The 144,179-nt window shown below is 32.7% G+C and overlaps 3 protein-coding genes and 1 non-coding gene across 6 annotated transcripts; 3 read left to right on the top strand and 1 right to left on the bottom strand.

The window, feature by feature from the left end:
• Positions 1-45,907: 45,907 nt before the first annotated feature.
• Positions 45,908-52,190, top strand: LOC126668010 (oleate hydroxylase FAH12-like). Of its 2 annotated transcripts, none has more exons than XM_050361203.2 (2): positions 45,908-46,017; positions 50,817-52,190. In XM_050361203.2, the coding sequence occupies exon 2, from the start codon at positions 50,841-50,843 to the stop codon at positions 51,996-51,998; it is 1,158 nt and encodes a 385-aa protein (XP_050217160.1). In that variant the 5' UTR covers positions 45,908-46,017; positions 50,817-50,840; the 3' UTR covers positions 51,999-52,190. The 2 variants fall into 2 exon arrangements, with proteins under 2 accessions (XP_050217160.1, XP_050217159.1); XM_050361202.2 differs by having other exon boundaries at positions 45,919-46,017; positions 50,810-52,190.
• A 6,673-nt stretch (positions 52,191-58,863) lies between these two features.
• LOC126668009 (putative E3 ubiquitin-protein ligase LIN-2) lies at positions 58,864-68,435 on the top strand. 2 transcript variants are annotated; one of them, XM_050361200.2, is made up of 9 exons: positions 58,864-59,138; positions 60,020-61,742; positions 61,910-62,170; positions 62,277-62,301; positions 63,526-64,174; positions 65,258-65,402; positions 65,976-66,236; positions 66,995-67,304; positions 68,128-68,435. In XM_050361200.2, exons 2-9 carry the CDS (start codon positions 60,045-60,047, stop codon positions 68,244-68,246), a joined length of 3,468 nt encoding a protein of 1,155 aa, XP_050217157.1. In that variant the 5' UTR covers positions 58,864-59,138; positions 60,020-60,044; the 3' UTR covers positions 68,247-68,435. The 2 variants fall into 2 exon arrangements, with proteins under 2 accessions (XP_050217157.1, XP_050217155.1); XM_050361198.2 differs by having other exon boundaries at positions 62,274-62,301.
• Positions 68,436-90,304: 21,869 nt separating this feature from the next.
• Positions 90,305-111,896, bottom strand: LOC126668008 (callose synthase 3). Its single transcript, XM_050361196.2, has 42 exons — positions 111,374-111,896; positions 110,151-110,251; positions 108,224-108,348; positions 108,028-108,121; positions 107,767-107,877; positions 107,558-107,674; positions 107,356-107,448; positions 106,891-106,982; positions 105,856-105,982; positions 105,402-105,539; positions 105,236-105,312; positions 105,045-105,138; positions 103,895-104,020; positions 103,682-103,799; positions 102,703-103,037; positions 102,492-102,544; positions 102,345-102,405; positions 100,891-100,972; positions 100,761-100,810; positions 100,583-100,669; positions 99,861-99,995; positions 99,608-99,702; positions 99,115-99,199; positions 98,872-99,032; positions 98,648-98,771; positions 98,462-98,562; positions 98,251-98,383; positions 97,991-98,142; positions 96,996-97,105; positions 96,790-96,915; positions 96,600-96,668; positions 96,296-96,485; positions 96,061-96,217; positions 94,655-94,774; positions 94,418-94,536; positions 94,254-94,337; positions 93,262-93,374; positions 92,941-93,170; positions 92,057-92,851; positions 91,930-91,980; positions 91,391-91,576; positions 90,305-90,804 (listed from the first exon to the last, which is right to left on the bottom strand). Exons 1-42 carry the CDS (start codon positions 111,597-111,599, stop codon positions 90,556-90,558), a joined length of 5,892 nt encoding a protein of 1,963 aa, XP_050217153.1. The 5' UTR covers positions 111,600-111,896; the 3' UTR covers positions 90,305-90,555.
• Positions 111,897-125,662: 13,766 nt separating this feature from the next.
• LOC126670909 (small nucleolar RNA R71) lies at positions 125,663-125,769 on the top strand. The gene has a single exon (XR_007638897.1). It is a non-coding gene; the product is annotated as a small nucleolar RNA R71 (small nucleolar RNA).
• Positions 125,770-144,179: the final 18,410 nt, after the last annotated feature.

Below are 144,179 nucleotides of genomic sequence, written 5' to 3'. Positions count from 1 at the left end.
ATATATATATATATATATATATATATATATATATATATATATATATATATATATATATATATATATATATATATATATATATATATATATATATGTGTGTGTGTGTGTGTGTGTGTGTGTGTATGTGTGTGTGTGTGTGTTTGTGTGTGTGTCTATGAAAATGCAAACAAAAAATCAAACTATCATTATTGCAATATTGTTTTTAAATAGGTTTAGAAGTTGGGGTAGATTGTCTATAAAAAAATGAAAAGTGCATGGACTTAATGATAGATTGTTTATATTTATTTGATGGATGAATTTTCAAATTAAATAGCCATATTTTGGTTCGTCTACGTATGAATTTGATACAACACTGCATAATTTTGTTTTATTTAGTTTGTACATAATTCATATGCTGATGTAAATTATAGATTGAGATTAAGAATGAAATCTAAAATAATAAATCCAACTGTAAATTTGAGAATAGAGTCGAAATTGACTAGATTTGAGAAACTATAATTTGGGTACATTCTGATGAGCAATAATAATTATACAAATACTATTTCGATGAGTAAAATAAAATATTATTTTAAAATTGAAGCTTCTTCTTTGACTCTTCTTTTCTCGGCCTCCTTCCTATACTTAATTCCACAAGCATTACACAAAAAGGATAAAAAAACAAGAAATTTTGTAAGTTCAAACTACAATATATATATATATATATATATATATATATATATATATATATATATATATATATATATATATATATATATATATTAGAGGTGGCAGATAGGTGTTTTTGGGCAGGTTCAGATGGGCTTATTTGGATTTTAGTAATAATTTTCCCTAAAATGGGATTGATTGTTATCTTCTTCTGGTAAACCAAATTTCAATGCCAGGTCCACCTAAACATGTTCATGGGTTTGGATACCCGTTCAAGCTCAGTCTTTAAGGCCGGGTTTGGATAATAATTTTTTTTCCCAAGCCCGAGCTTGAAAAAAATCGCTATTTTATGGGTGGACTCGAACTTTTATTTTTATAGATTTTGCATGTAAACTCGTTCAAGTTCGACCCGAGCCCGTAATATATAGTGTTAGAGCATGGTTGGGTAGGAAATATAAAACCCGAAGCAGGCTCGGGCCAGACTTGAGCTTATATAAAAAATTAAAATGTCCGGGTAAATTATAGATGGAAATAAAGAATGAAAACTAAAATAAAAAATCCAACTGTAAATTTGAGAATAGAGTCGAAATTGACTAGTTTTGAGAAACTAGGATTAGGCTACATTCCGATGAGCAAAATCATAATAATAATACAAATACTATTCCGATGAGCAAGATTAAATATTATTTTGAAGTTGAAGCTCCTTCTTTGGCTCTTTTTTTCTCGGCCTCCTTTCTATACTTAATACCACAAGCATTACATAATGTCTGAAAAAATCCAAAAAAACAAGAAATTATGTAAGTTTAAGCTATATATATATATGTGTGTGTGTGTGTGTGTTTGTTTATGTGTGTGTGTGTATATATATATGTATATGTCTATGTATATATGTATATATGTATATATATATATATATATATATGTATATATATATGTATATATGTATATATGTATATATATATGTATATATGTATATATGTATATATGTATATATCTATATATATATGTATATATATGTACCTAAAAGTATACATATATATGTACATATATATATATATATATATATATATATATATATATATATATATATATATATGTACATATATATATGAGTGTTTTTGGCGGGTTCAGGTGGGCTTATTTAGTTTTAGGTAATTTTGAATTGGAAAAATTTGGGTCATAATTTTTTTGGGTTGTTTTGGGATGGGTTGGTCATGAACGTTCAAAATATCCAAAATATAAGGTGAGATATTTGAAGTCTATATATAAAATGAAAAATTCAAAATCTAAAGATTAAATTGATTTTTTTTAAAAAATATTATTTTTAAAAATGAAAATAATTCCAAAAAATAACATTTTTCAAAAACAATATTTATTATATTTTTTGAAAACAATATTTTTAATATTTATCGTGAAATTTTGTTTTTTGGGAAAAAAATATATGTTTCTCGAATTAAAAATATTTATATTTTTATGGAAAATAAATATTTTCCAAAAAAATATTTTTTTTGAAATTTAAAATTTATTTTGATTTCTAAAAAGCTCAAATACTTTTGAATTTGAAATTTACTTGGACCCAATTTTATCCATCAGGTCATTCTTATAAAATTATTTTGATCCAAAATATTATGGGCTAAAATGAATTAGGTCAAAAATTACCCAAATTTTTTTAAGAAAAAATGAACTGTATTTTTTTTGGCGGGTTAAATTGGATGTTTGGATTAGACAACTATATGCCACCTCTAATATATATATATATATATATATGTGTGTGTGTGTGTGTGTGTGTGTGTGTGTGTGTGTGTGTGTGTGTGTGTGTGTGTGTGTGTGTGTGTGTGTGTGTATATAGATACATGCACATACCAAAATAATCAATAATGTCAAAATTTTTGTTTTTTAGTTTAGTCTTTTTAAAAAAAAAGGTTATGGTTAATTTTAATTATGGATTGATCCACATAGAGCATATGATGAACAATTATCAATCTTATAAAATTTATTTTCAGAGAATATTATTAACACAAAATTAATAATATTAATTTTTTTATGTTGATTTTTTATTTTATCAACTTTTACAAAATTACAAAAATATATCACTTTATGTTTTTTAAATTTTTTTATGAGTCCACCAGTAATTTTGAAGAAATCAAATTAAAAAACTAATCAAACAATTATTATATAAGTCGCTTTCAGTAAGTTAATTTTTACTTTATTATCTTTGTTTGACTAAGTTGAATTTACAGGTTGATCTTTTTTAAATGGCATAAAAAATGGTAATGAACTTTAAATCTTTATTTTCAGATTTTGATTTAAAAATTGAGAGAGTGATTTAGCTTTTCTAATAAAAAATGTAGAATTAAAATTTTTCAAGTATTTTGTATTTATAACAGGGTTATTACATATAAATCACCATCTTTATACAAAATTTTAAAAATAACACAACCTTTTAAATATATTAATTCAGGACACCATCTCTTATTTTTTTCCAAAAACATCGGTAATTTTTAGTGGTATTTTTGTTGGCGTGGCATGATACGTGACACTCTGATAGTGTCCAAATCAGCAAAATTTTACCTAAAAATGTGCACATGTTGTTTTAAAAAAAATGAAAGGTGATGCCTTGAATTGACACGTTTTAAAGATCATGTTATTTTTGAGGTTTTATGTAAAGTTGATGATTTAATATGTAATTAACTCTTTATAATAAGACAAAAATTTAAAAATATTGCTAAATTCAGACAAATTGTTGATACAACAATTTTTCATATATGCTGTCTTATGTCGTAACTTTGAATTTTATTAATTTCTTTGCAGTAATTTCTAATCGTAATCTTTCTGTTGCCTTATATAAACTATTACAACAGTTTTAAAACAACTGCTAAACTACTGTTGAAATTGGCACACTATATGGTAGTGAAACCAACACATTTAGTTTGGTTTGCAATATTTTGATATTTTATACATTCGATTCGGTTTTATATTGAAAATAAATTTAGTATTTAGTTTGGCTCAGTTTGATTCGAATTGAATGAAAACCGTATTATAATTTATATATTTATATATATGACATACCTTGGGACCAAGAGGACCCTTGCGCCACATAGGAGTATCATTACTATTGCAATTGAAGTTGGAGCATCTCTTATTAGGATCATTATAGGTTGGTCTTGTTGAATCTTTCCTACGTGAAATTATTGAAGACGAAGAGCCTCCACTTGGAGCATTGAAGTAAGTTGGATTACTTATGGGAATTCCTACTACTGATCCATATGAGTTTGGCTCCCCCCATCCCATTTCGTTCGAGTTCTGTCCACCAATGGGGTTGTTTCCTACATTTTTATTTTCAAATCGAACCACATTGAATTTATAAAAATTAAAATATGCAAAACCAAAAAAAAATAGAATCACTCGATTTGGTTAATTTTTTTTAATTCGATTTGATTTTTCGAATTAATTTGTACCAAAAGTAATTGATTTTGTTTTTTTACTGTAAAAACGAAATCAATCAAAAAATTAAATTATTCGACTTAATAGTTCAAATATGCTAAACTCTTTTGATTTTTTTGCAAATCAATCTAGATTTTTTATAGTCACAAATCTATTTCAATTTGATAATTTCGTTTACAAATTTATTCAATTCACCACAATCAATTTAACTATACCAGTCTTTCATCTCTAAACTCCAAATTTTTAGTTGAATTCATGTACTAAACTTCTTAATTAGCAAAATCAATTTTTACAAAAATAAAATCTAACTGCTAATCTACAAAATATTCAACAACAAAGCAGTATTTCTATATCTTTTAGTTGTTGTAGAAAAAAAACAAGTTTGAAGGTCAGAATGATATAAAAAGACAAATAAATGTTGTACTAAGGTGAAAGATTGATATAGCTAGATCAATTGTGTAATTATTTAATATGCAAATTACTTTAAGACCCCTCATGTTTGTCATAATTTACAGTTTCGTACTCCTTGTTTGAAGATTAATCGATTTGATATCCCGATTTTGATTTTATAAACTATAAGGCCCTTCTGTTAGTTCCGCTAATAATTTGCATTTACTTTCAAATGATTTGGTACCTCAATTTCAATTATATAAACGATTTGGTACCTCAGTTTCAATTATATAAACAATTTGGTACCTCATTTTTAAACGATTTGGTACCTCACATTTCATTCTGTTAACAATTTAGTACCTACATTTAATAAAATAAAAGGGTCTTATAGTTTATAAAATCAAAACTGAGCTACCAAATCATTTGATTTTCAAATAAGGGGTACCAAATTGTGAATTATGACAAACGTGAGGGGCCTTTGTCTCTTGTTTAATTGGATTAAATTTAAAAAGTTCAAAATCTTTGGATAGAATTACATCAAGTTAAAAAAAGTTGGCTTATTTGAAGGTTTAATGTGCCAAATATTCAAATTCTTTTAAATTGTGTAAAACTATACAAGACTTTTAAGGTTTATAAATCTATCCTAATTTAATAATGTCATCGTAATTCTATCCAATTTTTTCCAATCAATTTAAATGCCCAATTCATTAGCAAGCAAAACTCAATTTTTTTGAATTGTAAATTTAACATCTAATCTTAAAAAAAAAAAACAGAAACAACAAAAAAATGCAATTTTAGATTATTTATCTTTTTGTGGTAAAAGCTAATAAAAAGTAAGTTTGCAACTCAAAATTAAAAACAAAAAATTAAATATAGTACTGAGATAAAAGATTAATATTATTAAAAGTTTTGAATAAATTTGAATTAGATAGAATTACAGCAAAATTATCATGGTGTGATGATTTACAAATCATAATTTTTTTTGAATAAATTTATAAAAAAGTCAAAGAAATTTGACTTTTTTTAATATTAGACTTTTTTTTAATAATTTGACCTATTATTTTAATACAAATCGAACTGAATTAAATTGTCAATTCAGTGTGATTATTTGATTTGGTTAGGTCATAAATAAAATAACACTTTATATAAAATTAGTGCTCTTTATGTATTATTGTAAAACAAAAAACTACAAAAATAATCATTAAATAACATACCAGCATTTCCTCTTTGAGTAACCATTCCATAGGCATTTATGTTGGGTTGGCCTTCATTAACCCTCATATTCATGTTGATTTGACCTCCTTCCCTCAATATTCCATAACTACTAAATGCTCCCTGTTTTATAAAATGTGTTTAATTATTTTCTTATTTTCTTCTTATTTTCTTATTTGTAGTTCAAATAAAATGAAAAATATGTCATGTTCTTTGTCAAGAAAAATTATACCATTAATATTGTTTTTAGTATATAGATAATGGTATTTGTAATTAAATTGAATGGAATTTAAATTTAAATACTTTTTTATATAATGACTTTCATAATATAAAAAGTTAAAAAAATTATTTATATAAATTGAGAATTTTTTAGAAATAATATCTTATATAGTAAAAAGTTAATAATTTACAACCAAATAAATTATGAAATAATGACTTTTACATTATAAAAAGTTAAGTAAATTAAGTAGTTTATATAAACTGAGAACTCTTTTTAAATTATAATCTTACAAATATAAAGTAAAATAAATAGTTTATACAAGCCATATACTCATGAAAATGTTATGTTATATATATATATATATATATATATATATATATATATATATATATATATATATATTCAAAAATTCTTATCTTTAAATTTTTTTTCCAGTTCCACCCTGACGTTAAAAAGTTGTCAATTTTATTCACTTTGAATTTTCCGTTTTCAATTGTATCCTAATTTAGAAATTTTTAAATTTTTTTTACTTTAAGGATGAAATCATCCCAATAACTATATTTAAGGATAAAATTATATTCTTTTTTCATTTAAAAAAGTACAAATAAATTCTTTAACTTTAAAAATTAACAAAAAAACCAAAATCAAAATAAAACTAATTTAAATTTTTAAATAATATTTTAAATAAACTAAAAAACAACATGAATTGACTTCCAACTTCAAATCCGTCTCCGTTTTTCTCAAACCCGCTGCCGGCCACCTCGGACCCGTCCGCAAACCACCGCCGGAAGACGTATCGTCCTCCTTCCATGGGGGACAAGATCTGAACTCATCCTCCATGGATGGAGGATGAGCACATCTCATCCTCCTTCCATGGAGGATGAGTCCAGATCCGGTTTTTCCAGATCTCCGAATCAGTTTTGGTTTTTAATAATTCTTTTATTTTAAAAATTAATTTTTTATATTTATTTAGAATTAATTAAATTAACTAAGAATTTTGTGAGGAAGATAGTTTTGTTGTACTATTTATAATCTTTGTGTCAATTTAGAATATAAGTTAAAAATGAAGGATTTATTTTGAATATTATCCAAGTGAAAAGGCAAATTTGATGTTTAAGAGTACAATTGAAAACGGAAAATTTAAAAGTGGATAAAATTGACAACTTTTCAACTTCAGAATATTGAAAAAAAAAGTTTGAAGGTGAGAAGTTTTAGTGATTAGGCTATATGTATATATGTGCGTGCGTGTGTGTATGAGTATATATATATATATATATATACTTATTCATTTCAATTTAAATAATATAAATTTCTTATTTCTTCATGATCTGCAAGTTTAAAATGTAAGAAAATAGAACTTTTTATTCATAAATATTTGTGTGATAATTACTAGACAAATGAATTTGTAAATCAATAAGTCTTATGAAGTTATCAATTATATACTTAACAAAATTGTGTGAGTTTGCTTTAGCAATTTTGAGATCGTGTCAATTGATTGAACATATATCAAGGATAAAATCCATGAATGTTAATAATAATCCATGAAATTTAAATGTAATACAACACTGCAATGTCTTAGCTTATTTGATAATAAATTGATCTTTACATAAACAAATTCCTAAAAGAATAGTAATATGCACGGTTTCACTTTTTAAATAATAATAATTCAAATAAAAAATTTAAAACTGACAAATCAATAAAGTAGTAATTTTTTTCTTTGACTTAAAAATATCAAATATGTATAGTTGTTTTCAAAATTAAGCTATAAATATAACGTTGCGGAATTTCATAAGCATTTTTCATGAAAACAGAAATGAAAAACTGGATAAATTTCTTTGCAATATAGTATCCAATAACTGAGTAATGATGTTTAAATAAAATGATTAGAAAAATAAACCTGATGATGAGTGTAAGGGCCACTGAAGTTAAAGTTGGTAAGATGAGAAGGAGTGGGGTTATGATGATCAAGATGTTGCCCAAGATGGGATTGATTGTTATCTTCATATGGTAAACCAAGTTTCAATGTCAGGTCCACCTCATAATTTCTTGAATCCATTTCACACTATTCTCGTTTTTCTATCAAAACAAAATCAAACGCTTCACATTAGAAATCAATCATGCATGCATATATATGATTATTCGGGTTTCTGCGTTTAGATTAAAAGATATATTTCACCGAATAAAAAATGCGAAAATCAAAAACAGTTTTAAAAATATATTCGGAAATGAAAATGAGACATCCTAATGTAGGGTTCGATAAATTTGAGTGCACCATAGTTTAAAAGAAAGCCATGCATAATACGAGGACAAAAATAATATTAAATATATATATGCTTAATTCCAAAGTTTATTAACCTAATGATAATCAATGGTGTTCATGCATGAAAATTCACATTTAAGCACTTGATCTAATAAAATAAAAAATGACCTGGAATACTGACATTCTTACTACTAATGGACACTTTTTGTTTGAAATACAACAAAATATCATCATTTTGAGAGAGAATGGTTTATCTTAGGGTTTCTGAAACCATCAAGATATAATCTAATCTTCAAGATCAAATGCTAATGATCTTTTACTTGATCAACAAAAATAATATAATAATTTAAAATGTTTTTACAACGGATAAAAAATGTGACTTCCTCACCTACTATATATGTCAGATATAATAAGTAAAATATGGTAAATAATTTTATTATATATTATTATAAATTATACTTTTAGAACTACTTATCATCCTTACGTGCAGTGGATCTTTTTATGATAGTTTACAAATAATCAACGAATGTATAATGGATTAAAGTTCACATAAATTCACTATGATTAATTTAATTGTCTATAAAAAACCTTTTATAGTAAAAAATTGATTGCGAATATTCAAATTTTATTATTTAATACTTATAGTGAGTTTTATTATGGAAGTTAATTTATAGTTAAACTGGAAACTATTCAAAGCGTTAAACTATTTATCGAAACACTCGAGAATTTCCAAAATCGACATAACTATAAGTGAAAAAACTTTCTATTTTTTATTTTTATAAAAACGAGTTCCCTTTTAAACGATAATTTTCTATGCATGAAATTAGCAGAAAGGTGGCCAACTTTTAAAAGAAAAATAGAAAAACTAGAGAAAGACTTATCTCTTCTTGAATAAAGATTAAAGAAAAACATACATATGAATTTAATGAAAACGGTTTCATATGCAAAAGCAATAACAACAACAACAACAATAATAATAAATCGATTATCATAAGAAGAATTAATATAAAACCATTAAAATTTTCACCTACATATGCTCAAAGAGATGACAAAAGTATGGAGGAAGCAGAGGGGATAGGTATTAAAAAAAGGAAAGAAAAAAGACTTACTAAAGAAACTAAGAATATAGTGACATATATAGCAAAGAGTTATTTTTTATATTTAATAGTCTGTGGTGTAAATGGTTTCCAAAAGGTCCTATTTATAATGGTATTGAGAATGTGTAATAATAATAATAATAATAATAATAATAATAATAATAATAATAATAATAATAATAATAATAATAATAATAAGGGCATGAGAGAAAGGGATCCTAATATGGAAGGCAAGAAATATGGGTGAGCAGACGGTCGGTTCAACTTCCCTCTCATCTTTAACCGATTAATTATGCTAAAATTTTATAGATCAAATCAAATCGGACACATTTTTTGATTTGATTTTCCTAAATTTATTAATTATCTTAATCAAAGTTGTCGACATTAATACCCATAAGCATACTCTTGTGGAAGTTAATTGTGAGACCCGAAACAAGCTCAAAACACTGAAAAATACGCTTCAAATTCTTCGCAAAAGTAATACTAATAGGCAAAAAAATCAAAATATCACCAGCGAATTGCTTTTTTTTTTTAAAATGGGTTTAGAAGTTGGAATTCTTTTTTCATTCAACTGCTTTATGGTTCAAAATTATTTTATCTTTGTTCATTTATTCAGAATTTTATTTAAGACTAGTTTCGCATTACGTGCTACGCACGTGGCTCGTAATTTAACTCATCAAAAATTTATATATTAAATAAATTTATTTATATTATATCAATTTATTTTATTTATAATCAATATTAAATTAATTAGTTAAAACTTTTATTAGAAATAAATAAAATTTAATTTGTTAATTTTTAAATTTAGCTAACATTCCTTATCTAATTAGAGTTTATGTTAAATTAATTAAATTCATTATAATTATACTAATATATATATTAAGATTATAATTAATATTAAATTAATTAGAGTTTTTGCTGTAATATAAAATATTTAAAACTTGTATTGTGAATCTACAAATTGTAAAAATTCTTCATTCTCCAATTTCCTCAGTTAAAATCTCACATGTTGAGTGGAAAAATAATTATATTAAAGTATAATTCATGAATTTTATATTCAATCTAAATAGTAAATTTATAAATTCAGGAATCATAGATTTCAAAAATTGCCTTCGAAAATTTCTAAAATAATTCAAAGTTCGTTTTGCGAAGCATAATAATTTCAGTATTTTGATACTATTAGGAGGAAGAGACTCATAATCAGAAACTTTGTTTATCAAATAATAATGAGCTATCAGTTTTTTGTCTATAGCTAAGAATTTGAATTTTATATTCAATCTAAATAGTAAATTTATAAATTCAGGAATCATAGATTTCAAAAAATGCCTTCGAAAATTTCTAAAAATAATTCAAAGTTCGTTTTGCGAAGCATAATATTTTCAGTATTTTGATACTATTAGAAGGAAGAGACTCATAATCAGAAACTTTGTTTATCAAATAATAATGAGTTATCAGTTTTTTTGTCTATAGCTAAGAATTTGAATTCTGATGGCATCTCTGACAGAATTCCGTTTTGGATTGCCTTTGGTCAATTGAATTCTAAATTGAATATAAGTTGGCAACTTTCTAGCTAATTAACAATCTTTTGTTGTGTTATGAATCTATAGATAACAACTTGTTCCGGATTTAAATTCAGTTAATATTCTAGACTTCTAGTTAAATCAGGAATAATTAATATTAATGTTTTATAATTAATTAATAAATTACTATAAAACCTTTATTTAGCTATCAATTAGCTATAAATTTAAAAGGGTTATTAGGTAAATGTGCCTGTCCCCCCCCCATCCGTGCTTTTATATATAGTATAGATAAATACCTCACAAGTTTCGAATGTTGTTCATTAACAACATTTCTTTCAAAAGAAATAAAGGAAATTTTTTTTTTTGGAAAGATAAATAGAACACTTATTGGCTTAATGCAAGACCTGTTTTCTGAATTATTCAACTTACAAAGATAAAAACAAGCTGTAATTTCAGAGGTTAGTCATGTTGTCTGGTTGTGGAGAAGACGTCTTCACATGAATTAGAAAATTGAGCTGATTGCATTGCAATCTTGGCTTGAGCATTTAAAGTGAATTTGGTAGCTGAAGATAAATTTTTCTGGGCAGCAGCTTGGAATGGTATTCATAGTCTGAAACCTTTCTGCAAAATTCTAGGAAATACAAGTGACGGCAGGAAAACAGTGGTAAGCCTTTCAATAAAATTTGGAGGTTATCTTTTTCGCCGAGGGTTTTCTGTCTCACATAGACTGCGATGCATGACAGAATACCATTAATAAGTCTCCTTGTTCATTCAGTTCAGTTTGTGGAATTCAAGAGACGCAAAATCACATTCTGATGCATTATGAGTTTGCTATGGCTGTTTGGAGTTTGGTTTTGTTCGAACTGGGTTTATCTTGGGTTATGCTTTTCGTGTTTGAGAAATTTTTCTTGCAATGGAGAGATCTTATTCTGAAAGAAAATTATATATAATTTTGATACTCTTTAAGGATTATTATCATTTGAAAATTATAAAATGCATGAATAGGCATATTTTTTTTTAACAAACTATGACTTCTCCAAAAGATGTGATTTTATCAAGTTTTGCGAAGACGATTTTCAGCTATAAATGTAAATATCATATTTTCTTGTATTCTAGCATGGATTTCTTTCAAAATCCTACTTGTATGCTCTTTTGCATATTGTAATTCGCTTCATCTAAAAGTCGTAGTCTTTAGTATACCACCTTGTGTGAGTCACTTCTTGTGCATAAGTTCTTCATTTGGAGTTTTTTTTCCCAGTTCTGATGGCCTTTATTACAATTTTCATTTTAAAAAAATACTACCTAAATATTAAATTTGACAAAAAGATAATTTTATCTCAATGAAGTTCAACCATTTGCTAAGCCCCGTGTAACCTCTCATTTCAATCGAGCATATTCTATAACCTCACCCTGCTGTTTCGCCTCCCACTTGAGGACGGGTATTTATGCGGCTACACCTCCCAATTTGTCAGGTATACTATGAAGAATGACATAAATCGGTAGGAAATACCATTTCGGCCCAATATGAGGTGGGTGGGCATCATATTAGCAGGTATATAATTGTCGTGATGCCCCAAAACATTAGGAGCATAAAAAATCCAGCAAAGGCCCCATGCGTACTATATTTGTAATCATATGACTGTAAATTTGATTTTAACTTTTACAATAATAGAAAAAAAAAATACTTGCTAGAATTCAAGTCCACAATCTTTTGATGATATTAAAGACACTTTACAACTATGATTAAAAATAAAACTATTCTATATTTTATGTATTATGTATAAAAAAAATAATAATCAATCGTAAGCGGAAGCGGGGTTTCGGGGTCCCGTTCGCTTATACTTATGGCAGACCTCTATTTCAAAAAAAATTGAGAAAATGTGGAGTCGCCAACTAGATCATCTAGGAAATGCCTTTTATACCGACTCGATAACCTTTCTCGGTTATGGGTAAGATTATCGTATGCCGGACCAAAAGACCGGGTTCGTGGACCTCCCCGAGACTCGTGTGCTTGGCTTATCAGTTTTTGCTTTTAATTACTGGACATACTCTGTATCATCTCAACACTTAATTGCAGTCCACGGGATATAATGCTGGAAAATAAACAAGTTTAAAAGTGATAACCAGGTACGACGTACATATGACTCGATATGAACTGGCATTTGAGGTTGGTAACAATTACCCCTACGCATCCATCTAAACTTGACAATTTCTATCAAGTGGTAAAGTAATGGATGGCCTAAATATTTTACATGCATAAAGTCTAAAACCAGATGTCTAAGTTTGATTGATTTTATTTCAAGGCATCTTGAATAAACGATACAACCTCTAATTACATTTTTGATGACACTCTTAAGATGTTTAGGTGATTTTTTTGGATTTGATTGCTTTGATTACTAATTTAACATGATTATTCCTTTAACCTATTAATATTTGGACTTGACATGCTTTTGAAAAAAGATTTAAACAGTTTCAACATACTCACAGGCAGTTGATAAACATCCAAGGTAAAAGATGCATTTTGACTATCAATGTGGTAAAAAATTGTTATACCCCAAAAGAATTTAATTATCTTAATTGGACCATGGTCCAGTTTGAGTTGCCGGAGTAGCAATATCGTAAAGATTTCTGAGGAATCGATAAACAAAATTCTAGTAAGTCGGTTTTGAGAAAGTAATTGTGCGGAAATTAATATTATATTTCAGTTCTAAAATGGAATTAAAATTAAAAGGAAAAATGCTAAGAAAAGTCACAAAATAAAGTTCAGGTACTAAAGTGATAATTTAGCCAATTACGACTCAAAAATGGAAACTTTAAATTTTGACGGGAAAATATAAATTCTCGGGTCGTATTATGTATTGTACATAAATAATACGTATACGTTATGATTAAAGTGTTAATTGATTCAGTTATGGACTAAATTGAACGAAAGAAAAGTTTAAAGGGTAAGTTGTTATGAATAAACAAAATAAGGATCAAAGTGGCATTTTTGCCAAATTATATAAGAAATGAAATATGAATCAGATGAAAATAGAAAGCTCCAGAACATCATTTTATCGTTCTCGATCGTTTCTTTGCCGTTTCTCTGTTCGACGTCCGATTCAAGCGATTTTTGCGTCAATTTCTTCGCAATTGGAAGCCCTACTTATCCAAAACTTCAAATCAAGGTAAAAATCTCGAGATTTGGTGTTAAATTCGAGTTTAGTTAGCTGTTTATAGTCATTAAGTTTAGGAATTGGAAATTTGTCGATATTAGCTCGGTTTAAGCGTTTTTGGAAAAACAAAATTGCAGATTTTGTGTGGAATAAGGTTTTATACGCGTGGAGCTTGTCGGGACGCAACGAGGCGCCCGGAAACGGAGTTTCCGGGGCTGTGCGCGGCGAGGCCCTGCTATGCGAACGCACAGCCTGGGCAGGCTGTGCGCCCGCACAGCCATAGTGTGCGGACGCACAACGCACTATGCGGACGCACAGTGCCCGTGTGCGCCCGTGCAGTGGGTCAGGAGGACCAAATTGGGCTTTTTGCCCTATATTAACCTAGATTCCTATTTTTCGATAATAGACCCTAAAATTTAATTAAAGACCCCGATAATTTAAAAAGTAAGGTTTTAGCTCGACATTATACACGAGTAACGATAACAAAAAACGTTAAGGACGTTATCTCGAATACGAGGAGCAGTATTCGTTAAGTCGTAAGTACGACTAAGAGTTAATGAATATGAGAATAATACTAAGAAAGAAACCAAAACTTAGATTATGAAAGTATTAAATATAGAAACATGAAATCCACGTCTAATTATTAAACGTTAATTAATTTGTATCAGACGTGTCGACGAGCAGTGAGGGCACCAGACGTGAGCTAGCGAGAGCATATCATTATATCGACCACGTCATAGATTGGATAGCGGTTACAGTGAGTTGCACTTTACTTTTGTATATTATTTATTTATATAATTTAATATTATATCTTATATTATTATTTAAATGCATCGCATTACGTATGATATGCTAGATTGTTATATGTTTCTAATAAACTTTATGTACGAAAAATTAGTATGAGATCCGAAGAAACTAACTGCCTATTGAGTGTCAATAGGCTGTGTGATCACCAGTAATCGAGTCAGTTTAGAGTGTCCGAGTATGAGAAATGAATTGATATATATATACATGCATGATATGAATATGAATATGAATATGAATATGAATTTTGAAGTTGGATAATAAATTTGATACGAGCGAGAACTCGGTTATAGTGTAACCTGAGCCCCGTATCTAGTGAGTTGGACCCACACTTTGTGATTAAGAGATTGGTCTCGGCCGACGTGGTCGAGTGTGAACACTCCCGGGTCTGACCATTTGGATTAGTCTGATCTGAATACTCGTAAGTCGTGTCAAGTTTCAGGATTTTAGTTTTGAACGGATCAAATACTTGTTTATATCTAGTTTTATATTAATGTTTATATACGTCTTTGACTTCCGTAGTGCTGCAGTAGTGGTCCTGTATCGACAGAGTCGTAGCCTTGACAACAGTACATTTTGGGTTATGTTTTATTTGTTGTCTATGTTTATTTTTTTTTTGTAGGCTACGTGCATTACGTTTTGTTCACGACACCAGATGCCGATGATATGGATAGATACACTAACTTATGTATGTAGTACCATGACGCCAGTTCGTACATGGTACGGTAATTAGAGCCCACGAGGTTATCCGAATAGTTAGTGTAAATATTTGAATATATGGTATATATGTTAGCTTCCGTTGTCAATGTATTGTATTATATTGCGAAAATTTTATAGTGGTTTAGGATTGCTACGTTCCAGAGCTACCACTCCCGTTCTCTAGCACCGGTCTCGGCTCAATATTTTAGATCGTGACAAAAATGGGTCTTGGGAAGAACACGAAAGTTCTTCGTCTTGTTGATACGGTTCAAATGGTTTGAACCGTGGTTGATTTCAAGTTCAAACAAACCTGGAAATGCTTTTAGAAGCGGCTGGTTACATCGATCTTAGGCTTCGGGGCTCAATTGGCTTGGCTGGTTACATAATTAGGCGTCAAGTCTTGAAATAAATTGGGTTTGACCCATTACAGCAAAAACTACAAAAGTACAATAAAAACAATACACCTGGGCTCAAATAGAGCCCAATTCTGAGCTCAAACGAGCCCGGAAACACAAAAAAAGTCGGATTGGGTCTAAAAGGATCAGGGATCAATTCTAGGGCAAGGGGAAGCAGGAAAACACCGTGCCACTATGGGTGGAGGCGGCACCACTATGAACCGGCCGTCTTGCCGTTTCTAGATAAGTCTATGGGCTTCTCCAATTCGTCGTTTTTAGTCTGTTTTCATGCAAAACATTCAAAAAACGCATCAAAAACAAGGAAAACATGCCTAAAACAATCTGTAAATGAACTATAATGATTAAGCACATATTAATCATCCTAATCATGCTTTCCTAAGACAATTTTGAAGGTAAAATGACAAGAACGTTAAGAACGCATCAAAAAGACAGGTTATCTCTAACATGCTCCTTAAACACCGGAATTGAATAAATTTAACATTTATGGAATAAAACATAATAGGACAGCCCTGATAATGCTCCTAATCAATTTCTATGGAAATTATAGCAAGAATTACAAAATCAGCAGCATGGCAGTTTTAATAGTTTTATGGCAAAAACAATCAATTTAAACTAAGCATCTAAGCACAACTATTCAGCAATTATGATTAATATGACATGAAAAAGTGATATTAAATAATATGGGTCCTCAGAAGTACCGTTATGATTCATTGTCTCGTTTTCTAGAGATCTGGACGTGGAATCCAGCTTCGGATCAACGCGTAATAGCTTTTTCTTGAGTAATTAAAGCATTTGAGCTTGTTTTTCAGGAACATAATTGATTAATTTGGTGTGTGTGTAGTGTGTATAATTCGGCCCGACTAAGTATTTTCTAGGGTATATTTCTAAAGTCGAATAGTCCTTTTCAGACTGTCCACCAGTTTTCGGATGAAAAGCAGTACTAAAATCTAGTCGCTTTCTCATCGCTTCTTGCAAACTTCACCAAAATCTAGAGGTAAACACTAAAACTGAAAGTATTGACACAGGAACTCCATGTACTATCATGTCAATGTGCACTTGTGCCAACTTTGCCACAGTATATGATATCTTAATGTAACATCCCGTGTTTTTCCGTCATGGTTTCGTCGTGTTTCCGACTTGGTTCCATATCGTTAATGGTGGAATTAGCAAGTGTGACATTTACTTTGGGGTTTGATTTGTATCTTGTATGTGTCACATGTTTTCGATGGCAATTTGATTTGTCTCCGGATTATAATCGATGATGTGTTCGTGTGCCTTCTAAATCTGACATGTTTTGATAAAACATCCATATCTCCCAATTTAACCGTTAGATCGAGCTTATTTTGGGTATACTGTGCAAGAGACAAAGTTGACCGTTGGATCAAAAATTGAGGAGCGTTGGAGGGCGCGATGGGCCATCGCGCCTCGCAACACGCCCCAGGCTGTTTATGTGCGCTTGTGAAGGCGCGATGGGACGAACGCGCCTCGCATCGCGTGTAATATCCCGTAAAATTTTACATTTATTTTTCGATAATTTCCGAAGATTTTCCGGTCGTTTTGAAGTAACTTTGATGATAGCGGTTTGATTCGAGTTGGTTCGGGATTGGGGTTGATCTAGGTTCAACCATTTTAATTTTAATTTTTATTTAAAAAAAAATAGGAGATTGATTCTCGTTCGAGAATTTCATGATTCTCGAATGAGAATCGCGTTTGAGGCCTGGTCTCGTTCGAGACCATGCCAGTTTCGAACGAGAATCAGGCCTGAAAGGCTATTCTCGTTCGAAACTTTCTAACCCTTGCGTGGGGACATGTTCGTCCTTCGTTCTAACCTATTCCGACCTAGTTATATTCGAATCTTTCTACCCTAATTCATTCTTCTCACTTCAGAAAATCCATAGCCGTCTTCCGTTCACTTATTTTTCTGAAGTTTAACGCTCCAAAATCCTTTCCAAAGTTGCTGTCCGGTAAGTGTTCTTAAACTCCATTGATTTCAGTTTTCGGTTTTGAACGGCATTACGTAATTTTGATCATTCTCATTCGTTTCTAGATCGAAATCAAAACCGTTTGATCTCAGACGTTCTAGACTCGCGTACCTTTAATCCCCCATCTCGTTTTCATTGAACGGTACGTAATCGACCTCGTTTTAATCGCCGCACGGTTATCGTTTTTGTTTGTGAAAACTGTTCTTGTATTGAGCATGAATCTGCCGAATACTTTCTCTTCTTTTGGCTATGATTTTGCTTGTAAATGATGATAAATCTCTTGGGTTATTGTTAGTTTAAGCTTTCAATGAGTATCAATCCATTGTTCCATATCTGTTCTTCGTTCTCGGTATGTATAGGATTCGGCAGTTAACGTTTTGATGGGTTCTTGGTGTTTGATGTATAAGATTGTATTGGTGATGTTATATGTTGTTCTTGGATTGATAATTGATAATGGGTTGAATAGAAAAATGGATTGTTAGATAGCTTCATGAATTCTGCAAACAGAATTCGTGGTTTGGGCGGGTTGCTCAATTTGAAGGTAGGGGATGGTTAATTGACCATTTTCATCACCAATATGTTTTGCATAATTCAAATGAATGCTTAAGGTTAGTTTTATCCTTTAATGATTGAATTTTGTTTTGATTTTTAAACAATATATGGAAACGATAGTTATTGTACAAATTAAGCTAATATATAATTACTCGGGTAATTATATTTGGGTTTCGAATATTAAATTGGCCAATTTATAATTTAGCCCTTGAACGTTTTATAACTTATTTAAATAAGTTCTTGGTTAGTAATTTCATATTTTGTTTAAATTATAAACAAAAGCAATTAATTTGATTTCAAATATCAAATTGGCTAAAGTACAATTTAGTCCCTAATTGGCTAAAGTACAGTTTAGTCCCTAATTGGTTAAAGTACAGTTTAGTTCCTAAACTTTTATAAACTTTAAATGGTCAGATTTTTGGGTGGTAACTTGGGTTACTTGAAATTTAAGTTATTGAGTTCTGCTTTTAAAATGGATTATTATTTTATCGAATTATTTTATAAATATAAACTTGGGTTTATATTTGATAAACGTTTTGAGTCGGGTTAGACTTGGGTCACCCGACAAATGAGGTTAGCTTGGTAGTTAATGATAACTCGGCTAACCCACTATTTGGAAATTAATTATTATTTAAAGATTATTAAATAATATTTATAAATTGGATTTTAAGCGAGAACTCAATAGACTTGTGTTAATTGAACGTTTATTACCTATTGGGTATTTTTGTGTGTTCTGGCTTGTTTTATTCCGACGTGTTAATTTGTGCTAATCCTATGTGGTGTCTAGTACTCTCTAGAGTTAGGGTCTGTTTTAATAATTATTTTATTTGTCTAGACCCGTCTACTGTTCGTGCTTCAGAGGCGAATCAGGATTAGTTGCTTGCCGGTATTCACGTGGATTAGCAAGCAGTGAGTTTGTACTTACTATTTACCGCTTTATTAAGTAAATTGTTATTTTAATATTAGATATATATACTGTACGTATATTTCGAACTGTTTTTATATTATGGCTCTTAGTTGGAACATGCTACCTAATGGGCATCATTAGGACTGCGTGCGCACCGGTATTGATCTGGGTAAGTTATATATGGAAATGTGGTAACTCGTTGTGAGCATAGCTCTCGGGACCATGTAGAGTAACTCGGTGTTACTCAGCTCTCGGGACTCTGGTATAAGTGTGGTCAGTGGTAATTCGGTGTACCTCAGCTCTTGGGACCAGACCTATTGGATTATGTTTATATTTAGAATTGTGGTTTAGGGTTCCAACTATTATTCGTAATATCGTTATTAAATGTTTTAAACGGTTTTAAAAGTTTTACACTTAATAAATATAGATAGTGGTATAAACTCATCTCAGTATATCTGACCCCGTTGTTTTTCCAATTTTTCCCAGGGTTATGATCTGAGAGGGTCTGGTGATCTCCGCATTTACTTTTCCTCGGAGGTTCCATTTATTTTTGATAAACTGTAAAACTGTTTTATTCTTAGACCGCAGTAGTAACTAGACGTCTTTATTATTATTATAGTTTTGTCAGATTGTTCTGATTGGTTATTTATTGCTCTGGCATGTTAAACGATTATTCTGGATTATTTATGTTAAGCCGATTAAATACTATTATTGGAAAGCATGTTATTTTAATTGCTGAATATTATAACTGCTAGATTTAGGCTAAAGTCTCGGTTGCCCCCGAGCATTGGTTTTCTGCAGGTTTACGTGTTTATATGTTAAATGAAAGGCTAGCAACGGGTTTTGGTACTACATTACCCATACCCTACCGCCGGTCGCGATTCATGAAAATGGGTCGTGACATCGCGCCTCCCATCGCGACCTCACCTGTAACTTTGATTCGGATTCTATAAATAGATCCGTTATCTGATTTTAAACGCTCTTTTTCACTTTTTACAAACCCTAACCGAACCCTAATCATAAAAAACACTCTGAATTGTATCTCTTCTCTTCCATCTCTTCAATCGTGTGGCTTTGGTGAGTAAATTCTTACACTTTTTCTTTACGAAATCATAGCTCCGTCATTTGTATCGATTTCTTACTTGATAATGTTGATTTCCAGAAACTTGGGTATTATAGATATCACCTCTAATCTGATCTCACTTGTTCTTCAATTCGTTTCATCATCTCGCATCGGGTATGTACCATTCTTACGCCAAATCGTGTCTATCACTTTCTAGATTCATTGATGTTGTTGTTATGGTTTTATCTAATGTCTTTATGATGTTGAATCTGAATTATATGTTATGATGATTCTAGTATGTGTTGTGATTGAATTGCACACTAGAGTTATAATTTAAATTGTTAGGATTGAATGCTAGGTCTTTGGATTGACCTTGGCATGATTAATTACTGTTTTTGGATGATGTTATATTGCTGGAAATCCATACTTAGGGCTGTTTTAGGTTAATGAATTCAATTTGATGTTGTTTGGCTTGTTTGATAGATTTAAGGTTGGTTGTTGGATTCGTAATGCATGTATTCAACTTGTTTTGACTTGATCGTTGTTCAAGACATAAGTGGCTGCCCATAAGTGATTCTAAGGATATTTTAGATGTTTGTAACATATTGGCATTGTTTAAAGATCATTGGCTTGATTTCATGTTGTTAATATATAAGGTGGAATTGTTGTGCCATGTAAATGGTTGATTTGACTTCTCTATTTCATATATGAGTTGGTGAACTCATATGCATAATTAGAATCTATTTAAGTGTTGTGACACGCGTGTATCTAGTTTGGGTGTTTTGGCCAAGTGTGGCTAGCTTTGGGTTTGTTGTAAATTTGCATCTTTGTCGTTAAGCTAGGTTGAGTTCCGTATTTTCAAATGAGCAATGTTTTGATTTAAAGGTTCCGGATTTATACTTTGGTTTACTTTGGTATCTTTGGGTCGGGATAGACTTGGGTCGTCCGACATGTGAGATTAAGCTGAAGGCTAATTCACTACTTTGGGATTTTCACTTGGTTTTAAAGTTTTAAACTAAGTTATTTAAGCTTCCGGATTATGATTTCAAAGGGGAACTCAATTATGCTTAACTTGTTGTTATACTTTGAAATTACTTTGGATATGGATTGTATATGTATGAATGCTATGCTGTGGCATTTTGTCACGATCCGATTTCCGCCTCGAAACTCGAGTCGAGACCGGCGCTAGGGAATGGGAATGGTTGTTCCAAAACCCGTAGCAAGTCTAAAACCTCTATAAATTTTTCGCAAATATAAATCTAGATCGTACCTCGCGTACGACCCGTTTTCAGAAAACACCGTTAAAACATTTTTTTCCCTTTAACGTGGAAAACACATTCTGAAAATATTCATATAAGCGAAATCACATTTTCAGAAACGCTGGTTGAATAACCCTAGTTATTCTGACCTACGCGCATTTCAGAAAACCGGTGCAGTGGTACAGGGACTTGGCTCACGTGCCTTGCCTCGCAGGCAGCCCTGTCTCAAACCACGCATCTGAACAATATGTTTAATAAAATATATCGAACACTTTCCTTTTCAAAGCGTTATATCAAACATATTAAAAACATGCACAACAGGCACACAAACGTAAGGCCAGCTAAACTACACACAGTGTCTTTGCAGACCAAAGACACGAAGCCTGGCCCACCCGTAGGGGACACCATAAAACACCATATGCCTATTAAGTAGCCACTTATTAGAGCTAGACAAAGTCAGGTTCCTATCAGAGTATATAGACAGAGGAACCATGACGTGGCCACAGGCATATGAAACCTATATACACTATTGCAGCATCTAAGAGTTTAAAGTGTTATTTACATAACAACAATATAAGCTTCCCTTATGGAAAAGGGTGGAAGCTCGACCAGACCCGGTAGCTAGGTACCTGAAAAATGATAAACAACAACGGAGTCAGAAATATAAATATTTCTGAGTGAGTAGATAGGTTTACAGTTAAATACCAAAATCGCGTATAGACAAAATATCGGTATATAAAAATATTACCAGTCCTCGATCCAAATGAAACCCTAGTCCTGATTATGTTACAATGCTATCATATATATAATGCATATGCACAACTCTTGTTTAATACAGGATGAGCTGTATACATATGTATCACAGCCATCTTGACTCTGTATAGGGTTGCTGGGCCGGAACTTAAATCACTGCCACCTCAGGACTACCCATTAGGTTTAAGCCGCTTAGCAAGCATCTGGCTTAAAACCTAATCTGAATATGTATGCTTATAATATTTACCTCTCATCTAGTTCATTAATACCGGTGATCACACAGTCCTATTGTTGCCCAATAGATAGCTCGTTTCAGTGGATCTTCCTTGGCTAAGTTTCATACTTAGTGCGATTTATGGATTTAAAAACAATTGAATACTAATATTCAAAAGTAAACAAATGAACTCACAAACACCGCTAGGTCTGGAACTTAATCATGTGGTTGTGGTCAGACTGCTGGCTAGCTGGTCGGACTAAACACACAAAGCAAACAGGATAAAATACATCAATATATATTTTCTATAAAACTTCTAGGTCCTTAAACCCAGATCTAAGTCAAACATATAATCATATAAACACGTAACACTTATGGTCCGTTTTCTTTTTAAAACCATATTATAAATTCTCGTTTTGAGAAAACGTTCTAACTTCTCTCTAGAAGTTATTTTAGGTATCGCAATACCTAAAGAAAACCATTTATAGTATAGACCTAATTGTCAAAACAATTCTCGGTCATATACTAAGTATTTAGCAAAACTGATTGCTAAATCTTTAAAACCGTTTAAACGTTGACTTTAACTCTTTTAAAGTCCATTATAAACGTTTAACTTTACTTTTAAAATCTCCTTTTAAAAGTCTTTAGGTTTAGTATATAAAACCTTTTCACTTTCTTCTAACACAAGTTATCGTTTTAAAACGTTTTCGAATCAACGAAACTACGTCAAGTTCTTAGGGCAAAAGGCCCCGAAAAGTCCCTATCCGTCGGTGTCTCAGCAGGGTACACGATCGTGCACCTTGGGTGCAGGATCGTGCACCTTAGGGTAGTACACGATCGTGCACTATTAGTGCACGTTCGTGCACCCCAGATGGTGCACGTTCGTGCACCTTAGTGCACGTTCGTGCACCCTCTCATGGTGCACGTTCGTGTACCAAATGGTACACGTTCGTGCACCCGAGTGCACAGCCCCGGGAAAGTTGAATTTCCGGGATTTCCGACGTGCTTTAACTCCATTTTCCGCCCCTAACACGTATACACATTCCAATCTATCCATATTCACGTTCGAAACGTAAAACTAATACGTTTACGTTCGATTCGATACGGTAACCGTTTATAAACGAATATATATTCGAAATATATCAAAATATATCAAAATAAACGTTTAATACGGATATAATACCTCGATTACGTGAGTAATAGTTGAAGAAATAGAGTTAGAATTGAGAAACGGACGAAGCGGCACGAAACCGTTCTTCACTGTCGCCCTAAGCTAGTACCTCAACCTTTTAAACCTAAGAAAATGAGTTTCTGCACTCATTTGATTCATTTGGTAACATATATATAGTATTGGCTAAAGTACCGTTTAGTACTAGCTCAATCATGCACTTTAAACCAACTTCTAAACTAGTCATCCGTAGCCTAAACGGAAACGATTTCCAATTTCGTGAAAATTTTACCAAAAATCAATTAAAATATAACGAGAATAAAAATATGATTTTTATTCCCATCCGACTTATATTTTATTCTTAATAAATTATTTTTGATTTATTAAGCCCGCATTGACTGCGCTTGATAAAATTTCTGCTTCCAAATTTTATCAAATTTTCACGATAACCTTTTTAAATTATTTTGCGAATATTAGTACCAAAAATATTCGCTAGGGACTTATGAATTATTCTGCATCCAATTCATAAATCTATATTATATCCGTTAACTATATAACTAATCAAATTTAAATTCTAAAAATTTAAATTTGCAATCCTATAGCCATATTAAAATTTAGGGACACTTGTAAATTAAATTTATCTTTAAATTTAATTTACCTACTCCCGTCTAATAAAATATTAGACACGTGGCTATATTTTAACTCTTAAATTTCCGGGTTATTACACATTTACTTTGGCTTGTACTTTGGTTGTTATTTGAGATACTAGTCCTATGTGGTGTCTAGTATTCTTAGAATTAGGGGTTGATGTGATTTTAACTTATAACTTGTTTTAGACTCGTCGACTGCTCGTGCTTCGGAGTCTATGCAGGGTTAGCTGTTTGCCAAGATTATCACGTGGATAAGCAAGCAATGAGTTTGTAGTGTTATTTACCGCTTTATTAAGTACCGCAAATTATTTTAGTATTAAAACTGTTTGCGAACTGTTTTTAATGATTATGGATCTAGAGTGGAACGAGCTACTCGATAGGCGAGTATCGAGACTGTGTGCACCGGTAAGTACTTTGGAATTGGCTGACCGATGTCTGGCCTACTTTGGGATTCGATGAGGATTTGTTCCCATCTACTTTGGATAATACTTTGGGTTTATACTTAGGGATTTCATTTCAATACTGTTTTCCATAATCGAATATATAATAGTATAAAAGGATTTGTTTTAAGGGTTTTAAACTTAATAAATGTAAATAGCATTATGAACTCATCTCAGTATATCTGACCCCGTTGTTTTCCCAATTTTTTCCAGGCTAATGATTTGAGAGAGTTGGTCGATCTCCGATTTCTTGATTCCTTCGGAGGTTCTTTTGTTTAATAAACTAGTCAACTGTTTTGTATTCTTAGACCGCAGTAGAACTAGTATGTCATTTATGATTATCTTATACTTTGGTTTGTCGGAGTGGTCCGACTATTTATTATCGTTGTTGGCATGTTATACATTGGATTTGATTTATATAAGGCATGCTTTGAGTCTCGGATTCTAGCCGAGCAGTTCAGATATTTAAGTTATTATTTAAGTATTATATAAACTGCTAGACTTAGGTTGGAGTCTCGGTTACCCCCGAGCAGTGATTTTCTTGCAGGTTTAATTGTATTTAAGGTTATCCGCGAGGCTTGCTACGGGTTTTGGTACGACCATACCCATACCCTAGCGCCGGTCGCGATTCATGAAATTGGGTCGTGATATTTAATAGGTATAAAGTGTGTCGATTTTGTCAGACGATCAACTGTTACCCATATAAAATCAAATCCTTTCTACGTTCTAGGTAATCCGACCTAATCCTCTCCCACTTCCACTCTGGAATGGGTAGGGGTTGTAAAAATCCATATGGAATTTTGTGTTCAAATTTAACTTGCTGACACACCGGACACCAGTACATCTCCTAGATATCTCGATATATCTTTGTGGAACCTGGATGAATATTATACATTGAAACATGAGTTTACTATACATTGAACCATGAGTTTCTTCCATGTTCCTTTGTCTCAGATTCTCCACATCTGGTACACACAATCTAGTACCATACTTCAGTGAGAATACTAAATTCTTGACACTTTCCATTTTGTATTATCAATTAGAGATCTTCACCTTGTAACTCCTTTATTCTATCAATTAGTGTTGGTCGCACACTTGATTAAGCTATCGAAATTCCAAGGTGTGAAACTTCAAATCTGATTTCCTGACTGAGCATTGTATAAATATCTCTGATCAATGGCCTTCGCCACTCCTTGGTAATACGTGCTAAGATTCTTGCAGATTTCCTACTTAGCGCATCAGCCACCACATTGGCCTTACCCGGATGATATTGTTTAGTGCAATCATGGTCTTTTAGCAACTCTAGCCACCTCCTCTGTCTGAGGTTCAATTCAAGTTGATCAAAGATATTCTTAAGACTCTTATAATCTGTGAATATCTCGCACGTTGCACTATTAAAGTAATGTCTCTAGATCTTTGGTGCAAATATTTCTGTTGCTAACTCCAAACCATTTACTTCATGCTTTTTTAGCTAGCGAGAAGCATAAGCTATCACTCGTCCATGCTGCATCAAAACACATCCTAGACCAATCCTTGAAGCATCACAGCAAACAATAAATCCTTCGATACCTGCTGGTAACGCTAGCAATAGAGCTGTCGTTAAACACTCTTTCAGTTTCTGAAAACTGTCATCACAAGATTCTTTCTTTGACAAGCTTTTTGTTAAGATTTTGTTGTTGGTATACATTTTTTTTGTACATTATTTCAAATTTGACTATGGGTATGCTTACTATACTATTGTGTTTCTGTTTGAACTCAAATTGTAGGAATTAAAGCGATGTAAGTTTGTTGAAAGAAATTAATATCGAGCATGGTATTAATTTTCTTTATTTTGTCTTACAATATGCTTAAACTTTCCAATAATGACATTAAAAATATACTGTATGAATTTTGATTTTTCAGGCATCTTAAAATATGAAAAGAAACTGGCATTATGAGTTATTAGCCTTTCTAATTATGTGATCAGTGGCTTGTTTTTTAGGCTGTAAATTCTTTACTTATCAAATACTTCGAGTGTTGAACTATAATAAAAATATTGGCAAAGATTTCAATAAAAATTTGTTTGTACTACTCTAATTTTTTTAATTAACAGTCCATGTTTTGTTATAATATTAATAGTATAAATAAACCTGTTTGAAATAAATTCTTTACTTGTATAGGTCCAATATGCATTTTGACATTTTACATAATATTGGTGTTAAAGTTGTTACGATCGATGTTATGGAAAATCGATTGACTTATCTTTTAGTCAAAATCAATATTAAATTTATTTTTTACTAAACTAAAACTAAACTGATAGTAATCTGGTAGTAATCTGATAGTAAGCCGTTAGTAAAATAACTCATATTTTATTTAACTGGTAGTAAACTGATAATAAACCGTTAGTAAACTAATTCATCTTTTAGTGAATCGATAGTAAATTTATTTTTAAAATAAACAGATAGTAAAATAATAGTAAATTTATTTTTTAATAATCTAAAAATAAATAAAGAAACTAAATTCGTACATGTTTTATAATAATGCTAGTAAACTGATAGTAAAATGAGTAATAATTTATTTTAATATTTTTTTTAAAAATAAACAACAGTAAGTTGGGATTTTTAAGTAAACCGATAGTAGACCGTCAGTAAACTGTTAGTAAAACTTATGTTTAGCCGATAGTAACCCGATAGTAACCTAATAGAAATTGTTTTAGTAAACAAAAAGTAAATTCATGGTAAACACATGGTAAACTTGTAGTAGCTAATTTTAAAAAATTAAAATTCCAAAATTGAAATTTAATTTCATACATTTAATGACTAAAAAAAATAATGTTGATGGTAAATTGATAATAAACTAAACAAAATAGTTTATTTTAACTTTATAATTGCAAAAGTAAACTAATAGTTGTTTTTTTAGTAAAGGCCTAATATCTTAAAAAACTCCGACCTTTTAGCCCCTTTTCAATCATACCCTGACGTTGAAAATTTGTCAATTTTATCCTATTTTGCATTTTTGTGTTTCAATTGTACCCTGAAAAATTAAATTAACGTCTTTTGCGTTTGGAAATTTGTTTAAAACATTCTCCATGTCTCGCATATATTAATTGTATATTTTTAAAGTTTATTCAAATTTAGTTAAATTAATTAAAAATTTAAATTAGTGTTAATTTAATTATGGTTTTTAGTTAGTTTTTAAAAATAAAGGACTTATTTGTACTTTTTTGAATAAAAAAGAATTTAATTTCATGTTTAGACTTAATTAATTGAATGATTTCATCATTTAAGTGAAAAAATTAACAAAAATTAAAATATTGGGAGAAAAAAACAAAAATATTCCAAAGTAGACCAAATATTACTCAAATAGCCCAAATCCAAAATCTTTACATTCATAACCAAATCAGCTAAAAGTTTACATTTACTAGCCAACCACCAAATAATAGACACATGTCACACTTAAAGTCAAAAAAAAGTAAAAAAAAAACGTGTTAACAGCTGTAAAAACGCGTGACAACATGACAGTAACGCGTCTGACACGCGTGTCAGAAAAGCGTGCCAGTCACGCATCAACGCGTGTCAGCGTGTTAGAATTATTTAAACAAGTATCATTTATGTATCTTTTATGTATCATTAATGTATCAAAATATATTTGCAGCTCAATTTCAGTTTTTATGATTTTATTTGGTTAATTAATAAACCAATTTCACTAATTAGGCAATTGTACTAAATTTTTATTATTGGATGAATCTGTTTCAAGTCTTCAAGAACCCAGAAACTTGAATTAGTTAAGGATGCAATTTTGTCATAATAAGTTCTTTAAATAAGGATATTCAAATTACTTTTATTCATTTAAAATAACATATCGACGATGTATCTATAATGTATCAGTCTCTCCAAATTTATTCGTTAAAATTAATTATAACGAGTTGTAGACTGTCTAGAAGTTATAATAAATGATATATTTATAATGTATTAGCGATGTATCAATGTTGTATATATAATGTATCGTTGATGTATCTAATATATATACATAATAACATAGACTTAAAAACTGAACCTACTTAAATTTTTGTTAGAGATAGCTAAAAATTTATGGCAGATCAAGCAATATGTTGTTAATAAGAGCATATGATTTTAAATTTTATAATTTATGGTGTATCTATAAAATTTATTTCGTTAAAATAATCCAAAAAATAAAAATGTGGATCTACGATGTATCAGTTGTGTATCTATAATGTATCGTCAATTTATCTACAATATATCATTTATGTATCATTAATGTATCAAAACATATATGTAACTCAATTTCAGTTCTTAAAGTTTTATTTGGTTAATGAATCAACCAATTTCACTAATTAAGCAATTTTACTAAATTATTTATTATTGGATGAATTTGTTTCAGGCCTCTAAGAATCCAGAAACTTGAATTAGTTAAGGATGTGGTTTTGTCATAATGGGTTCTTTAAATAGGGATATTTGAATTACTTTTATTTGTAGAAAACAATGCATCGGCGATGTATTTATAATGTATCATTTTCTCTAAAATTTATTCGTTGAAAATAATTATTATGAATTGGAGACTGATTTCAGAAGATATAACAAATGATGTATCTGTGATGTATCAACGATGTACCAATGTTGTATATATAATGTATCGTTTCTGTATCTAATATGTATATATAATAACATGTACATAAAAACTGAACCAACTTAAGATTTAGTTAGAGACAAATTAAACAATAAATTGTTAATAAGAGCATATGATTGTAAAAAGGCTTAAATGCACAAAAAATCACCAATTTTCGCGTGTTTTTAGTATTTAACATAATAACATATGATGCATCGGTGGTTTATCTAAGATGTATCAGTGGTGTATATATGATGTATCCAATATGTATATACATAATAAACTGAACAAACAACTTTATAATGTCTTCATTAAATTTATCATTAGTTGAAGTTAATCTTACACATATCTAAAAAAACATTTTAGATATATCGTTAATAGATGAATTAAAAAAATAAATGTGGACTAGATACAGTGCAAAAACAAAGCAGTAGAATATGTTCTTACATATACAAATTTCTCAAAAATAGAACCATCTATTCTATTTAGTGCTGAGAGGATTTGATAATACAACATTGTAACTAGCAGTATGAATTTCCTCCAAGAGTAGGCCTTATAAAGAATTAATAGAAATTATACTCAAAGAAGGTAGCATCTTGGATCTTGAAATTTACGTCTAATATAAAAAAAAGTACCCAACGAAACTATTTGAGGTTCATAATACTAAGAAGAATAAAGTGGAAACATCTAAAATTATCTCTTCACCACAAAGTCAAAAAATCAAATTCTCCCACATACCCAATTATCTCTATCTTCCTCCAAACTCCATTAAAATCCAACTTCAATCTCAAACATCTAAAATTACAGATGCGATTTTTAACTTAAAAATGAAAATAAAAACTAAATCAAGAAAATAAATTACAAATTATTTGTCAGGAAACTTAAAGCCTCCAACTTTAAATCAGACCCACATCAGAGAGATGCCGGAAAATACTTGAAAATTGTTTATACGGTGGCGAACAGTTTGATGATGATGGGTTTGATGGTTTAATTTCGCGAAGAGGAAGTAGTAGGGAGATTACCGTTTAAAGCATGCAATTAAGTCTTCTTGAATCAAACAAGCTGTACATGTGTATGGTGATAAAGGTTGGTTAGAAAAAGAAATAATTTCAAATGCTAAGTCACCCGGAGTAAAGAGGAAGTGGCTAGAAAATGTAATAAAAAATAGAAATGGCTAATTGAGAAATAAATCCCCGTGAAGTTAATATTTCTGTTATTTTCTCAAATATTGGGGTACAATTGAAAACGGAAAATTCAAAAGTGGGTAAAATTGACAAATTTTCAACGTCGGGGTGGAATTGAAAAATAGTTTAAAGGTGAGGGGTTTTTGAGTGATTAGGCCTTTAGTAAACCCATAGTAACCCGACGGTAAATTTGTTTTTTAATAAATCGATAGTAAACCAAAATTAAAACAATTTTTTTAACATATTTATAATATTAATAATAAACCTATAGTATACTTGTCTTTTTAATAAGTTAATAATAAACAGAAAATAAAATTAATTTTGTACATGTTTATAACACTGATAGTAACCCGATAATAAACTAATAATAGTTTTTTTTAGTATTTATCTGAAAAATAGTAGTTTTTTAGTAAATTCATAATAAACCGATGGTAAATTTACTTTTTAATAAATCGATAATAAATCAAAAGTAAAACTACTTTTTTATTTATTTATAAAATTGATGGCAACTTATAAGAAACACCTTTATCAACTGCAAATTACAATAGTAAAACAAATTCTGGACAAATTCCAGCTAATACATCATCATTAGCTAAATTGAAAATACAAAAATTTAGATTAAAAGGATAAAAACTAAGAGCAATGGCTAATATCAAAATAATTAAGCTAATCCAATGTAGTTCCACCAACAAATGTTTGAATTGGAACAAACAGAAATTAAACAAAAAAACCAATTAAATTAAACTAAAATCAAATAAAGAACTAATCTTTAATACAAAAAATCAGAGAATTCCCATAAAAATTCAAGAACCCAGTTTGAAGATGAGGACTACACAGCCAAGGAGTTGTAGAAATTAAAAATGCCAAATTAATCCCGAATTTCTTTTTAGAATCAAAAATGACAAATTTGATTGAAATAAAAAATACATTAAAAGAATGACTTAAGTAGCAATTTGCCCCTTCAACTTGTAAGCAATGGAAAATTAACACATAAATTAACTGTGTTGGTAAATCAATACACGAATTTGATAATTATGGGCAGTTAGCCCATTTTGGCAAATTAATTTATAAGTTTAGGGGGCAAATTGTCAATTTAAGATACAATTAACTTATAAAAAAGGGGCAAATTGTCAAAATGGGGCAAATTGTGCATAATCACCAAGTTCGTGTACTGATTTGTCCACCAAGTTAATTTATGTGTTAATTGTACATTGCTTACAAGTTTAGGGGGCGTATTGCCGCTTAAGTCTTAAAAGAATCTTCTTGAGAAATATTTTATTCAAGAACCATCACAAATTGATCTATCCAATTGATGCCCATTGAGATGCTTCTCTAATAGACTTTTCTTTGTCAAATGGAAATCGGAATCTTTTGATTTGAATTTGCAGGAAGTCTTGTCTATGAAAAAGGATAGTTAAGTTAATGTAAACAACTAAGTTTGGTTTTCTTCACTTTGACAGTACTTGAATCCCATACATCGAATCAATTCACATGAATATAAAGAAGAGCAGCAACCAAAGGACTAAATGAAGAAACCGAGTTATCCATCTTGTTTGTGTATGCTTCATCGATCTTGAAAGAAAAATTGTCATGGATGCTCTGGAATAAGATCGCGAAGCAGAATTTGACGAACCGATGAAAAAGGAAAAGAAACTTTGGAGACTCATAGGATACCGTATTTTTTAAAAAAAAAAGTTTATTACTGCAACAGATCTTGGTCAAACAGTAAATTTTAATTTAATTCTAGTCAATGAATGTTGTTGAGAATATTTTAGTATTTGATAGGTATTTGTCTAAAAATGTCAAACTAAAATCGTTAAGTTTAAAAATATTATCAGCTCGTTGAAGATATTTTTCGGGCCGATGTAAAGAAGGATACAATTATGGGTTTTTTATAAAAATATTTATGGGTTACTTACAGATATATACAAAAAAGTACAAGTTATTTCATGCGGTACAATTGTTTTTAGTTTAAATAACATGTGGTACATCTTTTTATTAAAATATTACATGTTATACCTACTTTGTGTCAGTAGGCCTGACGCGCGCGTCAGTCCTACTGACGCATGAACATGTGCACCAGCGCACATGCTCCACTGACCCGCGGGTGACGCGCGGGTCAGCTAGCTATTTCTTTTTTTTACTTTTTTTATTAAATCAAATAAAATTTACTTATTAATATATAAATTTTAACTCACATTTAAAATAAATAGTTTTTTTTTTCATCTCACCTATTTATTTACTTATTTAAATTTTAAAATACTAATATCTTAATAAATTTCAAAATACAAATATTTATTTACTTATTTAATATTAATTTTAATTTTAAAAATATAAATATATTAATTTTTAAAAATATAAAATATATAAAAAATATTTTTTCCGCCTCATAAAAAAAGAAAAACATACACTTTTGTTGTCATATAAAAATAAAATAAAAAAAATAGCCACATTTATTATTAATTAAAGATAAAATTATTAAAGTACCATCATGATTCTATTATGTATAAATTATGTATGTTTTAAGTGTGTGTGTGTGTGTGTGTGTGTGTGTGTGTATCATGTATGAATAATGTATTAACAATTTATCTATTTAATACATTTTAAAAATATATTTATTCTGTATAAGTTATGTATTAGATATGTATTGATTAAGTATGTATCGGAGGTGTATCAAATATGTATATGAAATATATATATGTAAAATATGTATTAAATTTTTTGACAAGTTTCTGAGATGTATAAAAATATCAGTAATAACAACTAAAAAAATACATAAAAATAAAAGAAAAGGTTTCAAACAACGAATATGTATCAAATATGTATTAGATATTTATCTGATATTTATCGTAGATGTATCAAACATGTATCAGAAATTCATTAATATATTTTACAAATACCATTTGTATGTATCAAATATCCATCAGCTGATTCAATTAAATTTTCAACAGGTCTTTGATATGTATAAAAATATTAGGTAATGGAATTTAAAAAAAGACATAAAAAATAAAGAAAAGATTTCGAAAAACGAATATGTATCAAATATGTATTGGAAATGTTTTGAATAGTTATCGGAAATGTATCAAATATGTATTGGTGATTCATCGAATATAATTTTTAAAAACCAAATATATATCGGTTGATTCAATTAAATTGATAAAAAAATAGCAATTTAAATTTTTAATTAATTAAATTAATTAAATTTTTAAATTACTACATCTAATTCGCTTTTTGATCCAAAATTTAAAAAAATTAATATATTTTAATTAATTCAATTATTTATATTTTTCAAATTTAAATTAAAGTTAATATGTTTTAAAATTTATTTAAAACAAATTAATTTTTAGCATAATTTAAATAAATAAATACATAAATAATTATTTATGAAAAAAATATGTAAATAATATATTTAATAAAATAAAAAATATATATATAATGGCTTTTGAATTGTCCAAATTTGAAGAATTCAAAAGACCTGTGTGCTTTTGAATTATTCAAATTTGAACAATTCAAAACCTGCACTAGCAGGTCAGCTATACTAGTGCAGATAAAGCGTCAGAAGGCCTGCGCTTCTGACGCGCGCGGTGACGTCAGCGCGCGCTGACTTAGTCAAATATGTAATTTTTGGGGGGAAAAGATATTCATGTAATTTGGGCCCGCTTTTAGCATATATGTGTAATTTTCTCAATATTTATTTTGAGCTAAATGTTGCAAACATACACTCTAATTCAATTATAATGTTAAATTTATTAATTTTTTATACATTCCTTATAAATAGTAAGATATACTGTACATATAACTATAGTTAATGCTTAAAATGTCGAACAGTTTTTTTTACTCAATGATTATAATTTTTTCTTTTTAAATTGTCACATTATAATTGAATTAAGATGTATTTTACATATTTTACTTTTTATCATTATATTTAATATATTAGTATCACTTTATGTTCAGTTTATGATCTACATTTAACCAGCAATATAACTCGTCAATGAATATTAAAAATAAAATCAGTTATACTAAAATTTATACATATTATATTTAAAGTATTTATTACTTTATTTAAGGTCTTTTAGTCGTTTATTAATTAATTATACACTTAAGTATTTATTTAAAGCCAAATGATTAAAAAGGGCCAGACTTTTTATGAAAGTTTCACAAAAGTTCAAACCTTCCAATTTTATCCAATTTGCCCTGAATCGCCTAATTTCATTTCAATTTTATCCAAATACACAATTTTATTTATGTGGCGTTGATATGTGTCATACCACATCAGCGCCACGTAGGCGTCACATGAGTAAAATTACATAATTAGATAAAATTGAAACGAAATCATGCGTTTTAGGATAAATTGGATAAAATTAAAAGATTTGAACTTTTGTGTTACTTTCATAAAAGATTTGGCCTTTATTTAATTATTAAAATTAGAAGAAAATTGGATAAGAAAGTAGTATTTCATTTAAAAAAGTACACTACACTAAATAATATTGCACAAAACCAATGTTGTCAAAACCGATCCGGCCATCAAACCAGTAAGGACAGAGAGTGAAAGGTCAGAGGTTGAACCAAGGTTGAACCGAGATCGAACCAGGATCGAACTGATTTTTTAATTATTAATATATTTAATAGCTATTTGTACAATTCTATAAGAGTAATTTTTTTTTATGAATTTACATTAAAATTAGAATTATATACTACATAAAATTAGAACTATATACTACAAAAATCCATATTAATGCCTATGAAATTCCATTTATATTCTGACATAGTAGAAAGCAAAAATCCAACAGTCTTAAATTTATGCGATTACGAAAAATAGTAAGATGCAAAATAGTAAGATGCAAATATGGATGTGAACTGAGCACAGATGATTAGCATTCCAACAAAATATAAGTTTAGGGGGAAAATCATACATTGTTGTCAAAAGAATGAAATTCAACAATCCAGAAATTCAAAATTCCAACATAATTCAATAGGGAAGGTTATAATCAATGTTGTCTGCAGTAATTAGGTTAGATAGAAAGAAAAAAAGAAAAAACCCGTGAAACCCATTGTATACAGACCGGGCTATATGGGTCAGCTGGTACCCGGGCGGGTCAAAAGAGTTTTACCGGTTTTATGAAAAAAAGGATTTTAGGGACATTCCGACTCGGCCAAGGCACCAGATTTCGGGTTTTCCAGTTGAACCGGCAGGGCCGAATTTGACAACCATGCATAAAACACATCAATTATTAAATTTAGTGCGTTGATTTCAATTTCGCTGATGATATAATTCCAACATCAATTATGTTTCTCATTATAGTACAAGAACATTATATGGAAACTCTTTTTTTTAGATATTTTATGGAAACTTTTTAATATACTGAAAAAAGTATAGAGATGAAGTTTATAAAGACATAAATTTCAAAAGAAAATATATTAATTATATAACCTTTTATGAGTCATATAATTTATGAGGGATTAATTTTAAAATATCTAATTTTTAAATTTATTTATACCTTTTCATCTGTTTTTTATAATTATTCTCGCTATCCTAATTACAAATATATTTATAAAAATACCTTACTATATATAAAATTTTAGGTCATAATTTTCAACAAACACACTTCTCTCTCTTTCTCTACTTCTCTTCCTCTCAAAATTCTCTTTTCTTCCTCTCTCTATTTCTCTCAAGTTTTTTTTTCATTCGTCTACCTCCGCTGCACATTGTTTTTTCATCACGTCGTCGCACATTTTGCCGGTTAATTTCTTGTCGTGTTTCTCGCTGTCGCGTTTTCTCGAAGGATCTCTCATCGCCGCGTTTCTTTTGTTGATTTTCTCGTCACCGTGTTTTTTTCGATGTATTCCTCGATATTGTTTTTAGATCTTTTATAATCTTTAGGTTTTTTGTGATAATTTAGATTTTTTGTAAAAAGATTATTCTAGATCTATTATTTTTTTGTAGCCTTCATATAATTATTTTGTCTTTTTCTTAATTATAGATTTGTTCTTTTATTTTGATGTTACTGGTTTTATAAAAATGAATTGATTTATGGTGTATTTGCAATTTTTAATGATGTGTTAACATTATAATGTATTTCTGGTATTTATAGCGTATTTTTGGTGTATTTGAAGTGTTTTTATGTTATACACTATAGAAAACACTACTATATATATATATATATATATATATATACACACCATAAATACACTGTTAAAACGCTACAGTTACACTAAAAAACACCATATATACACTATGAAAACATCATAGTTACACTAAAAGAAACATGATAGAAAAAAGATCAGAAAAAATCTCCAAAAAAACACTTATAAAAAAGAGCATAAATTAATAAAAAGTGAAAAAAAGTATTTTAATTTTTTTAAAAAGGATTTTTGATAAAAAAAAAAGTATGATACTTAAATATGTTTGAAAACAATATAAAATTAAAAATAAAATACAAAATAGTATACTATAGAAAAAAAATTTCTTTTATCAATTTGTCAAGAATATTTAGATTATTAGTATTACAACTTAAAGAAAGTAGCAAGTTGATATCATTTAATTATCTACAAAAAAAATACTTATATATGTAAAAAAAATTGAATTTATGACATGTTTAATTATATTTAATGTACTTTTATTTTTGACTGTTATAAAATATTAGAACTATTATCATCTGCATAATTATTTCTTTTTAATTGATTTATATTTATAATAATTGATGGAGACCAAATTCCGACATACGTATAATAAAAATCGAGTCGTATAGGATCCACCCATCTGAGTGAAACCAAGTGCTCGCCCAAGCGAAAGCCAATGATAACAGTACCTGAGTCCAAGAGAAGTCGTTGTGCCCGGAGACTAAAGAGAGGATTTGCCTGAATCCTTAATAAGGCCGAATCCCTTAGGATTCGGTAAAATCCGAGTTGTAGACTTGATTACACATAAATGGAATGATATCTAAAAGACTAGCTATACGAAATCACTTTCCTACTTGAAAATATACTCCTATGTGGAAAGATAATCCTATTCAAGATATTTATCATGCACTATATAAAGCCATGAGGTATGCCTACAATCACAACTGAATTCAATACAAAAATATGCTGCTTGAGTCTAGACTGACTTAAGCATTGAAGCATTAATCGGACAACCATCGTATAATTGACCATCTACTCTTTTTGCAAGTTTAATCTATGATCAGAGGATAGACTCCATCAATTGGCACTTTCTGTGGGAAAAAGCTTGAAAACTTCAAATTGGAATGAGCGTTCTTGAACTTAAGACAAAACTAATTGAAGAAATGACTTCTAACGAATTAAACTCCAAAACTCCGCAATAAAGGCATGAAAATCAGGATGATCCCACCTAGCATTAATAGACTTTAATGGTTTAGGCCCCTAATCTAAAACAACCTCTGATATAAAAAAAATAGGATTGTGGTCGGAATAACACCTTGGCAAAGCCTTAAGGACCGAATTAGGCCAAACAGATAACAACTGAACCGAGTCAAACCACCTATCTAACTTTGACTTCGAAAAACTATTCTTCTAAGTGAAGTGACGACCATATAGAGGAGATTTAATCAAACAAGAAGCCAAAATAAAATCAGAAAACTAAAGCATGGAATCCAAATAACCACTACAATGAAATCTATTATTCGGACATAAAATATCATTCAAATGTACCAACACCAAACAACATATATCACAATCAATCACAATAAGTAACTCTTGTCAAAAAATAAATCTCTCCCTCGGATAATTGCTAGCGTAAACAAAAAATACTCTGATAGGATTAGAATTCCAAACAAAGTCAAAGGACACCCATCTATCCCCCAGGAGGAGCAAAACAAAAGTCGAAGTCAAGATTAGGCCAAAGCCTATAAATAAAAATATCATCAAAAGAGTCTTTCTAAAACTCATTCAAACCTAAGATACTAAGATTATTTTTAGAAATCACAGAACGAATGAGACGTTGCTTTCTAGGAAAAGACAACTATATACACAATTCAAAAAAATACATGAAAATTTACCAATCATATAAATAATTGAACCTGGAAGCAAAACTCCTAAGAGTATACGTAGCATCCTTAGAAAACCTTTGCGATAGCAAGTTGATGATATCTTTGTTAGGGTAATAGGCATTGGAGGTACCTAACCTTTTGCTATACTTCATTTTGGTTACCGAACTTTACTTTTTTTTTGTTACTAAACTTTAAAATTATTTCAACTTAAATTTTTAGGCTAAAAAGATGACATGGCAACTGAGTTTTGTAACCAAATTGAAAGAAAATAAAGTTTGGTACCCAAATAGAAAAAAATCAAAGTTTGGTAACTAAATTGAAAAGTTTGGTAACCAAATTGAAAGAAATTAAAGTTTAGTAACTAAAATAAAAAAATCAAAGTTTGGTAACCAAAAGGAAATATACCAAAGTTTAGGTACCTCTAGTGTCTATTATCCATCTTTGTTATGAACCGAGAAAATATCCAATTGAAGTCCCATATTCCCAGTGTTTTAAAAACCGAACCGGTGGCCGAACCGGTGAGGCCACCGGTTTTCGGTTCGACCGGTTTAACCGGTTCAATGACCGGTTCAACCGGTTTAATAAATTTAAAAAAATTAAAAAAAATTCTGGTTCACCGGTTTTTTACCGGTTCAATCCGGTTCAACACCCGGTTTTTTACCGGTTCATACCGGTCCAATCCGGTCCAACCAAAAGATCCGGTTTTTTGCCTTTTCAGACCGGACCACTGGCCGATTCGCGGTTCAACCGGTCCGGTTTTTAAAACACTGCATATTCCACATTTTTTTCAATCTCTGAATCACTGTCATTCACATAAGAAATTATGCCCGTCTTGTTCCGGTTGTTTGTGACCTTGATAACTTCATTTTGGCTAGAATACCCTACTAAAAAGTCGCACTTCCCATGCTACCAATCGTTGGAATGCTCATGACCTTTCTTCTAACTATAACAAAAGGAGAATTTAAAGCTGGGAACTCATTCTCAACAACTGCGACATTAGTATCTGCTGAATCCAACGCATGAAAAGTTGCAGGAATAGCCGAGTCTAATGGTGTAATAGGATGTAAGGAAAAAACAAGTTAGTTATTGCCTCCAATGCCTGAATCTGAATCGGTTTCCTCTCATTCCAAATCAAATGCAGAGTCTGACCCTAGATAAGGTGAAATAACCACCGGAATATCCGTCTCATGAGTATACAAATTGAATTCCTTATCATTGATCAAAACTGGAAAACATTATCAATAAAATGAAACCCTGTAGAAATAAAAATTGAAACCGAATCAATCATCTCCTTGTTCAAAGCCGTAGAATGTAAGGCAATAAAATCACCTAAATTATTCCAAACCATTCTAATAAATTACTCATTCCAAGCAATATAAGGAGTTCCAAATTTAGTAACCCAAACAAACCGACTATTACTAACAAAATCTCGTGCTTAACACTTTCAATAAAATCGGTATCATAAAAAGAAGAAAACAAATTTGCATCCTCCTTGTTTCCAAATATGATTAGAAGATAAACTCCTCCTATTACCGAAAATGAATCATAATGAACCCCCTCATCATGCAAATATGATTTCGCAATCAGAATATCCCTAATACGAATCAGCTTGACAATCAATGCAAAAGAGACTTCTATATAGAAAGGAGTGTTGAAGATAAGTGGTTTACTAATTAGCACCTCAATATATGAACGTGAGTCCCGGACTGATGAGTGCAATAAGTAAGGAGCTGGACGAGCAGGTTAATTAGGAGCAGGAACAAACATTTTCGGTTTGAAAGCCTAGATAAAGTTAGGATTTGAAAACTTGGCCATGAACGCTCGAAGCTTGTACAAGCCAATCTGAATCATATTAATCCTTGAAATAACATCTGCTGCTAAAATACGGCCTTCCAAACGTGAAAAACCAAACCGACAATTCAGCTTATTGCTTTTCCTAGCTAGAGAAACTCTTCCAAAAATGACGTACTTGGCAAAACATTTTTGAAGATCCGTATAAAACCAATTGTCGAGGAAGTTTTTAAAGTAAAACACAGTAATCAACGATGGATACGGATCATAAGCTTGTAGGTCCGGTGGTGAGGGCGGTGGTTATGGTGGAGATTAGTGTTTTGGTAGGGGTTAGAGTTTCTGGAGAGAGTCATGTTCTTTTTTATCAAATTCGTTTTTATACGAAAGCGAGGTTCTTGCCGGAGATGGTTGTGAGTGGAAGAAATGGGTCGTTGATGAGAGAAGAAGAAGATGAGTTAAATGATCATTTTATTATTTCATTGAAAAATAGTTAATTTGGCCCCTTTTAAATCTACATGGACAATATATAGAATCAAATATAATGTCATTTAACTAAAGTTACGGGCCACCTAATCTCCAATTGACACATTTAATGGTTAAACAGCTGTTTGTTTAATTGAAGTGTTTATTTTAATGATTTTGAATATGTAGGGTCATTTTTGAGATCCGAAAATCATTAAGAGCTTATAAGGGAGGTAAGATATTCATTAGGATAATTTTTTTTTGATAAAAATGATCAATAGATTAGCTCACCACAAGCAGTGGAGGCAAAGAAAACAAAGCAATCAAGTTTGATTACAAATTAAATCCAAATTTCTAACAACATCGGCACAAGAATAAAGAAATCCTAGATGCCAAGATCTATAAAAAAAAAGAACTGATTTGCTAATGATCATAAAAAATAGCTTCCCCTGAGAAATAAATTCATTATTGAAGTGTCTCTGATTTCTAGCCTTCCACAATTCCCAAATCTTAAAGAACCAAATCAACATCCAAAGTTCTTTAAATTTTCTATTGGCAAGAAAAGACCACTGTCAATAAAAATTAACCAAAGAAAACGGAATAACCTGGGGACAATTACTCCTAGCCAAAATATTAGTCCAAGTATTCCAAGCATATAAGAAATGACAAACTATATGAATAGATGACTCCTCTTCTAAACAAAAATAACATAGTCTATCATCATACAGAATCAATCCTCTCATTACAAGAGACATCTTCGAAGAGATCCTATCCATTGCCAAGAACCAAGCAAAGAATTGAAGGCGAGGTGGTAAATTCGATTTCGAAATAAATCGAAAGAAACTAATGTTTGTAATATCAACCTGGTCAGTGCGCGGATTATTCTAATACAAACCAGCCGTAGACATCGACGTATATCCATCCTACTTCATCCAAATGAACCGGTCCTGCTACAAATAATTCAAAGAGACATTATCAGCCATTAACTGAAGACGATTTAGAGCTTCATCTTTTCCCAGACGAAACGACATGCACCATTTTAGAGTAGACCGGGAGAGCTGCCCACTTCCCATTACTTGCTGCACCATGTCGTTAGACGATTTGGAGATTTTAAAAAGACTAGCAAATGAAGAAGAAAGCCCATTTTCCCCAAACCAAAGGTCTTGCTAAAAACGAAGTCTACTGCCATTCCCCACAGAAACTTTAACATTTGAATTGAAGATATCCCAAGACTCCTTGAGAGACATACAACAAGATATAATTCCTTTCCATAAATGGGATAGTTTATGAGAAATTTTTCGAATCGAGATCAAACCAATACGTAATATCACAACTATTGGGAACAATGGAGTACCACAAAGAATCATAACTAACATTCATCAATTTTCATAGCCACATGAATAACAAACATTTATTCTTCAATCGAAGAGGAACAATATTCAGACCCTGTCAAGAAAAGGAGAGCATACATCTTTCCATGCCACCTTACTAAAGTATTTTCCCTCGACAGCTCCATTCCATAAGAAGTTACGCATATACTTCTCAAGACAATTAATTACAGAAGAATGAGCATAAAACAACACATGAAGTAGACCGGTAAGCTACTTAGGACCAACTTAATAAGAGTTAACCGACCTGTAGGAGACAAAAGACTACCACGCCAAGTGGAAAGTTACGAAGAAATTGTTTTGACAACCGGATCACAATATTTCACATTCAACTTATTTAAAGACAAAGACAGTCCCAGTTAAACTCATAGAATAATCATCCAAGTTACGAAGAAAGTCCTCTATTTTACAAGATAAAATCTCAGCAGCTAAACTCATAGAATAATCATCCAAATTAATACCGGTGATAGAAGACTTTGAAAGTTTATTTGAAGGCCATAAATCAATTCAAAACAAATCAAAGTTCGACGCAAATTCCTAAATTTTTCCAAATCATAAGAAATGAACAACAAAGTATCATTATCAAATTGCAAAAGAGAAACCAGATTAACGTACCCATCAATATGAATCCCATCCAACAAATCTTTAAAGATAGCCTCATGAAAGATAGCATGCAAGCCTTCTATAGCTAATAAAAACAGTAGAGGCGAAATATGATCTCCTTGGCAAACGCCTTTTTCCATAAAAACGTTCTCAGAGGGTTATCCATTAATCAACACAGCTATCTGCGAAGATTTAAAAAGAGAAGAAATCCAATGAATCCAAGAACAGTTGAAATTCATTCTTTTAAGCATAGAAATAATAAAATTCCACGAAACTGAATCAAACGCTTTCTTAAAATCCAATTTAATCATAAGAACCTTCTCCCTGCGAGAGTGAACCAGGTGAATAATTTCTAAGGCGATCATATGGAATTCGTGTATATTTCTCCTTTTAATAAACCCAAACTGACAATCTGAAACAATCGAAGGAATAATAGAAGAAAGTCTCTATGCAAGTACCTTAGAGACCCATTTCGAATACCATTAACTAAACTAATCGGTCTAAAGTTGGCAATATCAGAAGCCCATATAAATTTTGGCAAAAGAACCAAAAAAGCAGTAATTAGACCGACCAGAAAGTTATAAAATTCAGCAAACAAATCCATAATGTCACCTTTTAATATCTTCCATGGTTTTTGTAGAAGAAAAAATTAAAACCAATTGAGTCAGGAGACTTGTTATCATAAAATTTAGACAAAGCATTGAAGATTTCAGTCTCCGAAAAAGGAACTGTGAGTGAATCAGCCTAAACATCCAAAAGGCTTTTGATGGACAAATTTGAAAAGAGAGAATGGCGGGAACTGCATCTTCTCCTTAAAAGATTCTTATAATAAGAGTGAATCTGAGATTTAATGTCAACTGGATCTAAGTAAAACATGTTATCCACTGATATCTCAGTAATGGCATTAGCTCGAGATCGAATAGAGGCAATCGACTGAAAATATTTGGCGTTCTTTTCGCCAAATTGATTTTAATTCAATCTTAAATTTTGAAGCCATAAAGAATTTATTTGTTTAGAAACTGTATCAAAATCAGCCTGAAGAGAAGAGAGCTGCTCAATTTTCACTTCCTCAAGAGTACGAGAATCGGCTAAAGATTCCAACTCTGAAATAGTCTACTGAACAGAAAGCATCTTCGAATGCGATGTATTCTAAATTTTAATGACAGATTTGAGCTCCTTTAGCTTTGCAACTAAATTCCAAGAAGCATTTTCAGAGATTATAGCCCAAGAATTTTCAATAAGAAAGAAAAAGTCTTAATAATTCCACCATGCATTGATAGACTTAAAAGGTTTTAGACCCCAATCCGCAATAACTTTAGAGCAAAATAAAAGCGGAATATGATCCGAGTATGATCTAGGTAACGCCTTAAGAGAATGCTTAGGCCAAAAGAAAAGAGAATTTGGAGAGACAAAGCATCTGTCTATTTTAAGCCTCGACAATCTATTATACCAAGTCAAAAAACAACCTTGTAAAGGCACTTCTAGCAAAGACGATGAATTAATAAACTTAGTTTAGTCCTTCATCGAAAGAAGTTAAGACTCTCAGTAGGATCCAAGATTTTATTGAAATCTCCTAGAAAAATCAAAGCTTATCTATTGCCAATTCCCTAAGAATATCTTGCCAAAAAATGGAATGATCTCTCGGGCAATTACTCGCATAAACCAAAATATGTCTGATATAAGAACAGGACCATGAAAAATCCATATTAATAAACCTTGATTTAGTAATCAGTCTATAAGGAGATATCAAAAGTTTGTTCCATATTAAAATTAAGCCCCCATAAGCCCTTTGAGAAAAAAAAATCCAAAGTCAAAATCTACATTAGGGCATAACCTCTATCAAAATTTTCTTTTTAGTTTTGATCAAACCAAGAACAAAAATATGATTCTTTTGGACTAAAGAACGAACAAATCTTAGTTTTCTGGAATAAGAAAGGCCCCCTCAACAATTCCACGAGATGATATTAAAAGAACTCAACATAACAATATTTAAAAACCTGGCAAAAATTTGATTCAAACAGACTTCGAAAATGTTCTGCTGAATTTTATGCGACAACAAATCTATAGCAGCAGCTTCATTTTCCTCTAAAAATAATCCGAGTTTTAGATCAGTCATTAGGATCATTTTTGCAGCACCTTTTTTCTTCTATCAATAATAAAAATAAGAAATTTTGACATATAAGTCATGAAGCGCACCAATATTTAACAAATAATTTTAATTAAAAATCAAGTTCTCTTGAATATGGAATGCAAAAGTTAGGATTACTTAAGTCTTAATAGAATATTAAAAAGCTATAAATTTAAAAATTTGATAAGTTTTAACCAATTATTATATTTCAAATAAGAAGGTATTCTTAATATATATATATATATATATATATATATATATATATATATATATATATATATATATATATATATATATATATATATATATATAAAATTATAATACTACAAGCACGTTTAGCTATTTTTCTTGTATTTAATTATTCAATTTGTTAAAGATAATAATAATTAAGATAATTGTTCAAAATATCACCTAGTATTTTAATTTTTAAATGAATTGATTATTTAATATGATGTTCGAGATTTTATAGTGATAATTCTTATTTAATTGATTGAAATATTTAAATATAAAATAAAATTAATTTGACCTATATTTTATATATATACATTGTTAACAATCTATTGTTTAATTTAATACATTGGCAAGACGCTCTACTAATTTATCTGAGGTCGCAGATTCGAACCGTATTTATATATGCATCCGTTTAAAATTTAAGGTCAGAATTTTGTCTTTCCGGCTTTATAGAAATTAATTTAAATATATAAAATTTAAAAATATCGTTTTATAGTTATAACTTGTTCAGGACACGTCACCGTTACGACCAAAAGAAAAAGTAGATGTTGATATGAATGAATGTGTCAAAAAAATATAAATATGTGAATGGACACGTTATAAGCAATGGAAAGAGTGAGTTTGATGCGTGTAAGATGAGAATCCCTCTCTCCCTTTTGTTTTTGCTTATAAAAACTCTCTTTCCTTTAACAAAACTCCATTTATAGACACTCCTCTCCTCTTCTCTCACTATAACCACTTCTCTTTCAAATATTTATAATCTCTTCAGGTATTTCTCATTCTTCTTAATTAATTAGATTATTTATGCACACTTTTTTGTTATTTTTTTTGTTTTTAAATTTAACTTATAATGCAGATCATATGATCCTTTTAATTTCTTTTTATGTTCCTTGCTGCTTCCATTTATGTAATGTTGGTTTTTTATTACATGCATGCATGAATCTTCTGTTTCATATATATATATATTATAATTGTTTTAATATTCAGATTAATGTTTCTAATGATAAAAATAAAGTGAATCAATTCCTATACCTGATTTTAAAAGGAAACTCCTAATTTAGAAAAATGTTTATTAAATTTTGATGCAATATTCCAAATGGTAATAATCTTTTTTAATGGATTTTCTGGAAAGAAGATTACAGTTATGTATAGAAGTTTTAATTTTAATCTCTATAAATTTATTTTAAACAAAAATTAGTTTAAAATATAGAGAGACTGAGGCATAAATATATATTTACTAAAGGACAAACAATTAAATTACGATAGCCATGACAGATTGACAACTAGTATTACTGGTGATTAAATTGATGAATTTTACGAGGTAAATTTTTTTTAATCATTAAATGTCTATCTTAATTGGAATATATGTCTAATTTTGTCCAAAATAAAAAAAAAAATCAGGTCCATAATGTTAATCCTTTTTTACGAGTGCACATATATTAAAATTACAGTGCAATTAAATTTCAAAAAATGAGGTATAGAGTATATTATTGCTAACTTATTAATTGATTAAAGGTAAAAGGAGCATTTTTGTAAAAAATTTAAAAAATAAGGTATAGAGTAATTTTTCAAAGTTATTCTGTTTTTCGAATTTCAAAAAATTTGAAAATCTGGTTTCAAAATTAAAAATTTATGTTAAATAGATAAACACGTTAAAATTAATATTTTTAAAAGTCAAATAAAAATAGATTGTTAAAATGGAACATCTAAAAAAATGAGAGTTTTGAAATTGGACTGAAAGAGTAGTAATCCAGAAGATTGATAAAATATAAAAGGATTAATTGCAAATGCATACACGAACTTTACCTTAATTTGCAATTACAACATAAACTTTGAAAGTTGGCAATATCAGTAATCAACTTTTATTTTTTGGCAAATTGATACACCGACCAATCACGCGACGACACATGGCGGTATATTACAATCTCCACGTTAGTGTTTTTCGTGTTTGGTGTATCGATTTGCCAAAAGTGTAAAGTTGGTTACTAACATTGCCAAGTTTTAAAGTTTATGTTGTAATTGCAAATTAGGGTAAAGTTCGTGTATGAAATTGCAATTAATCCTATATAAAACTTTATAAAATTTACTAATTTTCTTTTGATGAATTTAATTTACTAATTGTTATTATTTAATCAGTATATCACATTTAAATAATTAAAGGTAGATATTAGGGGAAGTATTATTGTACTATTTTTTTGTATTTTCATTTAAATGATTAAAAGTTTTATTAATTTTTTTTTAAAATAATTGGTTTAACTATTCAAAAATGTTTTCTTTTTTCGATTTTTTTTTGTTTAAATTAAAATTCACCTTTCAAAATTTTTAATTTCGTGCCATTTTTTAATTTCACTTTTGACTGTAACCCTTTGTTCAAATTTGAATGAGATTATCATAACTAATTTTAAAAATAAAGTAATATAAAAGATTTATTTAAATATTTTTTTCACTCTAATTTAAACAAATGGCTAACTGAAAATGAAAATTAATAATTTATTAAAATTGATTTTTTTTTAAAGATGAAGCTATAAATAAATAAAGAAAAAAGACGGAATATTTTAAAGTGACCAAGACAAAATAATTTAAATACCTTCCGTTATAATTGAAACTGAAATTTAGTCATTCAATAAAACAAACATAAAATACGTTAATTATAATGAAATACAACCAATATAGTGACTATTAAAATTTATAATCCAAATTCTTATATCAGGAAAGAATTTGCAAATGTTCAAGAACTTTTTTTTGGGACGATGACAAAAGTACCTAAAATTTTAAAAATATTTACAAAAGTACCTGTAAACTTTTTTTATTTACAAAAATACGACTGATTTAAAATTAATTACAAAAGTACCAAAAAATGAAAATTAATTACAAAAGTATGATTTGTATAATGTCGGTATAATTATGGTATAATTTTAGAATATTAAAACTATAAATCATATAATTTAAAAATAATATTTGGTTTATTACTGGTATAATTTCAGTATATTTTTGGTATATTGATTATACAATTTTTATATATATTTTCTAGTTGATAACATGTATAATTTTTTTTATATGTATTTTCACTATAGTTGGTAATGAACTAGAGAATTTGTATATTGTTGGTATAATTTTAGTATATTGTTCGGTTAATATTTAGTATGCGATGTGGCGTAATGTTGATGTAATAATAAAATTTCAGTATATTTTGATGTGTTCACTCTTGGTATACTGTTGGTATAATTTTGGTATATTATTAGTTTGATTTTTAATATACAATTTGATGTAATTTTGGTAAATTTTATTTAATATTAATAAAATCTCAGTATTTATAATGTTGGTATAATTTTGGTATTATATTGATATAATGTTAGTTTATTAGTATACTGACATTATATCCACAGTATACACCGTATGTTTGATATTTTTTTTATTTTTTTATACTTTTGTAAATATTATTAATATTTTTGTAAATGAAAAAAGTCAACATGTAGTTTTGTAATTATTTTTATTTTTTTTGGTAAATGGTGTAATTTCCTCCTTTTTTTTAGTAAGCCCATCCGGTTTTCAAGGCTCTCCGATACAAAAATACTTTGACAGTCTAAAGTTTATTATATTTTTTTTTATGAATAACTTTATTATATACTTGTTATTTCTTTTCAATACACTGATTGCTAAAATTGATTCAAACTAAATATAAAAAATTTTATAAAATAGTTTAATTATTTGTCTTTGTGGATAGATATAAAATATACAAAAATAGACAATAAACCATGTTTGGGTATATTCTACAATTAGTTTTAATTTCTTTTTTATAAAATAAATATTATTTTATTTATTAATTACGGTTGGATGAACAGTAATTAATTAATTAGAGTTGATGGTTAGAAATTCTAGAAGTATAACCGAATCGAGTCGAGTCGAAACCCTGCCAAGCTCGAGCTCGACTCGACTCGACTCTAAAAGCTGAATAGCTTTCGAGTTGATCTCAAATAGTTGAGTTGATTTCGAATAGTTGATTTCGAATAGTTTTCGAATAGCTGAATATAAGTCGAGTTGATTTCGAATAGTTTTCGAGTCAATTCCGAATAGCTCGGGAGTCAGGTCGACTCCATTGCATCCCTACAAAGTCCCTGGTTCCTGAAGCGATTGTAATTACATTTAAATGGGGAGTAGAATTTACGTTTGTAGGTTGAGAAGTAGTTTTGTTTAAGCTAAAACACGTGTACATACATGCAAACAGTAGAGTGCATGCGACCAACCAAGCTGAAGCTATGCATGCCATTTACCTGTCGTATAAAGGCAGTTATGCCATAATTGCATCTCTTGCTGCTTTTCATTCAAATTTTTTTGTCTCTTTTCCACTCCCTCTCCTTTTCAAAAATGACTTTTATCATTGTTTTTACACATTATTTTAAAATATACTTGTATAATTGACTCTGTAATTATTCATATTTTTGTTTATTTATTTTTATATTTTTTAAACATTATTAAAATGGTTTTCTAGAGTTATTTAATTGTTTTTAGGTTATTTTATTACTATTGGATGGAAATAATACTAATTCATTTAATAGTAAAAAATGAAAAGTAAAATTTGTGAATGGGTATATAGAATGTCAAGATTTTTTTATAATTAGGAAAACAAATCTTAGTTTAAGAGACTTTGCAAGTGAAAATAAGTAGTAATTTTTTAATTTTCAAAAAATAATATGCTAATAAAGTTTTTTCAATTTTTTTAAATCTTAATAAAATGTAACCTTTTTTATGTTTATGGTCGAAGGGAGATCGATTTGGTGAAGGACCTTATTTGTAAAAGTAAAACTAAATTGGTTGATTAAAGTCTTATCAATTTTAATAATTTATTATAATTTACTAAATTATAAAATATTTATAGATGTCTTTTAAATAAGTTTTAAAAATACTTTTTTAAAAGAAATCTAAATACTCTTTTAAATAGTTAATTAAAATTAATATACCTTGCTTCAATTTAGCGTATAAATTTAAAAATTATATTTTTTATTTTGGTTTAATATTATAAAATTTGAAAGAAAAAAATATGATTCAAAACTAAATTCGACCATAAAAACCAATTAAAACCCAAAAATCTAACCAAATTAAATGATTCATTTATTCTATTAACTTAGTTGATCAATCAGTATATTAAAGAGAGGGAAATCAGTTAACATAGAGTTAAAATGTTAGAAGAATAATGATAATAATTAACTAAATTATCAAAAAACAAATACTCTAATAGTGTATCTAATTCAGTTTTTAGTTTTTCTTAGAGGTACGAAGAATTTTATCTTATCACTGCACTAACAATATTCTGAAGTGTTCCAACAGTTTTTGTACATTTAATTTCCATTCTCTTAGGTCCTATACTTTTATTGCCTCAATGAGCCATATTGATTTTTGCTATATTTGATTTCAAGTGTTATTTTTTTTTAATGAATGTGTGAAATTACTTAATTAATCAAAGACAGATCACTCAAGTGATTTATGAGCTGATAAGAGGTTATTAAGTGAGTATTAATATGTATGCAGAAAGTGTAAAAAAATCTAATAAAAATATCTTTTAGTTTGCAGAGAAGTACTTAATCGATCGGAAGAATGGGAGGCGGTGGACGAATGTCAACTACGCCAAGCGAGAATGGTGATGTTAGGGGAAGCAGCCACACCAAGCGAGTTCCGCATACGAAACCGCCCTTCACACTTGGCCAACTCAAGAAAGCTATCCCAACTCATTGCTTTAAACGTTCACTTATTCAATCATTTTCCTATGTAGTTTATGACCTTGCTTTATCTTTCCTTTTCTACTACATTGCCACTAATTATTTCCATCGCCTTCCTTCTCCGCTTCCCTTTGTCGCTTGGCCCGTATATTGGATTTTCCAAGGCTGCATTCTCACCGGTGTTTGGGTCATTGCTCATGAATGTGGTCACCATGCTTTTAGTGACTACGAATTAGTAGATGACATTGTTGGCCTAATTCTCCATTCAGCCCTCTTAGTTCCCTACTTCTCATGGAAATTTAGCCATCGTCGCCATCACTCTAACACCGCGTCTCTTGACCGAGACGAAGTTTTTGTCCCGAAACCAAAGTCCAAAATCGCATGGTATTCCAAGTATTTAAATAACCCGCCAGGTCGAGTTTTAAGTCTCGCGGCAACACTTGCTATAGGGTGGCCTTTGTACTTAACCTTTAATGTCTCGGGAAGACATTATGATCGGTTCGCTTGTCATTATGATCCTTATGGTCCGATTTTTTCTGATAGGGAAAGGATTCAAATTTACATTTCTGATATTGGGATTTTCACTACTACATTTGTGCTCTATCAAGCTACCATGGCGAAAGGGTTAGCTTGGGTTATATGCGTCTACGGTATACCTCTTCTTATCGTTAATTCTTTTCTTGTTATGATCACATATTTGCAGCACACTCACCCAGCATTACCGCATTATACCTCGTCGGAATGGGATTGGCTACGGGGAGCATTGTCGACAGTCGATAGAGACTACGGGGTGCTGAACAAAGTATTCCATAATATCACAGATACTCATGTAGCCCATCATCTATTTTCCACAATGCCACATTATCACGCAATGGAGGCAACAAAAGCAATCAAGCCTATCCTCGGCGAGTACTATCGGTTTGATGGTACTCCGGTTTATAAGGCGTTGTGGAGGGAGGCAAAGGAGTGTTTGTTCGTCGAACCCGATGAGGGATCTCCAAACCAAGGTGTGGTCTGGTACCATAACAAGTATTAAGAGTATGCAATGTGGTCTGTTCAAGTGAAGTATTGGAAGAACAAGTGTCTTATGTAGTGTTGTTTGGTTGAGTCTGTTAATGGAACTGTTCCTATGTGTGAGAGTATTTTAAATTTTAGTTGAACTATCTAAGCTGGTTGTTTTTGTTTGAAATCCCTAGCCTCTAATGCATAAAAACAACTTAAAACAACTGGATTAAATCATTTTCTTTCATGCTGGATGTTATGTGGAATATGAAAGAAAAATTATATGTTATTTTAAATCACATGCTATTTCTTGGATAATTGGATAATTGATTATGGTTATCCATGCATTTCATTTTGATTATGGTATTTTGATTTGATTCATGTTGGTGATTTCACTATAATTTTATTTCAATAAGAATGATTTTTAATGACAAAAAAAATATCGGTGCTGCTTTTTAATGAGTATTTATACCATGTATTGATTCATGTTTACAACAAACCAATAAAAAAAATTTGAATTATATATTATTTTTTTAAGTCTTAGAAATTCCACATGCCTATGCACAATTGATTTGTTACATGAATGACAAGACGTAACGGTTGTATTGGATAACTTTCTCCTATTGATTGATTATTTGTGTATATAAAATTATAATTGATATAGCATTGATTCACACGTGCATGACTTGTACAAATCACTTAAAAACTCATGATATCACTTTAATATAAATTCAGTAATCAATTGAAATAAATTAAACAAGAGCCACCAAATTGAAATAAACATAAAATACATGGACATTTAGGCTCAATTATATGTCATTCTTCCTTAAAAACAGAAGATGATAATGATAAGTTCACTAACAATGGAGTATTAAAGTAATTGGTTGAAAGAGAAACAGAGATAAATACAAAAGGATTTAAATGGCAATTTGCCAAATAATTTGTAAGCGATGGCAATTAACATATAAATTTATATTGTGGACAAATTAATCATGAACTTATTAATTATAGCAATTAACCCTATTTTGTCAATTTATCCTCTCAACTTCTAAGCTAATTGCTTTCTAAATTGGAAATTTGTCCCCTCAACTTGTAAGCTATTTGTTCAAATGGAGTTAATTGCCCATAATTACCAAGTTCGTGATTAATTTGTCCACAAAATTATTTATGTGTTAATTGTCCATTGCTTATAAGTTGAGTGGACAAATTGCAACTTAAATCAATACAAAAGGATGGAGGTTAGATTTTGAATAAAAAGTTGATCAAATAACTAAAAAAATGCTAAATATTATATGAAAATTTTATAAAAGTTCAAACTTTTTAATTTTATCCAGTTTGTCCTGATACGCATGATTTCATTTTAATAATGTCCAACTATATAACTTTGCTCATGTGCGGCCTACGTGGCGCTATTGTGGCATTCTCACACATCAGCGTCACATAAGCAAAATTATGTAATTGGATATAATTGAAACGAAATCATGCGTTTCATGACAAATTGGATAATATTGAAAGGTTTAATTTTTATGAAATTTTCATGAAAAGTTTTGTTTTTTTTAGTTATTTGGCCTAAAAACTTTTAACCCTAATGTAGACATCTCTTTTTGGATAGTGATAAAAGTGGTAAGAAACTGAAGTTTTCGATAAGAATTTTCTGATAAACATATTCGAGTGACAAGCAATTAATCAATTTAAAGAAATTCAAATGATTATTTCGGCGGCATATTTGACCGATTGAATTATTGATAATAATCCGTAGAAATGTAAAAAAAATATAAAACAATTATGAAAAGTCGATTAATTCTAAAGCCTTAAAAATTTGTTGAACTGCATGGGTTGAATAAGATATTGTGTGAAAATTAGAACTTAATAGTCTTGAAAGTCTTTTTCAAATACTTTTAAGGACCAAAAAAGTATGTTTGCTACTTAATTAGTCGCAAAATTAATTAATTCATTTATTATTATCTATATTAAAATTTTATGAAATTCCTAAACTACCTAGACACATCATACATAGAACCTTAAACTATTTTTCTTAAACGCAATATGAGAGATTAATAAAAATAGTTAACTATTATTAATATTAAATCCCCTAAAATCTGAGATTTTCGGCATATAATAAAACATGGCTTAATTGCATAAAAAATCACAAACTTTCGCGTGATTTTGATATTTAACATAATTTTCTTTTCTTGGCATAAAAAATCACCAACTTTTATTTTTTTGGCATATTTGTCCATGTGATGTGAAACGGTGCCGTTTTCTACGTAAAACAACGCTGTTTTGCGCTAAAACGGCGTCGTTTTGCGCTTAATTTTTCAAAGGAAACGGTTATGTGGACAAATATGCCAAAAAATGAAAGTTTATGATTTTTTATGCCAACAAAAAAAATTATGTTAAATACCAAAAACACACGAAAATTTATGATTTTTTAATGCAATTAAGCCATAAAACATTCAAAACTAAAAAATAATAGCTAAATCAATTTAGTAATGTTGTGAGATTAGTCGCAACGGAATAGTAAAAAATAAATTAAAAAATCAAGTTTATGAGAAAATATAGAATCGAACTAAAAACAATGCTTTGGTCACACTAATCTGCCTCACACTCATAAATTATACAAGCCATGAAACTTGTGTATTTACAGAGTTTAAATTAGATACATAATTATTATTAGATACATAATAATTAAATACATAATTAAAATTAAAATTACACTTTTCTTGAGTTTGAATTGAAATTCTAATTACATATAAATATAAAATATATCTAAATATATTAATCTATCACATTTTTCTACTAGGCTTATAAAACTCATATTTATTTTGGGCATGTTTTTAGTGTGTAACCTGTAGGTTCATATAACGTTGACAATAGACCCGAAATTCCTATTTCAGCCTACAAAACATAAGTAGCCTCTAGTAAGACCTTTGTGACTACCCAAATCATATAAATATCGATAATCTGATTTAATCTTTTGCATAGAATATTTCAATCCCTTTGTCCCACGATATCCAGATTGAATATAAGGCATAATATTGTCATCTTTATACTATTCAATCATTTGTTTCCTGATTCTAAGTAGACTGAAATGCTAACTCTTTATCAATTAATTTAGCATGACCATGCATTTCTTTCGATCTATCTTTTCAAGGAGCCCATAGATATGTTACTCAAATTAAGGAGGGACAAATTTCTTCTCAGTCACTCACATTTCTCACATAGCTACTTTCATATCCGACGATAATTTATTCCATTATCCTATTAAAGACAATGTTAAAATATATAAAAATATAAAATAGTTATATATAAACCCATTGTGATTTCAAGGTCAAATGATTAAATTGATATTACCATAATGATAATTACTTATAATAATGATTTATGTAGTATTCTCATGATGGGTCATCCAATACTTCATTTTTCAAATAACACCCATGATTTGACTTAATAACTCATATACATAATTAGTAAAACATAATCATCAGTCAACATCATACTAGTCTCAATGTTCTATTAAGACTATAGATAATTTGAATATAACTCTTTATTAAATCTAAATGTTTATATAACTATCATACTTGATGGCCTCAAGAAGAATTAAACATTCAAACAATTTATCATAATATAAAAAGATAACGAAAGTGCCTATTTATCAATGAAAAAATGATAAAGTACCTAGTTGTGAGCGAAAGCGAGGGTTTCAGGGTCCCGTTCGCCCAGACTTATGGCAGGACTCTATTCTATACAAGTTTTGAAAAGGTGTGGAGTCGCCTCTTATCTCAACTAGGAAATGCCTTTTACATTGACTCGATAACCTTACTTGCTTATGAGTAAGATTACTGTACGCCGACCAAAAACTTGGGTTCATATACTTCCCTGAGACTCATGTAGTTTGGCTTATTAACCTTTATTTTCTTTACTTACTGGATATATCTATGGCATCTCGATATATATTGCAGTTCACAAGATATATTGCTGGAAATGCAAACACTTGTGAAAACGGTAAACACGTTTGACGCACATATGACTCGATCTAGACTAACAAGTAGCAATTAATCCTAACATACATCTAAACTTGGCGGTTTCAAACAAATAACAAGTATTGACTGGTCTGGATATTTTACATGCACAAAGCCTAAACCGGAAGTCTAAGTTTGATTGATTTTATTAGGTGATTCTTGAAATCCTATACAACCTCTAATTACATTTTACATGTAACCCTAATATGTCTAGGTGATTGGCTGGAATTGATTTAATTACTAATTAATGTGGTTGGTATTTTAGGTTGTTAACAATGGATTGACATGATTTTAGAAAAGCTGTAAATATTGTAAACGTGCTCACGGGAAATTGATATGCATACAAGGCGAGGAAAACTTTTAAACCTCGTTGACTTTTGAGTTCCTGACACTCGCGCATATTTGACCGTTAGTGTGGTAAGAATTGATTTTTGGACAGAACACGGAAGTTGTCCACCTCGTCGATATGGTTCTATTGGTTTGAACCAGGGTCGATTCCAAGTTTGGATGGACTCGGAACTCGGTCTGAAAGTGGCTAGCTTTGCAGGTTGTGGGCTCATGGCACCGGGTTATACTTTATGTTACATTTTTGGACTTTAGGGTCCGGATTTCATTGGGTATGGCCTATTATAGTCCAAAAAATTAAAGTATATTAAATTTCCAAGGTCTGGATTCAAATTGGACCTAATTCCGAGCCCAAACGAGCTCGAAAACCTAAGAGAAAATCTGGATCGAAGTCTGGAAAGATTAGGGAAGCGTTAGGGAAGGATGATCCAGGCGCAGGCTACAGTGCCGGTTCCGAAAGTCTGAACTGGCGGCGGCACCAATTCATTCAGGCGGTGGCAGTTGTAGTGTCGGCGGCGCCGGTTTGTGCAGTGGACAATAACTCGTTTTTCGTCGTTTTCAGCTTTGTTTTTCATCGTTTCAGCTCTGTTTTTCGTGCAAACACAGGCAAAAACGCATAAAACAGGACAAAACATATATATAGAATATTATGGGAGTGTTTTAAAAGTGAATTAAACACCTAAAACATCAATTTACAATAGTTATAAAGAAGAATGAGTTTATGGCATACAGCTTAAAAATCACCCTTACATGCTTTCTAAGCGTTTTAATCAACCGGGAAGTGGAATATGGTGTACAAAACATATTAATTTGACCATTAACATGCTTCCTATCAATTTATGACAATTACAGTAGAAATATGAAATCCAATTACAATGACAATTTTATGGCAAAATCAACAAGGTAATCTAATCATGCATCCTAGTTCACAAATATTCAGTAAATATGATCAGAATGGCATAAAAGTGACATGAGAATATAGAGGGTCCTTAGAATTACCATTATGAGTCCTTTTCTTGTTTATTGACGAAGTGGATGCAGAATCCAGCTTCGAATTTGTGCAATCTGCATTCTTGATTGATTAAAGCGTCTTTAACTTGTTTGATTGATTAGTGTGTGTGTGTGTGTGTGTGCGCGCGCGTGTATGTGTGTGTGTGTTATTTCAGGGGGTTCGGCCACAGTAGATTTTTTCTAGGGTTTCCAGTGCTTGGTCATAGATCAATTTTCCGACCTCTGACTAGGCTGTCTAGCAGACATATTTATAGAGGTGAGGGGGATCTAGGGTTAGCTAGTGTTAGACTTGGGTTAGGAGTGCCTAAGTATGTGAAGTGATAAGTTTTTAGGTGTTTAGGATTAATTAAAACTTCTATCTAATTATTTATTTTCGGATTTATTTTTGGTGGGTAAGCAAAAGGTGTAAGAAGTTGCTTTTGGTGCTTGAAAGTGTTTAAAAAGTCCCTTAGGGTCCTATAGGTTTGGGTATAATCAATTTCAGCCTATCAAACTCGCAAATTGGCCCATAAACTTTTAAAATATTGCAATCAATCCAATTTATGGACTTAGACTACAGTCTGTTTGAATTTTTTTAGGCTATTTACGGCTAATTACGGTTTAATCCTCCAAGTTCGCAACTATGCACTGATTATGCATGCTTGGATTCCCGCAAGCAAATCAATAGCTCGTCACCCAGACGATTTTCTCTGTAAATCATCATCGGACGCTTCAGTCCCTTATCACTTTTTATCTATCCGGAAAATAGGCGTCTACACTAGTACATACCGCTAACACTTGATATCATGGCTCGTTATCACCCTCAAATTGGCCATTTTATTTTATCATTCTACCTGTTCAGCTCCAAATTGTCCAATAGTTTCCTAGCATCTCAACTCCAATTTATATATAATGTCCCAATCGTTTTCTGCCACCTCTCAACTGAAGGGGTAAGCCGAGTCAAAATGCCAAGTTTGAAAGTGTTTTTATTTAAAGCCACAAATTTTGTGTAATTCGATATTTTATACCAAATTTGAGGGTAATATGAAATTTTATTGAAAAAGTTCAGTATACATAATGGAACAAAAAAATATTAATTAAAATAATTGCAAATAAATCCTTAACACCATTTCTTTCATATTTTGATAGAAAGAGGTTTAATTTGCATAAGTTTTACTAGTTTGAGAGCCGAATTGCACTAAATAAGAGCTTAGGGATTCAAAAGTTAGAGGGTATATAAGTATGTACGGCTTTAAATCAAGCAAGTCAAAACAGTGTCTTGTTGATAGTGAAGCAAATTTTGTAGCCCTCGACCGTATCCGACGGAGGGAGGGGGAGGCATGGGAGTGTCATTGTCCCCTCCAAATTTTTAAAATTGTTAAAATTAGGATTGAATTTTTAATTTTTACAATTTAAGCCCCTCTAATTTTTAAAATTGTCTATTTTAAATATTAGATATTGTATTTTAACCCTTCTTATGTTGAATCATTCAAATCTATTAAATTTCATAAGCTGAAACAGTGTCTTATTTATTTTGTCATCTTGTTTTTGTCATTCTTCCGGCTCTTTCTCTTGTTGCCTATTGCAATCTTTCTCCACATTCATATATTTAATGTTTTTTTCTTTGTTTTTGCAGTCCTTTATAGCTTTTCTCATGGCTTTTCTTTCCCAAGCATCTCCACTTCTCCTTCCTCATAATATTCTTCCACACTATTCCCATATTCTGCCACCCATTTCCTAGCTAATCATCGCATACCAACTCAGTCCTCCAATGTCATTCGTTTGTCTCGAGTTGCACCATTAAAAATAACTTCAAGGTATGCACAACTGTGTGTTCTTTATATCATTTAGTATTTGTTCTCTTTTTGTGTTGCTGTTAATTGTGATTCGTGTTATACTCTGTGTCAAGTTTTAAAGATTTAAGAATTGCCCGCACGGGTTTGGTCTAGTGGTTTAAATTTCACCCATTTAGGCGCCATGGTCGTGGGTCTGGCTAATGCCCTTTTTAACAAATTATAGTCCTGGTTTGCTAGGTATGTGGACTTGCAGGCTGTAGGGATGTGCACATTCCGTAATTTGACAGTGATTCTGGGCTTTGGCTCGGGGGAGTGATTCCTTGTTAAAAAAGTAATTAAGAATTGAATTCTGTTAAGCCAATTTTTCAATGATTTGTGGCCAATCTTGTTGAAGTATGTGTATTTAAGCGAAACTTTATACGAAAAGTCTTATGCTGTGGCTGATGAGATGTTTGTCTAGTGATGAAACAAGGGAAGCCTTGTAGAAGGTACATTCAGGGGTGTTAAGTGATGCTCACCATGTGTTTGATCTAATGGGTGGAGCCCAAAATTCTGTTTAAAGACATTCTCAGTTTAAATATGTTTTAAGGTAGCGGTTACTGCGTATTCGGCCTTAAAACTCCATGAATTCTTGTTTTACTTCTGAAATGATTAAATGATATTCTATAACGTTACCAAACTGCATTTCAAATTCTGTAGATTTTTCAACTTGGCCGTGAATAGAAATATCTAAGCTATGTCTATGTAAGTAGCAGACTTTCTGATATAGAAAAGGTTGCAGTTTGAAAGATTGTTATTCTTTGTTTCTACCTCAACCAAGCTAATATTTTAGTACATGTTCTTCATTCTTAAGAAGAGACTCAATTTCGGTTCTAGTTATGTTCTCTTGAATAAATTTGTAGGGAGGAATATTGTGCTACCAGCAAAATGGCATCATCATTGGAGGAGCTTCTAGCCGAGGAAGGATTTAGAGGAAGAAGATCAGGGATGGCGTCAAGAGCTTCTTTTAAAGCGGAAGCTGTAATCAAGTCTCTTCCCCCTTCACGAGGCAAAGCAAAAGCAGACTCTCCATTAGGCTTTCGAACTAAGACTGAGAGGGCAAGATCTGATGTTTCCCGATACAATTTGAGAGGTGAATCACCTAGTTGCTCTAGCAGGAGACCGAGGGATAATTTTGTTCCAAGAGAAAAGATTGTTGGAAGATCAAAGATGGAATTCTTTGAAAGACTTGGCCGCCAAGTTTCAAATGATGTGCAGAATAACAAAGTAGCTAATTCAGAAAAGATTCAAGAAAGCGAGATAATTGAAATTGGTCACGAAGAAGATGAGGGAGTTAACGATATACATTCTGATAAACCATACAGCTCGGAGAGGAGTGAAACATCTCGTCAAGGAAATGATAGAAACCGGAAGATAATGATAGATGGAAGGCAGAGTAGCAATTATAATAGAGATTTCCCAAAATATAAAGCATCAAGAGATAGCAATGAGAAAAGCCTGAGACCACATAATCTATCTTATGATAGCTCTGTTAGAAGTTCAATGAATGTCAGAAATTTCAAAGGTGATGATGGATCAAAACGCGGGAGTGTTTCACTTTCACAGGCAGTTTCTGAACTAGCTCTTGATGAAGTTGCTGTCAAAGCAATGATCTCCATCTTAATAGGTTACATTAAACGTTTCCTCAAAGATGGGGAATTCCGTAGTGTGCTCCGTCACAATTGTTTTTCTTCCCTTGATTTTGATGAATATGGAGAAGGAAACCAAAATAAGAGCAAAGTCATTACTAATCTCGAACAAGCAATTGAGATTGTGGAGAAGGCTGCTGAGGAAGCGACAAGCACAAAGGATTTGAAAAGAGCATTACTGCAGCTGAGTGTGATTAAAACTCTGAACTCAAATGATTTGAAAGATGGACAAACGTCAGGAATTCGAAATTCCAGGGTGTCTGCTTGTGCAAATATTTACCTGAGTGTGATACAAAAGCTGCAGAAAAAGGACAGGGCTTCATCGCGATATCTTTTACAAGTATTTTGTGATTCTCCTTTTTCAGCACGGACAATCTTGTTACCTGAACTGTGGGAGTATCTATTCTTTCCACATCTTTCACATTTGAAGGAGTGGTACAATCAGGAAGCTGGTTCTCTTCTGAACACACCAAGCAAGACAAGAAAACTTAGGCTTCTTGACAACGTATACAATGAGATTCTAAATTCTGGTACTTACCAATTTGCAGTTTACTACAAGGATTGGTTGACGGACGGGGTTGAAACCCCTTCCCTTCCTTCTATAGACATCCCTACCGTATCGATTCAGAACGTTGAGCAGATTGATTCAATTGATCATTTCCCGTATCTATCTAGATCTCCTGATCTTTTCTCACCTAAGCCAATGGTTAGTAAGAAGCTGTACGAAGCTGTATTTAGCCATTCAAGTAAGCCTGGATGTTATGAGGTCGAAGACGTTGAGGAGACATATATCTTTGATGATGGTGTAGCAAATTCTGATGGTTCTGCTTCTGAAGTTAAAAACACCATAACGTGCTCTTCCGAAATTGTTGAATATCTGGATCAAGACGGACATGATAATTCTTGCAAGGCTGCAGAAGATAAGACATTCCTTTCTGTAAGGAACTCTATCTCTTTTTTCAGTTAGCTTATGCCTTTTCTTGTATCAATTACTTTATAATATCAAACTGAACCGAACCAACAGTTCGGCTCGGTTTTTTGCACACCCTAATCATAACGCCAATATGAAATTAATTGATCTTTCAACACTATACTTTTGTGCAGGACAATGCTCTTACATCAGTATCGAATGAAGAATGGAAGCTGGTTAAAGTGATAACTTCACCAGAAAATGATCTCAACGATGAAATCAGTAATTCTCATAGACAGCTAGAGCCTGCAGTAGATGCTAATATGCTTACTGCATTTTCTCATTCTCAAGCTAATGAGTCAATCCTCATGAGCCTAACTAAATCTGTCTTTGAACTGCAACAATCTGAGGATTCCAGGGGTACAAGTGTTTCTTCTCTTTCCTACTACTGTGAGGTATAAAATCAATCTTCTTGTAAAGTGCACATAAAAAATTTCATGTGATTTTGCATCTGTTAGTTTGCACTTTCTTTTCTAATTAACCCCTTTCTAAATGCAGCAGATCAAAGAGATGACTTCTTATGAAGGTGAGATTAAAGGAACACTTCATGTAAGGCTGAATGAAAACCGAATCAGGTCGTTAATATGAATTAAACCAAACCAAACGAAATTTCTTTTGGTTTGGTTAAAATGGTTAAAAATATTGTTTGGATGTGAATGAGTAAAAATATTGACCATTTGGTTTTGGTTTGGTTTCTACTGTTGTTTAACGAACAAATGGTCATCCTGGTACTTGAACTTGGTAGCAGTCTCACATAAATCAGATTTGGCCTATTCTGAAATTGAATCTATAACTCTTCAAAATAAGTTCAATCACAAATACTCATATTTTCAGTTCAGGCGAAAAGTAACTTTGAATATATTAAACAAGAAAATGTTGGAATTATTGTAAGATATTAAATAAAAAATACAAACTTGTTGAGATTGACATAAAAAATTAAATCAAAATAAGTTTAAATATGCTATGAAAACATAAGGGTGGATTTAATCGGCCTTATTTTAGGGAGTTATAGATTAAAGGCTTAACCCATATAGAGATCCCTGTACTTTATACTTTTTTTCCGTAGGTCTTTATACTTCATCTTTGTATTATCTGGTCCCTGTACTTACCTATTTTCGATTTTCAAGTCCTTTTTGAGTTTTTTCCAGTCCTTTTGTGTGACTGGAGGACAAAAAAATTATAAGTAGAGGGATTGGAGGAAAAAAGTTGTAAGTAGAGGGACTGGAAAAAACTCAAAAAGGACCTGAAAATCGAAAATAGGTAAGTAGAGGGACCAGATAATATAAAAATGAAGTATAAGGACCTACGAAAAAAAAGTGTAAAGTACAGGGATCTCTAGGTAGGTTTGGCCTAGATTAAATTATCAAAATAGGTTAAGTTTGACTTATATGAGCCTCACTCATAAGTTTATGGACTATGATATGACTTTAAATGATGCCGTTTTAAATTAATATATATCATATTATATAGTATTATAAAAAGTGATACTTATTAATTTGGTTTATCATATGTGATTTTAGTCTAAATTTATTTAACCAAATAAAACAGAACCAAGCAAAAAAAATTGTAATTTTGGTTAACCGAACCAAATTTTATATAAATATTTGACGCGATTTTATTTTATTCTTTATCGAAAAATTTAGTGTTAGATTTTACTAAATCAAATCGAAATAAAATGAACCGTGCACACCCCTAATTTCATATCAAGATTCCTTTGCATTAACTTTTGTGATGCTGTCTCTGGATGCAGACTTAGATGGAACATGTGAAGATTTTGATAAAGGATCCCTTCTTGCAAGTGTACCCCAGAGCTTCATTTGCCCTCTATCTGGCCAGTTGTTTGAGGATCCAGTTACCATAGAGACTGGACAAACTTTTGAGAAAGAAGCTATCAGAGTATGGTTCAACAAGGGAAATAGAACATGTCCTATCACAGGAAAAACATTGGAATGTCCAACTGTGCCATTTACCAATTTTATTTTGAAGCGGGTTATTGACAGTTGGAAATTGGAGCATTGTAGTCATCTATTGGCTCTTGCCTCTCGAATCATTAATAATCCAGAGAAACATGAATCGAGAAGAAGTGTCGAAACAGATGTAACTGTTTTAGAGAAACTTCTTACTACTTTCGGCAGGGAGGAATCATTAGCAAATGCCAAACATCTCGTTTCTCTTGGAGGCTTGGATTTTCTTATTAAAAAGATAACATTCGAAGATTTGGAAGAAAAAATACGCGTTGCAGCTCTCTTGTCTTTTTGCATTGAAGCAGATGCCAGTTGCAGAAACCATATAGCTAAAAACGTTGACAAGCAGTGTCTCTTGGAGCTGCTCTATAGCAAGCAGCCCAAGTCTAGAGGAAATGCAGTGCTTTTACTGATTGAATTACTATGTCGCAACAGGTCCGTAGTTTTCTTCTCAGAAATAATTAGTGCCTCTGCTGTTTTTATGCTACTTGGCTGTTTAATGCAACCACTGGAGTTTTTATTTCATAAATCAACTACTCAGATGCCAAAATAATTTTTCTGCATCTGCTCTCGTAAGCAAGCGTGGTTTCATTGATTTGCATGTGTGGGCCTATATATGAGCTTTGTAGTACAAAAATAAAAATGCAGAAACAGAACACCACAATGATATTCTTTACCAATGTTGTTTTACTTTTTAGGTTAAAATACTACAAAATCAGTCAACTTAAAGCTATTTGGTACTTACATAAAAGTAAAACAACAGACAAACTCTTTTCCGTTTATGGGCTTAATACTCCTGGAATTGAAAGGGAAAAAAAAGCTATAATGGTATCAAAATTTTATTCTATGTTTCGATTTGGTAGAAAAACTTCAATTCATATCAAAGTAAAACCAAAAATTTAACTTTTATTTCAGGTGACGATACCTCATCATTTTCTGATTTGATATGGTGACTGGATGAAATAAATTCTTAGAACATGCTGACACGTCGGTCATAATGCCTGTTGTCATATCAATGGCAATTAGACTTAGCACTTACATAGTAGCATTTTCTGCCCCCACTTGTCGATCAAGATATTTGAAGTATTTTGAATTGTTATAAAAAATTAAAGTTCCGGGACCAATTTGATACAAATTAAAGTTTTAGCATCAAATTGAAATATAGAATAAAAAAATTGATATTGCTTAACTTTTAACCGGAGAGAAAACATAATATAAATGTTGGTGCTGCATGAGCATTTTTACTGTTAGTAGAAATTTATCGTTGGTTTTCATTTGGCTTGTAATTTTGTATCTTTTAAGTCTTATTATGATCATAATATTAGACCAAATCCAAGAACCGATAATTATAGAGATTGCATATTTTTTAAACCATTAGGTTTGTCCACGTTCAGATAAAAAAATGTAAAGAAACCCTTTTATTTTCTACAATCCGTTTCAGTGACCATCTTGATTTCTTTTCCTGCAAGTCATAAAGCATTTACATTTTTCATGATGAGCCATGGATTCAAATTACAGGAGGAAAGATGTGAAATTAATTCTAAGTGACTTACAGAATAAAGAGATTATGAATACAATGCACGTCCTGCTCATGTATCTCCAAAATTCTCCACTTGAGCAAAAGCCTTGGGTTGCTGTGCTTCTTTTGCACTTTGATTTAATGGTATGCTCTCTGCAGGTCATTTCCCAGCTTAGGGGAAATAATCTCAAACTTCCCTATTTCGGATATTTTTAAAATAATTTACATGTAGTGGTGTTTTGATTTTAATCCGCAAATCACACTGGCGGACTGAATTTTCTTCATATTTTTTCTCAGGATGTCCGGCATAAATTCTAACGGGCAATCAGAATTGTTCTTTTTCGACTGTCCACCAGAATTTCTGGCGGACAATGAATAAAAAAATGGTTTACATATTCTGTAAGGTCTTTTAGTTACCAAAAACAATATTTGTTGATCTTTTAGTACTAAAAGTAGTTGTACAAATTGTCCGCCGGGATTTATGGCAGGCTTTCTGAGAAAATTTAAAAACTTTTAGAGCGCCATTCTATTATGCGGATTAATATTATAACACCATAATTTGAGAAATAGTTTCAAAATCACCATAAGTGTGAAATTTTTTTAAACTATTTTCCTTTAAGTTGGAAAATAGCCCTGCTTTTTGCACAGAAATGTTTTCATGTGTATGTATTTTATATCCATTTGTTTTTATATTGATTGCTGAGATGACTCCGATAGGGTCAGGTTGAACATCAGAAGTACAGCATATACAGAGAAGAAGCTGTTGATGCGATTGTAATGGCTCTAGAAGGCAGTTTAACAGATGAAAAGGTCCGTGAAAAGTCTTGTACAGCTCTCCACGCCTTGGGAGGACATTTTTCTGCTTCTGGGAAGTCATTAACTGAACATTGGATGCTAAAGCAAGCAGGCTTCAGCAAAATATATGAACTGAACTCTCCAGAAGAAGATTTAGTATATGATGATGACTCTCTTTCTTTGGTATGTTTCATCTCTGCTCTCTATTTTAACACGGACATTATGCAATATCAAAACAAACTTTTAGATGGTTTCAATCATCCGAGTTAGGAGTGTAATCGAGTCGAGTCAAACTCGAATCCGGCTTTAAAATTTAAAACTCTCGAACTTGATCAAATTTTATTTTACAAGTTTGGTCTCGAGTTTGGTAGAATAATTAATATTCGAGTTCGACTCAACTATCTATATAAATCTATAAATTAAATTTAAATATAAAAATAGAGGTATTATTATAAACAAATGTGATGGTAGTTATGTGTGAATGGTACACTTGACTATGTGGAAACAAAATGAAAAAATATAATAGCAAATCGGAAACTTATTTTTGACCTTATTAGCAGTCCAGTGATTGAAAAATGATTAAAAGACTCGCTTGATATATTTTTAAAAAGTTAAAAACTAAAAAGAAACTAAAATTCAGGCACTAAAATAACATATTTAATTTACTAGAATCAAACACCACTATTATAATTTTTTTCCGATGGTAAATATATTGTTACAAAGGATAAAAAGTAATTTAACTACATCTCAATTTTGTGAGCTTGTCGAACTCGAGTCGTCAATCAACTCGAACCTGAGATCAACTCGATTGACATCAAGTCAGTTTTGAGTAATTTTTTAGCTGATCCCGAGTAGTCTGTGAGTTGACTCGACTCAATTACACTCCTAATTCCGAGTAGCCTGAAATGATTGATTGGAAGTGTTGATTACAAAAACTGTAGGAAGATGAAGAAGAGGCAATAGATGAGTGGCAAAGGAACTTGTCCATTTCATTGCTTGGTAATGGAAAGAAGTCATTCTTAGGGATCATTTCGAAGTGCTTGGGTTCCGGTAACTCGGATTTAATGACTGCATGCCTCACCACAGTTGCGTGGTTGAGCCGTGCTCTTTCTGCCCTACCTCATACCCAATTCCACCTTACTGCCTTCTCCGCTCTCATATCTGCCCTCAAACAAAGCTTGGAAAATGCTCGACCGATGGACCACAGAGTTCTGGCTTCCTTATCACTGCTCAACTTTAGTAAATTTCCAGGTTAGTCATTTTTCTTGTGCCACTCAGTATACAATATGCATCTCTATGTCACACATTGCCCATAGTTGTGACCAGCATTTCGAATATCCCGAAAAACGACCTAATAAAATTCAGTCCAATTAAGTTTGATATTTTTTATTAAATTTTCAGTTTATTCAGCTTACTAATTCAGCATTGGGTGTAAACTAGGTTGCTATTCAGTTCGGCTCTTGCCTATTGGTTAGTTAATTATACAAGACAAAATTGTATTTATAAAGCTATTACAATTTACAAATGTCAGAGAAATTTTTCGGAATCATTAACCAAAAAATTTAATCATTTCGATTTTTTTATGTAAAAATCATTTATTTTACAGTTCAGTCTGTGTAGTTTCATTAAAATTTTCAGTTCAATTCATTTTTATAAAATACAAATTTGGTTTATTCAATTTTGTTCCTATCAAATGTCCATCCCTAATCACACACGTTGGTGACACTGAATCGGTGCAAAGATGACCTATTCAAACCGAATCGAACTAGATTGATATTTTAATCTTTTTTAACAAACCGAATTTGCAAGGAGTTAAGATATTTTAAATTCAAACCAAACTTAATTGAACCAATCTAGTCGGTTCAGTTGGTTTTCTTGGTGAGGTCCGTTTTTTTAGTTTGGTTTATACGAAAAGTGAACCATTTACTTCCAAACAGAACCGAACTGAAAAATCAATGTTTCTAATAATGTCAAACTTAATTTGTCCGTTCGGTTATTCAGTTTGATTCAATTTTTGCATACTTCTAGTTGTAATCATATCTACACAACATAAGAAGAAAGTTATATGGTGCAGAATGCAGGATTTTGTTAATGACAATTGGTGAAGAGATTGGTATTCCATTACAAAGGCTTGTTGAAGTTACATGGACAGCCAGACAACTAAATGCCATTATTTCTGGACAATATCATTAGTTTTTTTTGCATATTTTAGAGATTCTCTTCCTTTTAGCTACAATTACAAGCATGATATTGCTTTTACTTTTTAGAAATGCAACTCAATTGGAATGTAGTTTCTACACTAACATAACTTGTATTTTATATACATATATGTACATAAAATTATATAATTTCTCAACAGAATTGGAACACGAGTATTTATAACTCCTTTTTACATAGATAGCAGCCGGCTAAAAAAAATAAGTGTTAATAGTTATATGTCCGAATGGGTCCCTAAAGAGTTTTATCTCTTAAGATGTGATTGTGGAGGTTTAAACTCGAGAGATTTAGGATTTTACCTAAAAAATAAAAATAATATGAATTAATGAATCAACATGCCAAAGTTAACAAAAATACCTCAGGATTTTGGCTTATTTATTTGTGTACTTCCTGTGTATAAAATATTTAGTATTTTACTCTCAGTGCATAACACATGCAATATTACACACATCTCACATGTTTTCTCTCTTTTATTTTTCTCTCTTTTCTTTCACTTCTCTTCTTTTCATTCCATTTTTTTTCGCTGTATTTTTTTCTTTTCCTTTCTCTTATTTTCTTTTTCTAGACAATATCATCTTCAACCATGTAATTTAATTTTAAAAATATACAATCAATTCTAAGTTATTATATTTTATTTTATAATTTGATTTTTTTTATTTTAGTTCTAGATTTAAAAAAGTTGCAATAAAAAATAATACATAAAAAAAATTCCATGACAAATAAATATTTTTTCACTATTTATGTTAATTTCAGCTTGCAATTAATTATAAAATGATCATTTTAGTTTCAAATCTAAAAATATGAAAAAAATAATCCTTAAAAAATGATTTTTTTGTATTTTTTTATAATATTATCATAATTTTACGAACTTTATCATAACCTTAACATAATTTTATCATAGTTTCATCATAACCTTACCATCACATTATCATACTATTATCATCACATTATCATTTTTAATAATAATAACCTTATCATCACATTATCATAACCTTATCATCACATTATCATTTTTTAAAATTAATAATTTATGTTAATTTCAGCTTGTAATTAATTAAAAATTGATTATTTTAATCACTTATTTAAATATATAAAAAAAATGATCTGTAAAAAAAATAATTTTTTCATAATATTATTATAAAAGCAGCAGTGATATTATCATCTTGGTATCATAATTTTTCTATAAAAAAAAAATTTTCGTACATTATCATACTATTATCATTAACTTTGTCATACTATTATCCTAACCTATTCTTATAATAATTATCATAACATTATCATAAAATATTATCATGACGTACTTTATCATAACTATATCATAATTTTTTATCATAAACTTATCATACTATTATCATAATATCATCACAATATACTTTATCATAACAATATCAAAAATTATTGGCATAACATTATCATGACGTACTTTAACATAACTATATCATAACCTTATCATATTATTATCATAACCCCGTAATATTATGATATTGATATGATAACGTTATGATAACGTTATGATACAGTTATGCTAACGTTAATGATACCGAAATGATAATCAAGCATTTTTCTTGACAGAAAATCGTTTTTCTCTGCAGTGTTATGATAATGATATGATAACGTCATAGTGATAATAATATGATAATCACACGCTGTTTTCTGCAGAAAATTGTTTTTTCTGCAGAAAATCATTTTTTCATCATAAAATCGTTTTTAATGCAGATTTTCAGATCTTAAACTAAAAAAATTGAGAACAATCATTTTAAATCTGAGAGTTAAAATAAATCGTAATAATCACCACGAGTTAAAAAAAATCGCTAAAATGTGGAATAACGGCGGAGTGAAGACGAAACGAAGGCGGAGTAATGTCGGATCGGCGAAGGCGGAGCAACGTCGTGATAAAGAAGAAAAAAATAAATGAAGTAGAAGAAGAAATTGGAGAAGAAGAAAAAATGGAGGAGAAAAAGAAAAAAGATACAGAGAGAGAGAGAGAGAGAGAGAGAAAAAAAATCTTAAAAAAAAGGGAGATACACATGTGAGAGTAAAAATAAAATGCTTAGAGTAAAAAAATAATAAGAAATAAATATTATTATAATAAAAAAAAATTAGAGTAAAAAATAAAAGTACTAAAAAGGCGAAATATTTTTTCTATTTTTTCTTATTGAGGTATAATTTATTATTATTTTAAAGGGCTTTTTACATAAACAACCTACTTTGCCAATTTTTTATCTTTTATATGGGTCCAAGTTTGCCTTTTCTAAACTATCATGTGCGGCTATTTTATTACTTTTATACGGACTCTATATATTAAATCCTAACAGCATACAAATCATAATTTCATTTATTTTCTCTCTCCTCATCATTCAATTCTCTCTTCCTCTCAGTTCATCTTCCTCTTTTTTTTTACCGTTCGCCGTCTTCTGCTGAGCCGTCCTCTGTTCCTCCGCTCCTCCGCCATCGTTCTCATCATCGCCTCCGTTGTCATCTTTGTTAACGCCATCATCTCCTCTGCTCATCGTCGTCATCTATTTGATTTCAGATCTATAATTTATTCATTGTTCTTCTTCTTTTTCTTTTTTATTTTCAGATCTACAATTTTTTACTGTTATTTCACCATTAAACATGTATAGAGATTATATTTTAAGAATATAATGCTAATTTCATGTTATGTAATATAAATTTATGGTTATATGGAATAAATTTTTGTTATTTCTGCATTTTTTGTGTTCGGTTGTATTTCTGTGTTTTTTTATTCTGCAGTTTGATTTATTGATGATGGTTGATTGCTGAAATATTATAATATTACAGTGTTGTTGATTTTGTGTTGATAATCAGTTGGTATTTCCTTAATTTTAACATTGAAAAAATTTATTCTAAAAAAAAAACATTAGCAAACTAGATAATTTTATGCGTGAAATAAACCAAAAAAACAAAATTTAAATGATATTAGATAAGGATATGTTAGCATTATCATGTTGACATATTGTTGATTTCTTGTTGATATTTTATAGATTGTGACAATTTTTCAAAAAATTATGTTTTATTTTATTTCTTATGTTGATTCGTTGTTGATTTATTGTTGACATTATGTTGATATGTATTTCAACTTTTTTTGATTTTCAATTTTATGTTGACATGTTGTTGATATACTGTTGATAACATGTTGATTTTTCAATCATTGAAAGAAAAATAAAGTTAGTCTTAAATTGATGTATTAATGAACTATTGATATGTTTTTGATAATATGTTGATTGTTTTTGACTTGAATCAATCAATATTCTCATTTTAAAAACATCTTGACTAAATTAGCATTAATTGTTGATTCGTTGTTGATTAATTGTTGACATTATGTTGATAAGTATTTCTACTTTTTTTGATTTTTAATTTTATGTTGACATGTTGTTGATATACTGTTGATAACATGTTGATTTTTCAATCATTAAAAGAAAAGTAAAGTTAGTGTTAAATTGCTGTATTGATGACCTGTTGACATGTTTTTGATATTTTACAACTAAATTAGCATTAATTGTTGATATCATGTTGACATTATGTTGATAATTTGTTAATATGATAGTAGTAATTCTACTAAAAAACAACAAAGGTACAAAATGTTTAAAATAAATGAATCAGATAAAGATATTAGCATAGTAAGTAATCAAAACAATATGAAAAAACAACAACAATAATTCAAATGAAAAAATAAAATTATTCTTACATATAAAAATAAAAATATATTAAATATACATCAACACAACAGTTCACAAATTAAAGAAATCTATTTCAAAATATTTTTTTCCTCAATTCTCTTTGCAGCTGCACAGTTTCTTCAAAATCACTTGTATAACTGTTTTGCGTTCCACCTCTCATACCTAACTAAATTTCGACAAAGACGGTTATGATACAGTTTCATTTCATCTAACGAAAGTTTATTTCACAGATAATATTATCTTATTTGTCAATGTTAAAATAAAAAGAATCAGTAGATATCAACATAATATCAACATAAAGTCAACATAAAGTCAACAACACTGTTACATTACAATAATTCAGCAATCAATCATCATCAACAAATCATTCTGCAGAATAAAAAAAACGCAGAAATACAACAAAACACAAAAAATGCAGAAATAACAGAATTTTATTATATAAAATCACAAAATTATTCTATATAACATGAAATAAGTATTAGATTCTTTAAATATACTCTTTATACATGTTTAATGGTGAATCAACAGTAAAAGATAAACAAACTACAGATCTGAAAATAAAAAAAAAAGAACAGAAAATTTCAGATCTAAAATTAAAAAGATAAAAGAAAGATGACGCGGCGAGACAAAGGCGGAACGGCGGAACGGCGGAGGCGGAACGGCGGAACGGAGGAGGCGGAACGGCGAAGGCAGAACGGAGGAACGGAGAAGGCGGAACCGAAGGAGCAGAAATCGTGAAAATTTTCTTTCACAGCTCAAAAGAAATCGTGGAGAAGAAGAATGATTTAGAGAAATAAGAAAAATCGTATAAAAGAAAGAAATTTGAAGTACAAGTTATCAAAGTAAGAAAATGAGGTAGCTAAAGTAAAGATTTAACTTGTCCTGTATAAAAGTAAATGAGCTGTCAAAATCAGTATTTTATATAAAAAGCTATTTTAAAAGATAGAGTATTTTTCCTAATTTTTTCTTTAAACTCAAAGATCTCATTCGTTAATAAAAAAACTCAAGAACTCTATTTCAGAGAAGAAAGCACCCACCCACCATTAGATCACACAACTTAGTTCGTAGATCATTTAACTACATTTATGACTCACTTAACCACAAAATTTCTTATGTTTTTATAGTTGGCAAGTTGTGAATGGATGATGTATTAAATTAGACATCAAATTTGTTTTTTTATCAAATTGAATGTCAAATAAAAGTTAAATTGGAAAAAAATATGTTGAGTCAAAAAAAATAAAAGAACAATTTTTTTTAATTGAAGGTAAGAATCTAATTGATGGAGAATTCAGGGTAATTAATTCTGAAGGTCATTGAATTTTTGAGTTCTTTCATTTCAATCACTAATATATTTTTTTCTTTTTGATCACTAAATTTTCACTTTTTTCATTTTGATATTTTCCGGCCAAAAATGCTTAGCTGGCAGCCGGAATTAATTATTTTTACCTTAAAACTTACCATATATGCATAGGCCTAAAAACTCATTTTTAAAGTGAAATTATGTATATGTTATAAATTTTAAATGTAAAACTAGCAAAATCTGGTCGCCACATGTCAATTTCCGGCTGCCACCTAATCATTTTTGGCCGGAAATACTACAATGAAAAAAATGAAAGTTCAATGATCGAAAAGAAAAAAATAGTTTAGTGACTGAAATGAAAAAACTCGAAAGTTCAGTGATGGTCGGAATCAATTACCCAAAAATTCATATGAAGGGAGATGATCATTTGAAAAGAAAGGAAACTAAAAGATGATGTTGAACTCATTCCGTTGTACTTATAGAAATGAGCTTGAAATCTCTAGATTCCTTATATCATTTTTGAGTTTGTTAGCCTTTATTGAAAAATTCTACTTTGCTTTTTGTTTAAACCGCTCCAAAAATCAGAAGTCCATAAAAATCAAACGGGCTTAGTTAGGGATTGAGACTCATACAAGCCATTAGTTTAGTGGTATATTTCAATAAGAGATTGAATCTTATTAGAATTGTTATTTTAGGAATAGGAGTTAGATTCGAATTAGGACTTTAGACTATGATGGCTATTAATAGTCCAACATTTATTTGTATTAAACTCAATCAATCAAAAACCAAAGTCATGTACTTTCTATCACGTAATTTCCGGATTGTTCTTAGTTTAGGAGTAGATTTGATATCAATCTCGCCTGGATTTCTTAACCTCCTAATTAATCCTTGTAGATATTTCAGTTAATGTTGGTTATCTACCGCAAGTATACGGTATCGCAACTAGTAATACTCGATAAGTATGAGATCGATCTCACGAAGATTGAACAAGCAATAACGAGAATGAACTTAAGTTATATTCAATTCGTTTAGCAAGGAAAAAGCATTCGTTTGCTTTTCAACAAGTAAAAGGAACTAAAATTAACAGCTATTGAACTAGAATAAAAGACTAAATTACGCATCGCTTAATTAAACACGGATTTAAACAATAGGTAAAAGGCGGTTGCTAATCATGCCAAGCGATTCCTAGGTAATTCGGGTCGGAAATGCTACTGGGTTAGGTCAATCTAATCAAAAGAATCAATTCCGCTCTCTCGAGTCTAAAATTGAAAGAATTGCAACTTGATTAATACACTGAAATCGGAATCGCTCTCGCATAATGAGGTTTTGGCAATACCAGTCAACCGCAATTAATTCCGCAAACTTATACAACCGCCTAAGTCCTAAACAGCTCTCACGTGAATATTCCTTAACCTTGGGTTTAACTAGGTCCGTCTAATTAAATAACTCTCGTTCAATTAATTAAACAAAGATAATAGATTATGAGATCAATTCAATCTAAGCATTAGGCCCAAAAAACACAACAAACCCTAACTCAAATCCTAACCTAGTCACCTAATCACAAAATGGCAATCATAAGCAACCCCTAAACTAGGGGGTTTAGCTACACATCATCAATATCACACAACTAATTAAATAAGTGTAGAAAGTATATATTAAGTAGAGAGTTAATACCTTTGGGTAATAGCTAAAGGCTAAGAGCATTAATTAGAAAGTGAAGTTTCAATAATAGAACTAATACTTGTATTAAATGAGTAATCAAGAACACCCAAATCTAGAATTGAAATGATGAACACCAACATTCAGATCTCTACACTATTGAGAGAACAAAAGGAATAAAAACTACTCTACTTGATTGATGTCTACAAAAGTGATGGATAAAATGACCTAAATGATAAGGTGACTTATATAATCAAGACAAATAAGGAAAGTAGAGACATCCTTGTACAAGAGTGTTGGGCTAAAAGAGATAGTGGGCCAAGCAAAACTCTCTTTTCAAAACTGATTCTACTTCTGAGATTAAGCTATGTCTTGATCGAGAAGTTCATTAAAGAGGAACTTCTCGATCGAGAACCTCCTTGAGAAACCATTCGTCTTATTTTGTCCTTCATATCTTGATCGAGAAGCTCTTTTGGCTTGTGCTTCTCAATTGAGACATGTGTTAAATTACACGTCTCTTTTTCTTCTCAGCTTCTCTTTTGCTTCTGAACTTCTATTCCAAGGAATGCTCTAAAACTTGTTTTCTCTTTAACTCTTTGCTCTTATTTCCAACATAGCTAATTCTTTGAATCTTCACTCTTTTGAGCCCACATAGTTCCGCAAATGCTCTGTATCACCTGAAACGCCAACACACGTAATAAGGTATAAAAACACCTACAAACACATGCTAAAACATGATAAACTGATGCAAAAACTATCTAAATACTAGGAATATTCTACTCCTATCAGTTTATTTTATTAATTTAAAAGCCATGTGTGACTGGTCCGGTTAAAGCATCAAGACTGAACAATACCCACTAACAAATTCAAAGATTCGAGTTTAGGGAATATTTATGGCGAACATCTTTTGGCGACTCCACTGGAGACATGTTTATGTTAGCACAAAAACAGACCTTTCTAAATACGATTACAGGCAAAATCGGTCTCAACGCCGAATTCAACTGGGAATAAAGGGCGAATTTCCGGACGAATAAGACACAGCCGTAAAAGGGGATTCTACTGCCCTCTGCTGATGGAGTTACTAGTTCTATGGCCAAGAGCACTGACTTTGACATTGAGAAAGATTTGGAAGACTATTGTTCCAGCTCCCGCCAACTCGCGCATCTCTATCACAAGCCGATTTTTCAGCAATAAGACATGAAGTTGTTTAAAACAATCGGCAGATGTTTGGTGGGGCGATGGATCATTTGTCCAAGGTGATAAAGAATACAATGTCTGATCAAACACTGGTCCAAAAGGCAGATTAGAAATAATTTGGACAGTTTAAACAAGGCGATGGAAAATTTGGGCAAGCTCTTTTCTAGACAATTTGTGGTCGAACACAAATCATCAAGGTTGGAGAAAGAGATAGAAAGCTGACCAACTTTTCTATCTTCCTATTCCAATTATGAGTTGGGCGCTTTAACCATTCAACTTTTTTTTAATGTTAATTAATTCGATAGTTACAAACGGACTGAACAAAACAAGACACCAAATAGGTTTGATTATCAGGGAATTTTGGCCAAACAGGTTCAACATCCGAACAAAATTGGGTTCACATATGGGTCCGTAAAATTGTTGACAAGACCAGAAGGCGAATCGCCCAATAAAGGCAAAACAGTGCCACCAGGCACAGGGAAGCATCAGGTAAATGCACCTTTTATCAACATACAAGAGGAGACTCCTAGTGGCGAGTACACACCTATGGAGGGAGGCGAACCAAATCTATACAACCGAGGGTAACTGCTCGACGAGGTGGAAAAGATGGACGTAGACCTCTAGCCAATGCCTCGCCCCTCGTATATGAAGCCTTACCATGCCTGCGTTGATAAACTCTATCCCTTTCCAAGAGGGTATAAGGTCCAAGAGTTCAGTTTGTTCTCGGGGGAAGAGCGAGAGAAATCCATGGTAGAGCATGTAGCTCGGTTTTCGGCTCAATATGGCGAAGAAGCGGCTCATTACTTTTGTAAGTTGAGGTTATTCGCCAGTTCTCTGACTAAGATGACATTCACTTGGTACTCTCGCTTGTCCCCAAATTCCATTAGTTCTTGGAAGGATTTGGAGATAAATTTCCATGAAGAGTTGTATAGAGTACCTCCAAATGTGACTTTAGCCGATCTCGCCCGTATATCCCAATTACCAAACAAAACTATCGAGAAATATATCGGTCGATTCAGGAATTTGAGGACAAGGTGCACAACTAAGATGTCTGAGGCCGATTGCGTCCCCATAGTAGTAAGGGGTATGAATTATACTATACGAGAACACTTCGAGGGTCATAGATTCCGAGATTTGTTTGAGCTCTGATAAGTGTTTTTACAACACTTATTTAGGGGTTAATTAGTTAAGATTTTAGATTAATTATTTTACATTTTCAGTTATTTAATGCTTTATTTATGTGCATTTTATCTTTTATGTTTTAGTTTACTTTTTGTGCTTTTGTGTAGGAATTTTGGGTTTCAATTCGTAATTTCGGACCTGGTAGACCTCAGCGCAATATTTGGATCATAACCGGAGCTACAGAAGTCGAAAGGGTAAATTAGGATAAATACTCCATTTTCAATAATAATTTGATTTCCTACCTCAATAAGAAAAAGATAAAGAAATCCCTCACCTTTTTATTGTTTTTATTTTTTTACTCTAACATATGTTTATATTATAATTATACCTAGATTTTATTATTATTTTACTCTAGTCATAATTTTTTTACTCTCAAGTGACAACTAATGACAACTATCATTATTTTCTTTTTTTTTTCTCCCTTTTCTCTATCCTCTCTCCTCTTTCTGCTTCTTCTTCTTCTTCTCTTCTTCTCTATTTGGCTTTTCTTCGCCATTTTTTTTTCTTCTTCTTCTTTTCTTCTTCTTCTTTATTTCTTCTCTCCTTCTTCTTCGTTCCTTCATCGATCGTCGTCGCTCCACCTTCACTCAACCGTCGCTCCGCCGTTTTTTTTTCATATTTGATTTTAGTTTTTTTTAAATTCGTGGTGATTAATACGATTTATATTAACTTTTATATCTAAATAAATTACTCTTTGATTTTCTCAATTTTAGATCTAAAAATCTGCATGAAAAACGATTTTATGATGAAAAAAACGATTTTCTGCACAAAAAATGATTTTCTGCACAAAAAACAGCATCTGATTATCATATGAGTATCACTGTATTATCATAACATTATCATAAAACTGCAGAAAAATGATTTTTTTTTAAAAGACGTCTGATTATCATATGAGTATCACTATATTATCATGTTGTTATCATAACCCTGCAAACAAAATGATTTTCTGGAGAAAATAATGTTTGATTATCATATCATTATCATAATATTATCATATGATACCGAGATGATAATATTTATGGTACCTAGATGATAATGTTATGATAATATATATGATTATGTTATGATAAAACAATGTCTGATTATCATGTCAGTATCACTACATTATCATGTCGTTATCATTAACACTGCAATATGATAACTACATGATAATGAAGTATGATAAGGTTATGATAATTGTATGATAACCTACGAAAAAAATAAATTACATAAGTGTTTATGATAACCAGATGATAACGGAGTAAAATCATAAATATTTTAATACCCAAAGTAAAAACATAAATCTGGAAAACACATGAGGTATTTTCTGTAACATTTTCGTGTTGAGGTATAAAGTGCAAATATTTTCATTTTTGGAGTAAATACCTAAACTTCCCAAGTCGAAATGACCCGATTTCAAAGCCCACGGTTAAAGTACTCAATCGCCTACAATTCTTATGAAGGAAGTGATCTCAGATTCTATCATTTTCCAACTCAAATTTTTGTTGCAAACAGGAACACGAAATCTGTCAAGTCAAATCTAGTTTGAAAATTGAAATCTTATCTAATCTCTTAGGTTGTTAAGATTGATCCTTATTTTTCTCTAACAACCAAGAGAGGAGGGAATTAATTGCTGATATTTTAGCATTTGAGATTTTGGGGATTCATTTTACACTACACAGAAAGTAAGAGAAGGAATTGAAGAAGAAAAAGGTAGAAGCTCGAGATTGGAGAAACGCGCAGAGAAATCCATAACTATTTTCTATCTCTTCTTTTATGCTTTTTTTAGTTATTTTGATTCTTAGTATAGCTATGTGTAGCTAAAATTTTCTTGGGTTTAACATTTTCTAACACTTTTGTAGTTATTTGTTTTGGATTATATTTATGATTTTGTGAATTATATTGTTTTCGTATTAATTAGAACTTGATCAATTATAGTTAATTATTTGTGTTGTGTTATTGATTGAAAAATAATAACTCAATAGACCTATAGAATTCAATTGATTTTAATTGTTAATGAGACATCTTGATAATTAATTCAATGTTCGTATGCTTGCTTAATAATTTGATTTATATTGATTGTAAGAATTGATTATTTGAACGAAAGTGATTAATTGATTTCTTTAATTAAATTGAATTGAGTTTTGTAAATTAACGTTTGACAAAGGTTAATTAATGTTTTAGGATAGTTAGAATCTTAGATAATATACTCCATAGACCGATAATTGCAATTGTGTGGAGCAGTGTTAATATCTGTTTTTATTATTATTATTTGAATCATAGTTAATTTAGTTTATAGTTTATGTCAATAAAATATTTAGTAAAATTAGCCAACTCAAAGATACAGATATAGAAAACTATTTTATTTCTGGGATAAAGATAACATAGAATGTAAAATATCTTATGTAAGCATGGCGATACATGTAATTGGTAAAAGATTATAGAGTTACATAGGTTCCTCTTTAACGACGGGATGAACACGAGAGTTTGTTGTTGTTGTTGTTGCTGCTGCTGCTGCGGATGATGTTGCAGCATTAGTATTGCATTGTTGAAGCTGGTGAGGCAACATAATAGTGGTCATCCCTTGGCGTCCAAAAACAAATTGAATATTTTTTTTCTTGTACTTAGCTGAAAGTCTTCTCTTCCTTTGCTCTTTAGTTTCGTGCTTATAATGAGTGAGCATGTGAGCTGCAAATGACTGTGATGTTGCAAACACAGTTTCGCACTTTGGACATGTGTATGGACCGTACTTCTCATGAGCAAGACTGTGAGTTCTTCCATCATCTATCGGTAAATCCTCATCGCGTACAACGCCCGATTCTTCACCATTTTCCCCCATCTCCGCTAAATCATCATCATCATCATCTATAATCCATTCAAAATAGTTTCATAAAATGAATTCAGTAATAATTTAAATCAATAAAAACACATTTGTATGTTATAGATATTTTGCTCTATGTACTTGCATTATAAGCACTTAATATTTAAATTCAGTTTTTATTATCTATTAGACCAAATCGATATATTTAGTATAACTGATAAAAATTGCAAAGTTTGAAGGCTCAATTGATAATAGAAAGGTTTATTTTAATGTTAATTACTCATTGTGTGCATGTTTGGGGGAGCAGATTGATACTTAAGTTGTTTTATAGTACTTGATAATTACAATTTGCATAATATACTGTTTAGTTGGCAAAAATAAAATTTCGAAAAAATTATATCAGTAAACTCTATATTAGAAATACTACTTAGAACTTTAAAACTTTATGAAATTTATAAGCGATCAATTATTACCTTCTATATAGATCGGTCTATGTTTGTAGCCATCAGTTTTTATTGCATGCATACTTTCCAAGCGCGCATTCCAAAATGGAAGTTGTTCGTTAACTATAATTTGAATAATTATTAAATTACTGTTAGGCAAATAAAAAAATTTAAAGTGGAAAAATCTATATCCACTAATAATATTACTTAAAAAGTTAAATTCATAAGATGATCAATTATCTACCGTACCTTCCATATAGGTTGGTGTATGATTGTAGCCATCCTCAGTTTTTATTTCACACTTACTTTCTGAGCGCGCATTCGTAAATGGTAATTGTTCACTAACTAAAATTTGAATAATGATATTATTACCGTTAGGCAAAATAAAATTTAAAGTGAGAAATTATATCAACAAATTCTATATTGCAATTTACTTTGAAATTTTAATTTATAAGATGTGCAATTATCTATCATACCTTTCATATAGGTCGGTCCATATTTGTAGCCATCTTCACGCATGCTTTCTGCGTGCGCACTCATAAATGGTAGTTGGTCCTTAACTAGAATTTAAATAATTAGACCGTTACTATTAGGCAAAATAAATTTTTTAAAAAGGAAACAACTATATCAACAAAATATGTGTTGGTAATATACTTGAAAAATTAATTTATAAAATAACTACCGTACCTTCTCTACAAATTTGTTTATGATATATAATTACCTTCAGTTTTTATTGCACGTATACTTTCTGCGCGCGCATTCATAAGTGGTAGTTGTTCCTTAATTAAAAAATAAATAATTTTTTTTTATGAATCAAACTTTCATTTAAAGCCAAAAAGGCAAAAAAAAAACAACAACTGAAAAAGCCAAAGAAGGCCACATCCCTAAGGAGGAAAGCTAATGAAGAAAAATAATATCCGAATTTTTAAACAAATCTATGCCCGAGTAAACAAAAAAAGGATTAAACACTTATAATAGAAACCTGCGTTGGTGAAGTAACGGAAGATAACATCGTCCGGAGAAGAATTCTTATTGTCAAAAATTCTTCTATGGCGACATAAGGCAAAATAAAAAATTTATCATGTAAAAAAATATATCAACAAAATCTATATTGATAATATACTTAAAGAAGCAATTTATAATATAAGCAATTACCTATCGGACCTTATGTATAAGTTTGTTTATGATTATAATCACCTTCAGTTTTTATTGCGCGCATACTTTTTGCGCGCGCATTCATAAATAGTACTTGTTCCTTTACCAAAATTTAAATAATTATACCGTTACTATTAGGAAAAATAAAAATTTTAAAATGGAAAAAACTATATCAACAAAAATCATATTGATAATATACTAAAAAAAATTAATTTATAAGATAAGATATTACCTACCGTACCTTCTGTATAAGTTGGTTTATATGATTATAATTACCTTCAGTTTTTTTTGTACGCGCATTCGCAAACGATACTTGTTGGACGTCGGAATTTAAATGATTAGCCTGCTCATAAGGACTAGAATCGCGCATCATCTCACTTTCAACCTTAACTTTGGCAGGCGGCCATCGTTGAATGGGAGTTGCTGCAGTCGCTAGGGGAGATGATTGCACCGAATCACCGCCGCTGATGTGACATGCATAAGAAGCATCTATTAATTGCTGCTGATAGGATTCAAGTGTTGGATAAAAGCTACTTCTTGTAGGATTCACAATCCTGTGATTTTGGAAGTTATTTTGGTTTTGGAGATTGAAGAAATCATTTGAAGATGATGGGGCCTTTGGTGTAAGAATTCTTGTAGTTGTTACAACCTCAGTCATAATGACCTCATTTTGAGAAGTGATTGGTTCATTTGGTTGAGTAGGAAAATACTCAAAGAAGGTTTTAACTTGAACTCTATGTGGAGGAGTACTAGCATAGCTTCTTCTTATTGCTTCACTCCCTATTTGGTTTAGAGCAAGTTGGCCATGAGAAACCCTAGCTTGATGGGAAATTGGATTATTTTGATTGGAATTCATTAAGTTGTTAACATCATGTAAATGATGTTGATTTGGGTTAGTGTTTGGATTAGTGTTTGTGTTTGTGTTTGAGTTTGTGTTGAGAGAAAGGAGAAGATGATTGCTAGGATCATCATCCCTAGAAAGACCAAAAGAAAGTGGGTTAGGAGTGAAAGAATTGTTGAAGTTCCTATCCATAGAGATCAACAAAGAAGAAAATAGTATTGAGATGTGTAATGCTCAAGTGAAGCACATTAGGGTTATCTAGTGTTGTATTTATATTGTAAAAGGTATGCCATTTTTAATCAAGTCACATTTAGTACTTCATATTGTTTTTTTTTATATTATTATATAGGATGAGAAGATTTTTAGCGCTTAAGGATTTGATCCCACGACTTTAGAAGGATGTTGGCCGGCGCACATACCATTTTTAATCAAGTAACACATTAGTAGTACTTCATGTTGTTAATAAAAGGCTTGTAAATTGAAATTATATGGAAAAAATTACTTTGTTTTAGAATGTTTTTACAATCCTCGACTAATTTAGAGTTTAAAGAGATAAACATGCCGATTTTTTATTAATTTATAACACCTTTATTCATAAGATTTGAATTAATTAACTAAATTACAGAAGATAATTATTTTTATAAAAGATAAAATAAATTTTAGTATTTCATGTTTTATGAGTAAGTAATTATATTTTTTAGCGGGAGTGAAGTATGGAACACTTTAAATGTATGTTTAAAGATTGATGTATAAATTTAAAGATTCGAATTCAATTACTCGCTCGTAAAAGAAAATTATGATTAGACCATACTAATTATAAATTAATCTTTAGTCAAAATTTCTAAAAGATATCGGTTATAGTTTTTACCCATAAAACTAATATTTATTTGTGAAATGTTTTAAATTTTTAATCAAAATATGAAAGTTTTTTATATCAGGAGACAAGGACAAAGGAATATAGCAACTTTTGAGAAAAAAAGTTGGCGAAATGTATTAAGTATTTTCTATTTGAGGCTTAATATGATATCCTGCGAGATCTACTACGTATCCAAAAATGGTCAAGAAATTAATGTCGTTGAATTTATGGTCTAGATTTCTGTCGTTGAGAATAGGCGGGTTGGCATGCGTGCACCTATATAGGGCGGGAATTTTTTACCTAAACCCGGTTCATGAAAACATACGCGCGAACTTACATGCGGACCAATATAAGGATGAATAATATTTACGGACTTATATAACGTATAATATAAAATTGTTCACCTAATAAATTCAATTTTTTAAGTATCACTAATATAGATATAGTATTTTAGTTTTGTCTCTCTATATATGTTAAAAAAATTTATTTAAAAAAAGTTATGACTTGTCGCTTCGTGTTGGTTAAGACTTATTCAAAACCTAACGATAGTATAGATATACGGATTCAAATATTTCTTTAATATTATATATTATTAAAAATGATAAATTCATAGTATTTAAATTTGAAAATATTTATTATTGCAATCTTTTTCCTTCATTTAATTGAAAAATTGTACTTATTTATAAAATTGGTGATATACATTTTAACATATGCAAATGACCTACTCATCCCTCTCTTTTTTACCAAACATAATTGACATGTTGATAGATTATAGCAACGTATTAGTCATTTTATCGTTGGAATTAGAGTTGTAGTTTCCATATTAGCCTACGCTACTTCAGCTTTATATGGGTGCAAGGATACCCTTACCAAATATTTCACTTTTACCATAAACGTAAAAATGCTTGTCATACATGGTAAGTGCTTTATTTTTCGAAGATGAATTTTTTTTTCTTGATATTATATTGGAAAATAAATGTAAAAAGAATTCTTATTTAGAGGAGCTTTATGGTGAACCACTTTAACATGAATTATTATTATTTATATATATAAAAAAAACAAGAGTCAACGCGTCTCCTGACTTATAATACAGGGTCATTTAACCCAGTTTTTACTTTTATGAGCAACTAATCTCAAAACTCTTTATTTTTTGGTCAGCTACCCCCCATAATTTATATTTTTATTGCAAAAATTAGATTTTTGATAATTTTATTGTAACAATTGAGAAACTTTCTAAAAAAAAAAATTACATCCCTCACCTCTGATTTGTATTTCACACATTTTAGAAAAACAATTATAGGGTAATTTTGTTAGTAATATGCACTAGGTCAATCATGTTTGACCATGTATTGACTTTATCTTTTTATTATTAACACTTTTATTATTATTTTATATTATGATTAAAATACTTAAATGGTTCATTTTTTCTAAGATCATCAAGTATGTGACTTGATAGTAGAACCCTTAGATTTAATAAAGAATTATATCCAATCTATCCATAGTCTTAATGGAATATTGAGACTAGTATGATGTTAACTGATGATTATATTTTACTAACCATGTATTTGAGATATTAAGTCAAATCATAGGTGTTATTTGAGAAATAAGGCACTCAATGACCCACCTTGAGAATACTACATAGATCATTGTCATAAGTAATTTTCATTACAGTTATATTAGTATAATCCTTTGACCTTAAAATCACCCTGGATTTCTACATAGCTACTTCACATTTTGATGCAGTCTTACATTATCTTTAACAGGATAATGGAATAGATTGTCATTGGACATGAAATTAACTATGTGAGAAATATGAGTGATTGAGAAGGAATTTATCTCTCATTTATTTAAGTAACATATATGGGCCCCTTGAAAAGATAGACTGAAGGAAATGCATGGTCATGCTAAATAAATTGATAAAGAGTTATCATATTCAGTTTACTTGGAATCAGGAAACTAATGATTGAATATTATAATGATGACAGTACTATACCTCATATTCAATCAGGATATCGTGAGATAAAAGGATTGAAATATTAATGTAAATGGTTAAATCAGATAATCGATATTCATATAACTTGGGTAGTCATAATGACTTGCTAGAGGCCGCTTATGACTTGCGTGCTGAAATGGGGATTTTAAACCTACTGTCAACGTTATATGTATCTATAGGATCGCACACTAAAAACAGGACCAAAACATGTATGGTTTTTATAAGCCCAAGAAAATAATGTGATAAATAAATATATCAGATATATTTCGAATATATAGTTGTAAGAGTTGAATTAATAATTAATTCGTTTTAAGATAAAGAGTTGTATTAATTATAACTATATAATAACTAGATTTAATTATTAGTTATTATTTAAATATAAATATTATTTTTAAATATAAATAGCTATTAATTAAGTGAATTTCAAAATTGGAGATAATAGTTATCTTTAATGTATTATCTTTTGAAGATAACTAATTAAATATATTTATCAATAAGAGTTTTGATAAATATCAACTTGTATATAGAGTTATCAAATACATAGTGTTATAATGAAATTGAAACACACGTATTTGACTCAAACCCTAGTATTGTTGTATGCCTATAAATACACACTTAGAATAGGGTTGAAGTACACGAAAATTCTTAAATCATTAAATTCGTAATTGCTTGGTGAAGTAATAGTGCTAGCACACAAGTACTCGTTTTGGCAAAGGTATGTTCGTGTGTATGAGTAGAGGACACATTCTTTTGGAGACGTTTCTGTTCTGAGACAAGTTATCTCCAAAGTGAACCATCTCTCTTCCTTCCTATATTGCTGATTTAATTAGACATTCAAGTAAGTTTTAATTATACAACTTGTCTTTCTATTCGAATTACATGGATCTTAATTGGGTTTTTAATAAAAAAAAAATTAAAATTCCGCTGTGTTATGAACCTAGAAACCCCAACAAATCTGACCAAAAAGTGAAGAGTTTTGAGTTTAGTTGCTAAAAAAACTAAATTAAATGATCATGTGTCATAAGTTCAAAAAACTCGTTAATACTTTCTTAAAAAAAACAAACTGCATAATTCAAAGATAGTGGAGTTCTTCTGATAGAATCTGCAAAAGAGATGATAGGGGAATTTACCTTCATTTAAAAAAATATTAAAAACATACTTTAGTTTCATTTATTTACTGTTTTAATGTTTTTGTTTTTGGGAAGGTTATACCATTTCTCATAAAGAGTTAATGTCAAAAAAATATACCACCGCCTAGGGTTCTGCCCCCGGGCCCCGCCAGTGGCGCTACCCCTAGACACCGCCAAGGGACCGCGCCTATTGGACCCCGCTGATACACCACATAAAGGAACCGTTATCCTTTTTAACCCGGCGTGTTTTTGTCATGTATTTTATTTTTATACTTTAAATTATAATTATTAAATATGATTTAAATTATCATGAATAACATGTTTATTTGAAATAATATAGTTTAATATTTATCTTATTGGTTATATGTTTTGCATGATTATTTTATATGTGATAAAATAGGATAACTAAATAGGATAAAAGAAATTAAGTCTTTTATATACCTCCCATTAGAGTTTTTATCAGAATGTACCTGAGTTCACTTTTCGATCACAAAACCCCCTGAATTTTTATTTCAGAATCACGAATGTTCTTTTGGTCAAAAATTGACCAAAAATACCCCTAACCATGTGTAAAATTTTAATAAAAAATCTAATTCGGTGAAATCTAAAAAAATAAATCTAAAACCACCTAGTTAAACCTAAAATCGATACCTGCTAACCCACCGCAATTCACCATCTCAGATGGATTGAGAATTTCGGCTTCTCATGCCATCTGAGAAGACTCTTCTCGGATGAGAAGACGAATCAGGTTGCTTCGTCTTCTTATTTGAGAAGACGAGTTGTTCATCTTCTCAGGTAGGCAGACGAATAGCTGGTTCGTCTTCTCGCCTGAGAAGACGACCAGTTTGTCTTCTCGCCTAGGTGATGGGGATGGTGGCGAGTACCAGAGACAGCGGAGGTGGTTTTTGGTAGGTGTGTGGCGGCGGATGGGTGGATTTGATTTTAGGTTTGATTATATTTGGTTAGATGATTTTAGGTTTGATTAGATGATTTTAAGTTTGGTTAGTTTATTTTAGGTTTGATTATATTAGGTTGGATTAGTTTAAAAAAATTACAGGTTAATTAGGGGTACTTTGGTCAATATTTGGCCAAAAGGGCATTAATGATTTTAAAATGAAAGTTCAGGGGGGTTTTGTGACCGAAAAGTGAACTCAGAGACATTCATGCTGAAAGATCCAAAAATCGGGGACGGTGTTGATTAAAAGCCCTCCCATTATAACAACATTTGTCAAGACTTAAATTGCTATGTATAGAATATGTCAAAGCATAATATATTAAGTCATTTAAGTAAGATAAGATGGATAAAAGTGATATCCATATGTTTGATTTGGTTAGACTTAACTAGGTTATCAAAATAGTTTTGAACCTAAAGTATTAAATAGAATATTAAATAATATGTGATGTTAATGTTCTATGTTCAAGAACATTAAATGCTATTTGTATATTTATTGTTGTAGAGATGGCTTCAAACACTATCCATACTTTATCAGTGCGATTAATCCTTGAGAATGATAAGTTCAATGGCACTAACTTTCTAGACTGGTACAGAAACTTAAGAATTATTTTTAGGGAAGAAAGAAAAGAATATATTCTTAATCAACCCCTACCTCAAGAACCAGTTACTGGTGCTACTAGAGCTCAAAGGGATGCTTATACGAAACATCTCAATAACTCTACCGATGTCACTTGCATTATGCTTGGATGCATGAAAAATGAGCTGGAATTGGATGAGAACACCTTAATTGCTGATCTCATGCAAATGTTCCAGGAGAGAGTTAGAATTGAAAGGTTCATTACCATCAAGGTTTTGCTTTCTTGCAAGTTGTATACAAATTTATACAATCCAATCCAATCATATATAAACAATCTAATCCAAACAAATACAAACAATTCAATGTAATCAATCAATATAATTTATGCAATGCATTTAATAATAATATATAGTATATATAAAATAATTTTTATAGGATAATATGTGTAAGTAAAATATACTCACCACTTGCTATCCCTAAACTTTGATAATAGCAAAGTGATGTCGCGTTCTCTATGTTTCGGGTTCCACTGGTAGTCGCCTCACCGAGTCTATGCAAATTCGATAATAACTCGAATTAAGAAAAATCTAATTATAATTAATTATCAAAAAAATGGTTTCTAGCCAACTTGCGCTATTGAAACCACTCATCTAAAACAGTCTGACTCCTAAAAAAAATTGACATTCTTAAAGTTCCGAATTTTTTCTACAATTTTCGTTAAGGTCTCGGACTGAAATTAGCACCCGAAGGTGTTGGAAATCAACCCGGAAGTTGATACTATGGGCTGTTTTAAAAACTGCAGAGCAGTTTGCGCAATAAAATGTTCTGCTCCAAATGAATATCTTAGAGACCGAATTAGGAAAAAGTTAAACTTGGACAATCATAGATAGCATCCTTAAGTTTCTGTAACAACAAACAGAACTTAATTTTAAGATATACAACTCTAGATAATTATCTCGTAATATGGCTGTTTTGCATAATAATTTTCTACAAAACGTCAAACTAGTTTGCGTCGATTCGTATCGCAACTTGTTATACGTTAAGACTTATAACCTATCGAAACCATATTTTCATATTTATACAGTCCAGCCACCACATACCATCTTAGACACTTGAGATCCATGATCTAACACCATTAGAATTATTTACATGAGTTATGCATTAAGGCCGAATACTTTCATCATTTTCCATCAATCATTAATCAATCCAAATCACTTCAACCTGGCTCTCAAATTAATAATTTTTAAAGAGACAATAATAAAAGTACCTAAAATTTTAAAAATATTTACAAAAGTACATGTAAACTTTTTTATTTACAAAAATACGACTAATTTAAAACTAATTACAAAACTACCAAAAAATGAAAATTATTTACAAAAGTACGATGTGTATAATGTCGGTATAATTATGGTATAATTTCGTAATATTAAAACTATAAATCAGATAATTTAAAAATAGTATTTGGTTTATTATTGGTATAATTTCATTATATTTTCGGTGTATCGATTATAAAATTTTATATATATTTTCTAATTGATAACATGTAAAAAAAATAATATGTATTTCTCAGTATAATTGATAATGAACTAGAGAAATTGGATATTGTTGGTATAATTTTAGTATATTGTTAGTTTAATTTTTAGTATATGATGTGGTGTAATGTTGGCGTAATAATAAAATTTTCAGTATATTTTGATGTGTATATTCTAGGTATAATTTTGGTATATTATTAATTTAATTTTTAGATACGATTTGATGCAATTTTGATAAATTTTTATTTAATATTAATAAAATCTCTGTATGCGTAATGTTGGTATAATTTTGATATAATGTTGATATAATGTTAGTTTATTAGTATATTGACATTATACTCACAGTATACACCGTATGTTTATAATTATTTTTAATTTTTTGATACTTTTGTAAATATTTTCAAGATTTTTATAAATGAAAAAAGTCAACATGTAGTTTTATAATTTTTTTTATTTTTTTTATGATAAATGGTGTAATTTCCTCTTTTTTAAATTCTATTCTGGTTTGATAAAACTAGCCTTAATGGTGCACCCTCAAATGCCTATCAGAATACCTCACACCCATACAACTTCAACGTGCAATTTATAAAGAGAAACTCATTGGAATTTAAAAAGAAAATGTTCCCCTTAAACATGCTACAGATTCTTTGGTTAAAAATGCATGCGATGCTTTTGGAATTTCATGTTTCAGATCACCAAATGAGACATAGCACTTGCATATGTTAACAAAATCATCATAAATTAATTAGCTTACAATATTCATTTTCTAGTTTACATAACAATTGGGAGCAAGGATGATCATCTCTAATAACCAAAAAATGCTTCCATTCTCATAATTAATGCCCCTACCTCTTCATAATTACAAAATAATATTACAGTAGATGTGCACAAGAATCACAATGGCCTGCTGATAGAATCATGATGCCTCAAAATGTATATATAAATGTTTTTGCTTTCAGCAAAATTACTCCTTGTTACGTGAAGAACGGTCCTTTCTTTGTCCACCAAGAATACGCGAAATTTGCAGACCTCTACTGAATGCTTGGTTGAATAACATTCGAGTCTGAAACTCGGACACAAATGGAAACCAGGCAAGGAATGCAACAGGAGTGAACAGAAGCAAGCCCATAACAATTTCATAACCACGTGCCAGCGTCCGAACTGATCCCCAAAAACCAGCGTGATGAACAATAGGCTTGCAAGCCTGTGCAATCTGTCAAAGGATAACACAAAATGAAGATTATTTTAATTAGTACTCAAGCTGTACAGAAACTCACTTGATATCTTGCTGCATAACTGTCTGCAATTGTAGAGGTGTGAGGTTCAAACCAAAACAAACCCAACAAAATTTTCATTATTTTCAGAACCAAACGAGTCAGTATGTTGATTTTTTGGTTCGGCTTGAATTTTTAGGTTTGGCCCTTTTGGTTTGAACCGGAAAAACAACATTATTTTATAATATTAATTCTACCCCTAACAGAAAAGGCAAATTACTTTTACAATGTCAAACTGAACTCAACCGAAATTGTTTTAAATGTGACACTGAATTGAATTTAACAGTTTGGTTCAGTGTTTACACCACACCATTGGCGTGCATCTCCTGTCTTGTAAACCTGCCCCGTCTATCATTTGAAACCAAACGATGGTTCAACTAAATATAATTGGTATCAATATCAGGTTATTCCAGACAGCTAAATAAAAGCATCAACTTATATGGGAGCACATATGGCAGTAGAGATAAGGGCTGTCTGAGTAATAATAGTCAACAATTTTACCATATAACTTGAACATTTACTTACCAAAAGCAATCCCCAGCCAGTTGGCATGAAAGCAAGAATGCATACAACGATGTCCTGAACTGTCATGTCAAGCAGTGCCATAAACGTGACCAAAATAGAGACAAAAGTAAGGAATATCATCCCCTTTATAAGCCGAAACACAAGCTGAAAATTTGCACTAAACTTTCGCCGTCCGACAGATACCGTCTGCAATACAAAAACAGTTATGCTAAATTATACAAAGAGGGTACAAATACCATTTAATAGCACAATTTTTGGGTAAATTAAAGTAACATATTAATGATCTGTACACTTTCAGGGGAAAACACAAAAAGAAAATGCCGCCAAATGATATATTTTATCAAATAACTATATTTCAACAGCCTCGTCAACAGTGTCAATCAGATTATATTTTTAGGTCATCAATAATGGATCCAAACTTATTTGTGAGCCATGGAAACCTGAAAGGCAGTGTCGACTGAATGGCTTCTTCTAACCAGATTCACTAACAATAAAAAAATGCATGGAAATACATTGAGATTCAAGAATTAATTGCATACCTTCATGACGAATAATACTACAAAGATGACCAGCCAAGATATTCCATAAACCTATAAAAAGATTTGCAGGTTTGATAAGTACAAGTTCAAATAAATTAAAGGATAACACGTTTGAAGAGTGCCATACCAGAAAACTCTTGGTCTTGGTGATCCTCAAGTGATATACCAGCCCATATTGATAAATAAAGAAGCGTAAAGACAATAATATCTCAGCCACAATCCCACGTTTTCCAGAATGGCGAAGATGTTCTTGTTCCTCCTCCCACCATGATTCCCAACTTTTTTCAGGTGGTACACCAATACCCCCCCGGTTACCAATCCATTTGTTCCAGTCAGTCCAGTCATCAACAATCTTTTGCCACTCAAAACCAGAAGGATTAAACAAGAAGGGAGCAAAAAGCCAGGTCCCAACCATAAACCACATAGATATAGTGATTAACAGATAGGCAACAGCACTTCTATAAGGTTGACCAAAGATTTGATATACCACAAGTAAAATCATCATCTCAATACCCTTGACAAAGTGGCTTCGAGAATATAGCCTATAGTTTTCAGCAAACTTGGCATGGAACACCACAAATCCTCGACCTGTAGGCCTGTATTTTGCACCTCCATGAAGCAAAGTCCTTCCATAGTAGTGTGTCTTGGTTCCAAGAGAAAATGTGAAAAATACTGGTGCCAGTTGTAATTGCATCAGTATAAATTCACTTAGTGCAGTTCGGAAACCCCTTTCCAGACCAATTTCCATCAGCATAGGCAAGGCCATTAAAACTCCAATTTGAACAAACGATTGAGAAGCAAGAGCCACCTGAAGGGGTTTATTATCTCTAATTCCTTTCTGACTAATTAAACCTTGTTCAAGTCCGCTAAGAACAAGATAAAGGCGGCCATAAAGGAACACATATACAGTGAGAACAGTTACCTGTAAGGGGAAAAGATAATATTTAGTATCTAAAACATCTTGCACATAGATATAAAATCTTAAGATAAGAATGGAAACTCGCAACATACCAGAGTACTGAAGTAAAAACCAACTGTGGTGAAATAGCAAGACAGCATTCGGAAAAAGTCAAAACGGTGTCCGAGCCGATACATATCACGACTCAAAGTCTGCTCGCCATTGCCATTAGCAATTTTGGCCTCAAACATAGAAATCTGATTGAGCCCAACATCCCTCCCCTTCCCCACTTGTATGTATTCATGATGAGTAACATTGCCTTCACGAAGTGTAGAATTGAAACCTGCTCTTGAAATTAAGCCAGAAGGCAGACGTTACTTGGCAGAAGTAACCGATCATGCATTAAATAAATCAAAAGATCCATGAGAACAAACCAGCAAATATATCTTCACTCAAATTAATGACCTTTGAAGCTTTACTTACACCCCCTCTGGTGAGGTGAAAAAGTCTATCAAACACATCTGGATGACCGTAATGGAACCGAACCCTATATATGAAGAAAATTGGAGGCAGTCGTCATAAGACACATTATTATACTTAAATATCTGCTCAATACATAAGATTTAACAAAAGATGTAAACAGCAGTCTATGGCTGTATCTAAGAAACAACAATATGCAGTAGAACTATGTTTCACACATTCAAATTGCAGCTACATGAGTTAACATTATTGCATATGTCTACGATTTAGAGTTAATTGTATAAAGATAACACCAAAAGGAGGTCATACCAACAAACAGAATAATCTTGAACTTTGTGGAATCAATATAAATATAGGAACCCTATTAGACATTAAATTTAGCTCTCAATTCTCCTAATAAGCCCAAATAATCTCAGAACAAGTACCGGAGTTGGTCTCAAATGAAAAACCTATTAGCAATATGTAAATGACATTAGTTACATAATAAATCTTCCTGAATCAATATCCTTCCACAAATTACCAAATATCAATGTAAAAATTATCTACCTTATATCTTTCAACCTATGAGAAATATGTCTGGAAGACAAATCTCCATGTAGGTCAAATGGGTGGATGCATACCTTTACGAAGTGCACCAGACCGATTGTACTGACCACGTACTGTTAGCTATGAAAAGTAAAGCTGAAGGGACTGGGTATTTTCAGGAATCATGACATTTATCAAAAGTGTTCTACCTACGTGATTTAATCAGCTACATTTCACATAATACAGTCACTTAAGCTTATTTTCCGTCTGAGTATTTTATAGCATAAAAGCTCAAAATGATTGACTTGGACTACTATTTTTCATCAGTTGTCTTCCCAAACTTTCAAGCCAGAAAAAAAGAATTACAAAGAATCAAAGACAAGAGTTGAACAGTACAATTTACCATGCAATGTTAACTTACTTTAATGGGTTGGCCAATAGTCTCTGACCTATAGTCACAAAACTGGTCTCTTGATTTGACATAAACCATGCAAGAGATGAAACACTGCACCCACATAAAGAGAAGTCAATAATACATCCTATATATTTACAAGAAAGTAGCATACATCATTCAGAACAAAGTACCTTCCCGTAAATATATGCTCTCTAAGTCCAAGAATTGTAGGGAATCTCACACCATCATGTTTTTTAAGAAATTCTTGCAGCAAATTCCTCATTTTTAAGGCTTCTTCCATGTAATTATCCTACAGAATTATGAACCACCAACCAACAATATGTTAAAGATGGTGTCTCCCAATTTCTAGCCATCACTATTTCCCAGTGTTTTTAGTGGATTGAAAGAAAATATTATAAGTAATAAACCTGGTTCATATCTATAGTTTGTAAGCCTTCTCCACGCGTAAAAATAATAGCGTGATTTTGGTTTTCAGGTTTTCCCTCACCCAAGATGGCTGGTCCAGGAAGTTTTATTCGATAAATGACCTGTACAAGGAAAGCAAGACTGTTAACAGGAGAGACCAAGATCATAAATAATGCTGAACTGCAACCATACAGAGAGAAACATGCAGAACTAAGAAAATCATCTGTCAATTCAATGACAACAATCACAAGGATATGCTTTCACAGTTCACACTCAATAATATTACACCATTCCCAAAAAATGAATTTAGATAAATCGTGTACAGTACACGTAAGTGGACATAAAACAATTCCAAATAGAACATTTTTAATCATTTCAATTTATTGAAAGAGAAATTAGATAGTAAGATCCATCCTCGCTAACTATGATGACAAAAAAATTCAAACTTGGAAAGAAAGATCCTATGTACGTGAAGACAGCTATTACAAATGTTCATCACATGGAGAACAGATAAGGAGAGCATTCCCCACCCCACACAAATCCCAAGAGAAAACAATTCTACTTGTATGACTCAACTATCCCCTCCCTGCATACTTCTCGTCTCTCCAACAGTATGATGATGTAGAAAGCACACTAAGACATACAGTTTGGCAAAATCTTACTAACTTTGTTTTTCAGAGCCTGAGTCAAATTTCCAGATTTTAGAACGTCTTGATCACAATCTGCAGGTCCTATCTTTTCAACCCTCCCTAGGATATAAATTGCAGGCTATCATCTTAGAAAAACGCCTCTTAGATGAGATATAGGATGGACTATTTCCAACCAGTACCCCAATTATTATAAGTAACCTTCACTATTTTTCTTGGTAACCTCTTCACCTCCTCTCAATCATAACAAGAAAACATCTTGGAAGCAGCACTTGTCAGGCATAGTATAATTCATGGCTCATATTAGCCTTATGAAATAAATTTGTGATTATGAAAGCTGTAAATTAACATAAGACTTAATTATAGGCTTAATCATAGGAATTAACTAGTCAACTTTCCTATTTACTCCAGCAACATTGTGTGTAAATATGTGACTTACCACCATTTAATAATATACGTAAATATTTTTCACAATCTTTGTTTACAATTAAGATTTAAGATCATTTTATTATTATCAGACATGTTAACTAGATAGATGATAAATAGAAATCAAGAGCATACAGATAAAATTTAAAATAAAATAGAAAGGGATCATTTGTAAGGTTTTTGCAGGGTGGTTAAATTGCACAACTGCAATAAAAGCTTCAAGCTTCAAGGTCACAAATCGTAGCATCTTCGCTTGAAAGAATGTTGTTGCGCAATTAAGTATGCTGCTTGTAAAAAATCAAACAAATGGTAAACTTTGAACTAGCTGGGTTTACCTCATCCAAATTTTGCACTGGCTCTGAAGAATCTATGGATTTGGGTGATGCAGCCTTCACGAGAGCAGAATAGTAAACTTTTTGGTTATCCTTCTTGGATTTGTCTTTGCTAGTAACTTCAACCTCATCAATGTATGCCACACGGAGTGATGAATATCTACCAAATAAGAAGAAAAATCCAGAGGTCAATATTATAGGTATCAGCTATTCAGATAATAAGTTAATCTGAACCTACTTTGTCATGAGCCTCAATATATCCTGTGCTCGAGCATCACCAGATCGCTTGTGTATCCCATATTTCTGGCACGATACCACATATGTAAATTTCATATCAGCTACTGCTTGACATTGTGCCAACATTGATCTTTCCCCCTTTGACTGATCCTCCGTGTTCAATTCTATGGCTTTGTAGCCCTCCATCAAATCTAGGAGAGTGTAATAACCAGGTTAAGAAACATCTATACCAAGAATTACAAGAAAAATTTCCACAAAACAAATTAAACAACTACATTGCGGATTACAAGAGATGCAGCAGTTACCTTCATGTCTGGCCATATCAAGGAAAGCCTGAAGCTCCAAAGCTCTCCGATAATACATCATACCTCTCACTAGCATTTGCAAAATTGGCTTAGTAAAATGAGAGAGCGAGTGTAAAGGTCGCTAAAATATTGGACAAGAAAATATTTACAAGCTATACGCATATGCCTACACAGAAATAGAAATACTTACCAGTCCTAGTCAAGGTTTGGCCTCTGTAAGAGGCCCATAGACGAAGTTCTTCTTCTAACTCATCCAATCCTTTAAGCTCTTCTTCACTTGAGCATTTTACTCTCTCGAGAAAGTTGTTCCACTCATCTGTGCATTACAGTAGATATAAGGCCTGGCATGTGAATATCTTTTTAATCCTAGTAAATGACAAGAAATAGAAACTGAACCTGGAAAGATTTTTTGCAAGTAAAAGAGAATTGAAACACCATCTTCATTTGGCACTTCCAAATCACGCAAGGAAAACAGTACCTCCTCTGTGTAGTATGGAGTTAAAACTCTACAAGGTAAATGACATGTGAGAAGTTGGTTGTTAAATAAAGTAAAAGAAAATTTTCAATCTAGTAAGAGATAAAAACTAGAAACTTGACAGTAGAAACACTCTTGGTTGTCAAATAAAGAAAACAAAAACAATTGAATCTAGCTGGAGGAAAAAGGTAATAGCTTGACTGAGGAAACACTAATAATAGCTATGGTTAACACAGTGATTTTATTATTTTACTATAATGACACAGTAGAAACACCAGAATATAGTATGCTAATAATTGTATGAAAATAAATACCATAAAACAAGAGCAAAATCATGAGAATTATTTTATTGTTATTACAAGTATTATTTTTAATTGGCCTAGCCCCTAGACTAAACATAGCACCTTGATGCTAATACAAGTATTCTTACGCAGCTTGATGTCTATAGATGGTAAATAAAATATCAACAGCCATGTTTACATTTCATGCTAATAAAACAAAGAGCTCCTATATGAAGCACAGCACCTGAAGTTTCATCTAAATATTAATGGGAGTCTTAACATTTTCCCTTTCACTCGTAGTAGGGGAAAGAAATGGACATTAGGTATATAAATTGAGTTGAAAAATAAAACTCTAGTTATCGTAAGATTTGAGTGAAATCGGGCATTCTATAAACAATATATGAACAATACCCTTTTGATCAATCAAATCATATTTTAAGATCCTAGAGTCTAATTTTCATAGGGATTGCAAATTTGAGATCAGACTATGATAAACTCTTCATAATGAGTAAAATGTTAAAAGATTCAGATGAACTGCATACTTATTCACCTTTGGGTTGTAGAGAAATTTCCATAGAGAATTCAACAAGGAAAACCACTTAAAAGTTAAAACATGTATAAGCAAGAAAACTTACGAGAAAGAAAGCATATTGCGAACTTTTGGGGCAATAGGCATGTCCATAAACAATGAATTTGAGAAGAAAGAAATGCGCCTCCTAGCTTCCAAGTTGGACGGTACATCCATCGCAGATTCTTTTGTTGTAAGTAAAAGATAAAGCCTCTTAATCTGCAAATATTATGACAATGATTGTGAGTAAGCAACTGTGTTCATATGCGAACACACGCTAAAGAAAGAAAATATCCATGTTGGATTATCTCTTTTAGTGAAACACACTTTCTCTTTCCATGCTTCTGTCACAGGATCAATTGGAAACTTAATAGCTCCAGAAGATGCAAACAACTGATATTGCTGATCAAGGGGAATCATCTCATCCTGTCCAGTTCCACCATGCATCGAATCCACCAGACTGTTCAAGGAAAAAATCATTAGAAATTAATCAGCAACCAAACAAATTTTTTAAGATAATTATATCAAGATGTAGCACCTTGATATATGATCCTCCATCATTATGTCTCGCGTCACAACCTCCAGCATGTCCTGGAAGAGAATCACAACTTGATCCCTATCCTCTTGTTTATTATCTAACTGCAACATAATTCTAGAAGGGTTAGGCTTCTGGACACTCCATTCGCAATCAGAACATTACTGGAGAAGAGATGTTGCTTATTACCAAATATTTAATTAGCTTCACAAAATGGTCATAGAGGCAAGGTAGAGCACTCATCTTGTACTCACTTATCAGGGTACCATCATCTATGTGTTTTTCGACTTCAGAAAATATGAAATCAATTACTCTGTTAACAAAAAAGATAATAGAGTAGATTGTGTGAAACCTGAGTTCAAGGTATTGTAAAGAATTTTCGATCGAACCATCAATAATATATAGATACTCACTCTGTCTCACGTTTCCCTTTAACCAAAAATTTAATGATGTTCTTAAGTGAAGCGTAGCATTCACGAACAGCACAAGACATGTAGTCTTCAGCCTCTATTCTTTTTTTCAGCTCTTTATCTTTACCATTGCTATCCTTGGCCATGTCTAATGCTATAGGGATCTGACAGGAAATACAGCATTAAATTTCAAAATCAAAGTAATAGTACAACACAAATCTGCAAGTCGAGAACATAGAAAGAAACCATGCTAGCAAGCAGAAAAGGAGGCCACTGTATAAGGCCCAAATCTTCATCTGCCCAATATGGAACAAGCAATAAATCCATTTCCCTGAAAAACAGTAGACACCCAGGCCAAGATAGACAGCCATATTAATCAAAAGTAAAGTAAGTGTCAAATAACCAGTTCACCCGAAAGCTCAAGATGTTGGGTGAGGCATTAACAATAATCATATCTTAACACACCCATGCACGCTTGATGTTCACTGGGCTTGAAACGCGAAAAAACAAGCACACAGGCCCATCTCACATTGTGCTCAAATTAACTTTTTCTTTAATTAACAAAAATGGGGATCGCCAAGGATCAAACTCCAGACCTTTTAGTCATAGAGGCTCTGATACCATGTCAAATAACCAATTTACCCAAAAGCTTAAGCTGTTGGGTAAGGGTTTAACAATAATCATATCTTAACAATAAGAAACACTAAAATTACAACAAATTCTTTACAGCAATCTTTACCTATCACTTATAAGATCTTCCTCTCTAAAGCTACTAATAATTTTGTTCCACAGCTGAGCAAATCTTGCTGCCCCATCTTCTTTATTGGATGCAAACTGGCATCAAACATCAAGGGAAGAGTGTCTTCATAATAGTTTTATAAAAAAGAAGTTATTTCTGTAATAAATTTGAACCCGTAAGAGTATGTGCTTGCATGTTCATGTGTATGCTTGTACACATGCATGCATCTGCATATATAACATTGACATCTTACCACAGGAAAATTGCGAGACAAGGTGGCTTTTAGTCCTTTTTTCTTTGACTCACTCTTCTCTTCTGGAATTAAACGGGCATTAAAAGCACCAGGAATTGATTGGAAGCGAGATCGAAGCATGCCCAATGTTCGAATCTGAAATGGATACAAGAGAAAAGAAAAGGAAACTCCAAGAGTCAATTTTTTTTAACAATTTACAAGCCCATAAAATTAAAAGGTAGATTCCATGAGACCAGATGAATTCGCAGAATAGTTTAGGTCATTGTAATTTTTTAACAATTTTAGGAATACTCGTTGCTGGGTTTCATTTGCGGAAGTGATTTTTCTTTTTAGCTAAGAAAGAAAGATGAAGATTACTAGCATAACTTGTATTCCTCTCCATCCAAAAAAAAGCTCAATCATCATGCACAAAAACACTTGATAACAACTTAACTAAAAGTTAGAACAATCTAAACCCAAAAAGACACAATTCTTAACATCGCAAGACAATATCTAGGACTAGAACGGAGTATATCCAGATCTGATCATCTCAAGGGATGGAGTATTTGGAGATCATTCTACCTTTCAGCTTGCTGCATGAAATGACTAATTCTAAAAACTTAAACCTTAGACAGTATTGCAAGGCCTAAAAGTTTGCTAGAAGCCTAGGATATTAGCAATGGCCTCTATTATAAAGCATTAAATTTCATAAATGATTTTTGTAAAATTAATTTACTTCTAACCTCTCCAAGGCGTCGGAATGCTCCATAAATACCTCCAAATATGGTAGAAAATATGGCATACCAAATCTGAGTATCCATAAAATAGACCTACAAAAAATTCTGGGTACTTAGCATCTCTATTACATTTATTTCAAATAAAATGAGAATCGACATAGTGATGAGAAAGATAAACCCATACAAGTATAATTGGAGCCCAAAGTGCAATCACAACTCCAATATTGTTCCTTGCTGCAAAGAAAAAAGAAGACGTGAACTTTTCCTTTCAAAGTAACAAAAAAAGATGACCTTATTATCTTTACATCAATTACCACGTGGGAAGAATTCATGCCACTGGAAATCTTTGATATGAACATTCATAATATCTTTTGTTGGACGAACTAAAGGCTTTATCTGCAAATAAGAATTTACCATGAGGGTTTTAGAGCATTTACGAATTCAGATAAGCAAAGCTAAGTACTTGCTCAATCCAAATCATCAGCCAGCAGTTTTCACTTTTTCACTTTCATAAAATTTGGATAAGAAATTAAATCCATGTAAACTAGTATGGACATTTTAACATAACGAGAATGTTCTTTAGGGTTCTGGTTATGTGCCTAGACAAAGTTTTGTAGCCTCACTTGTGATAAAAAAGAAGGTTAGAACTAAAGATAGGCTAAACTCGTGGGGTTGTGTGGCTGATGATTCTTTATGCTTTCTGCAATTGTCATGAGGAAACTGTCAAACATCTTTTCTTTAATTGTTCTATGACTGGTGAGATATTCAGGAGTGTTATAAAGGCCTGCTTGATTAACAGACATCCAGGAATTTGAAGGGAATGGTCTTGGTTCAGTAGAAAAGCTGTGGGGACAAGCATCCTGGCCAGAATTAGGAGAATGGCCTTCATTTGCACCATCTATCATATCTGGAGAGAGAGGAATAAGGTTGTTTTTGAGAAGGAAGTGATTGATGCTAAAACTTGTCAAGTCCTGGATCCGTCAGGATGTGTTGATGAAGATGAATGGAAGGAGAAGCCCTACTCCTCGGTTCTCTGAGTTGTATATAAACTGGCTTAACTTTGTATAGTTTAGCTACTTTGTTTTGGTCTCTAGCATTTTGTAAGCTAAGGATTTGTATAGCTGTTTTGTTTTTGAGGTTTAATCAAAGGTATTTTTCACCCAAAAAAAAAACAGAAAAAACATTATGAGAAAGGCCAGATTCTAAAGAAGATAACAAATAATCATGGAAGACTACAGAATCGCCTTGTCTTTAGAATTAGGGGTGAGCATTCGGCCGGTTCGGTCGAAACCGAACCGACACCCCCTTAAGTGAATTAACCGTTCGACCAAATAGCCAAAACCAAACCGACCGAATAAGAATTTTTGACCGAAAACCAAACCTACTGAATAAGATAGGAGAAAAATTTCAAAACCGAACTGACCAAATAAATCGGTTAATTCGGTCAGTTCGGTTAAAACCGACAAAATAATGAAGAAAAATTAGAAATCAAAAAAATTCAAAAAGTTTCAAATTTTAGTTAATTCGGTCGGTTCGGTTAATTTGAATAATTTAAAACTCAAACCGAACTATTAACCGAATTTTAAAAAAAAACAAAAACAAATTGACCGAATTAACCATTTTAACCAAACCAAACCGACCAAAATTCATCGATTCGGTCGGTTAATTCGGTCGGCCGGGTTTTTTTGCCCAACCTAAGGTTTAGATTTTCTATTACTGAATTAATTAACAGAAAACTAAAGAAGCCGGATAAGTTAGTATGACGCACCTCAATATAGTAACTAAATGCCAACTTTGTCATTAACTGAAGAACCCAAAACATTGTATACCTGAATGTTTAAACCAAGGCATAAGCCACCAAGTTGTCAAATCTAAAACTGCAAGTTCATTTATTGTTCATGCACCGAGTACTTACTTGAACAGAGAAAGTGCACTCTCATGCATTCCTCGACCAACATATAGCCGTGGCTGCAATATTGCAATGTCATAAAAAGGCAAGATTATAAGAATTCCATTTGAACAAAACATTATGCTGGATTACAGTGACTAGAGTTATAATTACAGTCATATTAGCTGTACTAAGTAAAAACGACTTTTTTATAAAGGAGGAAAGAGCATTCGCATACCTGTGACCACCACATCATGAGCATAACAATCTTGTAGTTTGATCTCTCAAGGAATCGACGTAGAAAGGGAAATAGAAATAAGACTGCTGCTAACATATTTGGTGACAAGTAGACAACTACAGCCAAGATAAACAATGAAGGTTTGCTTGAAGTATTCCCAAACCAGCTTTGAATGGTTTGAGCAAATCCTGGAGGATTCTTCCAAGTATATGCATAAGTAACTGGTAAAACTACCACCCAGGCAGCAGCTGAAACTACCTTCAGAATATATCTTAACTTAACATGGAATGACATGATTTGCCGAGCCTTCCAACTAAGGATTACGTCAAGGATAGCTTCAAAGTTAAACAAAGCAATTGTCACCAATCAAATTTTTGCATGCTATAAAGGCTAATCATTAATAATAATTGTCAAATAATCAATCAACCCAAAAGGTTACACGGTGAGGTGAGACTCCTACTTTGATGTTATTATCGGCAACATATCCCAGCACGCCAATGCATATGAGGACTGAAGCGTGAGCAAACACAATCTCACCTTACTTTGTTCTCAAATATTTAATTTACCAAATGCGAGTTACCAGGACTAGAACCTTGACCTTTTGATCAAAGAGACTCAGATACAACGTCAAATAACCAATCAACCCAAAACCTAAAATTGTTAAATGAGACTTCACCTATAGTTTTATTATCTCCAACAATATCAAGAATGTTGAAAAAAAAAATAGAATCGATAATAATAAAAAGATAATGACAATTATAGGTGACTTTCTGATACACATATTGTGAATCATTGGAGAGTCTTACACATAAAAATAACATGCAAATTGTGAGAGAAGCATACTTCAAATGACAAAAGAAATTATGGATTAATGTTTCCAATGCCTTGACTATAGCTTGCAATGATCAAAGAATACCAAGTACATATAATTTAGCTAATATTCCAAAGAAAAAGAATTGAAGTTCAACTGCAATCTTACCTTGCCCAAGCTTTAATATTGCAGCGGTTATGAAGACACTCAACACTTTCTTGAACACATCACCAGTAAAGATAACACTTAGTTCCCCCGAGCCATTCCAAGCAACAATAATCATTGCCTTTAAATAAAATGCCAGCATTAGAATGGCATCAAAACAATAAAATTAAGAAGCATGAACAATATGCAATATGGGAATAACAAAGTAACACATACCTGTAGGCATAAAATAAAAAAGCTCCACATCCGATCAAAGCTCCTGAAGACATGCAAAAAGGTACGTATTTCGACGAAGTTAACTTTTCCCACCCATCGATCTCTAAAAGTTGGTTTACTGTTCTCCTGGATACAAAATGTCACAACAAGCATGGAGTTATCTTTTTGTATTAAAATGAAAGAAAATTATCAATCCCATCAAATTCTTTAAGCAATCAAAATATACTTTCAATTTGAATACGTAATTATATATGCAAAAAATTACAATACCATCAAACTGAAAAGGAACCTTGTCTAGAAACCAAAACCATGTAATTATATATGCAAAAAATTACAATACCATCAAACTGAAAAGGAACCTTGTCTAGAAACCAGAATATTCTTGTTATATATAATAAGATAGTTTAAAGCCAGCGAATAAACTAGTGAAATCATACTCATCAAATATACAAGCAATGCAGCAATAATAAGATTATCTAATACTACAATGCATTATAGGATTTATAATACGTAAAACAGAAGTCATTTCCCTAAATAGCAATACAATGAAGCATCAAAATGTGAAAGATGTATCGGCCAATTCTGAGGGAATTGAAGCTCCGTATTTATTGATACAGATAATGCATCTTTATCTTCGCTTTAAGGTGATGCTCGGGAGTCCAAAAAAAAGCAATCAATTATATTCCAACTTACAACCCATTAACTAATAGGTTTATGCTCATCACCAATTATGACACTTATTGAACTTATTAGACAGCAAGCTTAAAATTCATGTCTTGCAAATCCCAAGTTATTGCTGAATAAGTTTTAAATTGGAAGTCTAACATTGAAAGCTCAGAGAAGGATTCAGTAAAAAAGTTGACTGCATCACCTCCATGCACTTCTTCAAAGGTGATGAATTTATAATACATCCGTTAGATGAGATATACAAAGAAATAAAGAAATAAAAAAGCAGAGATGAAAGAGAAGGAATAAGGGCCACATTCTATTTGTATTATATATCAGATGAATATACCACCTTTTCAACTCCTATGGCTAATGAAACTGTTTCTCTACATAGTGCATATGTGGACAATATTTTGTAATATAGTAGCAAAAATAAATGTAGAATTGTAAGGAAAAGCTAGGACGATTTAAACCAGTAGCATACCGCATTTTTCTCGTAACGGACTTGTTCAGCAGGCAAATGAAAGAAATCAGCATCCGCACGCATCGGCCAACCTAATCGAAAGCAATCAACAGACCTGGAAATCATACAATCGTAAACTAAGTTAACCACTTTGAATTTTAGACAGATACCAAAATGAGGAGACGTGGAAAAAAAACAAATAAGAATGCTACCAAAAGTATTCATTTAAATCATCATAATTTCTCCATTGGGAATGCTTTGATTTTCCCATTTTACTTCTTTCAGATTCCTGGAAAGGAAGACGATTTATTGGCTTTTATGAGTATAACCAGAAAGAAAATGCACAAAAAGGAAAAACAAAAGGTTTGGCAGCAACACCTTTGCAATAACATCATAGATGGGAGTAACAACTTTTCTCAAGAATGCCTCCTCTTCACCTCCATAAGCAGGCTTGACATTTTCCCCTGTCATGGGACTGACATTTCCAGCTAGCATGCCATACAGCTCGAATGCCATCTGCAAAAGGTACAACAAAACACATGACAAATTGATTACGAGAAAATTTCAATCAGAAAAAAGGAACACACGCAAAATAAAACTGGCCTTTAGTGCTAGTTCTAATCATCAATAAAGATGATTGCAGCTTTTTTTAAGTTGGAACCATGTTTACTGAGCATTTATCAACAACAACATTGGGAGTTCATCCAAATAATAGAAAGTGAGAAAATATGGGTACAAAAAAGAATGCTATATTTCCTAAAAGATAACCTATGGGATTAAACTTTAAATAAGAGTAATCTACTTAAAAGATTCAGATCAAGTTGACACATACATGGTGATAGATATAGCACAGGCATTCTGGCATGAATCTCAAGTTTGCAGCTTCTCCCCATATCAAAAGATATAAACCCATATAAAGCAATTTCCGTTGCTGCACCTCCTGCTGTATTGTTGGTAACCTGCAAATTCAAAAACCACAGAAAATTAATATTCAATCTGAAACGCGCAATTCCCAAAGAATAGAAAGAATGGGGGATGATGGGGTGTGATTGGGCCATACCAAAAAAAACAGAGAAAATTCCCATGTATGTTTCCATGCTATTAGCATCATATATACATTGAACGCTAACATTTATATAGTGGTGGATAGCCTAAAGTGAAATGAGTAGGGTTAATCTTCGTATTCCTTTGATGTCTAGATGTCAGTTTAACATATCAAAGGGAAGTGAAACAATAAATTACTCATCCACATAAATTAAAAGTAACCAAACAAAAAAATCTCTACATTTTATCTTCTACGTACTCTCATATAAAGAAAATTATGCCGGCAAAGATGAGAGCCTGACTTCGCCATATTCTCTTTCACAGGCTTCCTTTTTCGGTTCCTTTTTTTAAAAAGAAACTCAATTAAACTCCCTCCACTTCCTCTATCCAAGCTACTTTACCAACTAAAATAATGTATTGTGATTAAAATAGATAACACATCTTCTATCTTATAAGTCCAAGATGGTTAAAATAAATTACTTGTCTATAGAAATTAATAGTGACCAAACAAAAAAATCCTTAAATTCTATCTTCTATGTCCTCTCATCATCTGAAGTAAATTCTAAGTATGCTAGGCAAAGATGAGAGTCTGACTTTGCTACATTTTCTTTCACTAGCCTCCTTTTTGTGTTCCTTATCTTAAAAAGAAACTCAATTGAACTCCCTCCACTTCCTCTAACCTAGCTACTTTACCAACTAAAATAATGTACTGTTATAACAATAGATAATACACCATCTACCTTATCAGTCAAAGATGGTTAGGTCCTAAGTAACAAGTGACTGGAAAGCAACTCACTAAAAAAATGACGCAGCAAACTCTTACCAAAGGCTACTTTTTCTATCAAGGTATTTGCACCATTTTTTGTAGTTCTTGAAAAGTTTCTTCATCACTTCTTTTAATGCACGCTCATCCAACTACAAAAAAAAAGAGGTGTATCTGTGTGAGGAAAGAAAGGACAGATATTGAAACAATTCAACAAATAGAGCAGCTTCTACATTCTTTTCACGACTTAGAGAACAAATGGAGAAATATTTCTTCTTCAAAACAATCGTACACAGTAAAAACAACCTTTTTGGGTCCTTTTACTGTGTAAGGAATTTCTGTAATGTGTACATAAATAAGAAATCATGACTTTTGAAGATCAGATTAAGCCAGAATTCAACTTCCCCGACGAACAAAAGGGAGTGAACTAAAACACAGATAATATCTACTGTTGAAATTGCTCTTGAAAAATGTCTGCCGTCAATTTGTTAAGACACAAAGAACAATAATCTCTAAAGCACAAACCTTTGGTTGTTGATCAGGCTTCGGAAACTGCCGAATGTGCACGTTTGCAAGCAATAAGATCAAGTGCTCCCTTTGATTAGCCACATTGTCCTTCTGCATATTTTAAAAAAATGTGGTAACGTACTTTAATCATATTCAACTAACAAATTTTAATACAAACTAGAAACTACAACAAAAAAACTAATTATCTTCTTTAAATCACCTGAAATCCAAACATTGCCTGAAGCCAATCTAAAATGTCTTCATCCTTTTTCTTCTTGTAGTCCTTGGGCCATGGAAGACCCCTGGTGTTACGAAGTGCAACAACAGCTGCTTGGATCTGCAACAACAACAAATTTCATGAGCATTCGAATGGTAAAGGAGAAAAGGTAAAGTGAAGGCTACTAGTCATAGCAAAGAAAGGACACTTACCTCAGGATATCTCATAATAGCCTGATTTGCACTATCAGGATCAAGAGGAAGGATGTTGTAAGGGACATAGATCTGAGTCTTTTCTGCAACTTTATCCTGAGCTTCTAAAATCTTTACAGATGGTGACAAAGAACAAGTCATATGCAGCAATCAATTAGTTAGGAGTTTATGTAAAGTACATTAAGCAACAAACAGTGGGCAGCTAAAAATACATGCATTGCTAGACTACAATAAGAGCAATAATATGTCACAAGGTTTCACCTCACGATCCACTTCAATAGATTGAGTCATATTAACAGCCTTCAAAACCTCAAAGAGAACATTAGCAGTTTGGTATGCCTTAGTAAGCTGTGCACTGGATTTAGAGAGAAAACCAACTAAGCAAGAGTTTCAAATAATATCATTGAAAGACCTTATGTGAAACAAAATTTCATCCATATCTAAGGTAAAAACTAACCGATCAGCTTTATCAGCAGCATTTTGCAAAGCTTGGATATACTTTTTGTAGTAATGCTGATAAAAACTTTGCATTTCCCGTGCATCACTCTTTTTTACCCTTCCCATCAAGGTCGGATCATTCTCCTGAAAAAAAAGACAAATTCAGTAGGTACAAACACAAGCACGAAAGAGAAAATGAAGCAGCTAGATGTTTAAACCAATGATGCTGCAACAGTATATCTGTTATTTCATCGCATCCTATTTGGAACATTCATTGTTGTTTAAAGCATTATGCCTAATTGCCAGATAAATTATAAGAATTTGGATCCCAAATACTCATCACTCTAACTCCAGGTATCTCATTCCACGCTTAGAGAACTCCGGCATTCTGATTCACAATTTAGAAGAGCATCTCAATACCTGATACTTGGACTTAAATACACTTCATTTAGTTAAAGGAATTTCTCATGGGTCTTCAAATGACGCACCAATTATAGGGATATTTCACCTACAATCCTAAATTGAAGATCTAAAAGAGTTTGACCTATGCAATCTCAGACGAGAATTGGTCTTGACATAAATCACACATAGTTTGAGAGAGGAAATTAGAACATCAATATGGTTTCTCATAAAGCCCCTAAAGCACAACTTTATGGTTTGAGAGAGAAATTAGAACATCAAAATTTTGCTTCACCATCACCTCATCATTTGAACTAAAGGCACTCATAAAAGCCCCTAAAGCAGAAACCAACTTCAACATTTTGCTTCACCATCACCTCATCATTTGAACTAAAGGCACTCATAAAAGCCCCTAAAGCACAAACCAACTTCAACATTTTGCTTCACCATCACCTCATCATTTGAACTGAAGGCACTCATAAAAGCCCCTAAAGCAGAAACCAACTTCAACATTTTGCTTCACCATCACCTCATCATTTGGATTTTGCCCTTCCAATTTTTGCTAAATCATGAAGTTGTTCAAAATAACATAAAGCCCCTAAAGCACAACTTCATGGTTTGAGAAAGAGAAATTAGAACATCAACATTTTGCTTCACCATCACCTCATCATTTGAACTAAAGGCACTCATAAAAGCCCCTAAAGCACAAACCAACTTCAACATTTTGCTTCACCATCACCTCATCATTTGAACTAAAGGCACTCATAAAAGTCCCTAAAGCAGAAACCAACTTCAACATTTTGCTTCACTATCACCTCATCATTTGAATTTTGCCCTTTCAATTCTTGCTAAATCATGAAGTTGTTCACATTAAAACAAGAATTTCTTAAATGTTAATCAGTAAATTGCTTGCAACTGAAGTATTTAATGTCATTGGCACTTTAGTTATATGCTCTTCACTATGGATGCTAAGCTTTTAAAACTGCCAAATTAAATCTATAGGGAAATGAAGCTTACACACTACTTGCCATAAAGGCACTCATAAAAGCCCCTAAAGCAGAAACCAATTTCAACATTTTGCTTCACCATCACCTCATCATTTGAATTTTTCCCTTTCAGTTCTTGCTAAACCATGAAGTTGTTCAAAATAAAACATGAATTTCTTAAATTTTAATCAGTACATTGCTTGCAACTGAAGTATTTCATGTCATTGACACTTTAGTTATATGCTCTTCACTATGGATGCTAAGCTTTTAGAACGGTCAAATTATATAGGGAAATGAAGCTTACACACTACTTGCCATTTGACGGAAATAATTTTGGAATGATGTTTCCTTAAATAGTCATCGAGTTCACTGGTTCTGTAATGTGTAGTCTTTATTGTAAGTTTTATGTTCTGGTTATCTTAAAGAGCTCATCCATCACTGTAAATCTAGAAACATTAGGAAGTAGGATCCAATCTGAATCTAGAATCACATACGTCAAAATAAACATATTCTATACTAACAAAATTTAAAATGCATGGTGTAGAGAATAATTATACTGACCCTTTCAAGACGTTGTAGGAGAGCAGTTTTAAATTGGCGAACTCCACGTCCACTAGAGGTGGGGTCCAACCTATGTGCTTTCTCAAAGGCATAAAATCGACCTACATTAAGAGCAAAGAACAATCAGTTACCTGAAATAAATATTGAAGGGAAAAGCCAAATTTTAGTAGTAATGTTTGTTTTCTCCAATGAATCCTACTAAGAATTTGAATTAAGACGTTATAGATATCATAACAAAATATATAACTCATCAAACTTAAGTCAAACACACTAAGACAACAAGAAATGAAATGATATGCAATTTCCTGCCAATAACGTGCTACAGTTATGACTGTATGTTTATGATGTTTGTATATGTGTGAGCGGAACCACATGCAAAACCCCATACTCAAAAGCACACATTAAACAGCCAACTATAATAAGATAGTCAATTATGGCATATGCAAGATTGTAATTAAATGCAAATTGCAGGCTCAATGAGCCCCGTGCAAGACAATGATAAATTAAATTGTCACAAATTTGTGATTTATCAAAGCTCCAAACAAATGCAGCTATCAAAAAATTTGAAACTTGTCAATAAACTTTAAACAAACACATTACATAAAAGGGTAAGAAAGAAATGGGTGGCGTATTACCATAGCGACAATTGATAAAGACAGCGCAAAAAAGCGTATTTTGACAAAATCACCCTTTTTTATTAATAAGAGAGATATAGATACAAATTGAAAGAGGATAATTTTGTCAAAGTAAAAAATATTGCTCATTCCCTATCAATTGTTGATCTGGCAATAGCGCCACCCAAAAGAAATTCTTCAAGACAACAGCTTCATTGACAAATGCAGCTAGTAAAAAATCTGAAAATCTTCAATAAACTTTGAACAAACTCATTTCATAAAAGGGTAAAAATTCTGAAAGACAACAGCTTCATTTATTATATTCACTCAAGAGATTTACTAATAATACAAATTCAGGTTCCTATTTGTTTAAATCGTACGAAACTTACATTCAAACATACCAAAAGTGAATAGCAATGTAAAATAAGTTAAACTGTGCCTACATTGTAACATTGAAAAATGATAGCATATGTGGATAACACACTAAACAGGGCAACACTAGTAATCTCTCACAAGCTCAAAATACAGCTAAAGAAGATCAACTTTTAAGCAGATTTAAAAGCAAAAACACAAATAAAAACACTGATTATTTTTAGTCTTGAAACTTACATAAATAAGCAACCCTAGGATTGCTAGATTCAACTTCATTAGCAACACGAAGAATGGGAGCAATCTCAACAAGTGAAGACGGAACTACTTCACTATCAAATATGGACTCTCCTAGATTTCCAGCCGTTTGAGTCCTCATAATCCGCCGCTGCGGCGTAGCACCACCACCACCTCCTCCACCTCCACCTCCTTGATCCGGCCCCACTCTAGAAGTGGAAGATGCCATATTTACCCCTCTATCCCTCTCCCTCACCGTACAATCCCCTCAAAAAACCATCAAAAATTCAAAAAAAAAACACAGATTACAACAAGCTCGCAAGTCATCCAGTAAAATTACTAAATTAGGAAAATCCTCTAAGGGAAGGATTTGAAGAGAAAAGAAAAGAGTTAGAGAGAGAAGTAAACCCTAAAAGGAAGAGAGAGAAACTGGAAGTGTAAGCTACTTAGCAAGAAAGGAAGCTTAAAAAACAGTGAGTGGAGTGTTTGTGTTTGTGTTTGTATTTGTTTGTTAGAGAGAGGAAAAAGCAGAGAAAGAAAATGAAAGTTTACTTGAAATTTACTAATAAAAGACTGCCTTTTTACTGCTATTGGCGGGTTTTACTTTTTTTATTTATTCTTGAGCTTCGTGTCATGTGTTAACAGTGGTCTTCATTTTTGGTTTTATCACGTTAATGCCATCAATTTGAATTTGTTTAACTACTTAATTACCCCTAGAATGATTTTCCTTTTTTTTCTCGAGACGATGACTCACTTTCTTGAACCGAAATTCAGAATCACTGTTAAACTACGGAATGTGGATCGTCCATAAGTCCACACATATGGTAAATTCAAGCTATAATGATCACCAATCTAACTCTAACCACTCTATTCTTTTAAAAAAGACGTAGCTGAAATTTAAATTCGTGATTATAACTCCCTGGTGACTCATTTTTAAACCATCACACCAAACCGGATATTTTGATAGTCTCACAATTACTTATTAGCAGTAAAATAAGTAAAAATAGGCATGAAATATTAATAATTTTTGGAGATGATTTCAGAAAACTAAATAAATGGTTTTATCTAATATAGAAATATGGTGAGTTTCAAAGAAGAAGCGTGTATATACCAAAATATATAAGAAAATGGGATTAAATTCAACTTCTTCAATAGATATTGCTTACCTACCTTTTATTATATGTTGGTCTCTCTTTTTCTTGATTAGCTACAATTTTAGACTTTTTTAGTTTTTATGGAGTAATAAATAAAGAAACTCATACTATGTATCAATTTATGGGTTAAGCTCAAGCATGTACTTACAAAATTTTAAAATAGTGCTATATTTAGAGGAATAATATTATCAATAAAAAGTAATTATAATATTTTAAATATGAAAATAATGGGGTCTCATGTAATATCAAAAAAAAAAAATTATACATAGCTAATTATAGCATGTTGTATTTTTTATGTTATTTTTAGCACAAAATAAGATAAAATGCTATATATATTATATATTATTGAAATTCACTCCATTGCAAAATGCTAAACTAAATGCTAAATTTATAATTTTATAAGTGATTATCATTATTAATGGCAAATCAGTAAATAATTTAGATATAAATAAATTTGGCATATGCTAAACTTTCTAACAAATTTGGCACAAAGTTTAACATATGCTAAATTTAGCACATGAAATAGAAGTGCAATGGAGATGTGTTTTTTATATTAAATGCTAAATTATAGCATTGTGAGGTATTTTAGCACTAGAGTGGAGATGCTCTTACTAGTAAACACAAACTGAACTAATTATTGTATTGTTGTTATCTAAATATTATATATTAAAAGTTTCAATTAAAACAGAATGTAAAAAATGAAAATTGCTTCAAGGGGTATGTTTGTAAAATTAAAGTTTACAAATTTTTAACTGGCTGTCCAAATTTCTTCAAGCATAAATGGTGGCAGCTGGTGCAAAAAAGTTGAACAATAAGGACAATTTCGGAAAATAATTTCAAATTCAACAAAAGGGGAAGATTCTTAATGATCTAGAGCTAGAACGTCGGGCAAAAAAGTAGCCGTTTTAGAATATCTCAAAATGACAATCGTACCCTGACTTTGTACCATACTTATTCCATCAATGCACACAACCCGCCAAAACTGGACAGGATATAAAAGTAAATTCTAAAAATTATAAAAGCAAACCTGAAGGGTAGATTAGGAATTAAATGAAAAGGCAAAGGGCGAATATGGCATTTGATATCTATAATTGTTAATTAATTAATTATCATGGGGAAAAGAGATATTTTTTCGGTTTGTTTTATCCTAAATTCTCTGCTTTTTATTGGGCCCCACCAGTGTATACTGACAAGAGCAGCAGTCTACTCAATTTCTTTCTCCGAAATTGAACCAAACATGACCAATCTTGACGTGGCATGTAAGTTTGAGATTTGAGAATGGTCGATATTGGAGGCGAAAGTTTCAAATTGGTCCCTAAATTTGTCAGTAAAAGCCACCACCCAAAGTTAACATTCTAGTCTATTTAATCCCAAAAGTGAATGAATATGGCCAATAATGTTCTTTATTTCTTCTCAATATGGCGTCTCTCTGTCCTTTGTTTGGAAATCTATAAAAATTGGGAGAGAACAACACTTGGGTTGAAATTTCAAATTTTTTATCATTTGACAGAGAATTAAAAAAAATAAAGGAATGTAAGAGGAAAATAAATAAAATGTAATGTATAAAATTATAAATGCATCTCCAACAATATTCAAAAATAGTGTGAATTTTACTCTAAAATTACACTATAGCACAACAATTAAATCTATTTTCATTCTAAAAAAATATTTTCAACATATTTCTAAATAATAAAATTTTAAACATTTTACACTTATACCCATGAACTATTCAATACTTATAAAATACATTCATATATTTATTTATAATAAAATATATTATCAATTTTAATAATATCTTTACTAAATATGTTTATATATGTATTTTTAATTATGTTTGCTAATTTTAAAAATATTAATTAAATAATAAAATACATTACATATACTTTATTTATAAAGTGTTGAATTAGTTAATACAAAAAAATTATTTAACGTTGAGAGAAGGGGCACAACCCCGAAGCCTACACGCCTCTGAAAAGCCGAGCACTACTTTAATCGTACCGGGATAAAATTGTCCCAGAGCGACCTGTAAATCCCTGCACACTTCTACTAAAAACGAGTCTAAAGGAAACCTAAGACCAGCAGCAAACTGCTCCTCGAAAAGAACCGCCCTACAAGAAGAACCCGGATAATCGGAGGCAGCCATATCGGCACCAGGTAATATTACCATATAATCGAAAGGAAAGCTATACTTAAAATAGATATTTAAGACTTCACTCCTACGAAGCTTTGATCTGGTAAAAGCCATAGTAGCGCATGCATCTTCCACTCGACTAAGAGGCATCCTAGAACAGGAAAATACAAATATGAATACAAAATAAAGATCAAACAAGAAATATATTGAAGAACACATTGAAGAACACATCGAAGAACATCAAGAACAGAAAAGGAATTTCCAGAACAATGATCATGAAGAACATATACAAGGAAGAAAACCATATTAACATCCAAGTAACAAAAGGGAACATACCTGAAGATCTGGATAAAACAAGTCACGAAGAACCAAATAATCAGACAAAGAACGAAGAGGAAATAGTTGCAGAAATAAGAACAAATTCGAAAAGCAAGTGAGAGGGAAAAAAGAAATGCAAAGAGATTAAATATGAAGAGTTTTGAATAAATCATTAATCGTTAAATCACTAAATGTCGACACGTGGCAACGCAGAATCTTACTAAAGAAGAAACGTCACCCACAAACATATGAAACGACTCGCCCGGAATACAAAGCGACTCGCCCGTATAAGGGGACTCAGCTCCAAAAGAGCTAAAATCCACTAAGGCATGAATACCAACTACTTCAACTCACTTGCGGGGGGGCTAATGATGAATACCGAATCCCATAGTAAATATAATGGAGCCGAGTCACAGGAGATCCACTCTCAGGTGATACCGGACTCTGTTGGCAAATAATCTCAAGTGTACGATATCGCGCAAGTAATATAACTTGGAAGACCAAGTATCGATCCCACAAGGAACAATGAACTAAACAACTAATTTCTAATATTCTTTAATTGGCTAGTAGGAAAATAAATGGATTTGTGTAAACTAATTATAATCTAAAGTGAATTAACTTAAGTAATTAGACTAAAAATCTGAAATCAAACAAATAAATTGGAGTTTAAACAATAATGGTAAAAAGCTCAAGGATTGATAATTCCAAATAAACTAGTAGAAGAATGAATCAAAATTTATCTAGTGATTTTATTATGAATCGAGCTATTCTAATGCACTGAATCCCGCTCTCTCTCAAGGCTCAAAGATTCAAATAAAATCACAACCTAATTAGCTAATCAATTATTAACTTGCTCTCACAATATTAAAACTGAATTAAATGATTAAATTGTAATTATGAAGCAAACTCAACGACTACCTAAATTCCAACCCGCTCTCACGGCGTTTTCCTCTAAGTTTTTAATTACCTATGTCTATTTAATTAACAATCTCTCAATTAGTTAATTAAACACAAAATCATGAACTAAGTGATCAAATTAATTCAAGCATTAATCTTAGTAATTAAAACACAATTTTACTCACTTAATAAATCCTAATCCAATTCGAAAACTAATCTAAATGTTCATATCAATCCCCGAACAAAGGATTTAGTTACACATGCTTAAGCTTAAATTAAACAAAGAAGAAGATGAATAATTAAACATAATTAGAACAATAAATACCGGAGTTGTCAATTTCGGAAGAATCGTCTAGATTAAACTTGAAATCTTCACAATCGTTCTTTGCAGAAACTAATAATAAACTACTTATAAACTGCTGAGAAACAGAAGCTAAAACGCTATTTTAAGAGAATGAAAATAAAACTAATGTAGTCTAAATTATTCTACATACTAAATTGAGTCTAGTACAAGGTCTTTATATAGTAGGAGAAGTTCCGGAGTCTTCTAACTCGTATTACAAATCAATTTGTAATAGGAGTTGTAATTGTGATTTGAGGAAGAATTTCAGTCCAATTCAAAGTCTGCTGCACGCGTAATTTTCTTCTTTCCCGTTCGGGAAGCCATAGTCCCGTTCGAGACATGCCCAGTTTTAACATGGTTCCCGAACGGGAGCCTCGTTCACGTTCGAAAAAACGTGAACCGAGAGCTTTGCTCTCGTTTGGTCCTTTGTGTCACGTTCGTGAGATGTTGATTTCCTCTTGAGTCCCGAACGAGACAAGGCCTTCTCGTTCGAGACTCATGCTCATTCTGCATGGTTCCCGTTCGAGAAACCTTTGTTTCGAACGGGAACAACCTATTTTTGCTCAATCTCGTTCGTGAAACTTCAATTTCTTCGTCCGCAAGCTACGCTTTTACTCGTACACGCAATCCACCATAAATTTGCCCCAAATAGTCGTTTTTCACCTAATTTCCACTGAAACACTAACAAACACTATTAAACATAAAAACGCCAAATAATGTATAAAAATAATACTACGCATGATGAAAAACCGAGTAAAATAGACCTTAAATATATGAGTAAAATACTCCTATCAAACCTCCTCACACTTACCCTTTGCTTGTCCTCAAGCAAGAAATAAATCTTACTCTACAAAATATGTTAGCAAATTTAGCCCATTACTTATTGATAAATCAATAATAGAAATCCCCGACCCTATGAATAATATGAAAAACAACCTTCTAAAACCGACAACTAAATAATGATGAAATCAAATAACAATAATAATTTTATGACATAATTCAATATAACAACGGTTACTAACTCATTAGTACAAGGTCAAATTGAATCACACTTCAAGCTTCACTATCACTTGCGGGACATGGAAAATAATCAATTTTTTTCCACTTAAGCAAATCATAGCACAATTTAGTAGAATCCGAGCTAATGGCATCAATATAATAACAAGTGTTTAGGGTATATATAATCAAAAGAAAAACTCACACTTGAAAACATGAATACTCACCATAAGCTTGCTCATAGTCCCGGACTCCGCTACTTGATTCGGTAATCAACAAAAATCATATGGTCTTTAATGGGGTTGTAACGTGGTTAAGGTAAAGGGTAGGTAAAAAGGATAAAACAAAGGCTAATTATCAACTTAATAAACTATTTATTACTACTATTAACTTATAGGTCGATCTAACTCCGCTTTTGCGTTTATATGAACTTATAACTTTCTTTTCTTTTTGAATTACGCTTTACTCATTGCTTTTTTGCAATCTCAGAATTTTTTTTTTCTTCTTTTTGAAGCTTTTGCTTGCAAATTTCTATCTCTCTTTTTTTTTTCTTTTTTCAAGGCGTAACTTTATCTTTTAAGCACAATGTAGTTCACTTTCTCTTTTCACTAATCTTGAGTTATTAATCACCTATATTCATCATAGTTATAATAGATAATTCATTAAGTCGATAAGGTAAACAAAAGAGGTAAAACATAGAACGGTAAAGGGTAAAATATGGTAAAAACAATAAAAAGGTTTAAGGCTCAAATTGGTGTAATCTAAGGGATAAAGGGTAGTCTATTTAAGTGGTCTAAACGAAAAGTTATACCTAATTGCCATAATCATTTAATTGTTGAAAACTCAATCATGTAACTTTAAACGGACACCGAGCAAGTTCTAGGAATAGAACATGAAATCAACACTCACAACAAGAAAATTAAGCTCAAAACTCTCAAAAGTGTGTAGTGTTATGCCATAAACTCAATTCCTACAAAAATTATGCTACTTATGCCAAAAGTTTAGAAACGACTATAAAAATAAACAATCAACATCTCATGAATCCGCATCAAGTTATTCAATTATGTTTCAACGATTTGAACAAGTCTAAATTTTGAATTCACCCTTATTTCATCGGATTATGTCAACGAATTATTAAGTCATTAAGCAAGCATCGCTTATCAATTGTCGAATTTAAGAAGTCGCGTTTCATACATTCATCGATTCGGGGAAATCTAAGATTGACAAATTAATTAAGATACACACCAAATCAACTAACACTTTCATAATTAAAAGACAAAGATTTAATGCAATACAAGCCTTTGAAAATAGACCACATTAATACCCTAAAACTGAAAATAAACTACCTAATAACACTGAAAATAAAGATAAATCACCGAAAAAAATAACCCAAACGAAAGATAAAATTTTCTTCCCCCCTCCTCACACTATTTCTAGCTATGTCCCCAAAGCTAAGAAATAAGAAAAATAAAAATAGAAAATTAACGGAGTTTGGGTTTAGAAAAACAAATCTCGCTCTAGTCAAAGGCCGGTGGATCCGGTGATGGTTCCGGTGATGGATAACGCTCTCCGCCGGCGGCATTAAAATAACCCCGAAGAAAATCCTCTTGCCGATTAAGTCGTGCCCGCATTCGATCTTGCCTCCATTGAAGTTGTGCAAGACCAACATGTTGTTCACGTCGGATATCTTCAAGTAATTTTTGGTTAGTTTCCCAACCTACCCGGTTTTGCTCCCATCCGGTCCGGTTTTGCTCAACCAACTCAGAAAACCGGTGGTCAAACCCGGAAACATGAGCCGCTTCTCCGGCTTGAGAAGTTTCCACGGGTTCCTTCCCCGCTCTTCTTCCTTCTCCTCCTTCTTCTTCCCGTGCTACCGCTTCTCGTCGTGTTCGTGTCACCAATCGTACCCTTCTATTATAGGGAATAACTTCTCCCTTCTTCACAAATCCGGCGACATCCAAATGGTTGATGTTAAGAGACCGTGCTAGAATGGTCTCAAAAGTTGCCAAAGTAGACGCCGTAGGCATACAATTGTATTTCTCGGCCAAAGCACGTATAATGAAACCATAGCCAATCTTGGATAATTCGGTTGGAACTTCCCTCAATCGCTTCAAAAGACGATACGCCGTGTTGACTTGGTAGGCTTCTATCTCCGGATGCAAAATAGCATTCAAAGCTAAAAGATCACTCTTGGCCACCTTCGAATATTCACTACGCCCGCCAAACGAGTGCCCAAACCACTTCAAAAACACCACAATAGCTATGTCTTTGATTTCATTAATTTTGGATCCCCTTGACCGATAATCATCACGATCCGTCAATTCTCTCCATATCTCCACTTGATCAAAATTTTGATCCCAATCCATCAACCCCGTTCCCTTCATTCCAAATATTTCCACCAAATCTTCAACACTAAGTGTATGGCTAGTGTTGTTGATGCGGAAAGAAATAGATGTAGGAGAACCGCTAACCGGTTTGAGAGTAGAGAAGAATTCACGAGTAATTTCATCGTAAGAGTGATGACTAACCTTTGATAATGCCGATAAACCCAAAATCTCCAAATAGCGCTCGACCTCATCCTTGATGCCAAGGCTTTCCATATCATCAAAATCGATTTGAAATGGAACTACCATTTCCCTTTCTTTGATACTCAAATATAAATCACCTTCCTCCTCCGTATGGATTTGGAAAGGTGCGTTATAGCGAGTAGTCAATATTTCCGAGGTGTTAACCCGAGATGAGGATGGAGCGGTTGATTTAGTACGTCCCCTTCCCACGGCCGGCAAGGGTGGATTCGCCGCTTCTTGATTTCTCGTGCTGGAACGACGGATTGGTTGATTTTCGGCGTTTTTGCTTCGTACCATTTTTGCGGAATGTGAATTTTCTAAGAAAAATTTAAGAGAATAAGAAGAGAAAATATTAGAAGAATTATGTTGGTTAAGAAAAATGAATAACAATGCAAGGTATTTATAGGAAAAATAAATCAAATCTCAAGATTTCCCTCCACTAATTTCAAACTCTCCATTTGATTTAACGATTTAGATTGAAACCATGTAATCAATCCAAGTGAATTTTAAGCACTAATTAGTGGTTTAGATTTGCCAAGTCATCAATCCAAGTGAAAAATTCAATTTTGTCAAAGTACTAATCTCAAGGAAACACAAATATTAAAAGAAACACAAGTTTCAAAAGAAATACAAGTCCCAAGAAATCTACCATATTTAAATTCAAAATTCAAATTTTTCAAAATATCTGATGCTTCCCGAACGGGAATAATTTAATCCCGAACGGGATTAGGCTTATTTCTCAGTATTAATTTTGTCCCGTTCGAAACCCTATCGAAACTAGGCAAAATTGCCTTGTGTCTCGAACGGGAATGGTCTTTTCCGAACGGGACAAAGGCAAAATTTGCCTAGTCCCGAACGAGAAAGGCCTTCACGTTCGAAAAAATAGAATCCGAGGGCTGAGTCTCGAACGAGAAAGATCTTTCTCGAACGAGACCAAGGCCAATTTTTGGCTTTCTCGTTCGAGAAAAGAGCTGTTCCGAACGAGAACCTCCTGAAATCTTTTATATACCTGCATAAACACAAAAACTCACCCCGGAATTAAACGGAAATAAATAAACAAATCAAAATTAAATAAGCATAAAAAGAATAAAAATAAAATAAATAATAATAATAAAAAAAAAACAAAACACGTAACCTCTCGAGATTGCCTCTCGAGTGCGCTTTATTTTCGGTCAAAAGCTAGACCGTGGCCCGGAATTTATGTAGGAGCGGTGAACGTGATTTGTTCCACCACTTGATCCGTCAAAGGTCGGCTTGCACCGTTGTCCATTTACTTTGAAGATTTCACCACTAGAGTTCTCCAATTCCAAAGCTCCATGACTTGCCACCGTTCGAATTTTGAAAGGACCGCTCCAACGGGATTTTAATTTCCCGGGAAATAATTTGAGGCGTGAGTTGTAGAGCAAGACAAAAGAGCCTTTCGAAAAAGTTTTAGGAACGATATGAGCGTCGTGCCATCGTTTCGTCTTTTCTTTGTAAAGCTTGGCGTTTTCATAAGCATTTAACCGAAATTCGTCCAACTCATTGAGTTGAAGCATACGTTTCTCCCCCGCCGCTTTAAGGTCAAAATTGAGCTTTTTAATGGCCCAATATGCTCTATGTTCAAGTTCCACCGGAAGATGGCATGCTTTCCCAAAAACAATACGATATGGAGACATTCCGAGGGGCGTTTTAAAAGTCGTACGATATGCCCATAATGCATCATCTAGTTTTAGTGACCAATCTTTCCTTGTGTTATTAACCGTTTTCTCTAGAATTCTCTTTAGCTCACGGTTAGAAACTTCAACTTGCCCGCTTGTTTGAGGATGGTACGGAGTAGCGACCCGATGATAGACTTTATATTTCCACATCAAGGCATCGAATTGCCTATTGCAAAAGTGAGATCCACCGTCGCTTATTATTGCTCTAGGAGTCCCGTATCGATTCATCAAACGTTTGAGAAAATCCAACACTACTTTGGCATCGTTAGTGGGTAATGCTTCCGCCTCTACCCATTTTGAAATGTAATCTACGCACACCAATATGTATTGCTTTCCAAACGACATAGGAAATGGACCCATGAAGTCTATTCCCCATACATCGAAAAGTTCCACCTCTTGAATGTTGGTAAGCGGCATTTCATCTCTCTTAGATATGTTCCCCACTCTTTGGCATCGATCGCAATGACTAACAAAGTCTTTTGCATCGCGAAATAGCGTAGGCCAAAAGAATCCGCACTCTAGCACACGAGCGGCGGTCCTTGATGTTCCATAGTGACCCGCATAGTCCGAGGAATGGCATTGACTAAGTATAGGCATCATCTCTTGTAGTGGGACACATCTCCTCAAAATCCCATCTCCACACACCTTGAAGAGGTACGGTTCCTCCCATAGAAACCGTTTAGCATCGCTCAAGAACTTCTTCCTTTGGTGGTAAGTCAAATCCGGCGGCATTATTTCGGAAGATAGATAGTTTGCGATATCCGCATACCATGGCGTTTCTACTTCCGAAAGTACCATCAACATCTCATCCGGAAACGTTTCATTAATCTCTACGCCACTTATAATTGGTTCCGGAATTTCTAACCTTGACAAGTGGTCGGCGACGACGTTTTCCGTTCCTTTCTTGTCGCGAATTTCAATGTCAAACTCTTGCATAAGAAGCACCCATCGGATTAGTCTCGGTTTAGCATCTTGCTTTGCAAAAAGGTATCGAAGGGCCGCATGGTCCGTATAGATGATAACCTTAGAGCAAAGTAAGTACGACCGAAATTTATCCAATGCGAACACCACCGCAAGCATCTCTTTTTCGGTGGTGGTGTAATTGAGTTGAGCACCCGCCAATGTTCGGCTCGCATAGTATATCACATGAAGCTTTTTCTCCTTCCTTTGCCCCAATACGCACCCAAGTGCTATATCGCTTGCATCACACATGAGTTCGAAAGGGAGAGTCCAATCGGGTGATGAAATAATTGGGGCCGAGATAAGGGCTTCCTTCAACATAGAAAAAGCAACAAGGCAATCATTAGTAAATTCATAAGGAATATCTTTAACAAGCAAATTAGTTAAAGGACGAGCAATGGAAGAGAAATTTTTGATGAATCGTCGATAAAACCCGGCGTGCCCTAAGAAGGCCCGAACGCCTTTTACGGTAGTTGGTGGTGGTAATTTCTCGATGATTTCCGTTTTTGCTCTATCTACTTCAATGCCGTCCTTGGAGATTTTATGTCCCAAGACAATTCCCTCCTCTACCATGAAATGGCACTTCTCCCAATTCAAGACTAGATTGGTCTCCTCACACCGGGCCAACACTCGTTCAAGATTATTTAAGCACATCTCAAAAGAGTCCCCGAATACCGAAAAATCATCCATGAAGACCTCCATAATATCTTCAATCATATCGGCGATGATGGAAGTCATACATCGTTGAAATGTTGCCGGTGCATTACAAAGACCAAATGGCATCCTCCGATAAGCAAACGTTCCATAAGGACATGTGAAAGTTGTTTTCTCTTGGTCATCCGGGAAGATAAGAATTTGATTGTACCCGGAATATCCATCGAGAAAACAATAATAAGCGTGGCCCGCTACCCGCTCCAACATTTGATCGATAAATGGTAACGGAAAATGGTCCTTCCTCGTCTCCGTATTTAACTTGCGGTAGTCAATACAAACACGCCATCCCGTTACCGTCCTAGTGGAAATTTGCTCACCCTTCTCGTTCTCAATCACCGTCATCCCCCCTTTCTTTGGAACGCATTGAATGGGACTAACCCACGTACTATCGGATATGGGGTATATAATTCCGGCGTCGAGAAGTTTTACTATCTCTTTGTGCACGACCTCCTTCATATTTGGATTCAAACGCCGTTGTCTTTGAGCCGATGCTCTTGACTCATTTTCTAGGTGGATCTTGTGCATGACTACCGAGGGACTAATTCCTCGGATGTCCGAAATTTGCCAACCGATCGCCAATATATGTTGCTTCACCACTTTGACAACTCTCGCTTCTTGTGTTTCCGACAAGTTGTTTGAGATGATGATGGGAAGTGTCATGTTGTCGCCCAAAAACGCATACCGTAAGTGAGACGGTAACGTTTTAAGCTCAACCTTTGGTGGAGAGATAGAAGAAGGTGGTGTCACGCTCTCTCTTCTAATCAAATTTTCGGCTTTCGGCTCATCTTCTTTGGAATATTCTTCCCCGGAAGTTGCTTGTGTCTCCTCGGAATGGAATATGACTTTTGAAACCGGAAAAAGTTCTTCCACGATTCCATCAATCATATCCAATTTCATGCATTCCACCTCTTCAAAAGTGTTGTGCATAATCCTTTTCATATCGAACTCTACTTTGTCATCATCGATACGCAAAGTGAGTCGTCCGGCGTGCACATCTATCAATGCCCTCCCCGTGTTCATGAAAGGACGCCCAAGAATCATAGGGCATGTTTTATCCGCCGCATAGTCAAGTACGACAAAATCCACCGGAAAGATGAATTTGTCTACTTTGACTAGAACATCTTCTACCACTCCGTATGGCTTTTTTAGGGAGTGGTCCGCCAATTGAAGCATCATTGATGTTTGCTTCAAAGTTTGATCACCAAAAATATCCCTGAAAGGAAACAAAGGCATTAGATTGATACTTGCTCCTAAATCACATAGACAATTAATTGAATTTAAATCGCCTATTTTGCATGGAATTGTAAAACTCCCTGGGTCCTTAAGCTTGGTGGGCAAGTCACTAAGGATGAGTGAGCTACAATTTTCCGTTAGGGAAATTGTGCCTTTGTCTTCCCAACTCCTTTTCTTCGTTATGATTTCTTTGAGGAACTTTGCGTATTGAGGCATCTCACGCAAAGCATCCGCAAAGCTTATATTGATTTGGAGTTTCTTAAAAATTTCCAGAAATTTATGGAATTTTTGGTTATCCGGCGTCTTCTTCAATCGTCCCGGGAAAGGGACCTTCGGCACAAATGGAGGAGGAGGTGGCGGTTTTACATATGGAAGTTCGGTTACTTCCTCCTCATTTGTTCCCGTTGTTAGATCGATCGCTTTCTCTTTACTTGCATGTGGATCATCAAGTTCTTTCCCGCTTCGGAGTTCAATGGCTTTGACTTGCTCCCTTGGATTTGACTCCGTTGTAGACGGTAAACCCCCTTGAGCTCTATTTTGAAGCGAGATGGCAAGTTGAGAAATTTGAGTCTCGAGATGGTGATTGACGGAAGCTTGGTTCTTAAAACCGGTTCTAACTTCCTCAATAAGCTTGTCAATTTTGCTCCCCTCATCCGTATTCCGATTTTGAAAACCGGGTGGGGGTTGTGGTCGGTAGTTGTTGAAGTTGCCTTGGTTTTGTGGACCACGGTTTCCTCCTTGAAAATTTGCTCCTCCCATATTTGGGTTGGCATTGGCTTGACCCGAATTTTCCCTCCACGAAAAGTTAGGATGATTCCTCCACCCCGGATTATAGGTGTTGGAATATGGGTCATTGCCTTGCCTTTGTCCATTGACATAGTTGACTTGCTCATTTGAGTTTTGATGTAGGACGGGGCAATCCATTCCCGAATGATCGTGCCCATCACAAGTCTCGCAACCCATTTGAACTACCGCAAGTTGAGCATTCCTTTGATTTGCTTGTTGTTTGTACATCTCGAGTTGTGCTAGAAGTGTCGCATTCTTCGCTTTCATTGCTTCAAATTCTTGGGTTTGCTCGAGGGTCATTATACCCTTTTGAGGTGGTTGCCTCAACCGCTCGGTTGACCAAGAACAACTATTTGTAGCGAGTTCCTTTAGCAAGTTATTGGCCTCATCATAAGTTTTCTTCATAAGTGATCCTCCCGATGCCGCATCAATCGTTGCCCGTGTACCCTCATTGGTACCATTGTAGAAAATAGAGACAAGATGCTCCCTCCCTAGATGATGATGCGGACAATTTCTTTGAAGCTCTTTGAAGCGTTCCCAAGCTTGGTATAGAGATTCACCATGTAATTGGAGAAAATCTATAATTTCCTTGGTCATCCTCGCGGTCTTGCCCATAGAGAAATACTTATTGAGAAAAGCTTGTGCCAATTGCTTCCATGTTGTGATTGAGGTGCTTGGAAGTGATTGAAACCAATTCCTCGCCTTATCCCTCAAAGAGAAAGGAAAAAGACGAAGCTTGATTTGATCCTCCGTCACATTATGGATTTTGAATGTGTTGCATACCTCCGTGAATTTTGAAAGATGGGCGTTTGGATCCTCGCGTTCCAACCCATAAAATTGGCAACGACTCTCAAGTAGTTGAATCGTTCCCGGCTTGATTTCAAAATTGTTAGCGAGTATAGGAGGTGCAAAACATCCATAGTTGGCGTTGTCTACGTTGGGTAAGAAGAATTCACCCAAGGTACGTCTTACGGGAAGAGGGGCAACCCTCTCGTTTGGCCTATTAAGAGCTAGGCCATCATGTGGTGGTGGTGGAACAATCCCCTCGTGATTCAACGGAGGGTTACGGTCGTCCTCCATTGTTTTGGATTTCCGCGCTGTTTTTCGGATACTTCTTTCGAAGGATGTTAAATCTGACTGAAACGGTTCTAGCGGTTTTCTGGCACGTCGTGTATTAGGCATACACTAACCAAAAACTCCTGCGTAAACACAAACAAGAAAACCAACGTAAAATCCAAGAATCACAAAGTATAAAAATAACTAAAATTAAATAGAACTAACTCAATCTAAGAATAAGATACTTTTAATTAATTTAATCGCAATTGCTCCCCGGCAACGGCGCCAAAAACTTGTTGGCAAATAATCGCAAGTGTACGATATCGCGCAAGTAATATAACTTGGAAGACCAAGTATCGATCCCACAAGGAACAATGAACTAAACAACTAATTTCTAATATTCTTTAATTGGCTAGTAGGAAAATAAATGGATTTGTGTAAACTAATTATAATCTAAAGTGAATTAACTCAAGTAATTAGACTAAAAATCTGAAATCAAACAAATAAATTGGAGTTTAAACAATAATGGTAAAAAGCTCAAGGATTGATAATTCCAAATAAACTAGTAGAAGAATGAATCAAAATTTATCTAGTGATTTTATTATAAATCGAGCTATTCTAATGCACTGAATCCCGCTCTCTCAAGCCTCAAAGATTCAAATAAAATCACAACCTAATTAGCTAATCAATTATTAACTTGCTCTCACAATATTAAAACTGAATTAAATAATTAAATTGTAATTATGAAGCAAACTCAACGACTACCTAAATTCCAACCCGCTCTCACGGCGTTTTCCTCTAAGTTTTTAATTACCTATGTCTATTTAATTAACAATCTCTCAATTAGTTAATTAAACACAAAATCATGAACTAAGTGATCAAATTAATTCAAGCATTAATCTTAGTAATTAAAACACAATTTTACTCACTTAATAAATCCTAATCCAATTCGAAAACTAATCTAAATGTTCATATCAATCCCCGAACAAAGGATTTAGTTACACATGCTTAAGCTTATATTAAACAAAGAAGAAGATGAAGAATTAAACATAATTAGAACAATAAATACCGGAGTTGTCAATTTCGGAAGAATCGTCTAGATTAAACTTGAAATCTTCACAATCGTTCTTTGCAGAAACTAATAATAAACTACTTATAAACTGCTGAGAAACAGAAGCTAAAACGCTATTTTAAGAGAATGAAAATAAAACTAATGTAGTCTAAATTATTCTACATACTAAATTGAGTCTAGTACAAGGTCTTTATATAGTAGGAGAAGTTCCGGAGTCTTCTAACTCGTATTACAAATCAATTTGTAATAGGAGTTGTAATTGTGATTTGAGGAAGAATTTCAGTCCAATTCAAAGTCTGCTGCACGCGTAATTTTCTTCTTTCCCGTTCGGGAAGCCATAGTCCCGTTCGAGACATGCCCAGTTTTAACATGGTTCCCGAACGGGAGCCTCGTTCACGTTCGAAAAAACGTGAACCGAGAGCTTTGCTCTCGTTTGGTCCTTTGTGTCACGTTCGTGAGATGTTGATTTCCTCTTGAGTCCCGAACGAGACAAGGCCTTCTCGTTCGAGACTCATGCTCATTCTGCATGGTTCCCGTTCGAGAAACCTTTGTTTCGAACGGGAACAACCTATTTTTGCTCAATCTCGTTCGTGAAACTTCAATTTCTTCGTCCGCAAGCTACGCTTTTACTCGTACACGCAATCCACCATAAATTTGCCCCAAATAGTCGTTTTTCACCTAATTTCCACTGAAACACTAACAAACACTATTAAACATAAAAACGCCAAATAATGTATAAAAATAATACTACGCATGATGAAAAACCGAGTAAAATAGACCTTAAATATATGAGTAAAATACTCCTATCAAACCTCCTCACACTTACCCTTTGCTTGTCCTCAAGCAAGAAATAAATCTTACTCTACAAAATATGTTAGCAAATTTAGCCCATTACTTATTGATAAATCAATAATAGAAATCCCCGACCCTATGAATAATATGAAAAACAACCTTCTAAAACCGACAACTAAATAATGATGAAATCAAATAACAATAATAATTTTATGACATAATTCAATATAACAACGGTTACTAACTCATTAGTACAAGGTCAAATTGAATCACACTTCAAGCTTCACTATCACTTGCGGGACATGGAAAATAATCAATTTTTTTCCACTTAAGCAAATCATAGCACAATTTAGTAGAATCCGAGCTAATGGCATCAATATAATAACAAGTGTTTAGGGTATATATAATCAAAAGAAAAACTCACACTTGAAAACATGAATACTCACCATAAGCTTGCTCATAGTCCCGGACTCCGCTACTTGATTCGGTAATCAACAAAAATCATATGGTCTTTAATGGGGTTGTAACGTGGTTAAGGTAAAGGGTAGGTAAAAAGGATAAAACAAAGGCTAATTATCAACTTAATAAACTATTTATTACTACTATTAACTTATAGGTCGATCTAACTCCGCTTTTGCGTTTATATGAACTTATAACTTTCTTTTCTTTTTGAATTACGCTTTACTCATTGCTTTTTTGCAATCTCAGAATTTTTTTTTTCTTCTTTTTGAAGCTTTTGCTTGCAAATTTCTATCTCTCTTTTTTTTTTTCTTTTTTCAAGGCGTAACTTTATCTTTTAAGCACAATGTAGTTCACTTTCTCTTTTCACTAATCTTGAGTTATTAATCACCTATATTCATCATAGTTATAATAGATAATTCATTAAGTCGATAAGGTAAACAAAAGAGGTAAAACATAGAACGGTAAAGGGTAAAATATGGTAAAAACAATAAAAAGGTTTAAGGCTCAAATTGGTGTAATCTAAGGGATAAAGGGTAGTCTATTTAAGTGGTCTAAACGAAAAGTTATACCTAATTGCCATAATCATTTAATTGTTGAAAACTCAATCATGTAACTTTAAACGGACACCGAGCAAGTTCTAGGAATAGAACATGAAATCAACACTCACAACAAGAAAATTAAGCTCAAAACTCTCAAAAGTGTGTAGTGTTATGCCATAAACTCAATTCCTACAAAAATTATGCTACTTATGCCAAAAGTTTAGAAACGACTATAAAAATAAACAATCAACATCTCATGAATCCGCATCAAGTTATTCAATTATGTTTCAACGATTTGAACAAGTCTAAATTTTGAATTCACCCTTATTTCATCGGATTATGTCAACGAATTATTAAGTCATTAAGCAAGCATCGCTTATCAATTGTCGAATTTAAGAAGTCGCGTTTCATACATTCATCGATTCGGGGAAATCTAAGATTGACAAATTAATTAAGATACACACCAAATCAACTAACACTTTCATAATTAAAAGACAAAGATTTAATGCAATACAAGCCTTTGAAAATAGACCACATTAATACCCTAAAACTGAAAATAAACTACCTAATAACACTGAAAATAAAGATAAATCACCGAAAAAAATAACCCAAACGAAAGATAAATTTTTCTTCCCCCCTCCTCACACTATTTCTAGCTATGTCCCCAAAGCTAAGAAATAAGAAAAATAAAAATAGAAAATTAACGGAGTTTGGGTTTAGAAAAACAAATCTCGCTCTAGTCAAAGGCCGGTGGATCCGGTGATGGTTCCGGTGATGGATAACGCTCTCCGCCGGCGGCATTAAAATAACCCCGAAGAAAATCCTCTTGCCGATTAAGTCGTGCCCGCATTCGATCTTGCCTCCATTGAAGTTGTGCAAGACCAACATGTTGTTCACGTCGGATATCTTCAAGTAATTTTTGGTTAGTTTCCCAACCTACCCGGTTTTGCTCCCATCTGGTCCGGTTTTGCTGAACCAACTCAGAAAACCGGTGGTCAAACCCGGAAACATGAGCCGCTTCTCCGGCTTGAGAAGTTTCCACGGGTTCCTTCCCCGCTCTTCTTCCTTCTCCTCCTTCTTCTTCCCGTGCTACCGCTTCTCGTCGTGTTCGTGTCACCAATCGTACCCTTCTATTATAGGGAATAACTTCTCCCTTCTTCACAAATCCGGCGACATCCAAATGGTTGATGTTAAGAGACCGTGCTAGAATGGTCTCAAAAGTTGCCAAAGTAGACGCCGTAGGCATACAATTGTATTTCTCGGCCAAAGCACGTATAATGAAACCATAGCCAATCTTGGATAATTCGGTTGGAACTTCCCTCAATCGCTTCAAAAGACGATACGCCGTGTTGACTTGGTAGGCTTCTATCTCCGGATGCAAAATAGCATTCAAAGCTAAAAGATCACTCTTGGCCACCTTCGAATATTCACTACGCCCGCCAAACGAGTGCCCAAACCACTTCAAAAACACCACAATAGCTATGTCTTTGATTTCATTAATTTTGGATCCCCTTGACCGATAATCATCACGATCCGTCAATTCTCTCCATATCTCCACTTGATCAAAATTTTGATCCCAATCCATCAACCCCGTTCCCTTCATTCCAAATATTTCCACCAAATCTTCAACACTAAGTGTATGGCTAGTGTTGTTGATGCGGAAAGAAATAGATGTAGGAGAACCGCTAACCGGTTTGAGAGTAGAGAAGAATTCACGAGTAATTTCATCGTAAGAGTGATGACTAACCTTTGATAATGCCGATAAACCCAAAATCTCCAAATAGCGCTCGACCTCATCCTTGATGCCAAGGCTTTCCATATCATCAAAATCGATTTGAAATGGAACTACCATTTCCCTTTCTTTGATACTCAAATATAAATCACCTTCCTCCTCCGTATGGATTTGGAAAGGTGCGTTATAGCGAGTAGTCAATATTTCCGAGGTGTTAACCCGAGATGAGGATGGAGCGGTTGATTTAGTACGTCCCCTTCCCACGGCCGGCAAGGGTGGATTCGCCGCTTCTTGATTTCTCGTGCTGGAACGACGGATTGGTTGATTTTCGGCGTTTTTGCTTCGTACCATTTTTGCGGAATGTGAATTTTCTAAGAAAAATTTAAGAGAATAAGAAGAGAAAATATTAGAAGAATTATGTTGGTTAAGAAAAATGAATAACAATGCAAGGTATTTATAGGAAAAATAAATCAAATCTCAAGATTTCCCTCCACTAATTTCAAACTCTCCATTTGATTTAACGATTTAGATTGAAACCATGTAATCAATCCAAGTGAATTTTAAGCACTAATTAGTGGTTTAGATTTTCCAAGTCATCAATCCAAGTGAAAAATTCAATTTTGTCAAAGTACTAATCTCAAGGAAACACAAATATTAAAAGAAACACAAGTTTCAAAAGAAATACAAGTCCCAAGAAATCTACCATATTTAAATTCAAAATTCAAATTTTTCAAAATATCTGATGCTTCCCGAACGGGAATAATTTAATCCCGAACGGGATTAGGCTTATTTCTCAGTATTAATTTTGTCCCGTTCGAAACCCTATCGAAACTAGGCAAAATTGCCTTGTGTCTCGAACGGGAATGGTCTTTTCCGAACGGGACAAAGGCAAAATTTGCCTAGTCCCGAACGAGAAAGGCCTTCACGTTCGAAAAAATAGAATCCGAGGGCTGAGTCTCGAACGAGAAAGATCTTTCTCGAACGAGACCAAGGCCAATTTTTGGCTTTCTCGTTCGAGAAAAGAGCTGTTCCGAACGAGAACCTCCTGAAATCTTTTATATACCTGCATAAACACAAAAACTCACCCCGGAATTAAACGGAAATAAATAAACAAATCAAAATTAAATAAGCATAAAAAGAATAAAAATAAAATAAATAATAATAATAAAAAAAAAACAAAACACGTAACCTCTCGAGATTGCCTCTCGAGTGCGCTTTATTTTCGGTCAAAAGCTAGACCGTGGCCCGGAATTTATGTAGGAGCGGTGAACGTGATTTGTTCCACCACTTGATCCGTCAAAGGTCGGCTTGCACCGTTGTCCATTTACTTTGAAGATTTCACCACTAGAGTTCTCCAATTCCAAAGCTCCATGACTTGCCACCGTTCGAATTTTGAAAGGACCGCTCCAACGGGATTTTAATTTCCCGGGAAATAATTTGAGGCGTGAGTTGTAGAGCAAGACAAAAGAGCCTTCCGAAAAAGTTTTAGGAACGATATGAGCGTCGTGCCATCGTTTCGTCTTTTCTTTGTAAAGCTTGGCGTTTTCATAAGCATTTAACCGAAATTCGTCCAACTCATTGAGTTGAAGCATACGTTTCTCCCCCGCCGCTTTAAGGTCAAAATTGAGCTTTTTAATGGCCCAATATGCTCTATGTTCAAGTTCCACCGGAAGATGGCATGCTTTCCCAAAAACAATACGATATGGAGACATTCCGAGGGGCGTTTTAAAAGTCGTACGATATGCCCATAATGCATCATCTAGTTTTAGTGACCAATCTTTCCTTGTGTTATTAACCGTTTTCTCTAGAATTCTCTTTAGCTCACGGTTAGAAACTTCAACTTGCCCGCTTGTTTGAGGATGGTACGGAGTAGCGACCCGATGATAGACTTTATATTTCCGCATCAAGGCATCGAATTGCCTATTGCAAAAGTGAGATCCACCGTCGCTTATTATTGCTCTAGGAGTCCCGTATCAATTCATCAAACGTTTGAGAAAATCCAACACTACTTTGGCATCGTTAGTGGGTAATGCTTCCGCCTCTACCCATTTTGAAATGTAATCTACGCACACCAATATGTATTGCTTTCCAAACGACATAGGAAATGGACCCATGAAGTCTATTCCCCATACATCGAAAAGTTCCACCTCTTGAATGTTGGTAAGCGGCATTTCATCTCTCTTAGATATGTTCCCCACTCTTTGGCATCGATCGCAATGACTAACAAAGTCTTTTGCATCGCGAAATAGCGTAGGCCAAAAGAATCCGCACTCTAGCACACGAGCGGCGGTCCTTGATGTTCCATAGTGACCCGCATAGTCCGAGGAATGGCATTGACTAAGTATAGGCATCATCTCTTGTAGTGGGACACATCTCCTCAAAATCCCATCTCCACACACCTTGAAGAGGTACGGTTCCTCCCATAGAAACCGTTTAGCATCGCTCAAGAACTTCTTCCTTTGGTGGTAAGTCAAATCCGGCGGCATTATTTCGGAAGATAGATAGTTTGCGATATCCGCATACCATGGCGTTTCTACTTCCGAAAGTACCATCAACATCTCATCCGGAAACGTTTCATTAATCTCTACGCCACTTATAATTGGTTCCGGAATTTCTAACCTTGACAAGTGGTCGGCGACGACGTTTTCCGTTCCTTTCTTGTCGCGAATTTCAATGTCAAACTCTTGCATAAGAAGCACCCATCGGATTAGTCTCGGTTTAGCATCTTGCTTTGCAAAAAGGTATCGAAGGGCCGCATGGTCCGTATAGATGATAACCTTAGAGCAAAGTAAGTACGACCGAAATTTATCCAATGCGAACACCACCGCAAGCATCTCTTTTTCGGTGGTGGTGTAATTGAGTTGAGCACCCGCCAATGTTCGGCTCGCATAGTATATCACATGAAGCTTTTTCTCCTTCCTTTGCCCCAATACGCACCCAAGTGCTATATCGCTTGCATCACACATGAGTTCGAAAGGGAGAGTCCAATCGGGTGATGAAATAATTGGGGCCGAGATAAGGGCTTCCTTCAACATAGAAAAAGCAACAAGGCAATCATTAGTAAATTCATAAGGAATATCTTTAACAAGCAAATTAGTTAAAGGACGAGCAATGGAAGAGAAATTTTTGATGAATCGTCGATAAAACCCGGCGTGCCCTAAGAAGGCCCGAACGCCTTTTACGGTAGTTGGTGGTGGTAATTTCTCGATGATTTCCGTTTTTGCTCTATCTACTTCAATGCCGTCCTGCATAATAAATTAAAATTAAAATATATCAGATCGGTAAAATAGATTAGAAAAATTACAATCTGATTTCAAATCAAAAAATCAAAATAAAAAAAATATTTAATTTGAGATAAAAGAATTGATATTGACTAATTAAAATCTTAATAAGTAATAATAGTAGTCAGATTTATAAAAATCAAATGAAATTTTACCTTTATATTTCTACAATTTAAATAAAGATTGGATGAGAGGAAGAAAAGAAATTGAGGAATATTAGTGGTGGGTTTAATTAGAAATCAAATTAGTATGAATTAAAAGCTTAATGGAAATTGAAAATGGAGTGTGGATGTATCAGTTAGAGTTTGAAAGTTTAAGTGAGAAGGAAATGAAAAAAGGGAGGCAGCTGTGCAATTAGGGTAAAATGATAGTATAAAGGGTCTTATATACAGAGACTAAAATAAAAATGACGTGGTTTTCAAAAATCGGAAAATCGGTTATTGCAGTCGGTTTTTCTCTAAAACCGAACCGAATCGAAAAATCCGAAAATTTTATTTTATAAAACCGAACCGAAAAATCGAAAAATCGAACCGAAATACAAAAATCGGTTTGGCTCGGTTTGAAAATTTGGTTTCGGTCGGTTTTTGCACACCCCTAACCGTTTTCATGGCATAGCTAATTTAATACAAATTTAATAACTTAATTGACTAAATTAGACCTTTAAACTAACCTCAACACTCACTTGTAAGCACCTAACCTAACTCAATCATTTGAAACCCTAGACCTAACCTAAACACTATAAAAACACCATTAAGCTAGTTAATCACAGGGACCAGAGACACATAAAATTAACACAGTATGATTAAAAGAACAAAAACCTTCAAAAACATTAGACTTGGCCGAACCATACACCACCATCACACACATCAGTCAATTAAACAAGCTTTTAAGCTTCGATTCAGTCAAGAACACGATGCCACCTATCAATCCAAAGCTGGATTCTACATCTAGATCGCCAGAAAACGAGGCAAGGACTCAGATTGGTACTTATGAGGATCCAAATCATTATTTTATCACTTTTTATTTCGTATATATTAGGATTGTTATATTTCATGAATGCGGGTTGCATGCTTATCTTACTTTTAGTGTTTTTGCCATGATTGTCATGATTCGATCTAGAAACATGTTTTTAGGATGTTTTTACCAGTTTTAATCAACATATTTCAATTCAAGAACATTCCATAATGATTTGAGCCAACAGACTTATATTGACCATACGAAGAACTTTCGTGTTCTGACCAACTTCAAATTCCTACCGCACAGACATCTAGACGGTAGATGAGTGTCATACACTCTAGTTCTTCAAGGTTTAAAGTATATTTAACCTTGCATATATATCAACTGTATATGATAATGTTTATATTGTTTATTTACTTTCCAAAGAACGTCCAAAGCCACCATTTAACAGGCTTAATAACTTAACCATGTTAATTAGCTCTAAATCCAGCAAATCACCTAGAAATCTTAGGTTTGCCGTGAAAATAAAAATATAGGTTGTATAGGCATTCAAGATGACTAACTAAAATCAATCTCACTTAGACATATGGTTGAGGATTTTACCATGCAAAATGAATTAATTCCACCTCTGCCTACTGCATGATAGAAACCTTAGAATTAGATGCTTGTTTAGGATTATTTGCTACATGCTCACATGCCGGTCTATATCATATGCGCGTCTCACATATTTTCCAGCTTTCCATTTACCAGTTTTTCGAACTTATATTTTCTAGCACCATAATCATGTGGACTTTTTATATGGTTAAGATGAGAGATACCGGATATGTCCAATAAATGAATGTAATTGATAAGGCAATTACAAGAGTTTTGGTAGTGTCCATCGAACCCGGTTTTTTGGTCTGATGCACGATGTTCTCGCCCATAAGTGTTTAAGGTTGTCTAGTCGGTATAAAAGACATTTCCTGGTTTAGCTAGGTGGGGACTCCATTTTTTTAAAATCTAACCAGATCTGAAGTCAGCCATAAGTTTGGGCGAGTGACCCTCGAAACCCCGCTCCGCTCCCACTGGCGACTTCACTAAGGATGACTAAAAAGCTGCTTTTAAACATTAAGAACCCAAAATGTTTTTAAAGTGTTTTCAAAAAAATAGTTGCCATGGGCACAACCACACGATTTGCATTTTATCGATCACATTCATTTACCAAACATATCCACACCTATTGCATTGCATTAGACTTTCTCTTCTCATCTTACTCCCTAGGAGTCTCACTTTACCAGCACCGATGCTCATAGCTGATCTTACATTCTGGCGTTGATGAACTTTTTCTTCTCTCTTTTTATATATTCTCTGCATTTTATTTGCCTTTGTTGTTGTTTGTTCTTTCAGTTTGTTGCATTTACATTTTCTTTCCTCAAGGGAAATGTTTCCCGTGAGTTTGGCCCTTGCCTTTTGAGAAATGTTTCTCAAATATTGTGTTTGTTACCTTATGGAAAATGTTTCCCATAAATTTTATTTTGTTTTGTTGCTTCAGTTAAACATCGCTTTGTGAACTTTATTCAGTTGTGATACATTATTAGATGTTTTACATTCCAGAATGTGGGTATTTCTTTTCCTACTATGATTTCCAAGCAGTGCGCTCCTCTTCTGGTTGTCTTGGTTACTCTGTATGGTCCTTCCTAATTACTTTTGAGCTTGCTTACACCAGCATTTCCTTTGGCTATATCTATGTCTTTTAAGACTATATCTCCTTTCTTGAACTCTCTAGGTTGTACTTTCTTGTTGTGATACCTTGCCGTTTGGCTTCGGTAGGCTTCTGCTCGTACACTTGCTAATCTTCTTTTTTCTTCTAATTGATCTATTGACATGCATATTTATTCTTCATTCTTGTCATTTTCAGAGTGTTTTGTTCTTACTATTTGCATTCATATCTTTATTGGGATGACAACCTTCATCCCGTATGTCAGCTTGAACGGTGTTTCGCCCGTTCTTTTCCTTGATGTTGTCCTGTACGCCCAAATCACGTTGTGCAATTCCTATGCTCAATTTCCTTTTGCTTAATGTAGCCTTTTCTTCAGTCCTTTGCAGATCGTTCTATTTGTGACCTCCGTCATTTCGTTGGTTTATGGGTGCGCCACTAATGTGAACTTTAGATCTATGCCAGGTTCTCGCTGAAGTCTCTAAATGTGACGTTGTCGAATTGTTTTCTGTTGTTCGTTACCAGTGTCTTTGATATACCAAACCGACAGATTACTTCTCTCCTGAAGAACTCCTCTGCTCTAGCTGCGGTTATTGTGGATACCGCTTCTACCTCTACCCATTTAGTGAAGTTATCAACTGCCATGAAGATGAATTTTTTCTGATTCTTGGATGTGGTGAATGGTCATAGGATATCTATTCCACATGTTGCAAATGGCTAGGGGCTGTGTATTGGATTCGTTTCTTGGGCTGGTATGTGTGATCTATCCCTGTGATTTTTGCAGTTGTCGCATTTTTTTACCAACTCTTCAGCGTCAGATTTCATGGTTGGCTAGCAAGATCGATGCAAGAATGTTTTTCTTGCCATGGTGGTTGGTCCTTCGTGAGCCCCGCAGATTCCTTTGTGTATTTCTCGTAGGATATACAGCCCTTTCCTTCTCGACACACACCTACACCACGGGTAGCTGATTGACGTTCTGTATAGAGTCTCGTGATAGATTGCATACATGCTGGCTATTCTTCTAAGTTTTTCTACTTCTTTCTGGTCCTCTGGTACTTCTACCGTCTCCAAGTATCTTAAGATGGGTTCCATCCTTGGGTCTACTCCTTGCACATAGCAGCTTGTTGGGACGTCGATTGTTGGCACATCTACTTCCTCCTTGAGGTCCATGAGCTGGAATTTCTCATTCCTTTCTGAGGCCGCTTTTGCTAATAAATATGCTTCAACATTTTCCTCTATTCCGATTTTGATTATTTACCATTGTCCTCCTCTTTTCGATCTCTTGCAATAGTTATTTTGCTCTTTCATTGTATTTTTTCAGGTTTTCTTCTTTCACGGCGAACGTTCCATCGATTTGTCCCACCACTAACTGGAAATCGCAGTAGATTTTGAGGTTTTTTGCTCTTACTTCCACTGCTAACACTAAACCTGTTAGGAGTGCCTCGTACTCTGCTGTATTTTTTGTTTCTGGAAAGTTTAGGTGAACCGCATATTCGATCCGTATTTTATATGGGCCTCTAAGGACGACTCCTCCCCCTACCCCTTCTCGTTCTTTGCCCCATCAATATATAATTCCCATTGCTCTTGTAATACCCCAAATAATTAAGTTGTGCCACATGTCGGGAATTCCGATAAATTAAGTTAAGAAGAATTTAATTTAATTATATCGGGAAATTGGAATAATTTTATTAAGCTAATTAGCGGGATTTAAGGAAGTAACTTCAGATATTAAAATAAAATAAATTATAAATCCCGTAACGGAATTTATTTCGCCAAAGTCCGCAAAATGATTTATACCATCTGTGGTAAAAGTCTCGAGTCAATCGGAGACTGTTTAAAATTTGGACACGGAAGCGTTTTGGACTAAAGTATAACTTGTGAAAAGTTTCAAGGGCTAAAGTGAAAATTAGCCAATTAAGCTTCGAGAATAACAATTAAAAGATTATTCACGGAAAATAATAATTTTAGAATCGTATTATTTATTTGGATATAAATAATACGTAAGTAATTGAGTTAAAACGAGTAATTAACTATTTGCTTAAAAAGGATAAGTTTAAAAGAGAAATGGTTTAAGTCAAAGAAATAAGGGATTTAAATGATCTTTTAGCCAAATATATATAAGGATGGAAAGGTGAAGGAAGGGTCCAGAATCCTTGAGCCATCATCAGATTCATTTTCTCACTTTCATCGTCGTTTTCGTACGGTTCGTCGCCCGATCTTCGTTTCTCGTCAGTTTCGACGCTCTATAGCTCGAAACGATCGTATTTCAGTGGCGGATCACGGTAAGCTTGATGTTTTATCGTTTGGATGGATTAATTTCATTATATATCGAGTTAAAGTTTTAGGCCACTAAACGATTTTATCGTTTTATCGATTATAGGATTGAATTTGGATGTTTTGAATAGAGATTAAGCGTTTTGGATGCATTAGGAGCGTTTTTACGCCTATAGCACGTCGGAATGCCCCAGAAAACAATTTCGGGGATCGTGCATAAAAGTGCACGATCGTGCACACGAGGTGCACGAACGAGCACCATCAATGGTGCACGAGCGTGCACCTATATATGGTGCACGACCGTGCACCCTAAGGGCACGAGCGTGCACCTAAATGTTTCCACCGTTTGCTTCGTTTTGTGACCCATTTTGTATTCGCATATCGAGATTGAAATCGATCGATTATCGATTGATTGAATCGTTAACCTAATGAGGTTTAACGTGTGATAACTTGGAAATGATATTCGATCCGTAAACGAATTAGATATCGTTTATCGGGATAAATACATGAGAAGCACGACGGTCAAAGAGTGTGGAGTGTCGTGTCTCGAGTGTAGAATTAATACTAGAATCAGATTCTGAAATGAATCAAACGTTTTGAAATTATTTTAGATTCGGCGAGGCAAGAGGCAGCTGGACAAAGAGCTCGGGAAGCTTGACGTTTCTAAGCCCCGAAGTGTTTTTGGATAAGCATTTTCTGTGAGTACACTTTAATTACTTGCTAATATTCATAAAGTCGCGTATTTTCCTATACGGTCGACTATATGAATACTTATATGTTTAAAAGTATATGTACGTATGTTTTGAAATATTTGTATTATGTTATTTTTAATACCATAATTTTATGAAATGAATATGAATGCTTAAAGAACCGGGAAAGGGTTAAGCAATATAAATCGAACCAAATATGCACGAGAAAAGTATAGTACATTCCTATATGTACTATTATTCATATATTTATAAAGAAACATAGTACGTTCCCATACGTACTTTTAATTTAATGAATACCCATACGTGCGTGTGTTATAGATGTATGTTTGTAGATTATAATGTGCATGTCATGGTCCATAAAGGATCAATATAACAGAGCAAAAAAAATATAGAAATAATTAATAAACATAAAACGAGAATTGTACTATGGTACAACCAAATATAAGAACTGAGATACAAGGTTGATCTCGGTAGAGAAATCTCGAGACCTGTATCTTACCCATTCTCGATAATAGTCCTCGGGACTCATATGAAGATAAAATCAAGCATAATATATCGAGAATCAATATGGGATAAAAGCAATAATTAAGATATGATATTAGATACATCGGTTGGCGTGGCTATCGATGTCAGATGATTAAAAACACATCGGTTGGCTTTGCTATCGATGTCAAATATGTGAAACACATCAGTTGGCTTTGCTATCGATGCTATATATGTAAAACACATCGGTTGGCTTTGCTAGCGATGTTAGAAAGGTGATCACATTGGTTAGCTTTGCTATCGATGTCAGAAAGATGAAGTTAGAGAAACTTAATGAGAAGAAGAAAGACAATCAAAATTATAACAGTAAACAAAACATGTTAAGTATGTACGTAGTATAAACGTACATGAGATATAAGAATGGGGAAAGGATATCAAGTATGTCTATAACATAGACGCTTAGTTTATGACACGTACATAGCCTTTGATAGTATGAATGAACATACGAAGTATGTTTGGAAGTAAGATCGTATAGAGTATAATCCAAAAGAATATGTTTTACATAAAGAGGTTTTTAAACGTTTTCACCCTTTATGCAATATTCCGGTAATTATGTGTATGCACTCAGTTTTATACTGACCCCGTTGTTACTCCAATTTTTACAGGTTGAGTTAGGTACGATGTGGAGAACGAAGCTTCCGAAGTTTTTAATTCTCGGAAGTAGTACGAGTCATGAGACTAGGTTCTCATTCTAGCAAGTCCGCAGTAGTTTAGATTAGTTAGACTCTATTTGTGAAGCGCTTTAACTCTGATGTGTATTTCAAACAGGGGTCGTGTATATTTTGATATTATTATGATATACGAGATATAATTTGATTTGCGAAAAATTAGTATGTATTTTCAGGCTTGCTACGGGTTTTGGAGCTACCACTCCCATTCCCTAGCACCGGTTGCGACTCATAATTTTGGGTCGTGACAGCTCTGTTGTGTTTGCCTCTGATTTGGTATAACCAGTGAGCTCCGCTACAAAATTGGCTAGGGCTTGAGATTTCATTGCATGCTTTGGTTCGTCCCGAATGTCGTGTTTTCCCAACTGCACTGCCCATTTGACCAACCTTCCTGAGAGCTCAGGTCTTTGAAGGGCATGTCTCATTGGCTAATATGTTCGTATAACTATCGGATGTGCCTGAAAGTACGGCTTCAACTTCCTCACCATTGTGGTTAAGAGTAATGCCATTTTCTCAATTTCTGAGTACCTGTGCTTTGCATCTTTCAGTGTTCGGCTTACATAGTACACTGGGAGTTTTGGCCTTCTTCTTCTCTTACCAAAACTATTGTTCTGGTGTCTTTGCATAGCGATATATCCATGTACAACGTCTCCCCCTTTGTAGGTATGCTTAGTAACAGTGGTTTAAGTAGGAATGTGTTTAACATTAACAGTGGTTCAAAGGCTCGGTCGTATTCTTCCCTATTTAAACGTCTTTGTTTTCAGTATGTTATAAAACGGGGGGCTTTTTTTGCCAATGATGAGATGAATCTTCCCAACGCCGTTACTCTTTCGTTGAGGATTTGAACTTCTCGTTGGTTCTGTGGCGGGGCCATTTCTAAGATAGTCTTGATCTTTTTCGGATTCGACTCAACTCCTATTTGAGATACCATGTAACCGAGGAACTTCCTTCCGTCCACGCTGAACATAAACTTATATGGTTTCATCTTCATATTAAACTTGTCGAGCACTTCCATCGTTGTCTGAAGATCTTTCGGGTGGTCTTCTTCACTCTTTCTCTTTACGATCACGCGATCGATGTATACTTCCATGAATTTCCCGATTTTCTCTTTAAACATGCATTTCATCAATCGCCGGTAGGTGGCACCTGCATTGTTTAACCCAAATGGTATCCTGGCATAATAATACGTACCTTTATCGATCACAAAGCTGGTCTTGGTTTGATCTTCCTTCTTCATTGGGATCTGGCTATACCCTTGCGCCATGTCTACTAGACTGTATAACTGGTAGCATGTTGTAGCGTCTACCAACTGATTGATGTTTGGTAAGGGAAAACAATCTTTCAGGTATGTCTTGTTTAGGTCAGTAAAGTCGACGCACATGTGGAACTTCTCGTTTGCCTTTGTTACCAATACCATGTTGCTTAGCCACTTTGTGTATTTGACTTCTCTAGCGAATCTGACGCTGGGTAGTTTTTCCACCTCTTCCGATACAGCTATTTTTCGTTCTTCATCTGTTTCTTTTGCCATATAGGTTTCATTGTCGGGTCGGCGTTCAACTCATGGAATGCTATTCTTGGGTCTACTCCCTTGATTTCTGATGCCTTGGTTGCAAAAATCCTCTAAAACTTGGAGAGTACCATTTGGATTGCTTTTCCCGTTGACTTGGTGATGTTCATCTCTATCTTTACAATTTTCTCCTAGCGGATCTCCCACTGCTTGGTTTTCCCGACCGGTTCCGTCGTGGATTCCTCGCATAGGGGTTGAAGTACTTCATCTATTGGTAACAACTTGGGCAGAGCTGCTGTGTAGCACGCCTCCTCTTCTTTTAGATTTCCTTCAACTACCAGCGTTCCTTCCTCCGTAAGGATCATCATCCTTTGATTTTTAATGTTGATCACCTCTCCCGACTCATTGAAGAAAGGTCGTCCCAGTATCATGTTGTAGGGGAGCTTTCTATCTATCACGTGGAATGGAGAAGCGACTATTTTTTCTATTCCTTCATAATTTTTGAATCGCAATCTGATTGTGGTTGTGCCTAACAAAGGAGGCTTGTTCCTCTGATCCCTCAGAGGTCTTTTGTTTGCACCTTTATCTTGATCATGCTTCCTCCCATCTCTTGTAGGCCAGTTTCGTGACCGTGTTGGTGTCTACTCTCGGGTCTACCAATATTTTTCGGGTTTCCCCTCCTTCTTCTTCGGCTTTGATCACAAGAGATCTTTCTCCCGCTTCTGTCTATTTTTGTGAGGTTTACATGACATACGGTAACTGGCATGGTTGTCCTAGTATGCTTGTATCTCTTCATCTGGATCTACATGTTCGCTTCTCTAGATCTCTCGTTGTCTTGTCGTTTGTCATGCATCTCCATCTTAGCTGCTTTTTTGGTTTGACCGTTTGGGGTTTGAGATTTCCCATTACGATTCTCGCTTCTATCAATAGTATTTGTTTCGTGGATTTTCCTTCCTACTGATGGCGCTAAATGATAGATCCGGGTATCGCTACGGGGTCTGATGTCTATTTTGCTAGTCTGGGATGCCTGTTGTGAGACAAAGGGGATGAAGTTAGGACACGGGTCTCGGGTCCACTCAGATGCTAAAGTTAGTAGAGTTATAGTGAAGAGTTAAAATAGAGGTACGTATGTCGTACCATCCGATAGGGCATTGGGCCGCTTATTAATAGGCAAGTATGCAAAAGTTCTTATTTCTGTGTGATGTGGGGTTTCACTTATGCTAATCCATCAATACCCAACATAACGTTTTGTATTTGAGGCATAATGTTAATATAAGGGTTCTAAATCCAGTTTTCAATCTTATTCTTAGGTAAGGTCTAACAAGTTTTTTCTAGTTTTCAAAACCAGATCTTCAAAAACACCATATTAGGCTAGTCTTAAATACCAGATCCAATCAAAAAAAGTCCATTGACTTGGTCAAACCAAATATCCAGTCCAGTCAAGTAAAGTTCATTTACTTAATGAGCCTCCGGGCTCAATTATAATCTAGATTTTCTTTCAGGTGACCGCCAGGTCAACCTTCTCTATGTTTGCACACCTTCTAATTAAGGTGACAACAATTTTTACATTGACTATACCACTTGTCTGTTTTAGGATTTTTAAAGAAGAGATCTTGTAATAAGGTCAGAATAAGTAACATGTCTATGATATCAATTGTTCTACATGCTACGTGTTAATTGACAATACATCTCGTAAGCATGCATATCACTCATTCATACAT

The sequence above is a fragment of the Mercurialis annua genome, linkage group LG2 (genome assembly GCF_937616625.2).
Source record: "Mercurialis annua linkage group LG2, ddMerAnnu1.2, whole genome shotgun sequence".
NCBI classification, from domain to species: Eukaryota; Viridiplantae; Streptophyta; class Magnoliopsida; order Malpighiales; family Euphorbiaceae; genus Mercurialis; species Mercurialis annua.
This window is presented reverse-complemented; position numbering and strand designations above follow the sequence as displayed.

Bases quoted from the DNA above. Each gene is read 5' to 3' on its own strand.
- LOC126668010 (XM_050361203.2), top strand. From the start codon at position 50,841: ATGGGAGGCGGTGGACGAATGTCAACTACGCCAAGCGAGAATGGTGAT.
- LOC126668009 (XM_050361198.2), top strand. From the start codon at position 60,045: ATGGCATCATCATTGGAGGAGCTTCTAGCCGAGGAAGGATTTAGAGGA. The intron at 66,237-66,994 runs GTATGTTTCATC...CAAAAACTGTAG, and splicing joins ATGATGACTCTCTTTCTTTG to GAAGATGAAGAAGAGGCAAT. The intron at 67,305-68,127 runs GTTAGTCATTTT...TATATGGTGCAG, and splicing joins CAACTTTAGTAAATTTCCAG to AATGCAGGATTTTGTTAATG.
- LOC126668008 (XM_050361196.2), bottom strand. From the start codon at position 111,599: ATGGCATCTTCCACTTCTAGAGTGGGGCCGGATCAAGGAGGTGGAGGT. The intron at 100,811-100,890 runs GTAATTGATGTA...TTTTCTTTGCAG, and splicing joins GCATGAATTCTTCCCACGTG to CAAGGAACAATATTGGAGTT. The intron at 96,486-96,599 runs GTAACTGCTGCA...ACACTCTCCTAG, and splicing joins TGATATGGCCAGACATGAAG to ATTTGATGGAGGGCTACAAA.